Raw genomic sequence first — 141469 nt, 5'->3', positions numbered from 1 at the left:
GGGGTCATCGGCTGGTGGAGCAGCGCGGCAACCACGTCTGACAATGAGGACGGGAAACGGGTATTGCAGAAAGGACGGCCAGGGAGGTGCGGCTGATCAACATTCCACTCTTCCCTTCTCGCTTCAAAAGAACCCTCTACCTGCACCTGCCTCTTGCTGCCCAGTAGTTTTAGGCACTACATGATCCCATCTGCTGGGGCTGGGCTCTTGCCAACACTTACCACACCCCAGAGCAGCCCTTTCAGAGAATCCAGGGCTCCTCTTTGTCACTCTCTGCTTCTCGCGTCTTGGGTTCTGAGTGGGCTCCAACCCCTGTTGAATCTACGTCAACTCCGAGCACCCTCATGGGGCAGAACTGAACCAGTTGGGGGTCTGATGCCCTGGCCTTTCAATTAGCGACGGAGCGCTTAACCACTGCACCACCAGGGCTGCTTGGTCGACTCCAAAACTGAGTTACTTGGGGAAATGACAGACCCTGGTAGCGTAGTAGTTACTTGTTGAGCTGCAACCCGTGTGGTTGGCAATTCAAAACCACCCGCGGCTTCGAGGAAGAAAGACTGGGTGTCCTACTCCCAGCAACAGTGATGGTCTCAGAAACCCCTGGGGGGGGGGCACTATGAGTCCTCATTGACTCGATGGCAGTGAGTTTGGTGTGGGTTTGGTCCCTCTGCTAAAGGGATGAGGAACCAGAGGTGTGACGCTGGATTGTAGCCAGGTGGCCTGACCGTGGGTGATGTGGAGATATGGAACGCAGAGCTGCCCCTCCATCTGTTGGTGGCTAGCAACTGCCCCTCGCCCTGTCCCTCCCCAACTGGCGTTGGCCATCCCATCCTGCCAATCCTTGCCTCCAAGCGGAGAATTGTCAGAGAGGATACCCAGGGTGTGGCAGCAGCAACATGGAAAGGGGAAGGCGCCAGGGACCTACACGACCCCCAGGGAGCTCTTCCTCCCACTCGCCCCCCTCTGTCACTGATGGCATCTACCTGTCCAACCACACCCCCTGCCTGGAGCTCCCGGGGAAGTGGGGGGTCACAAAGGACCTTCATGTGATTTTCTTGAATCAACTCCCCAGCCTGAGTCATCTGTGGACTTGGACCTTACAAATACAAACCCCTCCCGGTGATGGAAATTATAGCACTTAATTCTCTTATAAGTAAGCCGCGCACACACCGAATGCCTGTGTGCAATACGGACTGGAGAGCTGAGGCCAAGGAAACGAGCCCTGAGTCCCTCCCGGGTGAAAATGGAAAACAAGACAGACGATTCCATCCACTACCATGTCTTCTGTGGTGGAACCAAATAGTACAAATACCAGCATCAAGTTACAGGGAATCCTGCCTTCTGACTTTCTTTAGTTCGCCATCATGAAGGAAGGACAGGAACCATGAGCACCTTTTAGAAATTGCAAGTGGCTTTAAGGATTATACCCAAACCCTCGTCAGACCAATGAGGAAAACAGCTAAGTGTCCAAGATGCGAAACAGAGAAGAAAGCTGATGGTGCCCAGCTATCAGAAGATACAGCATCTGGGGTCTTAAAGGCTTGGAGGTAAACAAGCGGCCATCTAGCTCAGAAGCAACAAAGCCCTCATGTAAGAAGCACACCAGCCTGTGCGATCATGAGGTGTCGAAGGGATCAGGTATAAGGCATCATCAGAACAAAAATCATAGTGAATGCGGGGGGAGTGCGGAGTGGAGACCCAAAACCCATTTGTAGGCCACTGGACATCCCCTTACAGAAGGGTCTCAGGGAGGAGGCAAGCCAGTCAGGGTGCGATATAGCAACGATGAAACATACAACTTTCCTCTAGTTCCTAAATGCTTCCTCCTCCCCTACTACCATGATCCCAATTCTACCTTACAAATATGGCTAGACCAGAGGATGTACACTGGTACAAATAGGAACTGAAAACACAGGGAATCCAGGGCGGATGATCCTTTCAGGACCAGTGGTGTGAGTGGCAATACTGGGAGTGGAGGGAGGGTAGGTTGGAAAGGGGGAACCGATGTCAAGGATCTACATATAACCTCTTCCCTGGGGGACGGACAACAGAAAAGTGGGTGAAGGGAGATGTCAGACAGGGCAAAATATGACAAAATAATAACATAAATTATCAAGGGTACATGAGGGAGGGGAAATTGAAGAACTGATGTGGGGGCTTAGGTGGAGAGCAAATGTTTTGAGAATGATGAGGGCAATTAATGTACAAATGTGCTTTACACAATTGATGTATGTATGGATTGTGATAAGAGCTGTATGAGCCCCTAATAAAATGACTTTTTTAAACAATTTATTAGGGGCTCATACAATTCTTATCACAGTTCATACATATACATACATCAATTGTATAAAGCACATCTGTACAGTCTTTGCCCTAATCATTTTTTTCTGCTCTTTTCTTTTTTTTACATTAATAAAATGACTTTTAAAAAAGTTGTGAAACCGCTCACTCCAAGGTTGACTTCCTGAGGTATATTTTCAATTTGCCCCCCATACACGGACTGTAGTGAAACAATACCACCACCTACAGCAGGAAACGAAGAACAAAGAAAGGCGTCCACCTCTTGTGATGAGCATCATCTCTTACACACCAAGGAGTTATGCGCCAGGGAAGACAGAGATGATCAGGATGAGCCTTCTTTTCTCTTTTCAAAGTTATTATTCATATACATATATGATTTATAATAAATAACATTTACAATAGAGTTATTCCCCTCAAGCAGAATTGTACAATCAGTTTCCAAAGGTTGAACATTTCTGAGACAGGGACAGCTTGTGCTCCTAGACTACCCAGAACCAATTCTTACCCCAACACATAACAAGTACTCCACAGTTCCAGTCACTACCTTTCTGCCGCCATCCAAAGACATGCGCATCAGATCCTGTTAAGAGGGCTGTTATGAGAAGCTGTAGATAGCCCTATATTGGGCTAGCCATTGGCCACCAGATACCGGGTCACTGGTGCGGCTTTAAAGTGTTGTCTTGTGGTTAGGTGTCGTCGAGTGGTTTCCAACTCTCCTAGTGGCCCGATGGCCAAACCAGTGCCCGCTGCTGGGCCACCTGCACAAGCGCTACCACGTTTGAGGCCATGGCTGCAGCCACTGGGTCAACCCATCTGTCACTGGGTAAAGAAAATGCAAATACTAGAAATCAAACAAAAAGCTGTTGCTATTTTCATCAAGAAACACAGTTTGGAGCTAGCTTCTCCCTCTCTTGGTTCCCTATGAATTCAGGCAAGTGACCATCAAGCATCTCAGTAAAAAACGACAAACCTGTAGCTCCGTATTCAAACTATTGATCTACACTACGCACCAGAGCTCCAAGTAACTGGGATCTCATAAGAAGACCAGACGAATGCCTTTCCCACTGTGCTTTGCTTCACAGCTCAGATGAATGAACTAAGCTTGATGCTTCTTACGTTTGCATTTTGGGCGTCTGGCTACATTTTGATATCAGTGCACTCCACACCAGAACGTGCAAGATGACATGATCAGAACGCAAAACACATGGACAGTTTGGACTGGAGGGGGCTTTCCAGAAGAGTCCCTCAGACATACCCCCTCTCTTTGTATCTAGAGAAACAGTTGCAATAAAACAGAGACTTGGTTCCTTGTTCAGTGACATCTAGCAACTATGTCTCCAGTCTTATGTGCAGATCTGTCCCCAGTGCAGGCTTTGCAAACCTTTTGGGAGGACTGGCTGATAACTACTCCTTGGAAGCCAGCCCCTCCCATTCCGGAGCTGCCTCTGCTGTTCCAGAGCATGAATTATAGATGCAAGAGATTACTAAAGCCTGCATATGCATGTGACTTCCCTGCTTGCTCTGGTGTTTTTTAGCTAGTTTGGGGGTTGGTTTTCTGATTCTGTAAATCAGGAAGATGAATAGAAATGCTTATAGCTATCAGTTGCTCTCATAGCTGAAATATCAGTGGTTCAAATACACCAAACCAATCTGCAGAGGCACATAAGATAGTCTGGTTTCTCGGAACATCTACAGGCTGAGAAACCCTACAAAGCAATCCCACACCATCCATACAGGGTGTAGATGACATGGAAACGCCTTGACTGTATCGTGTGTTGAGTTTGGTTTACAGTCCTTACTGTTCTGGCTTTCCCCAAATCCATTGTTGTGATGCCTTGTACAACCAAGAAAGAACACTCTGGACTTGACTCGTGAGCAATTCATTCCACTGGCCCATTTCTAAGAATAATATGTGGCTAGTTAGCATGTATAAATTGGGGCAGCCGCGTAGATTTCATATTGTTCAGAGGATTACGTGACAGGAGATACCTAGTTGCATTAAACCCCTGCCTTCTGATCCAGCTGTGCCGACTTTACCTGTGAAGGACCACGGAGACGCAGTCAAGTTCAGGGAAAGAGAACGCAACCTGCCACTGGAAGTATCTGCCACTGGAAGAACCACAGTCTGTCATTCACCAGCAGAGTGTCCTGTCTCTGGGCTGTGCTTTTGGCCTCTGAGCCAAGTTGTTGGATACATTTGGACCTGCTTTATACATGCTGTTTACTGGGCCAGATTATACTGTATGAGGATCACTTACCTCCAGTAATCAGAATACAGCAATAATATGGCAATGCTTAGAAACACTCTAAGCTGACTAGGTATAAGATTCTGCTCTGCCATTTACTAGGGATGTGACATAGCGCAACTTTGTCCATCTTTGTCTTTTGTTTTTAACTTTCATGGACAATCTCGAACAGACTCCGAATAGATGAATTACCTGTACGAATCGCAGGCTGAAAGCGTTTTCCTAATATTGCTTTTTCCGGGTATATTTTAAAGCACAATTGGGCAAGTTTTGCTGTTGTTTAACAATTCTTGCGCTTTTCAGCTTTCTCAGCTAGGAAGTGGAGACGATCGCGTCTAATCCACGGAGTCCGGCGGTAGTGCCTTAAGCACTGGACTGCTAACCAGTAAGTCAGGAGAAAGATGACGCTTTCTACTCCCTTAAGGAATTCTCATTCGCTCCCTGCCGCGAGTCCATGCTGACTGGTGCCGACCCTTCAGGACAGGGTAGAGCTGGCCCTGTGAGTTTCCCAGACCCTTCACGGGAGAACAAAGTCATGTCTTTCTCCCGCGAACCTTTTGGGTAGGAACCCACTGGGGCAGTTCTACCCAATCCTACACGGTCTCTGTGCGTCAGAATGGACTCGCTAGCCGTGAGGGGGGTTTTCAACTCACGTTGTGGAAAGGAGATAAAATGCCATATAGCAGGGTAAATCGAGAGGACGGGGTTGTCCACAAACATTCAACAAATCAACCCATTGCCATCAGGTCGATTCCGACTCACCGCCGATATTATTTATGGTGATGCTGAAGCGCACCACCCCTGCAATCTAGGTGTACTGCCTTTTCCGGGGTGTAAAAGCCACCCTGCAGAGGAGCGCAGCCGGATTACGCGTTCTAGGAAGAAGCGAGCCCTGGGTCGCTAGGGTAGCGGGCGCCCCCTGCAGGCCACCTTCAGAACTACGGGGCCGGGACGAGGATTGTCCCTCGTGGCGTCCCGTCGCCGCGCGCAGGAACGAGGGGGCGGGACCGGAAGGGGAATCCAGCCGACATCCGGGCGCGAGGCGGCAATCCGAGAAGCACCCAGATTCCTAGCGAGGAATCCCTGAAGCCCAGCCACGATGTTTCGGATCGAGGGCCTCGCGCCGAAGCTGGACCCCGAGGAGATGAAACGGAAGATGCGCGAGGACGTGGTCTCCTCCATACGGAACTTTCTTATTTACGTGGCCCTGCTGCGAGTCAGTGAGTGTTCCCCCCACTACTGGACCGTGAGACCTGCAGGGAGCTCGCTGGCAGCGCCCACAGACCCTGGCCCGACAGGGACCTGGGGACCCTTGAACTGATCTGAACCGTCTGGACGACGGAAGAGAGACTGTGCACCTCGGGTGGAGGGGACATGCGACCTCCGAGGGCAGCTGGTCGGAATGCGGGTACCGCTGTGCACGCGGGGCTGGGCCTGCTCTGGGTAAACATCCTGGCTCGAATGAACGTTCGACCTTAGGAGAGCTTTAAAGATTATCCCCCAGAGCAAAAACGTTCTTGCCTTACAAACAGTTCCTCCGTAGAGACTGTCTGGTTCAAGGTCATTCAGCCATTGAGTGAATGATCTTGAACTAGAATTCAGGGTTCTTAAGCTTAAGCCATTCATGCCACATCCCCTCCCATCAGGACTGTCTGCTCCCTTCCTGTTTATTTGCACAGTGAGTGAAGAAATAATGTGCCCCTTTGAGGGAGGCTGGGGCAAATATCCTTACAGCCCTTTGGCAAAGGAGAACTGGCTTCCAGAGAGGACTTAAGCGAGTATCGGGGTTACAGGCACAGTGACGCTTAGAGCTGGAAGCCACTTTGTGGAGCAGTTTTCTCCTGTGACGGAGAAAGTCTCCGAAATCACGTATCCCAAATTTATGCTTTCTCAGCACTTTGGATTCTTCTCATTCCCCTAGTGCTGTACATTGTTGGCAGGTCTAGATGGAGAGCAAAGGATGCCTCAAATGAGCCCATCGCAAAGTGGGGCACATGCTGAGCATAGGGCAGAGCTCCCTTGGGCAAACCAAAATAAAACCCACTGCCCTGGAGGCGATAGCAACCTATAGACCCCATCAGGCAGAATTGTCCCAGAGGGTTTCCAGGCTGGGTGATGCAGTGCACTGGGGCTGTAAGGATTCCTCTCGTCTTAAAATTGCACAAAGTAATTGGAACTAATAGCTGAAAACTAATTTGGGATTTCTTGGCTTTCTTGTAGCTCCATTTATCTTAAAGAAATTGGAGAGTATATGAAGACTTGGCATCGCCTGAGAATATCTGATGTGAAGAACCTGGTTCCAGTCTTCCTAGCTGCAAATGAATAGGCCCTGAAAGATATACCAGACTCTGATTGAATGGACTTAAAAACTCTGCTTGACAAGAACAAGTTTTTTTTTTCTTTTCTGGTGACTGACTGATTATATAAAATTAATTGGGTAATGTGAAAAGATTTCTTGTGGTATCACACCCTTTTGCCTCTGATACTCCGCCTTCCGTGAATATTGATGTTATTATTATTACATCTTGTCAAACTTCATTTTCCAGCAAGTATTCATCACCAGTGTCTGCAGCAGGTCTGTCTTGACCGCCATCTCTGTGGACCTTTTTGTTTTTGTCCAGAATGTAGTTGTGAAGAGTCCATGACAGTTAGTTATATTTTGTGACAGTCAGCACATAACCACAATGACATCTGACCACAGAGCCATTAGTCTGTATTTTTTTTAAATAAATGTATCACTGTGAAAATTTGGCTTGCTATTTTTCTTATCCCACTTTTTGCTGCAAACCTACAATCGCTGGAGAGACAGTTATAATACTTTGTTCGTTACAAATGACATTTTGGTCTGCCTTTATTTGGGACCAAAATAATTGCTAATTCACCTAAAGATATATTATGCGGAATGTTCTGTGAAAGACAATACTGTTACTTGATGTCGAGGATATGTAATAGCATCCCAGGAAAACAGTGTTATATATTTGGTTGGTTATATATTTAAGGGGGGAGCTCCTTAACATCTTCCTCCAAAGCAACCTACTTTCACCCTGTCTTCGAGTCAGAATCAATATCATCTTACAGCGACAGCAATAGCCCAATTAAAAAATGCTGGAGAGGGAATGGAGGGATTGGAACCCTTATACACAAATGATGGGCTTGTAAATATGTGCTTTGGAAGCGATATGGTGCTGCTTAAAACAACTGGCAGTAGAAATACCATCTGGCCCAGCAGTACCTTTGCTGTGCATATACCTCAAAGATATGAGACAGAACACAAACAGATGTATGCTTTCCGATGTTCACTATAGCAAGAAGATAGAAACAGCCCAAATGCCCATCAAAAGAATGGATAAAAAACTGGTCCATAAAACACAAAATGAAACCCTAAAAAACATATGATTCCCTGAAACACCTCATGACATGAAGAGACAAAATCATTTTGCTGAATAAAGTTAGTCAATCACAAAAGGACAAGCATGAGTCTACTGCTAGAAGGACAAACACCAAGGCTTCTGCTGCCCCGTCATGTAATCAAATCCAGCCTCCCAAGTAACAGGAGCCTGCCTCGTGTTCATTAAGCATACAGCATCCCCCCTCTACATGTACATCTTAAAAATCCCTGCCAGAGGAAGCCTCACCTCAGCTGGGGTCATTTTTCCAAGGTGTGGGGAGAGGGAGGCCATTCAATTGCTGCCAAGCAGCGTGCTAAGGGTGCTCCAAACCAACAGACACTCCTGTCAGGGTGACACTAGACTTCCTGAAAATCCGAGTCAAGATGGGGGGAGGGAAACACACATCTTAGAGAAGGCAGTGACATTCTGTTGCCCAGAAAAAGGGAGAAGCAACTTTGCATCTAGGAAAAATGTTTCACAGTACTTCGATGGAACCCTCGGGGGAGACTGACAGGTACTATGTTCCTAATTGGCCACTAACCTGGTTTCTATCGAGGCCTTGGTGACCCAGTCCATGTGTTAGAGACTATTGGGACTGTTCTTTCCAGGTGCACAGCATCCTTCATTGGCCACACCTGAGGGACTCGGTGTAGAAACTCCACTAAGTGAACTGGGCTTTACCTCAAACTCACCCGCTTGGACTGAAGGCCAAAACCTGGTGTGAAAAGCAGATGACTGTCATCCCAAGTATATATCACTAGTGGTTGTTGGATTGGCTCAGATCTCTTGCCTTGAGGGTGCCCAATGAGTGGTGGTCTAGGACTACCATATACTTACTGTTTTATTTTTTTTAATAGTTTTATTAGGGGCTCATACAACTCTTACCACAATCCATACATACATCAATTGTGTAAAGCACATTTGTACAGTCATTGCCCTCATCCTCAAAACATTTGCTCTCCACTTAAGCCCCTGGCATCAGGTCCTCATTTTTCCCCTCCCTCCCCGCTCCCCCCTCCCTCATGAGCCCTTGATAATTTGTGAGTTATTATTTTGTCATATCTTTCCCTGTCCAACGTCTCCCTTCACCCATTTCCCTGTTGTCTGTCCCCCAGGGAGGAGGTCACATATAGATCCTTGTAATTGGTTCCCTCTTTCCAACCCACTCTCCCTTGACCTCCCAGTATCACCACTCACACCACTGGTCCTGAAGGGTTCATCCGCCCTGGATTCCCTGTTCCTATCTGTACCAGTATACATCCTCTGGTCTAGCCAGACTTGCAAAATAGAATTCGGATCATGAGGGGGGGAAGCATTTAGGAACTAGAGGAAAGTTGTATTTCTTATCGTTGCTACATTGCATCTTGACTGGCTCGTCTCCTCTCCAGTGGCTGACAAATGGGCTTTGGGTCTCCACTCCGCACTTCCCCCCTCATTCAATATGGTAAGATGTTTTTGTTCTGCTGATACCTGATCCCTTCGACACCTCGTGATTGCACAGGCTGGTGTGCTTCCATTTGGGCTTTGTTGCTTCTGAGCTAGATGGCCTCTTGTTTACCTTCAAGCCTTTAAGACCCCAGACACTATACCTTTTCATAGCCAGACACCATCAACTTTCTTCACCACATTTGCTTATGCACCCATTTGTCTTCAGCGATCATATCATGGTGTGCACCCAATGATGTGATGTTTTGTCCTTTGATGCCTGATAACTGATGTCTTCGGCACCTCGTGATTGCACAGGCTGATGTGTTCTTCCATGTGGGCTTTGCTGCTTTTGAGCTAGATGGCTGCTTGTTTACCCTCAAGCTTTTAAGACCCCAGACGCTATATCTTTTGATAGCCGGGCACCATCAGCTTTCTTCACCACATTTGTTCATTCACCCGCTTTGTCTTCAGCGGTTGTGTCGGGAAGGTGAACATCATAGAATGCCAATTTAATAGAAGAAAGTATTCTTGCATTGAGGGAGTACTTGAGTGGAGGCCCAAAGTCCTTCTGCTACTTTAGTACTAAACCTATAAATATAGGCACATAGATCTATTTCCCCATTATATAAAAATATATTTGCATAAGTGCATGTCTTTATCTAGACCTCTATAAATGCCCTTTGCCTCCCAGCTCTTTCCTCTATTTTCCTTGACTTTCCTCCTGTCCCATTATCATGCTCAGTCCCCACCTGGGTTTCAGCAATTCCTCTTGGTTACATTACCCTTGATCATGCCCTACCAGAACTCCTACACCCACCTCACCAATTTGGATCACTTGTTCCCTTGTCCCTGGGTTTGTTAACACCACTACCTTTCCCCCCACCTCCCACTATCCCATTCCCCCTGGAATTGTCGGTCCCGTTGTTTTCTCTTCCAGATTGTTCATCCATCCTATCTTATTTAGACAGACCTGCAGAGATAACAACATGCACAAAAACAAGACAGAGCAAAACCAACAATATACAACAAAACAACAACAAACCACTGACAAAGAACAAAACAAAACACAACATGAAAGAAAAGCTTGTAGTTAGTTCAATGGTGGTTTGTTGGCCTTTAGGAGTGTTTTCCAGTCCAGCCTGTTGGGGCACCCACAACACCCTGGCCCCAAAATCCACCTTCAGCATTCCCTGGGAACCTTGCTGCTCCATTCCCTTGCTGTTCCGCTGCACTCCCCCAATGCTTTGCCTCAGCGTGGTGGGATCAGATCAGGCTCAATTCCCACACTGTGTCTCCGGTGCTGTCCCCTGCAGAACCATGGGTCAGTGAGGTGTGTTATGTCTCATAGTAGGGCTGGCCATGTGGTCCTCTTTGTGGACTGGCTGCTCTAATTGGAGTCATCGTTCTCAAGGCCTGGTGGGCCAGGATGTGCTCCACTCTCTCCTCCCCGTTCATCTGCTCCCATGTGCTCCCATCAGATATGTCCCTCCCTCAGAGCGGCAGATTCAATGCTGTCCTTTGAAATAAATTCTTATGCGGGGAGGGGCAGGCATCCACTTAGTGTTTGTGACTGGGACCAGCCCCCCAGACCTCTCCACTGGTGCCCTACTTATACTTACTGTTTTAATACCTTCCTTGCTTTATTAAGACATAGTAATCTGGTAGGCAAAGTCTGCCAGTGTTGATGGATATTATTGAAAATTTTGCCCTATCACCAACCCCTATTGTTTGTGTAAATGGTGTCCAGTCACTTAAAAAGTTTAATCTCTACAAGTCAACAATTAATGTATTTTAGTTCATAGCTGGCCTATACTTGTATAATTTCTTTTTCTATGTTCTAAATTGTATATCATTGGCTAAATTAATGACAGGAGAGGAGAGAGGGAGCTGGCCAGAGGTCAAGAGAGGAGCTGAGAGAGAGCTCTCTATTGCTAACCCAGGCCTGTATATCTTTGGGGGCATGCAAGCCCACTAATTACAGGTAAAGACATTCGTCACAGGAAGGGGTTACACTATAGGTTATACAGCAATGAGAAGGAGACAGTCTAGGCTAGGGACAAACACGCAGTAGGAAGAAGAGGGATTGGGGGCTTACATGTGACAAGAAGGCCAGATCCTAGATATACAGGATGGCAGCCTAACTTAGATGTCACAGAGCCGGTTTGACCCGTTCCCTGGCTCAACTGATAGAGACCATTATCAGTAGCTGTGAACTCCACCTCCAGGAACCAAATCAATGATTGCAGGCCTTTAGCCCATTGTCCTTAACCGCAGGGAGCAGGGCCTATCATAGTCTGGTGACTGACTGCTTCAAGGGAGGATGTCTGTAAGCATCTGACCTCCCCCCATGTCTCTGGGGGAGATAAAGCTGGGGAAATGTCTCTCTTTTGTTCTTTTTTTTGAAAAGTCTCTTTATAATCCCACATGCCACTTAATCCCCAAGACTTTCCATCCATTGGCCTGTGGTTTAACTGCATTTGGCATCATTGCATGTGTTGTGTGAGTCTGAAGAGAATTGTAGAGACTGGTATCGGACATGTGGGGTAATATCGGATTTATGGACTTGATCTGGACAGGGCTGGGATGTTTTCTTAATGTACAATTACTCTTTGATATAAAGTTCTCTCTTACACACATATGAGTCTCCCTGGATTTGTCTCTCTAGTCTACCCTGACTAACACAAGTATAGTGAGTTTTATGAAATGAATAAATAAATATTACAAGCATAGTTCGATATAACGTTTTATACCTATGGACGAAATGAACATTACGACAGGCTCTTAGGATACGTTGTTGCACAGATGAACATTAAAAAGAGTAAGGATTGTGCATTTGTGATTTCCACCTTAGAGAGAGCCCCGACCACAAGTTCCATTTTAAAAGGGATTCTCTGAACTCAATAAAACATTAGGTATCAGTTCTGCTGAACCCGTTTGGACCCGCTGAGTGGCACCACTGGAGGGGGAGTGAAAAAGAGTTAGGCCTGGGCAAGACGGACTGGCATAGTGGTGCCAGGAGACGAGGCACCTGGTACAGCCATTGCTGTAGAGTGGGCTCAAACAGAGGAGCACTTGGGAGGACGGTGCAGCGCAAGCAGTGGTTGGGTCTGCTGCACATCGACAGAGTCACTATGAGTTGGAACCCCTCGACGGCGCCTCACCACAACGACATCCACCGTGTGTGCAGTCAGGATCACTGAGAGCTGTGTGCTGGCATCTGCCCACTTTCCGCACACGTTCCTGAAGCTGTGCAAGTGTAAAGGGCGACTTGTGTCTCTCCTTCATAAATAAAATCCAGTTAGCTTCAGTCCAACAAGCATTTTACCAAGGCTAACAAGCTGCTCTAAGCACGCCTGGTAATTTCCATCTTTGTCTTCATCACATTACAGATATGAGCTGGCAACAGTATTGTCATTTCCCATTTAGGTCTATAAAGAGAAAAATGAAAAAAAAAACCTCATTAAATACACAAAAGCCATACAAAGCTGCTGCTGCGTTTGAAATTGATTGTTGCACCAACAGGTGATCCCACAATCGCTTGTCATCAGCCGATATCCTGAAGCATCAATGTGGGGATGTAGAGCCATCGATATATAATGTGAAAACATGTGGGCTCTTTCAAAGTGGAGAAAATGGGTCTGACAAGAGCACTAGAGTTCAAAGACCCGGTTCCCACTTCAGCTTTGTTATTTATAATGTGACTCTATGAGTCAGATTTCTGGAAAGTTTGAGAAAAAGAATTTATTAAAAGCTACTATGTAGCTTAGCATCACCATGAGGTCTAGAGCAGGGGCCCTCAAACTTTTTTAATGGGGGGGGGGGCAGTTCACTGTCCCTCAGATCCGTTGGAGGGCTGGACTATAGTTAAAAAAAAAAACCTATGTTCCTGAGTAGAGCAGCCAGTCCACAGAGAGAACAACATGGCTGGCCCCACTATGAGACATGATGCCCCTCAGTGACTAAGGGCGATACAGGGGACAGCACCGGAGACACAGTGTGGGAATTGCACCTGACCTGATCCCACCACACCGAGGCAAATCACTGGGGGAGTGCAGCGGAACAGCAAGGGAATGGAGTGGCAAGGTCCCCAGGGAATGCTGAAAGTAGACTTTGGGGCCAGGGCGTGGTGCCCCAACAGACTGGACTGAAAAACGCTCCTAAGGGCCAGCAAATGATCCCTGAACTAACTACAAGCTTTTCTCTTGTGAACTGTTTTGTTCTGTTCTTTGTCAGTGGTTTGTTTTTGTTGTTTTGTTGTCTGGTTGTACACTGTTGCTTTGTTTCCCTCTGTCTAGTTTTCGTGCATGTTAGTGACTCCACAGGTCTGTCTGAATAGGACAGGCTGGATGAACTATCTGGAGGAAAAACAACGGGACCGACAGTTCCGGGGGGACTTGGGGTGGGGGGGTAGGGGGGGGGAAAGGAAGTGGTGTTAACAAACCCAGGGACAAGGGAAAAACATGGGACCCCAAATGGTAGAGAAGGGGGAGTGGCAGGCCTGGTGGGAAATGATCAAGGGTAAGGTTGCTTAGAGAAGAGGTATACTCTAGCCCAGGTGGCGATGAAGCATGGTAGTAGGGCAGGAGGAAAGTCAAGGGAGATGGAGGAAAGAGCTAGGAGTCAAAGGGCACATTCATGGAGGTCTAGACAAAGACATGTACATGCAAATATATATAGGAGGATGGGGAAATAGATCTATGTGTCTATATTAATAGGTCAAGTATTAAGGTGGCAGAAGGACCTTGGGCCTCTACTCAAACACTCCCTCAATGCATGAATACCTTCTTTTATTAAATTGGAACTCTATGATGCTCACTCTCCCGACACAACGGCTGGAGCCAAAGTGTGTGAACAAGTAAATGTGGTGAAGAAAGCTGATGGTGCCCGGCTATCAAAAGAGATAGTGACTGGGGTCTTAAAGGCTTGAAGATAAACAAGCGGCCATCTAGCTCAGAAGCAACAAAGTCCACATGGAAGAACACACCAGCCTGAGTGAGCGAGTGGTCCCAAAGGGATCAGTTACCAGGCATCAAAGAACAAAAAATCATATCATTGACTGCACACCTCCATGATAGGACCGCTGAAGACAAATGGGTGCATAAGCAAATGTGGTGAAGAAAGCTGATGGTGCCCGGCTATCAAAAGAGATAGTGTCTGGGGTCTTAAAGGCTTGAAGGTGAACAAGCGGCCATCTAGCTCAGAAGCAAATAAGCCCACATGGAAGAAGCACACCAGCCAGTGCGATCACGAGGTGCCCAAGGGACCAGGTATAAGGCATCATGCAAAAAAAAAAAGATATAAGTGTGTGTATGTATGTGTATATATGTGTATATGTATATATGTCTGTGTATATATGTATATATATATCATATCAAATGAAGGGGGAAGTGCAGAGTGGAGACCCATGGCCCAAGTGTCGGCCAATGGAGATTCCCTCATAGAGGGGTTTAGGAGAGGAGATGGGTTAATTAGGGTGTGAGGTAGTATCGATGAAGAACACAGCTTTCCCCCAGATCCTGGATGCTTCCTCCCCCCAACTACCATGATCCGAATTCTACCTTGCAGGGCTGGATAGGACAGAGGCTGTACACTGGTACATATGAGGGTTGGAGGTACAGGGAATCCAGGGTGGATGATACCTTCAGGACCAAGGGTGTGAGGGACGATGCTGGGAGAGTGGAGGGTGAGTGGGTTGGAAAGGGGGAACTGATTACAAGGATCCACATGTGACCTCTTCCCTGGGAGAGGGATAGCAGAGAAGGGGGGAAGGGAGACTCCGGATAGGGCAAGATATGACAAAATAACGATGTATAAATTACCAAGGGCATATGAGGGAGGGGGGAATGGGGAGGGAGGGGGGAAAAAAAGAGGACCTGATGCAAGGGGTTTAAGTGGAGAGCAAATGCCTTGAGAATGATTGGGGCAGGGAATGTATGGATGTGCTTTATACAATTGATGTATGTATATGTAAGGATTGTGGTAAGAGTTGTATAAGTCCCTAATAAAATGTAAAAGAAGAAAAGAGAAAAAAAATGATTAGCGCAAAGACTGTACAGATGTGCTTTATACAATTGATGTATGTATATGTATGAACTGTGAAAAGAATTGTATCAGCCCCAATAAATTGTTAAAATAAATAAATAAATAAATAGGGGGAAAAATGCTGAAAAAAAAAAGACTTGTATGAGCCCCCAATAAAATGAAAAAACAAAAACAAAAAAAAACATATGAACAAATTCCTATGCACACTGCACATCTTATTTTGAAGTAAAAAAACAAACGGGGAAAAAACACCCGGCAGACTGGATAAATGTCCTCGGCGGGCCACATGTGGCCCACAGGCCACAGTTTGAGAACGCCTGGTCTAGAGAATCAGGCCAGGAGACTAGGCACCTGGTATCACTCCTTGTCCTGGGTCACTGCACAGAACTGATGCAGTGAGGAGACCATCTCCCTGAGCTTGACCAAAGCCACAGGCACAGGACCTTGGACCCTGCCACGATTGTAACAGCCAATGTTGCTCCAAGAAGTTAATCTTGCTGTACTTGCCGTGGCCACCAAAGAGACATGTTACTTGTTCCCACTCTGGTGCCACTGGTGCCAATTTAAGGTCTGGGGAATATGTAAGTTGCAGAGTGAGAGTTACATGGAGAAGCTGAGAAAATAGCTGGGATTGCAGCATCTACAACAAAAGGCATGCTTTGCTTCCCAGTGAGGTCATGGTGCTGGTATGAGCTGTCCAAGTGGATTTCAACTCAGCGACAGCAGAATAAAACCCTTCCTGGTCCTGCTTCATCCTCACAGTGGTTGTTAGCTGCGAGCCCCTGGTGGCAGTTTGTCAATCCATCTCACTGACAGGCTTCCTGACAGCTTTTTTGCTGCCCAAGATCCGAGGACTTTACTAAACAAGATGTCCTTCTCCAAAGACCCTCTGGATAACAGTCCAAAGTACATGAGACAAAGTCTGACCACACTAGTTGTACTTCTTCCAAGTCAGAGTTGTCTATTCCTCTGACAGTCCATGGTGTGGATACTCGGAGTTCTTGGCCAACACCATCATGCAGATGCATCAGTTCTTTGGTATTCCGAGTCCTTGTTCAGCTACGACACGTGGGAGGCAATTGGAAATGCCGTGGCTTGAGGCAGGTTGATCTTATGCCTCCAGGTGACGGCTCTGCTTTTGAACATTGAAAGAGGGCTTTCCTCCAGATTTCCCCGGTGCACTATGCCATTGAATTCCTGACAGCTACTTCCATGGACATTGGTTGTGAATCTAAATAAAATTAAATCCCTGACAACGTCAATCTCCTCTCCATTTATCATGCTGCCGCCTATTGGTCCAATTGTGAGAATTTCTGTGTCTATAGATTGAGGTGTACTCCATACTGAGGCTGCGGTCTTTGAGCTTCATCAGGAAGTACTCTGCCCTTTCAACGTTCAGCAAGCACAGTTCTATCAGTTGCATAGTGCAGGTTGCTCATGGAATCTTCTTCCGATCCTGATGGTGGCTTTCACAGAGCTCAGCTTCTCCGGTTACGTGCTCAACCTGCAGACTGAGTAGGGTGAAAGGGTGTGGCCCTGACCTTTCCTGGTTTCAAGCCGTGCCATGTTCCCTTCTTCTATTGGTCTCTATGTACAGGCTCCACTGCATGGTCTGGATGTGGAATTCCCATTCTTCCACATGTTTTCCATAACCACATCCCTGGGAGTCTCTCTTCAGCAAGATCCATCTGACCTCAGCAATGGTTGCTCCTCATCCGAATCTGAATCTGGCTTGAATTTCTGGCGGTTCTCTGGAAGGCACTGCTGCGAAAGCTTTTTCATTATCTTCTGCAAACTCTTATTTCTGGGTGAGGCTAATGATACCTTGATCATTCCCGCATTCTGTTGAATCACCTTTCTTTGGAATAAGCACCGATATAAATCTCTTCAAGTTGGTTGGCCAAGCAGCTGTCTCTCAATTTCTTGGCAGCGCTGGATAAGTAGGTCCAGCATTGCATCTGGAATTGAGATGTTTCAACAAACAGATACCCATTCCAAAGAGAGATGATCCAGCAGAAAGCAGGAATTATCAAGCAATCATGAAAATCAATTTGTGGAACCTTCTTTGTTACACCCGCCCCCCTCCAAACGCTTGATCTTGACTTTCTTCAGTTTCAGAGGGTCTTAATCATATACCACCTCCTGCATATCAGCCAACTCTTTTTGACACAGTGACTGTGTTCCTTTCATCTTCTTACGATGTTTCCTGTGCTCGACATTCTGCCTGTAGAATCTTTCAACCTGAGGCTTTATCCCCCTCCGGTTCTCTCAGCTGGAGCAATGCCAAGTATGTTCTGCCCTTTGGTTTTCTAAATCCAGGTCTTTGCTCAGCTCATTAGAATACTTTACAGGGGGAGCAGGGAGGGAGGGGAAAAAAGGAGGACCTGATGCCAAGGGCTAAGTGGCAAGCAAATGCTTTGAAAATGACGAGGACAAAGAAGGTACAGATGTGCTTTACACAATTGATGTGTTTATGGATTGTGATAAGAGTTGTATGAGCCCCTAATAAAATGTTTAAAAAAAAGAATACTTTACACTGTCTTCTCAAGCTGCCCTTTGAAATCTATTCAGTAATTTTATTTCATCATTTCTCCCATTCACATCAGCTTACCTACAGTCAAGAACAAGTTTCACGGTCCCTCCTGACATGATTTCGGTCTTTTCTTTCTTTGTAATGACCTTTTGCTTTCTTCATGCATGATGTCCTTGATGTCATCCCACATTACCTCTGTGGTGTTCAGTGTGTCAAATCTGTCCTTGAGATGCTCTTTAACTTCAGGTGGAATATGCTCCTGCTTTGGCTTTCATAGACTTGCTTTAGTTTTCTTCTGCTTTAACTTGAACTTCCATATGGTCTAGAGCACACACCATGGTCTGTTTGTCAGTCAGCGCCTGGTCTTGTACTGAATGATGATACTGTGTTTCTCCATACATCTTCCCACAGTCAACTTGCTTCCTGGGTATTCCATCCAGTGAGGCCCACTTCTATAGTTAGTTTACATTGTTGGGGAGGTGTGATACGTAGGTTTATTGTGCCAACCTGGCCAATAGGAACATGTGTGATTAATAAGGTCACAGTTTGATTAGAGGGCAAAGAGATAAAATGACTCCTAAGGCCCACCCTTCTCTCTCTTGCTGTCTGATGATTGGACCAGCGTGTGGCTGCTTTAACTAGTTCTCTGCCTCGACTTGTGGGACAGCCAACCTGTGGATCCTGTGGGTAGAGCTCGAGGTTCCTTTCACACCTGCTTTGCCATGCTGCTGGTGTGTACATCGCTTGAGTTTGAGGCTGGCAGATCCTGTCGTCCTGCTTTACTTGAATCTGATATCACATCCGGGCCTGCTTCGCTAAGTTCCTGAGCTGCTGTTGGTGACATGCCCTGCTGTTTGCTGCCTGTGGCCAGACTGCCTGTATTGCCCTAAGTAAGACTCAGCTGTCTGCTTCCTTTATCTTGGAACCAGCAGCCCTCTTGAATTGAAAGACTTCCAGTATATTAACTGTTCCATGGAAGTGAGTTGATCTGAGTCTTCTGTGCTGCTGTGTGGACTAATTAGCTGTTACATTCCTTTGTACTGTATCTCTGTCTCTCTATCTAAATCATAAGGGTCCTGGTTTTGTTTCTCTATAGCAGGAATGTCAAACTAGTGGCCCGTGGGCTGCATGCAGCCCCGAAGGTAATTTTTTTGTGGCCCACGATGCTCTGCAATAAAATGAAAATAGAAAAAAATTCTTATGAAGAAAATAGTGCTTAGGGGAGAGTGAGGCAATACCGTACATACACACAATTCCCTCGTTAACCCTTTAACTACTGAAGACGAGTATACACGTGGCCCACTGCCTTTCCTGGGGACCTGTGGACTTGTGTAAACTCACTGACTCAGTTCCAGTGACGTTTGGAAGCTATATGTCTGCCACTCTCAGTGTCACATAATGTAAACAGATCCCAACAGCGAAAGGGTTAAGAAGAGCACTCTGGGTTATGCTGTTATGAATCATACCTCGCGGCAGCGCTAGTTAACATATTTAGAGGGAAGCCATTGTGTGAGCAACTATTTTCATCCATGAAATTAAATAAAACAGCATATAGATAAAGATTTACTGATAAACATCTATCTTCCTTACTGAAGATTGGCCGTTCTCAGTCTTTGAATCCAGATATTGGAAAAGTAGTAGGAGGAAAGCACTGACAAGTTTCAGGTAAAAAAGAGTAATTTTAGTTTTATAAATACATTAAATAAAATAAATGTTTAAATAAAAGCAATTATATAGTGTATTAATTATCCTATCCATATTCTTGAATCACTTCAAAATATAAATTTAACACAATTTGTAAACGTGATGTGGCCCACATGACTCTTGCCTGTTGCACCCAATGGCCCACGTTTTAATTGAGTTTGACACCCCTGTTCTAGAGAACCCTAATACAGGGGAGGGTCTATGAAGGGATACCCCCCAATGGAAAAAAGCTAGTAGAACTTTCATAGCACACATATTTCCAGCTAGGCAAGCGTCAAGAGACTCCCTCTGAGTTAGTGCACCCAGTGGCATTGCCTGGGAAGGTTCTCTCTAGTCAGAGTGAATATTTTTGTAAAAGCAGTTTCACTTGAACCTTGTTTTTAGTGATGGCTGGTGTAAGAGAACAGTGTGAGACTGTGAAATTTTGTTTCCTGCTTGGGGAAAAATGCCATAGAAACTGTTGTGATGTTGAACACAGCTTACAAGGACAGCGCTATGGGAACAAATCAAGCATCTGAGTGGTTTTCTCCTTTCAAAAAAGGTGAAATGTTGATTGATGACAACCTCATTCTGGACCTCTGTCAATTTCCTGAACTGACGAAAATGTCAACAAAGTTCTTGCACTTGTGCTCAAAGACCAACGACAGACCATTGAAGAGATGGGGAAGTGATCTGCACTATCTCGGAGCTCATTTCAACGAAAGTTAATGGAAGATTTGGGAATGAGAAGGGTCGCTGCGATATTTGTGCCTCTGGGTCTGACTGACCAGCAAAAAGAGCTTCGACTGGAAACGTCATGCTTTGAAAGAACAGCTTTGAAGAGACTTGGCCTTTTTTTTTTCAAGGTCATTACTGGTGAGGAGATGTGATGCTATTCTTACAATCCCCCAAACAAACAATAATCAAGCCAGTGGAGAATGCCATCATCACCTCACCCCAAAGAAAGCTTGTCAAGTGAAATCAAAGACCAAAATGATGCTCATTAATTTTTTTTAATGTGAGGGGGATAGTGCATTTGGATTTCATTCTACTAGGTCAGGCTGTTAATCAAGCTTTCTATTTCAAGGTTCTGAAAATATTAAGTAACAACCCAGAACAAAAAAATGATATAATTGTGAATGAGGGGGAGTTCAGAGTGGAGCTCCATATCCCATGTGTAGACAATTGGACATTCCCTTACAGAAGAGTCACAAGGAAGAGACAAGCCACTCAGGGTGCATGCAGTATAGCACGATTGAAACATACAACTGTCCCCTAGTTTTTTAATGCTTCCTTCCCACCCCACCCCCACCCGATTAACAGGATTGCAATTCTACCTTACAAATCTGGCTAGGCCAGAGCATGTACAAGGGTACAGATAAGATCTGGAAACACAGGGAATCCAGGACAGATAACCCCCTCAGGACCAATAATGAGAGTAGCGATACCAGGAGGGGGAGGGGGAGGTAGGGGGAGAAAGGGGGAACTGATGACAATGATTTGCTTATAAATCCCTCCCTAGGGGATGGACAACAGAAAAGTGGGTGAAGGGAGACAGCGGTCAGTGTAAGACTTGAAAAAGAATAATAATTTATAAATTATCAAGGGTTCATGAGGGAGGGAAGGAAAGGGAGGGTGACAAAATGAGGAGCTGATACCAAGGGCTCAAAGAAAATGTTTTAAAAAATGATGATGGCAACAAATGTACAAATGTGCTTGACACTATGCATGTATGTATGTATTGTGATAAGAGCTCTATGAGCCCCTAATAAAATGATTTTTTAACAGCACAGAAAAATACAGGTATGTAGATTTTTAAAAACAACATATGAAATGCTGAGGATGTTCAATGAAAAAGATAGCACTATTGGTATGAAATAAAGAGAAGAAAGGCTTAAAAAATTGGGATAGAAATGAAACTGGAGACTAGTTTTGTGGCAGACTAGTTTTGTCACTATGACAATACACCTGCTTACACAGCCATCTCAGTGCACAGCCATCTCAGTGCACCATCTCAGTGCACCAGTTACACAGCCACCTCAGTGCACCATCTCAGTGCACCATCTCAGTGCACAGCCATCTCAGTGCACCGTCAGTGCACAATCTCAGTGCACCATTTCAGTGCACCAGTTACACAGCCATCTCAGTGCACAGCCATCTCAGTGCACCATCTCAGTGCACAGCCATCTCAGTGCACCGTCAGTGCACCATCTCAGTGCACCAGTTACACAGCCATCTCAGTGCACCAGTTCTGGGCAAGAAATAGCATGCTTCTCTTGCCCCACACACCTGACTCACCTTACCTCACTCCATGCTACTTCTCCGCCCCCGCCCAAATTAAGAGGGATATGAAAGGACAGTGATTTGATGACATAGAAGAATTGAAGAAAATAATTGAGGGAGGTGCTGTCAGTCATCTAAACATTCTTGAAAAATGTTTCCCAGAATGGAATCACAGATTTGATGAATGTATTAGTGATAATGTTGTTTTGTAAAAAAAATGTAAAATGTTGTACATTTTTATACAGCTTTGATAACTATCCATTTCACTGGGGGGGGGGCATACCCCCTCGTATTTCCAATGTATAAATCTTTGGTCTTGTATAATTCGATGTGATCTCCAGCTTCATTTCTATCCCAAGGCCATATTTCCATATACTTCCAAGTGCTGATCCATCTCCTTTGTTTCCAACTTTTGCATTCTAATCAGTAATTATCAATGCATACTGATTGCATGTTTGAACAATTTCAGACTGTGGGATTTGGTATAAATCTTCAATTTCAACTTTGGCATTAGCTGCTGTTGGGTAAATTTGAATGACAGTAGTTATCAGCTGGTCTTCCTTATAGGCTTATGACTATTATCCTATCACTGACAGAGCCCACTTCAGGAGAGAGCTTGACACGTACGTTCTTTTGATGATGAATGGGACACTTCTTCTTCGCGTTGTAATTTCCAGTGAACTATGTGATTGTGTGAGCCAAAAAGGCCGATAAAACTCATTTCAGCTTGCTAAATGCATTCATGTATGTATCCCGGTATGTTTTTGACAACTTGCAGTTTTCCTCGAGTCACCCTCCTGCTTCACACATTCACATTCTGGTGACTGACAGGTATCTGCAGTAGGTACTTCTCATTTTGAGTCATGCCACAGCAGCAAGACGGTCCTGAAAGCTCTGTTTCATCTGTGTCATCAAGCTCAACTGTAGTCAGAGGACGCAGGTCTTCTTCAGTAATATTTTGAGTGCCTTCATCTTTCAGCACGGCACCAGACAGTGTCCCGCTGCTACGCACAGGTTCTCCTTGGCCAACTCTTTTCGAGTCACACAGCCAGGGTCCTAGTCTGTAAGCTCCGCCCCGCTGATGTTTGAGAGAGTGATGGCGTGCCTTCCAGCATCGCAGCCAGACATAAGCCACCACAGTAGGACACACTGACAGATGAGTGCTGGGTCGATAAGGGGAAAAAAGGGAAGAGAGATCAGGTGTGGGTTATCCAACAAGGATGGCAGAAAACAAATAAGTTAACTTTGGGCAAATTATTTTTATGAGCCTCCCTTTCCTATTCAAGCCAGAAAGCTAAAATTCACACGGCTGAGACTGTGTCTACCCATTTATTCAGCAACAAAGAACAATTATGTTCCAGTGTACAAGGATGGACAAGCTTGCTCTCTAGTTTAATGGGAGAGAAAACGCCACATACAACATGTGATGGGTTAGACTTGATACAGTAGAGCAAGGGGGATAGAGAGAAAGAGCACTGGAGTGCCGTTTCCAATGATAGTCATATATTTAGGTACTTCATCTAAAGTCAACTTCTCCACGTGGTAGGGGATGCTTGCACCACTCATGAGCAGCAGCTCTTGAAGAATGAGCAGTAGACAAGATCTAGCCGGCCTTGGCACTTCTGAAACGTTTGGTTCTTTCATAGAAATGCAAAAACAATGACGTTGGCCTGCACAACTCTAGGGACTCAGGCTTATTTGGTGGCTGTGGATAAACGTGTGTAGAGTGCTAGTTTCATAGAGTGAGGCATTTTCCAAAGGGCGAACAGCTTGGCCAGACATCAATAATGAGATAAAGCAAACCATCAAAGCTCAGTGCAGTGTGAGTGACCACAGCTCTGATCTGAGCAAACTCAAAGTGGGCGCCAGGTGGGTTTTCTGTCCTATCCATCCAGTAACTCTGTGGCTTTGTGTCTTTACTTGAAATCAGTGGTTTGCTTTAGGTTTCACTAGTCCCTCCACCTAACTTATGCCTCACCTGGAATCTTCAATAACACAGCGCACCACATGGTAATAATAGGTGGGATGTGTTTTTTATAGAACATATTTTATAGACTCAGGGACTGACAGAGGCCAATGAGTTCAGTGTCAACTAGTTCAAACCTAATTATGGTGTCATTTTAAAAATAAATCTATATATAGCATTCTCAATAAAGTGGACTTATTTAACTGGTACTATCTTAAAATCCAGAGTTGTATATCCAACCAGCTCTGTGTCCACTCTACTTGGATAATTCACCCCCCCCAAAAAAAAAACAAACAAGCAAACAAAACAACTCACTGCCATGGAGTCGATATTGATTCATAGCAACTCTATAGGGCAGGGTAGAATTGCCCCTTTAAGTATCCAAGACTACCTGTTTATGGCACAGTCTCTCTCAGGAAGAGCGGCTGGTGGTTTTGAGTTGCTGACCTTGTGGATCGCAGCGCCGCCAAGGATAATTCACAGGCACCTCAAATTTATCAAGACCAAAATGGAATTTTTGACCTTGCTTCTCCTCAGCTCCTGCAATAGTTCCCATTCCAAAGCGGATTGCCTCTAAGAGGTCCGTTAGTAGGGTAAGCAGGAAGACTGGGAATCTTGCTAATTTCTCACAGGTCAAGTTCTCACTTTACCTCCAAAATGTATCTCCAATCTATCAGTTTCTCTCCATCTTCATTACCATAACTCTAATCTAAGTCTTTACCTATTTCTACACTTCCACTCTTGCTTATGTCCATCCTGCATCAAGCAGCAGGCAGACTCTTAAAATAATTTCTAGATCTATGTCGATATAGATACCAACGTGTCGGCTAGTTCAAACCTCATTGTAGTGTAATTTTAAAAATCTATACAGCATATCTATATATAGATATGTAGCGTATCGTCACAAGGAAGCTGGAAAATTCCACGGAAAAACAGAAGGGAGTAGACAAGAAGAATTCGGCCGATAAATTGCAGTAAAACTTACGAATTCAAGGACCCTGCGATTAAAGAATGCGCTCCCACATTGAGCATGCGCAGTCGGGAACGACATGACCTAGAGAAACCTCGCAGCTCATTGTAATAAAAAGCAGACTCTAGTCTAGCATTACGGAGATCGCCGCCATGACACTTCCGACCGGACCAAATAAGGGAAGACGTGGGATGGACGCCAAATAGTCCTCCACCGATTTATCGTTTAAATCTCTCTCCTTTGTACCACCCTGGGTCGTCTCCACTCCGCGGGCACTGACCTGTACCCCCTTAAGAACGTATTTTTGCTTTGAAATAAATACTTGGCTGAACGAGACGCCGCGCCTGTGCAGTATTTTCCGACTGCAGTTGGGCTACCGACTTCTTCGGGGCGAAGTGGAACAGGAGGCCAGGAATGCCTGGAGAGGATAACGTCTCCCACATCTACCCTCTTCAAGGGTTTCCTTTCGGATGAAATTAAAAAATCATATCATGACACACAAAGCACCGCATGATGATCCGTCCCCCGCCTCCTCGATAACGTCACTTAAACCTTTCTTCTCTGAACTCTTTCTTTTCCCCAAAGATCAGTCTTCACTCCCTTATCAGCACCCCACTCCACCCATACAGCCTTCACTGGTGGGGTGGTGGTTATGCATGGGTAGCGATCTATGGCGCAGTTCAAAGCCAGCAGCCGCTGGGGGGTGGGGGGAGGGGGAGACAGGGCTATCTACTCCCATAAAGAGTAACAAGCTCGCTCTTTCAAAAAGAGTTAGTCTCAGAAACTCAAGGGGGCAGTTGCAGCCTGTCCTACGGTCACTATGAGTTGACAGATAGTAGTGGGTTTTGTTTTTTTTTGGTAATGGGGGCCTTTCTTTGCTCCCCTTCTACCCAGTCAATCCTCTCAGAGGTTGCCCCAGGCGACCCTCCTTTTCCCCCTAATCCTAAATCATGCCCCCAATCCCTTAGGGCAACCGCTTCTTTCTGTCCATGCACTTCCCATAAATTGAAAGATGCTTATTCCTGTGATCATTTGGCTAATGTCTGTCCTCTTCGTGTCAGCGTTAACGTCGGAGGACAGTTGTCCTATCCACTTTGCTCACTTCTGTATATCCCTAACAGCAGCAGCAGCATTGGAAATACTGAGGAAGAGAGATGCTACGCGCTGTACACGGTGACGCTGAGCCAATCTAACAGATGCCCAGAAGCAGGGCTCACGTTGATGGAGCGAATGAACCCAGCTACGACCCGCACACCTACAAGGAGCACCCCCACCCCACCCCCCGCCTGAAACTGCCCTTCAGCAACTCCGATAGCAGGGACATTTGTCTTTCTGTGGACCACAGAACGCTGGGCTGCAATTCCCTCCCACGGATGCCACTGGTCATCGCGAGGGCACGCTTTGAGGACAGAGCCGCCCCGCGTGCGCCTCGCTCCCTCTGCCCCTGCAAAAGTTACTGGGACCACAGGCGAGCGAGCGACCACCCGCCGCCGGCCCGCCACGGTGCCCCGCCAACATGCCCGCCTGCGTCACGTGACGGCGCGGCCCCCCCGCGCCAGCCCCAGGGGACCGTCCGCCCCCGGGTAGTGGGCGGGGTCCTCGGCGCGGCCCCGCCCGCCCCCCCCCCCCCCCCGCCCGCGCCTGGCCCCGCTCCGCCCCGCCGCGCCGCAGTCCTCCCCCGCTCCGCGGCTGTTCGGGTGACGGTGGCGGCGGCGGCGGCGGCTTCTGGGATCCGCGCTGCCGCGGCCGGAACCCTCCTGTGGGCGAGCGCTCCGGCACTCTCCTGCGAGGTAAGGGGCGGCCGGGCCCGCCGAGGCTGCGGGCGACGTCCCTCCGCCCGCGGCCCCGCGCTGTCCGCGACCCCGGAGCAGCCGGCGGCGGGCTGGGAAGAAGTGCGCGGGGTGTGTGGGGGGGGCTTTGGAGCCGGGGCTCTGGGGGCGGCCACCGCCGTGGGGCCAGCACCGCTCGGCCCTGGCGGGGGCTGAGCTTCTGCTGTGGCTTCTGGAGGGAGTGCGCGGGTCGCCCCGGCGTTCCCGCACGCTGCTTAGCGGGTACTGTTGCGCTGCCACCCGCTCCGACCGGGCCGGGAGAGTAGGTGTGCGCGGTGCTTTCGCCCAGGGGTTTTGCAAGTAAGTCAAGTCCACGAAACAGACGTAGACTCGTGGAACCCCGAGGCGAGGCGAGGGCCAGGCTTCCTTACCTACGGAATCGCTCGGGCATTTTGTACGCATCGCAAGCCTCTTGAAGACTTGGGTTCTCCATCTTTAAAGTGAAGGCGACAACCCCTTCCCGTTCGCTCTCCTGGGAATACAGTGAAGAACCGAGGGAAAAGCCATTTAAGGAGCCAGCACTCTGTCTGGAGTCGGTTAGACCTGGATTCAAGTCCTAGTTTTGTCGTTTACCAGCTCTGCAACCTTGAACCAGATAGTCCTCTCAAGCGGGGCTGGCCATAAAATTACACTTTGCTGGAGCGGTTGCTAAGAGGACTCCATTGAAAGGGCTGAGAGCAGTGGCCAGCACCGACGTGTTGAGTAAAGCGGGCTATTAATGTAAGTATTATTAATAAGCGAGAGAGTGCATCGCACGAGGGGGGTTAGTAGCAATAACCATACTTCAGTTTCTATATCTTTAGTCCTAAAAAAACAAAAACAAAACAAGGCTGGTTTGGTTTTCTAAGGAAACAGGCATGTGAGACCCATCCTTCTTGACTTTTTTCTGGACCCCTGTTACCTTCTCTTTTAAAATTGGCAGGTGAACCTGTTGTTCCTACCAAAGGAGTCAGGCGGGATGGGAACATTAATCTACATGAGCAGATGGGTATCAGATTCCCTCTGAGGGGAAAGAAAAGTGCCAGGCATGTGGTGCCACTAAATAAAGCGCAGCACAGTGATTGACCGGCAGAGCTGGCAGAAGCTGGGCACAGCAGCTTACCCAGTCACCTCCTTTTGCAAATGGGGCCACTGAACTCGTAGCGAGACCCTGAGTGAGACTTCTGTGCAGGACCCAACAGGGGTGTTGGTCCCGGATGTGGGAAGGAACACACAATGGACTGACTGAGCGTGATGCTTCGGCTCCACTCTGATCTTAGTTCGTCATTTATTGAGCCAGTATTTATGGAGCACCTACTGTGTGCTTGTGCAGCCTCCTGGATCCAGCGTTCGAGCTGTGGATAGCACAGAGATGGTCCCTGCCTCCATCGGGCTTTTTTCACAGCGAGCTGTGTTTGAGGTTATATAATAGGTTGGTGGCTGTAGATGTAGTTCCCTTCTGGTCCTCAGTACATTTTATAATAATAAGTTGCAGCTCCCAATGCCTTGAGAATGATTGGGGCAGGGAATGTATGGATGTGCTTTATACAATTGATGTATGTATATGTATGGATGGTGATAAGAGTTGTATGAGTCCCTAATAAAATGTAAAAAAAGAAAAGAGAAAAAAATGATTAGGGCAAAGACTGTACAGATGTGCTTTATACAATTGATGTATGTGTATGTATGAATTGTGATAAGAATTGTATGAGCCCAATAAATTGCTTAAAAAAAAAATAAGTTGCAGCTCCCAGTGAGGTTGCTTCATAGCAGTTGGTCCCAGGGGCCAGAGCACAGTGAGCGGCCTGAATTGTTTCATGGTCCTTCAGCAAGGCTCTGGCCGGGGTGAGGGGGTGGAGCTTTTAGATATTAGAGAAAATGCTTTTTGGTCAGGGCTTTTAGGGAAGGATATCCTTTGGGCCAACAAGACTTGGATTTGGATTTCTTTGACTTTTCAGGTCCAAGTCTCTTATTTTAGAGTTCTGGAAGCAGCCAACCCTCTGTGGTGGCTACATTTTTGTTTCCATGGTTATCAGGGGAATTGTATTTATACGGCACAAGCAGCTGTTAATCCCTGGTCAAGCAGCCACGCTTGGGCTCTGGGTGGCTGCTTCCTGGGGATGGGGTGGCCCTCTGAGTTGGTCTTTGCCTTTCCGTTGCAGTGATCTTCTCTCCCTCCCTCCCTCCTTCCTTCCTCACATGTGCATTGGTAGCTGCTCCAAGAGGCGTGGGAGCAGGTGGAGGCCGAGATGAAAACAAATGGCCGTGGGGACCTTGGAATCTCTAGGGGGATAAAACGGAGGGGACATGCCTACGCTGTCTGGTTTTCCAGGGACCCGTCGTTGGAAGCTCTGGCAGTGAGCCAGCAGAGAGCTCAGAGAGGGCAGGATGGGGTCCTGGGCAACTAAAGAGCTGTGGCGTGCAGAGGTGCTTTTCAGGGAAGCTGTGGATGAACCCAGTTCCTCGTGTCTCAGCCCCACAGTCGTACTAGATGGTACAAGAAGCATTTTGTTATTTCACTTGGCTCTAGTGAAGCAACCTTCTCTTTTGAAGTTACCTGTCGTGGGCCTTGATTTGAACACCTGCTAAATTTTCCCTCTTTCTGCTAGCTTAGTGATTTAGTCATTTCTCCATATATTGACATCTTTGTTATTGTATTCATAAAAGTACATATGCAGGAAGACATTAAGATTTTACCTCTTTCAGTTCAGATGTTTTACCTGTATGTCTTATTTCTCCAGTTGATACAGTATCGTGTTAATTATTTGATTAGCAATAATTATGAATCTTTAATTATTTTTTCACGTAAACACCCAAGCCCCCTGAATGCCCTTATAAGGGAGAAGTCGGGTGTTACCTTCTTCCATCCTGCTGGGCGTGTAGACAGTCCAAAGAGGTTTTACTTCCACTCTCCAGAGAGAGAGCTGCAGGTCCTCGCCACCGCCCCCCCTGTTATTTCTGATACAGCGACAAGGTTTCACTGTTGAAGAGCTGGCCCTCCCGGTCCAAAGATGTGGGGTCACTGCTGCTCAACACCCTTGTTGGACCAGATCCCTGCTAGCATGATGCCATGCTTGGACCCCAAGGTTAGATCTCTGTTAGCTCATGCTCACACGCTTAGCTGTGCCTCCCAGAGAGAGCACTGTGCTCTGGGCCTAGTGTGGAGCTGGCACCGGGCTGGGTTTCCCCAGTCTCCTGGTGAGTCCCCTTCGGGGACATCTGTAGCTCTTTCCTGCTAGCAGCTTTTGTCAGGGTCACCCCAAACCGCCCCAGAGACTTGTTTTTCTCTTTTCAACCCTTGGATAAGGGGTAGGAATCCTTTGTAACTCTAACCCCGGTTCCTTTGATAAATTGGCTCCACTTCCTCCCAGGGTTCACCTGGCAGGGATTCTCAGGAATGGCTACCTTCCATAAGCCGCCAACCCCAGGACTCTGGGTGCCTCATCATCTTACGCTTCCTATAAGTTTATAGAATGAAGATAAGTAGACACCATTTGAAATGTACCCGATACACATTGTAATATGGATTTGGATGGCAGAGTTTTTGTTTAAAGATGAAAAATGTTCAGTTCCTTCCGTTTTTCTAAGAATCAAACAGTAATCTCTGTACATATTTGTTTTGTTTTATACTTATTAACATTATGAAACATAACAAGCCCAAACATATAATTTGATACTGATAAGGGGAATATGTAACTACTACTTAGGTCAAGAAATAAAACATTGCCAATACACAGTACCACCACTTTCCAAATAATGTCCTTTGTGTGCCCGCCCCCCACTTCCCCTAAGAATCCACCATCTTGACTTTGGTGATAATCATTTCTTTATCGTTTTTACCCCCTTTCTTTGCATCCTAACCACGAAAGGGTAATGCTTGTTGCTTTTGAATTTCATGCATATAAAATACTGTGTGTTTGGCGTCTTGCTGCTTTTGCTTAACATTCTCTTTGTGTGGGTGTGAGATTTGTCCGTGAGTTGTCTTCACTTAATTTCATTGCCATACAGTGTTTCATGGTGTGAAGATGTCACAGTGTGCTATTCATCCTATAATTGATGGACATTTGGGTGTTTATAATTTCTGGTTACCGAGAATAAGTGCATCGAAGAACATTCCGACACATTCTCTATGCCATGTACACACAGTTCTTTAGTCATGTGCATTGGAGTGAATACACTTAGCTATAGACCGTTCTCTTAACCAGTTGTCCCAGTTTATTTTCCTTTCAAGAGTATGAGAGTTCAAGTTGCATCACATCCTTGTGAATATTTGGTGTTATGAGTTTAAATGTTTTTTTTTAAAACTATTCTCCTGGGTGTGTAATGATACATCTCTTGTGGTTTCAATTTGCTGTCCTTAGTTACTACTGATGCTGAGCACTGCTTTTTTTGTCAGTTTACCTGACCTCTTTGGTGACTTGTGCAGTCAAGTTTTTTGCCCCCCCCTCCCTTTTCCCCCCAATTTTTATTGATTTTTTTGAGTTCTTTATTTGTTTGGGGTAGTGGTCCTTTGCCAGTTATCTGTGTTACAAGTTTCTTCTTCCACTTTGTAATGCTCTTTTTACCCTCTGAAGTAGTTAAGGTCTTAGGTCCTGCACTCCAGCAGCAGCACTTACATCATGATGATTATTCTTCACGTGACATATTGGAAGAAATTCTATGAAAAAGAAGATTGAGGGAAGCCAAGTAGGGGTAGGATGGGAAGAGATGTACATGAAGGTTAAGGGGCAATTCTCTGAAGGAAGGAAGATATTTTCATCTTTAATCACAATATCACCAAACCAAAAACCAAATTCACTGCCATCAAGTCAATTCTGACTCATAGCAATCAGATAGAACAATGTAGAACTGCCTCTGTGGAGTTTCCAAGACTGGAATTCTTTACAGGAGTAGAAAATCTCGTTTTTCTCCTTTAGAGCAGCTGGTCAGTTTCAAACAACTGACCTTGTAGTTTACAGCACAACCTGTAGCAATTATTCCTTTCCAGAATATGACACATTTTATACCTATCAGTTAAGAGTTGGGCATGAGTGTGCTAGCCAATAAAGAGAAGGAGTTGGGTTGGCTACAGTAGCATTCTTTACAGTCCACCCCTTGCACCAGTCCAGTCAAACATTCTTCCTGTGGCAAGTTCACTCCATCAGTTACATCTTCTCTAGTATTCTGGTTGGTAACAGTTGCTGAGAAAACTTACAATTAAAGGCTAGTGGGGCTGCTACAACCCTTGCTGTAGCAGGCCGCCCAGCGAATTCACCAAACCCACCATTTTCCCCTCCTCTATCACCCGTTTCATTTCCTCAACTCTGTGCCTTGAATATTTGATAGAACTCAAAGATGAAGCCACGTGGCGCTAGAGAGTTTGTTTTAATTTCATGTCTTAAGTCGAGGGTTTTGCCCCTTTTAAAGGTTTTAATTTCTTTATATAGAGTTGTTTATCATATTTTCCTGGTTTAATGTCAGCACCAACCACAGCAACAACCCCCTTTTAGCTCTGCGTGTGTCTTTGTGCCTTCCCCGTTTTTTCTTCACCACTCTCAGGAGACCAATGTTTGTTTTCAGTGATACTTTTCTGATAGGCTCGTTTCCTGTTTAATTAATTTATTCACCTCTGCTCTTTTATTTTTTTCCTCCCTTCTATTTCAATTAATTTCGTTATTTTCTTAGATCCTATGCTGAGTACTTGGTTCATTTATTTTAATTCCATTCTCCATTATCATTTCATTGTCTCCCAAACACTTTCAGCTGGTGCTCACAAGGTTTGTTTTTCTTGTAATGAGTCTGGTCAAACCAGCTCCTCCTGCCACATGGAAGGTGTCAGCTGAGGACTTCTTGGCTGCCTGTAACTGCAGAGGTGAAGGAGAACATAGATTGAGTCCGTGGGGGGATGTGGACATGGAATCACCTTGTTAGCCCTCACGCTTCTATGTCCATAGCCCTTCCTCAGGGAAATGCCGTAGCCCTTAACACCTGTTCATGGAGGAGTAGCCCTAGCCTCGCCAGCTTTGCACCCTAAAATCACGTTCCACCACCCACCCACAAGTCAAAACATACTGAAGCAAAGATGCGCACCAGGCCCTAGAGCGGCCAGTTCTGGGGCTCACCAGGGGCCATGTGAAGTGACCCAGTAGAAAAAGGATTCATGATCTAGCACAGAAATTTCAGCTGGGGGTCTCAGGACACTTAGCAACCAAAGTTGAAGCTGAAATGATGTAGAGCTAGACGCTATGAAGGTTGAGTCAGGAGTGAGGAGTGCTGGCCAGCTGGTCTTCGGGGAAGCAGTAGCGTTGAGGTAGACAGTTTGAGTAGACTTGAGGGAAGAGGAGAATGGAGGGATCCATGGAGCACGGCTAAGCCTCGTAATGAGTAAAAGCCCATGAACTCCAGCAGTCAGGGTTATGGGCTGCCAGACTTAAACTCTAGACTGTAGGAGATCCAGTTTTACTGTGGTCCTAGTAGCTGTGGATTTCCATAAGATCCTATCGTTCTTCTTAATAAGCCATTGTACACCTTTTACGATATCCAACGGAAAGCAACAGAAAGCCAAATTCTCTGCCGTCAAGTCAACTCTGACTCATAGCAACCCTGTAGGACAGTGTAGAATTGCCTCTTTTGGATTTGCAAGCCTGCAAATCTTTATGGGAGCAGGTAGCCTCATGTTTCTCCTACAGGCTGACTGGTAGTTTCAAACTGTTGACCTTGCTGTTAGCAGCCGCTCCTTAACCTTATGATAAACATGTGCTCCCTTAATCGTATATGCAAAACACTTTCTAGAACAGATGTTCAGAACTGGGATCAGCACCTACATGGGTCAGTTTCGCCTAATAATACTGTTCTGTGTAGCAAAACTTACCTTCTGCCATTGGTAGTAGCTTCAGACCCCGTTGGCTCAGTGAGAATAAAGAGCCCTTTACAACCAACCGCTCCTTGGCCTGGTGGTGAGTGTTAGCTGTCAGTAGTCTCCCGGCAAAAGCACGGAACTTATTGAGGGTAATTCACTTCATCTGTTCCCTACGAGGTGGAAGGGGCGGGCTCAAATATAGAAAAGGAGAAAGGAACTTGGGGAAAGGAAAGCGAATTACAGAGAGGGAACTCATGATCATTCATGGTGCTTTCCGTGCCTCAGACACGGTGTTAAATGCCTGCCATCCATTCGGCTTTCATCTCTACGGCAACTCCCTAAGGTAGCATTCGCCCCACTTTTATAGAGAGGAAGTCCAGACAGGATGGTGTGACTCCATTGAGTGTGTAATTTCGAGTGTGAAGTAACAATCACTTGGTGTTGCCTCAAGCTGAGAGTGATTAAAGAGAAAAGGATTGTGCAGCCATGTGCTACGGGGGAGTGGGAGACTTTCCCAAGATCAAACTGCCTGGGAGAAGGCGGAGGAAGCCGGGTGTGACAACCAGATTGGTTGGGGTCCACTGGAGCACTGCTTCCTGTTGGCCCAGAGGTCTGCCCTGGTATTTTTATCCTTGGTTTTCACTGATTTTGGCTTCCAGTTCTCAGTCTCGGGGCCAGGCTTCCTACAAGCGCAGCGCCGCCGGTGTGTGATGCTCTGTTGTGTAATCGTCGCAGGGTTAAAGCCATTCCTTTCTCAGGGTCTGTGTGATGATGAGCTTAGATAGTCATTGCACAAGCAAGGAACTGAAAACTCAGCAGAAGGAATTGTAGCGGAAAGAGCCAGGGGGCTTTGGACCCGGGCTGCTTACTAAGCCAAACCTTGTGCTACTGAGGACATTCCTGTTCCACGTGGCACAGGGTAGCACTGAGCTCCCGGAGGGGGTTGTCGGTAATCCTCCCGGAAGCAGACCACTAGCCCTTCCTTCTGCAGAGTGTGGGTTCTCCCAGCCAGCCTTTTGGTCAGAAGTCAAGTGCAAACCTTGACCTATGCCGCTTATAACACTGTTTACTCCTGGGAAATGGGGTAAGAATACTACTGCCTCTTGGCTCGTTTTAAGTGCTCACTGAAACAAAAGCAACCCAAACTCACTGCCATCAAGTGGGTGCCAATTAGTAGCAATCCTGTAGGACAGGAGAGAACTGCCCCTGTGGGTTTCCAAGACTGCGACTCTACAGGAGCAGACAGCCCCGTCTTTCTCCCTGAGAGCCCCCGGTGGCTTCAAACTGCAGAGCTTGCGGATCACAGCCCAACCACAGCCACTGCGCCACCAGGGCTCATTTGTGTTTGCTGGGCTGGCCTTTAAAAAGCACCTCGTGTCCTGATCAAACGAGGGGAAAATGGAGAACAGAATTTCAGTTTCTTGTAGATTCCAGCCTTTCTGTCATCATGGGTTTTAGAGGCTTTGTACATCTCCATGGGACCAGCCAGCCTCCTCTTTCTCCCAAGAAGTAGCTGGTAGGTTTGAACCGCCAATCAGACCTCACTAGACATAAGATTTTGTTGTTGAAAATACAGCAAGACATACACCAATTTAGTAGTTTCTATGTTCATAATTCAGTGACACTGACGACAGTGACTCAGTCCCTGAAATAGTCTTTAAATTTTAAACCACAAACATTTCCTGAAGTCTTCAAACCAAACAGTATTTTAATTTAACAGTAGTTTAAATTAACAGTAGTTAATTTAACAGTAGTTTAATTTAAACTAGTACAAAATGTCTACTTTGAGCATTGTCCACCGTGAAGATTTACCTATAAGGGATCAAATTGATGGCAGCAAACATTAGGGACAGTTGGGGACAGTAAGTTTGAGGATGGTGACAGTGACGAACATCATCAGCGCCAATGAATTACACATAGAAACTACAGAGTCTTGTCAGGTCTGGCTTGAGGTTCAAACCCACCAGCTGAAAGATGAGACTGGCCAGTCCCGTGCGGATATACAAAGCCTCTAAAACCCTGGATAGGGGCTGGGGTGGCTTTGAGTTGGAATCCAGTCAGTGGGTTGGGAGGAAGGTCTAAACACACCATTCCCTGCCCTCCTGGAGCTCATTGAATTAGGGTTAGAAGCAGTAGGACCCAGGTTTGGGGAATCAACCAGTGCTCTCTCCTGGGTGACTCGGAGCACGGGCAGTGGATTGAGAGTCGGGGCGCACGCTCCTGAAACACCAGCCTGGCATCAGAACATGGGGCTCTGGTGTGTGTCATCGGATTACCGAGCTGAAAATGAGAAACAGCTGGTTATTTCTCAGGCTGAAGGAGCTAAGATGTAAAGAAATGGCGAAAAGCTGAACTCGATTTTTGCTCTCTTCAATCAGTATCACCCTCCAAAGTTTTAAGTCTTGTCTCACTTCAAGCAGTGTGTGTCTGTGGGTAGGTGTGTGTGCCTGTCTCTTTCCCAGCTCAGTTTTTCACTCTGTCCCTTAGTGCAGTGTCAAAGGAAAGCCCACCAAGACTCAAGGGACATTTAATTTGATTTGAGGAGAGATTTTAAGGCGTTAACCAATTACAGTTGCTTAGTTTACTTGGGTGCTACTTGTGTGTGTGTGTCTTTGTTCTTTTTGTCAGTTCAGAGCTCTGAGATACCCTAGATCTTTTTCTGTGAACCTTTTGTAAATACACATGAGGGGACGCCCACCACAGGACTGGATACCCTATGGGGAACTTCTGCCCTGTCCTGCAGTGTGGCTATCCTTTGGAATTGACTTGATGGCACTGGACCACCAGCCTTGGAGATGACCCAGTGAGAGAGGTGGAGGCCAAAATGAAAAGCAGCACCCTTATGCCAGCCATGGGTGGTAGGGCCATTTCTGCTAAACTCAGAGCACCACTCCAGTGCTCCCCAAGTGGACGAGAAACCACCTGTGGCTCAGAGTGTCCCATGTAAACTGGCCCCGCTGGCCATTCTCGCTGACCTCTTCAGACCGACAGCTAGGTGACTTGTTGCTGTGCCCTGTGCTGACTAGAGGGTTCTCACCTCTGGCCATTTGTGGACCCCGTTTTATCTCCCCTCCTCTTTCCAGTTGCTCCCATCCTACCCGTATATTAGAGTCCAGCTCAGATGCTGCCTCTTCCAGGAAGCATGGCTGACTGGGTAAAACCAACCTTTGGGCCAAGTCTGGCACCAGATGGTGGCTCTGGACTCGCTAGCAGAGTGATTTGGGCTAAGTGATTTGTCACATAAGTTCTCTCAGGCATAGTTTCCTTGGCTGTAACTAGCGGTTGAATTGATTGCGCCGTGCTGAGGGACCAGAGAGTGCTGGTGGCCATTCAAACTGCAGATGTCTACTGTGTGCTGGGCATGATAGAAAACCGTAATGCAAGGTTTCCGCCCCTAAGGAGCTTATCTTTTATTCTGAGGGGCAGACAATAAAGTAACCAAAACATGTTGTACATAAAGTCATGACTTCTTGAGGGCGGACAGTGTGCTGTCTCAATTCTGCATGATGGATTTGCTCTGAGTAGCTGTCATCCGAAGACCCCCCTCTGGGTCTGCACATGCTGACCTCGCATTGCATGGGGCTGGCCTCTGGGGAGGAACCCCTAGTGGTGCAGAGAGTTGAGTGCTAGGGACCTTACCAAAAGGGTGGTGTGTCAAACCCGTTCGTGATGGTTGGGCCTGGCGATCTGCTTCCGAAATGTCACCCCTGAAACCCCGGGAGCAGCTCGACTCTGTACATGTGGGCTGCTGCAAGCCCGCTGGACTCCACAGCCACTGACCGTCTGATGATGACGCCGTGCTTCTTCTCGACCTTTCACCCATCCCGCCTGCGCCCACTCACAGCACAGCCTTTGCTGTGAGGGGCCCTCAAGTGGGTACCAACGCCCAGCAGCTCTGTACAGCAGAACGAGATGCTCCTCAACCCTGCGCCCCAGCTCTCACTGTTGTTCCTGCATTTGAACCCATTGTTCAGCCTTTTCCTGAGGCCGATCCCTCCTGATAACGTGTCCGAAGGATGTGAGTGAGACACAGTGTTGCCACCCTCAATTCTAAGGAGCATTCTGGTTGTACTTTTTCAAGACAGATGTGTTTGTTCTTCCTGCAGTGCAGGGCACTTTCCATATTTTTCGCTGGCACCTCAATTCAAATGCACCGGCTCTCCTTGGGCCTTTACTTACTCAGTACTACACTTTCACAGGCTTCTGGTGATTGAAAATACCTAAGGGGCTCGAGCCAGGCGCACTTTGGTCCTCAAAGCGGCATCCTCACTGCTGAGTACTTTAAAGAGGTCTTGTGCAGCAGATTTACCCAGTGCAGTGACTGGGTCGTTTGATCTCTTGACTGAGCACTGATGTGGAGCCAAGCAAGGTGATGTCCTCGACAAAGCAGTCGTGAGCCACAACACAGCTTAACGCAGCGGTTCTCAACCTTCCTCATGCCGTGACCCTTCCATACAGTTCCTCAGGTTGTGGTGACCCCCAACCATAAAATTATTTTTGTTGCTACTTCATCACTGTTATTTTGCTACTGTTATGAATCGGGCAACCCCTGTGAAAGGGTCATGACCCAGAGGTTGAGAACCGGTCTTAATAGGTCTTTCATGGAGGTGGTAAAGAAAGGCTTTGTTTGACACCCACAGCTAACAACTTAAAAGTGTATATCAGACATTTCTAAGTCCCTTCCTGACCCCTCTACTGCACAGCCCCCACATGTTTGGGTCCCCCTCTACCACACAGCCCCCACATGTTTGGGTCCCCCTCTACCTCACAGCCCCCACATGTTTGGGTCCCCCTCTACTGCACAGCCCCTGCATGTTTGGGTCCCCCTCTACCTCACAGCCCCCACATGTTTGGGTCCCCCTCTACCGCACAGCCCCCACATGTTTGGGTCCCCCTCTACCGCACAGCCCCCACATGTTTGGGTCCCCAGCTCCCAACTTTAGATTCTTTCCAATTCCTTCTTTGAATTTGACTTTTTAAAAATTTGACTATCTTCATGCCTATCTGGCCCTTCCCAGCCCATCAAACTAAATAGCCCCTAGCAGTCCGGCTTCACAGCAGCAACAGGAAGCAAAGCTAAAGCTCTCGCAGTTCCGTCCAGTCCTCTGGGTGTTCTCGCCCATGGTCTTGAACTGAACCTTCTGCACGTCCTCTCAGTGTCACAGTGCCCTAGGCACTCAGTCGGCAGCGCTCTCCACCCTCACTAGGTGACTTCACCCCCTGGCTTTAAATGTCATTCAGATCTCTGTTCAAATGCCGCTTCCTCGGAGACCTTCCTTGACAACCATAGCTGAAATAGCACACACGCCTACATGCGCGCGCGCACACACACACAAACACACACACAGCCCTCAGCCTGCTGGCTTTGCTTCATAGCTTTTGCGTTGTTATTTATTGTCTGTCTCTAAAGTAAGGGTCTTGGCCCTGTTCATGCCTTCTCAGTACTTAGAACACTGCCTGGTACAAAGAAGCTAATCAGTCAGTATTTGTTGAATAAATTAATTTTCTCTGCAGAAATTCTGTGTCCGAGCTAGAAAGACAGTCAGCATTAGTCTCAGTTTACAGATGAGGAAATTGGCCTCGCTTGAAGTCACCGGGCAAGGAAGGTAGAGTGAGCCTGTTGAGAGCCAGGCCTGGTGGGACTTGCCTCTAGAGAGTGGCCTCTGCCTTGCTCACTGAGGCGGGGGGCACCGGGGGGCCTGAAGGCATGCCGCATGCCGCACGGAATCCTGAGTTCTGACCCAGAAGAAACGGAGGGTGGGGGCCATCTCAGCACCTGCTCTTCCCAAACCACACTGTTGTTCCCTTTTCCACAGGCGCCTCACTCCAGGTGTGGGGGCCCCGGGGACATTCCTGTCCTTTCAGCTTAATTCCAAAGCGCACAGGCCCCAGTGGCAAAAGGAAGGACCAAATGTGAATGCATTTTTAAAATAAACAAACCAAAAGGAAAAAAAACAAAACCCAAAGCGGCTCCAGTGTTACCTGGTTATAGAAATCCCTGTGGCTGCCCGCATCCCCCTGGGTCATTATTGACGATGTAGTAGACAGAAGCCCCGTAGGATGGGGAAATCTGGCATCTGAGTAGAAGGCAGCTCTGCTCGATGGAGCTGGGGGGCAGGGGCGTTCTTAGGGGAGAGTGACTGGCCTCCCTCGAGAGTCCGACACCTATGGTGCTACCTTGGCTGGGGGCACAAGCATGTGTAGAGGATGGCAGAGGCTGACGGATGCCAAGTGCCCTGTGGGGACCTTCAGGATGAAAACATCTTCCCCTGAGAGCCCAGCTGCTTCCCACTCCAGTGCAGGTGTCTCAGAGCCTCCAGAAAAGTGACTCCCAGGGGTTTCCAAGTCCGCTGCCAGCACAGACGCTGTGCCCCGCACTCCGCAGGGTCCCCACATCATCATGAGGGAGACAAGCAGCCCTTTAACATTTGCAGATGTCTGCCTTTCTGCCTTCGCTTCCCCCACTGACAGTTCTCTCTCTGGGTGGAACTCCTCAATGAAGTACAGCTCTCGCCAGACCTCCTCCCTTCTCAGAAACCTTCAGAGGGAACCAGAATATATGCTTCTGAGTCCGGCATTCAAGGTCATTACCCACATGCTTATAGACGGGACCACTGTGTACAGGGCTCCAGGGTTCCAAACTCTGAGAGCAGCTCGGAAGGGAGCTAAGAGGTGACCTCAGCTCCGGAGGAAGCTGAGGAAAGCCGCTGCAGACCAGCCCTGGCTTGACAATCGCGGGGCGCCCAGGGGCTTGATGACGGCTCTTTTGAGTTTCACATGGTCTCTCAGGATTGGTTAGGATATTAACATTGTGCCCAAATCCTTAGTGCCTAAACCCAAACAAAGGTGTATCTTTTTCACCGACGGTGAAATTGGGGTTGGCCAGGGTACTCTGGGTATCCTAACATATCACTCAAGAACCCAGGCTAACAGCAGTTGCCCTCCTCACTGTTGCCAGGCGCTAGGCCAGGTGGAAAGATCGCTCAGGGCTGGTCACATGCTCCACAGATCACATGCTCCAGTCGAGAAGGAACACATACATCTCTTCTCAACACCCGTTGGCTAGTACGTGTCATGTGATCCTACCCAAGTACAGAAGGAATCAGGAAGTGCAATCCTGCCACGTGCCCAGAGGAGGGGAAACTGGACATAGTTGGGGAGGACACACTGTTTGCTGACAGGGTCGATCCTGGCATGGTAGAGCCTCTATCTGCACAAAAGCCACTGGTGCTTGCCAAATGTGACAGCAGAAACCAGAGTTCTCTTTCAGTGAGAGACAGAAACATTTCAAACTTCATACAAAATATGAAGGGAAAAAAGGTACTAAGGGGCAAAGTAGCATCCCCACAGTAAGTGGAGATGTTGTGATACGCTGTAGAAAACCAACCAGAGGGAGGGGAACGCATCCTGGCCCACCAAGCCCCGAAAACGATATTCCTGCTCAGAGCAGACAATGCACAGAAAGGACCGTAGGCCCGGCCCCGCTATGAGACACGATGCCCCTCACTGAACCACAGCACTACAGGGGACAACACTGCAGACACAGTGTGGGAATTGTGCCCACTCTGACCCTATGGCACTGGGGCGAAACACTAAAGGTGTGCAACAGAGCAGCAAGGGGAATAAAGCAACGAAGTCCCCGGGGAATGCTAAAAATAGACTTTGGGGACAGAGTGTGGCACCCCATCAGACTCGACTGGAAAATACTCGTAAAGGTCAAAAGCAGACCTGGAACTATTTTTTTTTTTAAGAAGGAAAGAAAACCAACGATAACCATACCTCATAATTCCCAAATGAGCTGAAAGGCATTGATAGAATAATGTAAGAAATGATAGGACATAAATTAGAATCAGAAAATCTCAGAAATAAAGTGGCAGAATGAGAGACGGAAGTAAAGTCATTTTAGAAACAGATACTAAAGTAGAAGGAACACTGCACTGTTAACTGCAAAGGTTTGGAAACAAAAGCCGGTCCTGTAGCAACCAGCATCTCTTAACCCAGATTCTGATCCTGAAATACAATTTCTATCCAAAGAAATCAGAATAAAAAGATAATCTGTTGGAGGGGGCAGGGGGTGGGGAGCGGAGCTGATACCAAGGGCTCAATAGAAAGTAAATGTCTAGCAAAGAATGATGGCAACATATGCACAAATATGCCTGCTACAATTGTTGTATGGATTGTTACGAGTAACATGTACAAATATGCCTGCTACAAATTGATGTATGGATTGTAAGAGCTCCCAATAAAATGATCCTTTAATTTAAAAAAGAGAAGACAAATAGACATAGTCTTATTAATTTTTGATAAGAGTCCAAAGCTCTCTGGAGAAGTGGAGAAAGGCAAACTCTTTGAATGAGTGGTATTGGGATGATTGGGCGCCCAAAGCCCAAAACCCCAACCCTGCAACCAAACCTGCGCCTTAATAAAAAATGAACTTATGGCGAATCAGACTTAGGTGTAAGCCTAAATTGAAAAAATATATATTTTCAGAATCTAGAGTTAGACACCGTTCTCATATTTGACATCAAGCATAATTCTTAAAACATTGGTCAATTTAATGTCATCACAATTAAAAGCTGCAGATGTCCTTAGGCCTGTGTGAAAAGATTTGGTGTGGTGACAAAAGGGCCACCCTTAGGCGTGGTGTTATCTTCTGACTGTGGTCGTGGAGACACAGATCCCCACTGGGGCACAATCCTAAAGAACTCAATACACACACGCACGAGTGAATAGAGGGAAATCTGAGAAATTGGCAGATTTTATCAAGGTCAGTATAGTTGTGATCTTACAGTTTTGCAAAATGTTTCCTTTGAGGGAGACCGGGCAGAGTGCACCAGGGTTCTCTGTTATTTCTTATAATTGCACGTGAATCTGCAATCTTCTTGATCAAAGTTTCCATTGAAATTGGTGGAACTTGTTAGCAAAATGTCCGATAATCTTGTCAATAACCTGTCGAACCAGGAGCATCTTGACTTTCCAGTTAGCAGGGAAGCTATGAGCGAGAGCAGGGATCATATCTAAAGGACTGAAGGACCAACCTGAGGCCAAAGAGTGTCCAATTGGAGCTTCAATAAGAATGTCAAAGCATGAAAGCTCCCCAGATATGTTTAGATGCATGAGTTCATGGTAATAAGTAAAACACAGAGGCAGCATTCGTTAGTCACCTTCAGAGAATACTAGGGAGAAAAAAAAAGACTCCAGCAGGCCTCTCTCTGTGCACTGTGCCACCAGGTAACCAAATGGTAGACAAAGGGAAGCAGCAATCTACAGTTACCATTTCAGCTACTGCATCCAAACCAAATGGTAGTTAGAGATCGCCATCTTGATGAATAAACAGATCTAAGAGGAGAAAAAAAAAGAAAATGATTAGGGCAAAGAATGTACAGGTGTGCTTTATACAATTGATGTATGTATATGTATGGACTGTGATAGGAGTTGTATGAGCCCCTAATAAAATGATAAATAAATAAATAACTTTTCATAGTCTTTTTTTTTTTAATAAATAAATAAACAGATCTAAGCAGGGAGCATCGGTGGCCCCTAACATCCGAAAAGGAACAACCAGGCATGCACGTACTTCCTGATGAGAAAGAAACACAGTACCACCGCAGCCTGCTGAAAGACCCGGACCTGGGTCTAGCCCGGTGACCAATTCCTAGGCAGTAACATGACCTAGGAACGGGCTGGGCTCGCCCGGGAACGTGTGTGTCATCAGCAGAAGTCAGACTGAGAGAGTCTGGTCAAGTAGTTGAGGTTCGTCAACAGCTATCAGTGTGAAAAGGAGAAAACGGATGGCGGACGCACATCTCAATCTAAACGGAAAGAGCATAAAATGACACACCATGCTCACTCCCAAGGACAAGCCTAAAGGGACATGTGTCTACAAGTGTGTAATAAAACCATACAGAAGTGCAAGGAAGTGGAAACTTCAGAAATCATAATTCTGCCTGTCTTTAAGGGAGGATGGCAGTGGGCACGTCTCCAAGTGCCTCGGGCTGGCTGGCAGAATTCTGTCTCTAGGTGAGGGGTGATAAGGTTGCTTGCCTGACAGTATTTCTCTGAACTATACATTTGTTTTGTCTCCTTTGTTTACTATTTTTAAATCCTCGGATAGAGCTGTTGTCAGAGGAGGGACTTCCAAGGAGGAAAAAACAGGAAAAGACCCCTGGAAGCAGCCTCATGGGGAGTGTGGTTGAAGTGGGGCAAGTGTCAGAGATGAAGTTAGACCGATGGGCATGCTGTATCCTCACCACACTATCCTGGGAGCCATGGGGAGCCACAGAGGCAAATGACATGGTCAGGTTTATGTTTTAGATCCCCATGGCAGCTGTTGGTCAGCTGGGAGCGGAACTGGCTCCAGGGAGATGATAGTCATCCCAACTAAAGATGGTGAGCCCAGAACTCGTGCCGTGCTCGAAGGGGTCCTGAGAAAGAGTGCTCCAGGAGGCAGCCACCGGGACTTTCCAGACTCCGCATGTAGAGGGAGGAAAAAACATCTTGGGGCCCTCCCTAGTTATTGAGTGGGCCGGTTAAGTAAAAGAGACAGTACTATTTTTCAGGGCATGGGACACTGGTGGCAGAGCGGAGATGGAGGGAGAAGTTAATTTTTCAATTGAGGTAAAGTTAACATATTAGCTGAAACTGACATTCCAGTGGTTTTTGACAGGTGTGTGTGTTCACCCATTTAAAATAGCAATCAAAAGATTTTTTTTCCCAAAAAGGTTTCCTTGTGACTCATGAAAGTCAGTCTCACCCACATTAGAAAACATGGTTCTGGGTTTTGTCACCAGACACTAATTATTGTCTGTTTTTAAACGTCACCCTTCTAGAACCACACAGTATGCCAGCTCCTGTGTCTGGCTTCCTCCATCAGTGTATTTATTTTTCAAGTTTAGTGGCAGTACTAACCGCCTCTTAACGTCACAAGGGAAACCGAAAATCACCATCCTCGTGAGCCCAAATCCGATTACTGTAAAGTGAAAGTCAGACAGACCTTTCGCCAATTCTGACACCACTTGTCCATCTCTGGCACTCAGCACTTCTCTGCTGAGTTTAATAATTCATTGCAGTGGCCCCACAAAGCACATAGACAATACTAATGAATGTGAGATTGATTAGGGGAGTAACAGGTTACAATTCAGGATTGGGAATAGCTCAGGATACAGTTCTTGGGTCAGGACAGCTTCTGGGCCATGCCCGTAGGCAAACCTGTCTCTAGGCTCCTTGGGCCTCTTGGACCAGGCCAACTTCAGCCCTACTAGGGCAGATGTTACAAAGCTCTTTAATTCTGTTTATAAATGCCCAGAGGCACCCACTTTGCCAGTAAACCTCTTCTTGGGGTTAGGGCTCGGCTTTCTCACTCTGGCCCAGGAAGCCCACCATGCAGCCCGAGTCAGTCTCCTGGTGCTGCTCTGTGCCTCCGCCACTGCTCCTTACTCTTTCTCACTCCCTCTGGGGTCACAGTTCTCTCTCCGTCTCAGGAGGTTTTCAGCACAGGGACCCTGGGGCCAAAGGAAGGGGTGCCCCACTTCCTGCTCGCCTTTCTTGGTGCAAGCGTGGGTCCCCCTTTCTGGCTCTGGATGGTGCATTTTCAGCCTAGAGGGAGGCAGAACTGATAGTCCCTTCTTGTTAGGTGCCGTCGAGTGGGTACTGTTCACGGTTTTCATTTTTGTGGGTCTAGAGTCACATCTCATTATGGTTTTATTACAAATTGAATGATACTGAACACTAATGATAATAAGCCACTTGGTTTTCTTTTTTGGTGAAGTTTCTGTTTAAATATTTGTCCATTTTTATTATTGATTTGTAGCATTTCTTAGTATACTGTGACTATAAGCCATTTGTTCAGTGCATATATTGCAAATATTTTGTCCCATCCTATCACTCCTTTCTTTCTTTTATTATAAAATCATTTTATTGGAGGCTCCTACAGCTTTTATAACAAAACAATCCATACTTCAATTGTGTACATATGCCGCCATCATCATTTTCAAAATATTTTCTTCTTGAGACCTGGGTATCAGCCCCTCTTTTTTCCCTCCTTCCCCCCTCTCCCACCCTCATGGACCCCTGATAAATTATAAATTATTATTTTCATATCTTACACCTCCCACTGTCTCCCCTCACCCATGTTTCTGTTGTTTATCCCCTGGGGGGAGGTGTGTTATGCATTGATCCTGCGATCAGTTCCCCTTTCTCTTCCCTTTCCCTCCACTTTCCCCTCCCCTCATGGTCTCACTACTTCCATTGCTGTTCTTGGGTCATTTCTCTTCCCAGATTCCGTGTGTCCCGAGCTCTTTTCTGTACCAGTGCACATGCTTTGGACTAGTAGCTTGAAACCCCAGCTAGCTGCTCCTTGGGTCTTCTGTTTCTGAAAAGAGCTGCAGTCTCAGCACCCACGGGAGCAGTTCTGTCCTGTCTTGGAAGGTTTCTGTGAGTCAGCCTGGACTCAATGGTGGTGAGTCTGGGTATTTTTATGTTCTTGTTAAAAGACAGAATTTGCCATCCTAATGCTTCCTGGAATGTGCATTCAGGGACATTGATTGTACTCACCGTGTTTTGCATCCATCACCACGGTCTAGTTCCAGAGTGTTTCAGCATTTCCCCAAACAGAAACAGCGCTAGCCTCCGCATAGGTATTTAGCTGATGTTCTGCTTCTTCATATGCCTAACTGCTTGATCCAGTGCTGAACACTGTTGAGGGTTCTAGATGAAGGGTGGGTGTGTGTGTGTGTCACGGCTGAGTTTTAGTCTGGCAGGTCGATGTATTGCCGCAAAACCTTTTGATCCTGTCAGGCTTAAACTTGTGCTCTTTGAATGTGAACTCCTTCTTATGGCATAGCCTTGCTGAGTGTTAGCGGGAGCACTTCATATTTACTGTCTGGGCTGGAACGCCAGGGGTGCCCAGCTCTCTGTGCTCGGTCTGATGAATTCTGGACTTGTGCATACAGAGATCTCAGCCAGAAAACTGCCCCCGCCCGCCCCCCTGTGTGTGTCTCCCTCTATTCTGCTGTCCCGCCCGAGACTAGCCGCCTCAGCAGCACTGAGCTGGGTCTGCCTGCACGGAGACTCCTGCTCTGCCTGGTTCCGCCTCCCTGCACCCGGCATGAAAGCTGGGCACAGTGGGCCTTCCGCCTCACATCTTTCCCACACAGCCCTGCACACGGCGCCTGAGAGCGGCTGCCTCAGAGACAAGGGGGTGTCCAAAAGTGTGTGGACAAATGGAATTCAAAGATGATGGAATTTCCTCAAGCCCCCTCCCATTCCTATTTAGTCCAGTTCGGGGGGGTGGTGGGGACATAATCCAGTCCCAGTTACTCTGCCTTAGCCTGAAGTGGAAGCCGTGTTCAGTTTGGGGTGTGACATTGAGGTCTTGAGCTGTCTGTGGAAGATCCAGGTGGAAATTCCCGTCAGGCAGCTGGCTGCTCCTGTGTGGAACTCGATATAGCAGGGGCTGGAGATCCCGATCGGGTCCCTTGTGGTAGGGCCAGAGGAGTGGACACGCTCACTCAGCTACAGAACGGGAGGGGGACAAATAGAACATTCTCTTTCCTCTTGAAAAGCTTGACCAGTGTAACGAAAGAAGCAGGCAGGGAGTGGGGACACCAGTGTCACTGAAACCCGGGAGTGGTGCAGATGTCAGGAGCCCCACCTTCTCTCTACAATGCAGTCCAGAGCGGAGCCTAAGTTACCAAGCCCAACAGCCAGCGAGAGCCGACAGGGACTTGGTGGGCAAGGGAGAGCTGCAGCTCCCCGGGACCCATCGGGTCAGGGATAAAGACCCCCCCAGGACACACGCACATGTGCTGATTGTCCTTCTCTTTGTCACCATCTCTGCTCATTCCTGCTTCATTCCGATAGCGCGAGGACTTCTGTACCAGGTGCTTTATTCCGATAGCGCGAGGACTTCTGTACCTGGCTCCCACCAGCCCCGAGTAACAGACCAAAGAGAAAAGGGAGCCTTCCCTGCCAATCCCGGGTGGAAAAATCCCAGAGAGGGGTTCTGATTGACTGAGCCTTGGTCACTTGCTCATCCCGGAGCTCAGGAGTCGGTGGCTCTGGGTGTTTCTGGAAGGCAGAAGTCCGGTGAGCAGGATAAACAAAACCCTCCTGTCTGTGTCTGTCTCCCAGGTGGCCATGGAGGCCGGCGGGCTCCCCCTGGAGCTGTGGCGCATGATCCTAGCCTACCTGCACCTGCCTGACCTGGGCCGCTGCAGCCTGGTGTGCAGGGCCTGGTACGAGCTGATCCTCAGCCTGGACAGCACGCGCTGGCGCCAGCTGTGCCTGGGCTGCACCGAGTGCCGCCACCCCAACTGGCCCAACCAGCCGGACGTGGAGCCGGAGTCATGGCGGGAAGCCTTCAAGCAGCACTACCTGGCCTCCAAGACCTGGACCAAGAACGCCCTGGACGCCGAGTCCTCGGCGTGCTTTTCTCTGTTTTGCCGGAGGAGGGAGCGGCGGACCCTGAGGGTCGGGCCCGGCCGTGAGCTGGACAGCCTGGGCAGTGCTCTGGCCATGGCCAATCTGTATGACCGGATTGTGCTGTTCCCAGGTGTGTACGAGGAGCAAGGGGAGATCATCCTGAAGGTGCCCGTGGAGATTGTGGGCCACGGGAAGCTGGGCGAGGTGGCCCTGCTGGCCAGCATCGACCAGCACTGCTCCACCACGCGCCTGTGCAACCTGGTCTTCATGCCGGCCTGGTTCTCCCCCATCATGTATAAGGTGGGTGTCTGCGTCTCCCAGGTGATCTCTTCAGGCCGGGGTCTCCTCGCAGAGGGTTGGCAGCCCCTTGGTTGTTTGAACAGAAGGTTGGGCAATTAATTATGTATTACCTTGGGCATACCGCTCTGAGTTGGGAATTGACTGGGAAACAGAAACCGACATCCATAGACATCAGCATTTCTTCCTTGTTCCTGGCAGAGCGGGTTAAAAAGTGAGGGTCTGACTCCACGCCAGACTGGGTTGGCACGTCTCTTCTACTCTGGGCCACCGGCAGGAGGGGCTGCTAGGTGGGAAAGGTGTGTTTCGAGGTAGCAGCGAGCATGTGAGCTGTTCCCGACAGCTGCTGTGTCCAGAGCGCCTACAAGAGGAGAGTGTGAGCTTCTGCATATGACACCACCCTGTGCAGGGTGAGACTTCCACCAGGGAAGCTGAGATAGGATCGAGAAAGTTTAGCTCAACACCCCACCCTCCTGGGAAACAGAGCTGAATTCCTGATAGGACAGTCTGCGGCTGAATGCACCTGGCCCAGACATTGACTCGAAAGCCAGGTTATGTGCCTCCAGAAACCAGGCTCCCTGCTGTCGAGTCAGCTCTGACTCATAGCGACCCCATAGGACAGGGTCGAACTGGCCCTGCGGGTTTCCGAGACCGCAACTGTTTACGGGAGTGGAGAGCCTCCTCTTTCTCCCGATTATGAGCCTAGTTGATAAAAACTATATTGCCACTTAGGACTACAAGTCACATCGCACTGGTCTCGTGTCAGTAATAGCCATTGTCCTCCCCGTCATTATGATGGACTCTGCTGGGCACAGCCCTCACCTCATTGATTCCTCCCCACAGTTCTAGGACCTGCTCTGAGTTTATCAATGAGGGAAGTGAGGCTCAATAAGATTTAAGTGGTGACCCCATGTCTCGGAGTGGGTAAGGGAAAGAGCTAGGACCTGGGACACTCCATCTGTGGCCTCCCGGACCAGCGCACAGCCAACTTCTCCGGTAGACAGGGTCAGTGTTCCTTCCTTGTTATGCAGACGGGAGCTCTGAAGCTTAGAGATGCTAAACAGCTCCCTCAAGTGGGTAATTAGTGATGTTAGAACTGAAATCACTTAAGCATTTTTCAAATGCATCCTGCTGGCTTTCCTAGAAACCCAGGAGCTTGCTTATTTAGCACTAGGGTGTCTTGGGGGACCGGGAGCTTTTCTTGGGCTAGACTGCAGATTCAGAAAGAGATTTGGGTTCTAGAAAGAGCAAGGGCCAGACTGCCTATCTTGCACGCTACACGTATCGTTAGAGTAATGTGTTCATGTCAGTCCCTACCAGGCGTGTGGCTGTAGGTCCTCAAGGGATGGAGCCTGGCCTTACCCTTCTTTGTAGCGCATCTGGCCTGATCTATATTAGGGCTCGGCCTGAGACTGTCTTCTAAGCAAACACGGAAGAGGTGTTTTTACAGTGGTTTCCAGTGATTGCGGAGAGTGTTGGAAATGACTTTTCTTCAGCGAGCTGACAAAGATAGCAGCTCCAAATGGTTTTCCCTCTCTGGTGCAGAGCAGGTCCCCAGCTGACAGACATGCTCTCCTGGGGGAGGGGCCCTCTGTTCCACCCCATGTCTGTGCTTGCTTCAGATTCACCAGAATGACCATCAAACCAAATGACCTTTCCATGGTCCACCCTCCTTAAGAGCTCCCTGGTGTGCTGGCCAGCAGAGCAAAGCCCCTCCCTGCTGTTCCATTCACGTTCTTTTCTCACTCCCCAGACAACGTCCGGTCATGTCCAGTTTGACAACTGCAACTTTGAGAATGGGCACATCCAGGTCCACGGGCCAGGCACATGCCAAGTGAAGTTCTGTGTCTTCAAGAACACCCACATCTTCCTGCACAACGTGCCCCTGTGTATCCTGGAAAACTGTGAATTTGTGGGCAGCGAAAACAATTCCGTGACTGTGGAGGGCCACCCGTCTGCAGATAAGAACTGGGCCTACAAGTATCTGTTGGGCCTGATCAAGTCTTCTCCCAGCTTCCTCCCTACAGAGGACTCCGACTCCTTACTGCCCTTGGACCTAGAGAGCAGGGACCAGGCCTGGAGCCCAAGAACCTGTGACATTGTCATTGAGGGCAGCCAGAGCCCCACCAGCCCAGCCTCTAGCTCCCCGAAGCCGGACTCCAAGCCTGGCTCCCAGGAGGCAGAGGTGGGCAGTGATGGGGAAGGAGTGGCCCAGACCCCTGACAGCAGCGACGGGGCTCTGAGTCCCAGCGGTGAGGACGAGGATGAGGACCAGCTCACATACCGACTGTCCTACCAAGTGCAGGGCCCACGCCCCGTACTGGGGGGCTCTTTTCTGAGTCCGCCCCTGCCGGGAGCCTCCATCCAGCTGCCCAGCTGCTTAGTGCTGAACTCCCTGCAGCAAGAGCTGCAGAAGGACAAGGAGGCCATGGCCCTAGCCAGCTCCGTGCAGGGCTGCCTCATCCGCAAGTGCCTCTTCCGGGACGGGAAGGGAGGTGTCTTCGTCTGCTCCTATGGTCGAGCCAAGATGGAAGGAAACATCTTCCGGAACCTGACGTATGCAGTGCGGTGTATACACAATAGCAAGGTGATGTCATAGGGCCATGCGACCTCACGGGGTCACACGGCAGCGTCCGCAGGCCAGACCTGAGCCCAGGTCTCCTAACTCCTCACTGTTCTTTCCTTGCGCCACAGCTGGACTGAACAGATGAGAAGAATGGAGAAAGTCCTAATACACCCTCACCATCTATAGTGTCCACATTGTAGCAAGTCCTCTGATGGCCCTGGCCTCGGGGATCCCCTCACATTCTGCTCTTCTTCCCCACGCAGCCCCATCGCCCTCTCCGTCGCTGGTTCCCCCGACCGCTTCTCTGAGCCAGTGGCTCTCCAGCCTGCCAGCCCGCCTGGCCCCAGACAGACCTTCTCAGACTACATGCTCATTCCTCAGCATACAATACGAACGTGCCCAAGGAAATCATCTTAATCATGATGTCAGAATCTCCATATGAGAGAACCCATAAAATAGTTTACTTAACAGGTTATGGGGTTCTGAAACATTTGTATTATTATTTTTTAAAGCAGACAACTAAATTTGCAGTATAATCATAAGATGCTTATGTGGTTAGTTAATCAGAAGCTATGAACTGGAGCTTATTATATACTTATTTGACAATCTGTAGATTCTTGTTTCACCCATTGGTTACAGCAATGTGAATGAAGAATTTACCATGTACTAGAATACTGCTAGGGACCAGGGACACTAGTGAAAACGTGTGGTGTCCGGAGCGGCGCCCGGGGTCTCTTCGTGATAGCTGCACGACCTTGAACAAGTCCCTCCCCCTCTCTGGTCCCCAGCATCCTTGGATCTTCAAGTCATTGTGTTTGCATATTATACACGCCCTCGGTGGTACAGTTGTTAAGCACTCAGCTGCTATCACGAGGCCAGCTATCCAAACCCACCAGCCCCTCTGTGGGAGGACGATGTGGTAGCCTGCCTCCATAAAGAAGGTGGTCGTTGGGTGCTCCAGCTAGTAACCGGGCCCCCTCAGAGTCGTTCCCATGGCTGAGCCTGTGCTTGCTCCACTGTGTCAGTCCATCTCTCAGAGGAGCTTCCTGTGTGTCGGAGGCTGGCACCTTGGGACCCCCGGGCAGGTCTTCTCTGTCCTGTCTGCTGCCCAGCACCAGGCGTTTCCTCCTCCAACATTTAAAACGGCGCTCCCGGCACTCGTTTTTCTTTGTATTTATTTATTTAAACCATTTTAATGGGGGCTCGTACAACTCATCACAATCCACCCATCGTGGCAAGCTCATTTGTACAGACGTTGCCATCATTGTTTTTACAATATCTTCTTTCTACTTGAGCCCTTGGGTATCAGTCATTTTTCTAAAAACAGTGTTACTGACGTGTAATTTATCTGCCGTGCGGTCAGTGGTTTAAACTGTACTAGAAGGAGTTGTGCACTCTGCACTCTGCCACTCATTTTTAAGTTGATATTCAAGCTTTTATTTAATCTTAAGTTTAAATAGTCGCGGACGATAGAATGTCTGGTATATTTTCAGGAAGTCGCACCTGAAGTAAAACTGCTGTGGACATACTTGTAAAGTCATCCCTTGGAGCTGGAACCCACTGCCATCGAGTCAGTTCTGATGCAGAGTGACCCAACCGGACAGGGTAGAACTGCCCCTGTGGGTTTCTGGGATCTTAGAATTGTATGGGAGTAAACAGCCTCTTCTTTCCTCCTGCAGAGCATCTGGTGGGTTTGAATCACTAACCTTGCAGTTAGCAGGGCTCAACGTGTAGCCCACTATACCTGCCATCAAGGCTCCTTGCTGAGATACCAAAGCAATTTATAAATCATCAACAGTCACCTTTGCACAGGGTATAATTTAGCGGCTCTTGCTATATTCACTGTCACGCAATCATCTCCACTCTCCAATTCCAGAATATTCTCATTACTCCAAAAGAAGCCTTATATACCCCTATGGATGTTAGCAGTCACTACCCATTCCCCAGCCCCAGCCCCTGGGCCACGAGTTTACTTTCTGTCTGGATTTGCCTATTTTGGACATTGTATGTGGTCTTTAGTATCTGACTTCTTAGCATAGTGTTTCCTAGGCCATCCCTGCTGTATTCCATTCCGTTCCTTGTTTGGCTGAATAGTATTCCAGGGTATGAGTAGACCCCATTCTAGTCAGGCATTCATCCACTCTATAATGTTCCACTTTTCGTCCTTTTGAATCGTGCTGCCGGGACCGTCTGTGTCTCGGTTCTGGTGTGAACAGAAGTGTGTTTTCATCCTCTGGGTATGTCCCTAGGCGTGAAAGTGCCGTAACGTGGCAACTCTATTTTTGGCTTTTTGAAGACTTGCCAAAATGTTTTCCAGAGTGGATGCTCTATTTTGCATTCCCACCAGCAATCTGTGAAGGTTCAGATTTCTTCACCAACACTTAGGATTGTCTGTCTCTGTTACTATATTCATCCTGCCAAGTATGCTGTGGCCATACCCGGTTGAAAAGAAAATTTCTTCTCAATGGACTTAACTTTTTTTAGAGCCAGAAAATTTGGGCAGCAACTTAAGAGAATTCCTAGATGGATTGCATTTTTTAACTTGCTATTTGCAATAGCTTCAGAGCTACAGAAACTGATCAGATTACAATGAAGAATTCCCAAGTCTCTTCCACGCAGATTCCTCAATGGATCAACATTTGCTGTACTCTACTGATACATTTTTCTGAAGTATTTGATAGAGACATTCTACTTTTAATACTTAAAGATATTCTCTCTGAAACACAAAGGGCACCATTTAAAAAACCACAAGAACCAGACCTCCCACCACCATTGAGTCACGACTCACTTTGTCCTGGAGTGACCCCATAGGGCCCAGAGCCGGTCTCGCTGGTCTCCAAGGCTGTCAATTGGTTGGAAGCAGGCTGCCGTCTCTTTCTCCCTTGAGCCGCTACTGGGTTCCAGCTGCCGGCCTTCTGGTGAGCTGCCTGTGCTTTTAACCCCTCCTCCACCAGGGTTCCTCAATGGCCACCATTGAAACCACAAAATCAAGACATCAACCTGATGGAACACACTCTAGCCCACAAGCCCCAGACACAGTGGCCAGTTACCCTCATGGTGCCCTCCCTACATCCCAGTCTCTGTAGCATCTTTCACTCTGCTTCAATTCCAGTCTTGCCAAGTCACTCACGGTGTACAGGCCAATTGTGTAACGTCTTCCGGTTTCACCAAGGAGCCCTTGTAATGCAGTGGCTGAAGCCCTGGGGCTGCTGAAGTCGCTGGTTTGAAACCATCCGCTCCGACTCCCTTGTAGAAAGAGGAGGCATTCTGCTTTGGTAAAGATTTAGAAGCTCAGGAACCTCTAGCAGGGAAGGAGCAGGTCTACCCCGCCCTACAGGGTCGCTCTGAGTCAGAATCGACTTGAAGGCAAGTGGTAGGTGTCCTTGGTGGTTTCTGTGGTGGTTTCATTGCCGCCTCCGACCCCTGTCTTCGCGCAGATCGTCATGCTGAGGAATGACATTTACCGCTGCAGAGCGTCCGGCATCTTTCTGCGCTTGGAGGGTGGAGGCTTGATCGCCGGCAACAACATTTACCACAACGCGGAGGCCGGCGTGGACATTCGGAAAAAATCCAACCCGCTCATCCTGGTACTTCCCTCTGCCTTCGCGCCATCCCCTTCTCAGGAGGGCCCTGGGTTTTGGGCGCTGTTGAAGCAAATGCTGCCATCCTGAATTTACCTTGCTTCTCGTTGGCACGTGACTCCTGCTGTGTTCTCGGTGTGCCTTTGTTTCTGGAATAGAGGTGACTAACTTCCTTTATATAAGCAGGGGGTTGGATTTAGGCTATACATTAACAGCGGGAAAATGATCGCTTCTTGTGATCAGAAAAATGTAAGTCACTGGGCAAAAGCCAGCGGACTGGCAGGCTGGCAGACAACCTTGGCTTCCAGTCCCCAGACTCCTGTGTGACGCCGGCCCCGGCTCCCTGTTTGTACAGAGGTGTTAGACACATGGACTCTAATGACCCTTCTGCAACTGTGCGCCCTTGGGAAAGCGAGCTCCCAGGGGCAGCTCCCTCGAAGGAGAAGGAAAGGCAAGACACCAAATGGCCTTCACCTTTCTCTGAGCGTGATGTCCTGGGGGATACCTGGTGAACGCTCCTTCGTATCAGGCTGCTCCCCACCTGGGAAGGAACTCGGGGGTGCTCGACCGCCGAGTAAACAGTTGGCAGTGTGAGTCCCCCAGCTGCTTCATGGGAGAGAGATGGGGCGGTCTGCCGCCCTGACGCTCACAGCCTTGCAACCCCAGGGCCAGCTCTGCGAGCCCTGTGGCGTAACTGTGAGTTGGACAGGCAGCAGTGGGTGTGGTTGGATTTGGAGCCCCGCAGTGGGTGCTAGCCTAACTGCCGCCATGGCACCTGTGAGGACTCTGGTATTCCCAGTCTCCTTGGGTTTCGGTGTGCGCCCCTGTGCAGGAGGGATGGGGCAGCAGCCTGCTTGGGCACGCGTTGAGGGTCCTCAGTGGGGCTGGTTTTCTGCGTGCTTTCATCCTGGCCTGGCTGTGCGGCCAGCGAGCGGCTGGGCGTGCCGCTTCCCGCTGGCTTGCTGGCCCTTCCTCACCCTGTCCCATCTTCCCATGCAGTGTAACCAGATCCACCATGGCCTGCGCTCTGGCATTGTCGTCCTTGGCAATGGAAAAGGCATCATCCGGAACAATCAGATCTTCTCTAACAAGGAGGCTGGCATCTATATCCTATACCATGGGAACCCGGTCGTGAGGTATGCCCCTTGGGACCCGCCCATCACACCTGCCACACCCCTCCTTTACTCTCCTGCCCCTGTCCCCCTCCTTCCTGTCTGGTTTGCATTTCAAGCCATGCTCCAGACACAAGCAGAGAGGAGAGCTCCCCAGCAAACCCCACAGTAACCCAGCGGCTGCCTTCTCTCTGACTGACCGACTGCAGGCGTCCTGAGCAGTAGATGCTGCAAGCACTCACAGCGAAGGACAACAGCGGTCCGTATGGGCAGGCCCCGCCCCCCAGGGCTTGCTCTCATCCAGCAGAAATGGAAACAAGTCCATCACTCAAGGACAAAAAGTGTAGGCCTTTACTTGCCTAAAAAGACAAGGGAAGGCAACTACGCTGTACCAAAGCTTTACTTGTTTCCAGGGAAGGTCAGGGAGGCCGGGGCAGAGGCGGGCTTGCACCAGGTGGATAGCCACAGGTCTGCGTGCGCACCTACCAGCGGCCCAAGAGCAAGAGGAGGCTTTCTGCTCCTGCTACAATGGACAGCCTCTACGGGGCGTATGAGTCAGGATCTACGCCGTGCAGTTGAGGGAGGCAGGGAGGAAAGGGGTCCTGCTTACAGATCATTGGTCAAGAGTAGAGGTTGAGTTCCTGCCGCAGGTGGTGGCCCCGTTAGAGGCAGTGTCTCCTTCAGCATGGTGGACACAGATCACTCCTCAGCGAACCCAGCACAGCCTCCTGGGAATTGTGTCCCCCACCAAGGCCCTCCTGTGTCCCTCCTGTGGCTTCTGTGGCGCCATCACGCCTGCTTTAGGTGGTGGCTGGCAGTCAGGCCGCAGAGCCGGGTGGCACTGTGCTGACACGGCATGGCTGTGGGGCTAACTTGTCTCCACGCTAAGTAGAGCTTTCTAAATGCCTGCCTCGGAGGACTTCCGGGAAGAGCCTGTGCCATCTCAGGAAGTCCACAGAAGGAGGGCGTTGCCTTGGTGGGGCACTGTCCGCAAAGCATGGTGTTGGGGTCCTGGCATCACCTCTTTGCCTTGCTCTCTTTCCGTTGTAGTGGGAACCACATTTTCAAGGGCCGGGCTGCCGGCATAGCGGTGAACGAGAATGGCAAAGGCCTCATCACAGGTATGCGGTGAGACGGCCGTGGAGCGGCCCCTGCCTTCTCCTCCCGGCTGTGGGGTCTTCCACCACTGCTCGACCTTGCTAGACTTGGGTCACTACCGAGGGAGGGAGGGAGAGGGAGGGTGGGCGGCTCTGCTCTCTGCCAGGCCCAGTGCGCACAGGGCCTTACTCGGTGACTCCTGGAATCCTTTCAGAAACACTGATGCTCAGTAGATTGTCTGAGCCCATCTCCTGGACTATGTGTGCCCTTTTGCCTGACCTGGAAATCTACCCCACATGCCCCTCCTGACTGGCCCAGTCCTGCCTAGCTTTAAGTCTCAGCTGAAGTGGCACTGCCTCAGGGAAGCCTCCCCTGGCCTCCCTTACACAGGGACTCGTAGCACAAGTGAGCCGCTCACTCAGGGTCAGGCTCGGCTGCTACGCAGTGGCAGACTGGTTAAGGCAAGATCCTGTGGGCCTGGTCCAGGACCGGAGCCGCAGCCCAGAGCACAACCAGACCTGGCCCCTAGAACGATCTGCTCCTCAGACTCGTGTGCAGGCCCTGTGCCAGGAGGTGAGGCTACAACAGTCAGCTCACAGACACCCTCTCTGCTCTCGGGAGCTGATGCAAGAGGGAATGCAAATGCCTAAATGTGTGAGGGAGAGCACTCTGCCAACGATGGGAACAAGCTGATAGCAGGACGGCGTGCTAGTTCAGACTGTGTGCTCAGGGCAGGCCTTTCTGAGAACGTGCCATTGAAGCCGGAAGTGACGGGAGGAAACGGGAACAAAGATCTTCCGTGCAGAGCCACCTGTGGGGCATGCTTGGTGTGCTGTGAGTGCGAGAGTGGGGGCTGTGAGCGAGGGCCGAGTGGGGTGAGGTGGCGGCCCCAAGGCCGGGAGGCCAGTCACATGGGCTCTGAGCCATTGCGCCTCTGCTGTACTGCCTCTTCTGACCTGTGATGTCAGTGCACACCCTGAAAGGTGCTGGCCCCCGGGAGCAGGGAATGGAAGGTACGGTCAGAATTCAGGGCCCAGGTCAAGGCCAGGAGCGAGCACGTCCCAGGCTTGGAGGAGATGGCTGGACTCCCCTTAGATTACTCCCGTGGGCCACCAAAGCTGCCTGAGCCATAATCACCGGTTTCCAAGGCTATTGGGTAGAGGCAGCAGGCGAGTCCCCAAGACACCAAACCAGGCACGATTCCCACCTGCTGGCAGCTCCCGTCGGACCTGTCCTCTGCTCTGCTGCCCTCATCCCCACTGCCCGCACTGGAAGTGGCCCTCTTTCCTGCCTCTCTCCACAGAAAACGTCATCCGGGAGAATCAGTGGGGAGGCGTGGACATCCGCCGAGGGGGGGTCCCTGTCCTCAGGAGCAACCTCATCTGCTTTGGCTATTCGGATGGCGTGGTTGTGGGCGACGAGGGCAAAGGGCTGATAGAAGGAAACACCATCTATGGTGAGCTAGTCCCCGGGGCAGGGCCAGGGCACCGGGAAGCCCAGCTTGGGGCCTGAGCATTAGCACCATCTGGGGTCTCAAAGAATGGGATTGTATTTAGCCCCCACCCCAACAAGAGCCGCTCATCAATCCCGAGGGTCAGCTGGGTGGACCATGTGTGAATGCCATTTGTGACAGCCAAGGCAAGGCAGGAGTTGGTCCCGTCTAACAACCGGGCAGTCCAGCTCCTGGTGCTGTAGCCTCTCTCTGAAGCCAGAGAACAGACTGTCATAATGGCAACAGGTGCCCGTTGTCACTCACTGTGACCCATGGGGCAAGCATCCCTGAGGACAAGGGCAGGAGTTCACACTTGTGGAGACCCAACTCTGACCAGCCCTGCACACACGTGCTGCCCCCATCTCATCCTTGTGACCGGCCTCCGAGGTGGGCTCAGTCACTGACCCACTGTGAAGGCGAGGAGACAGGCTTGGAGGCCCCACAGCAAGGAAGCGGTTGGTCTGGGGGCTTGCCTCGCTCTGTGGCTATGGAGAGTTGGGCTGGCTGAGCGCTGAAGGCCCACTGACCCGGGCACAAGGGGTGGAGGGCAGCTGCTGTGAAGAGTTACAATCTTCAGAGCCCCGGGTCCCTGGGAGCCGAGCCAGCCAGGCGGCTGTTTGCCTGGGAGCTTACAGCCAGGGTCGTGCAGGGACGTGGCCTAGGCCGCTTAGCAAGTGAGGGACTTCCAATGCTTTCTGCTGCCCCTCTGGGGGGGGGGGGGACACTGGAGGCTGCCTTCCCCGGAGCCGGGTGGCTGTGACCAGCCTATCTCACCGTCCCAGCCAACAAGGGCTGTGGTGTGTGGATGATGGCGTCCAGCCTGCCCCACGTCACCAGCAACCACGTCAGCTACAATGGCCTCTACGGCGTGGCTGTGTTCAGCCAGAAGGATGGCTCCAGCGAGCTCCCTGGAGGCCACGGCGCCCAGGAGAACTTCAGCGAGGACGGGGACGCCATCCTCTGGGAGACGGAGCTGGAGAAGGAGGACGAGCCCTTGCGCCGGCCCCTTGCCTTCGCGCTGGTGGAGTCGAACAGCATTAACCACAGCGGAGGTGAGCCCCTGCCTCAGCGCATCCGACCCCTTCCTGCAGCCACACCCCGGGCTTGCGCAGGTCTTCTCCTGCCCGAGATGCCCTCCTCCCATCCGCGTGTCCTCCCCGCCTCGAACGTCAGAGCCCGCCTGAATGCAGCCTCCCACCCGCCCGGCTGGGATTAGTTCCCAGGGGCCCCTGGGCTGTTTCGTCAGCTCTTTATGGCGTGGATGTGGGCAGAGAATCCAGTCTCGCTCAGCTCAGTGCACCCGAGCTCACGTTTCAGTCACCAGCGCGTGTGCACGTTCGCATGCGCCCACACGTTCCCGTTGTCCCCAGACAGCGTGCACACAGTGGGCCTCTCTGACGACGTGCTCCCAGCTGATCAGGTGCCATGGCCCTATGGCCAGGAGTTAACTTAGAGGCACCCAAAAGTGTGTGTTTTAAAGCCATGTTACCTTAGACTGGATTTTAAAATTTATAGGGTTCCCCGGTTTCGCCATGGTTACAGCTGCTGCCCCTCCCCAGGCCTGGCTGTGCTTTCTCTAGGACCCAGTGTCTCCACGCATGCCCAGCCCTCAACGGCCGTTTGCCATCCAGCCTGGAAGGTTCTGCTGCGTGGCTGCTGCTGCTTCCCTGCCTCTCCTGCATGCCCGCTCCAGGGAAGGTCCTGTAGGGGGTGTTCTGGGCCTGACCCTGGGAGCACCCTGTCCTTTCCCTCCATAGCCTCGGGACTCTACGTGCAGAGCAGCGAGGCCCTTCACATCGTCACCAATGTGATCCACGCGAACGGGGACCGAGGCATCACCGTGGCCCAGAGCAGCCAGCTCACCCATGTGACCAACAACAGCATCTCCTGCAACCGGCAGAGTGGGGTCAAGGTCGAGGCCCAGTGCAAGGTGGAGCTCCGGGGCAACGGCATCTACGACAACAGGGGCCATGGCATCATCACCAAGGGCGACAGCACTGTGGTCATCGAAAACGACATCATTGGCAACCGGGGCAGTGGGCTGCAACTGCTGCCCAGGTCTGACACAAAGGTGTGTGTGTGTGTGTGTGTGTGTGTGTGTACACGCGTGCACATGAGTGCAAGGTGTGTGGTGCCCACTCAGGGCCTGGCCCCGGGAGACTCTCCCTGCTGAGCAATGGAACCATAAGCCTCAGGCTGCATGGGACAGTGCTGTCCTGTCAGGGCCCAGCGTGGAGGACGTGGGTGGGCTTTACAGGGGGCAGGAGCCACATGCATCGGACCCTGAAGGCTGAGCCTCAGGAAGCCAGGAGTGGTCTCTTTCTAGATTCCGGGTGCTGGAGCAGTCTGAGGTGCTTTGTGGCCTCCTGGTCCAGGTCAGGGCTGTTTCAATGCCTCCCTCCCAGAGGACTCACAGGACATGTGTGCAGTCATGTGCTTAAAGGAGACCTGGCCACAGGACCTTTGCACACCTGGTCTCTATATACCAGGAATACCCACTTCCCCACCCCCTCAGTCCTACAGCTTAGCTGTCACCTTTTTCCTGGATGCCCCGATTTCCTCAGCTGTCTGGGGTGCTTCTTCCTTGGCTTCTGTCTCAGAGCAGTCCCCACGGGGCTTTGGGTCTGTGCCGTGTCTGCCTCCCCCACAGGACTGGGAGCTGGGGGCACTCAATCTGCAAACCACAGTGCTAGTGTTAGGGTAACAGTGTCAGGCCAGACAGATTCATCTAGTCCTCGTGGCATTCAGTCCTACGGGTGCTCCAGCTTCCTGTTAGCCTGAGAGGAAAGTGTGCTGCCGGCCCACATGCATGGTTCCCCAGCGCCAGGAGCCTCTGAGTGTGACTTGCCCTGCTGCCTCCCCCAGGTAATCAAGAACAGGATCCATTCCTTCCGGGCCTACGGCATTGCGGTGCGCGGCCGAGCCAAGGCCCTTGTGCAGGAGAACATCATCTTCCAGGGCAAGACCAATAAGACCATCTTTCAGCAGATCTCAAACAACAGAGAATGCGTCATGCAGAACAACAAGTTCCTGGTCTTCAAGAAAAAGTAAGTGCCTGGAGCCGCCTGAATCAGCCTGCTAGGACCCTGGCCGGTGTGGTCCCTGCAGGAGCCAGGCCAGGCCTACGACGGTGCTGCTAGGTCTGGTCAGATCATGGCCTATACTTGGGCTTGGGATCAGGTCTGGCTGACCAGTACCTTAGCCCCTGGGAGAAAACTCGTTTTAAGAGTTGGGGACTATATGGTTTCGTGTCTCAGATCTGATTGTGTGATCTTAGGAAAGTTTATTGACATCTCTGAATCTTAGTGAAATCCAAGCCATACCACCTGGTGTGCAGCATCAGAGAGGTAAGACCACAGGACCTAGTCATGCTGCACCCGCGAAGACAAATGCCCACTGCACGTCTGCCTTGGTGCACCACACCTGCCTCACTCCCCCCCAAACCTCACACACCTGCCTCACTCTTCCCCCCCTTCCCCCAACCCCAGTCCTCCTGTGGTCCGTTTCCATGGCTTCACTGGCCACCAAGCCTTCGCCACCGCCTCCTCCCTCTCCTCGGTCACCAGCTCCTCTCGATTCTGCTTCTAGAACATTCTTGCACTTGGTCCCTCCCCTCCTCCCCCTGATGCTACCCCACTTAAGATCCTGGCACCTCACCCACTCACATAGGTCTGTGTGACCAGTGAGTGGTGTTCAGTAAGACTGTTGTAGTTGTTTGTAGAGTGAGTATGGGTCATCACCAGTTATACTATTGGTTGTGATGTTGCCCCCCCCCCCGCCCCTGTACTAACCTCCCCAAAGGGCTGCGGCTGCCCTGTGCATGCTGCCACGTTCACCACTATGAATCCCCATGGCCACAGCGCCGGGTGGGTCCTCATATCGGATTACACAGACGTGCTAGGTTAGCGTGCTCCCTGAAGAAACCCCCCTCATACTTGGGTGAGGGGGCTTCAAAAATTTGTGGAAAAATTCATTCAAGAGAGAATGGAATTGTCCCACAAATCTTTTTGAAGCCTCTCATAAATGTTTGTAAAGGCTGTGTATAATTCTCAGTATTGTTTTATATTATAAACCATGTCATAAATAGAAACCTTTAAAGTGTGAAAATTACCGATTTCCCCCCACCCCACACTCTCCCTCTTTGGAAACCCCCCCACGCAAGCTCACCAGCCCAGCACTGTGCCCACGGCTACTGTCAGTCCTAACTTAGAGCAAAACTCACCCTTTTGAGTCGGCAGCCCTGTTTTGACAAACATGGTTTGTGGCATTGCCGCTGAGAATGGACAAGGTACGGCAGAGCTCCATCAGCTCTCCGCCCCACCCCACCCTCCGAGGTGTTTGTTCAAGAACTTCACCGACAAGGAAACAGGCTGTAGGCAGTCTGGTATGCCCGACTGCTTTCCCCACCTGGTGCCTTTGTGATGCCATGGGTTACGGTTGGGCGGCTCACCACAAGGTCAGTGTCTGAAACCACCAGCCGCCTCGTGGGAAAATGAGGTTGGCCATCTCAGAAACCTAGAGGCGCAGTTCTGCCCTGCCCTACAGGGTCCCTGCGACTCAGAGTTCACTTGATGGCAGTGAGTTTTTGGTTCCGTTACATCTGAGATTCATCTGCGGTGTTACAGGTAAATAGTTCATTCGTGTTTATGAATGAGTTTTCCATTGTATAGATGGACCGCAGAGTTCACTTAAGTTGCTTTTAATGTTTGGCGGTTATGATTACAGCTGGGGGGCGGGATGAACATGTATTTAACGACAGGAAAAGGGAGGCCCTTCGAGGGAATTTGCCCCAGGCTGCTGCAGGGCTGGAAGGAGAGCTCGGGGAATTTTCTCCTGAGACTCACACATGCTCACCCCCACCCCCACCCCACCCTCGGGCTCTTGTGAACCTGAGAGAGAGAACTTAGACCCAGCTTTACTTACACACGGGTCTGATGAGCTGAGTCCGAGGGACTGCTGTGGGGGCCTTCAGCAAGCGTGCTACACCTGTCCCAGCTCACTGACCCCCTTGTCACACCTCTAGGTCAGACACATGGCGTCTAGTGAACCCACCAGCGCGGCCTCACCTGGAACACTCTCTGAGAGGCCCGTCCGTGGCACACAGCGGGCAGAAGGTGGCCACCATGGCGACCCGGCTCACGGCCCGCGTGGAGGGTGGCTACCACAGGAACCGCAGCATCTTCTGCACCATTCTCTGAGGATGGAGACTGCCTCCGCTCAGGCCCGGGCCCGGGCCGCACGAGTGACTCTGGGACAGCAGCCACATTCCTGCGCTCAGGGCCAGGCCGACAGGTGCTCAGAGAGCTCTCCGGCCAAGTCCTTCGAACGGTAGTAGCAGTCCCCGAGAAGACTCCAGGGCCGCCTCGCCCTCCCGCCACCATGTGAAGCACCAGGCTCCCGGGTCTCCGGAGACGGAGAATAAGGCACCTCAAAGACGCTTCTGCTCCACAGCCTGCAATGGGAAAGAGCTTGGAAATGAGTTTGAGCAAGGAAAAGACGGGGGAAGCCAGTGGGTTTCCAGTCACTCAAGCTCTGGCTGATGATGAAGGCTCAGGAGGTGGACTCTGACGCTCTATGAGGCTTTGGTCAAGGTGTTCTGTTGAGGCACAGGGAACCATCTCTCACACCAAATACAAGCTCTTCTCAGGGAAGAGACCACTGTCCTACAATCCTTCCCCTCTCCCAGACCACTCTCTGCATCCAGCAGGGTGACTACCACACCCTCCCAGCTGACTGGGGAGCCAGGAGGCGTTGGCTGTGGCTGACCCAGACTCAGGCATGGACCAGGGAGTCCCTCTTGGATGACCCCAGTGATGGCAAGAGGCCACATGGATAGTAGGGGTGCATGGCGGTCACTGTCCTTCAAGTGGCCCAGGAGGACAGATGGGTGCGAGGCTGGACAGGTGCAGGGCTGTCTCAAGGTGCCCCCAGATCCAGGCGGCCAAACCTTGGTGCCAGTTCTGAAGGATTCAGGCTTTACAGACAGATGGACATGCCCTGTGTCTGTGTGCCAGCCTTTCCCGTCTTCACATGTCCTCACTCTGTGCCTGGCCTTGGGTCATCTTCCTCTGGCATGCCCTTCTCTGCCACGTCAACAGGGCCAGGTTTAGCTGACTCACTGCCATCTCCACACGGCACTCCCACGCTTTCCCTTCGCTCTCGGGGTCCCCAGTGCTCCCGGCTTGTTGGCTTGCTTGAGGAGCTGTCCCACCCACTTGCCTGAGGTCTCCCATCTGTGTCCCCAGGCCATGGCAGGGTTAATGGTATGGACGAGGAGGAAGGCTGGCTCCCAAAGGGTCTTCCCAAACCGTAATATGTGTTAAGGTCCCAGAGCCAGGTGGGCTCAGACCCCAATTGCTTGCAGCGAGCCGGGCCCAACATGGACTTGGGCTGCCCGCTCCCTGCTGCCACTTGACTTTCCCTGTGGGGACTTCACCAGCCTGCCAGGGTCACTGTCACCCACTTGGATGACAGCTCCCTAGGGGAGGCTGGGGCTGTGGGGCCCTCCTCGGTGCTGCTCTGCTGAGTGGGGCCGGAGGGGGGTGGAGGGAGCCAGCACTGACTTCTCCCAGAAGGCCTTGGGCGCAGCTCTGCCCTGCACTTCCCTCTGGCCCCCGTGAGCTGCTGTACTAAATGCTGCCTTCATTTTCTAAGAACTTTTCTGTGAATCAAGTGCTTAAAAAACCCTCAGTAACCCAGTAAAGTACTCTATTTTAAAGGTGTCTGTGGAGTTTCCTTGGTCGGGTGGGCAAGCCTTCCCAGGGGAGGATGCCGGCCCTGCGGGGCTCTGCCTGGCCTCAGAGACCCCACTGCCTCCTGGAAGGGGATGGCGGATCCCAGGTCCTGCCTGCTCCCAGGGTGACTGCGGATCCCAGGGCCTGCTGAGGGGTTTCAGAGTTGGGCTGACTCCAGCAGTGCCGCCCCCTGGGGGGCTTGTGAAGATCAACAGTAAGGGTCCCTCTTCAGAGGTCTGCACGTTCTCCCATGCACCGTCCCACGTCGCAGGTTCCAGCTGTGGGCACAGCCAGTTCCGCATGAGGCAGTCCTTACTAGTACCTGCTGAAGCACTGGAGGATGAAAGGGCTCAAGGTTTGCAAATCACCCTAGGAATCTGAGACACAAGGGGGCTTCCAAAAGTTCACAGTAAAATGGAATTTTCTTCACTAAAAGAACTTTTTGAGGCCCCCTTGTGTATGGTAAACCAAACAATAGACCAAGTACTAATAGGGAATCTGGGTAGAGTCCTTTGTATTGTCTTTGAACTTCGAAGTGTGAAATGAAATCCAAGTATACTCAAATCTACGGACACCCGATCCAGCCCTGGGCCTGCCCTCTCCTTAGCAAGGGCACTGGGAGGCATTCTGGCAAATGGCGTGGCGAGATCAAGGTAGCTTCTGTGAAGGTGCTGGTGAATGTGGGTTTTGAGCCAGAAAACACCTTGTCTGATTCTCCTCCTGCAGATGTTTACTGCCGGTCACTGGCCAAAGAGCGGGGTGCAGTGGGTTTGTGGCCCTCTGAGAACTTGGGCCACAGCCACGTCAACCACCATGCTGGTGGATGCTCTTGGGGACACGTAGAGCTCCTGGCACAGTTGCCTTTCCGTCAGTGCCACCCCTCGCGCTGTGACTGTCTGAAGGTGGGCTGTTCCCAACCAGGACCAGGGTTGTCCAGAGGGGCCGGTTACATGACACAGCCCAGCCATTCCTAGAAGTCTCAATGCCAAACTCGCTGGAGAAGATTTTTATGGAAACAGTCTCCCTTGCGAGCTCACCACGTGGCCTTTTCCCAAAGGCAGTCCGGTGTGGTGGGTGCTGTGCTCCCTGACTCCGCAGCAGCCTGGGGAAGGAAACTGCAGGGACTATGTGCCAGAGAGGCAAGACACTGCCCACTGGGAGCAGACACACGAGATGGAGAGCATGGGAGATGGGCACTTCGCATGTGTTGTTGCCTTGGACACTGGGAACAACATCCCAGAACTAGAACACGTCCCTGCTCTTCCACTGTGACCCTAACGGTGGCCCAGCAGCCAACTGTAGAACCGCTTCCTTTCCCATTTGTGCCAAGAGCTGAACTGGGCGGGAAGGACCTCCCTTTCACCTTTGGCCCTGGCACTCACCTAAGCACTACAGGCCTCCCTGTTCCCACCTACAAAATTTTGGAGGTCCGGGGCCAAGCACAGGCCATGATCCTGTCTGTCCCCATCATATTCCTGGTCCACAGTCAACCCCTCTGCACACTAATTTCCCCACACACCCCCAGGGGCAATCGCACCCACTCCCACTGCCTTCTAGGTTGCCTTCCCAGAGTCTGGAGGCTGGAGAGATGAAACCCAAGGCTCCCTTGCTGCTCAGGTTGTCAGTGGAAAGGGGGATTCCTACACTTTGTGCACAGGAAGGAAGCATGTATGAGGCCAGGTTCCTGGAGGAACTCAGGCCTCCAACCATTTTACAGCACTTTGTGTGTTCTAAAGATATTTAGAAGTTTGCTTTCTGTACCGAACACTGATTCATTCCCCTCAAAATCATGGCTTCCCAACTGGGGTCTTAAAGTCAGAAAAACAGCCATAGAAGATGCACCTATTGGTCTATGTCCCTTAAGAAGAGTGAAAACTGGAAGACACACGAAAATAACTAGTCCAGCGGACTACTGGACCGCTCTAACATCAGGCTCCACAGCACTGGATGGGGCCTGCGCTAGCAGGGCCACCTGACCTGGAAGGCCCTGGATGGAATGGGAGAAAAATGAACAAGTGCAGGCACACTGAGCAGACAGATGGGGGGAGCCCAAGACACCGCCCTTGGCCACCCTGTGGCTCACTTTCCCCCAGGTCGACGACAGTCCTATCAGGGACCAGTAATCAGGGAGCTACGTGCATCTCAGAATAACCAATCATTTGACAACTACTGAGCAGTAGTTAATCCACAAGTGCAGTTCTCAAGGATTAGGGCAAGAGCTAAGAACACAGAAAGTGTGCAACGTGTTACACTGTGGGGATGGTCACCAGGACCGTGAAACAATGTGTAGGAATTGCTGATGGTCACCAGGACCGTGAAACAATGTGTAGGAATTGCCGAATGGAAAACTAACCTGCTCTGTAAACCTCCATCCAATCCAGTTTTTAAAACAGTGCGGCTTTCGGGGCTGACCTCGGCCAGCTATCTGGTCTGAACCCTGTGGAGCAACTGGGGTATCATTTTTTTCGATTCGGTCCTACCAGGTTAAGGTAGCCTCATACTGAATTAGCCCGTTTGCGTGACCCACACACAGTGAGCCCGACGCAGCTACATCCTCCTCACCTGTACCCCCAGGCCTTCCAAACAAAGCACAGCTGCTCATATTTCTTTTTTATTTTATTTATTTATTTATAACAATTTATTGGGGCTCATACAATTCTTATCACAGTTCACACATATACATACATCAATTGTATAAAGCACATCCATACATTCCCTGCCCCAATCATTCTCAAGGCATTTGCTCTCCACTTAAGCCCCTTGCATCAGGTCCTCTTTTTTTTTTCCCCCTCCCTCCCCTTTCCCCCCTCCCTCATGTGCCCTTGGTAATTTATACATCATTATTTTGTCATGTCTTGCCCTATCCGGAGTCCATATTTCTTTTTATAAACCCTCAACCCTTTGATTTGGCCCAGGGTTCGGACTGGAGAGATCTTTCCAACTTCCGCAGGCCCCACTTTCCCACCTCCCAACCCCATGGAACCAAACACGATCAACTGAGGACCACGAGCAATGCTGAAGGAGGGTGAAGAGGCCCGGTGTGGCTGCCGCTCTGTATTTCTGCTGAAGGGGGCTAACACGCCCCTGACGCTGGTTTCTGGCCTCACACCCGCGTCAGCGCACGCTTCTTTCTTCCTCTCCAGAAATCCAAGTAGAAGCCGTGGCTGGGCTGTGGCCAAATGCTCCATGTGGGAAGCAGACAGCTAGGTGATTCTCCTCCGCTTGGCATGGTCCGCGGTCTGGGCTGGCGGCAGGGGGATGGACAGCGTGCCCACTCTGTGGTCCTCGTCCCTGTCGGCCGCCACAGACACCCTCCTTTTCGAGATCTTCAGCCGCATGGCTTTCGCGATCTCGATAATCCTAAGGAAGGCAGGCAGGGACAGAGCATGGGGCAAGAGGGAGTGGGACAGTCTTTCCAGAATCCCCACCAGTGGCCACCTGGAGCCAAGTCCTCGGGCCCCTCAGTTTCGTTTTCATGTGCTGTCATGAGAAGACAAATGGTCTCTGAAGTTCCCCACATGAAGAGAAGGCCAGGTCACCTTGGTCCTACTACCTCTCTCTGCTCCGGCAATCACACTATAGAGCCACGAGGGCGGAGCACCTGCGAGACGCGTACACTCGCAGTACCTGTTCTCGTCTTTCAACCTCACAGCTGTGGGACTGCCGTGGCGGACAACTCTTGGCAGACAATCCCAGGGTCGTGCTGCAGTGGACAAGGTGGTTTTCCCAGGCTCTCCTGGGCACATCGTCGAGGTCCCTGGACATCAGAGTCCCTAACTCTCCAACAAAGACCAACAGATGCCGGAGTTCGGGGCCCTGGGGAGCCTGAGCCCTCGCTAACAGAGCTAGAGGGGGTCAGATGCTCATCTGTGTCCACTCTCTCAGCCAGCAGGGAAGTGGAAATGCGGCTTCCTGCCAAATGACAGCTCTGCCTTGCCTTGACTCACCCTCTGGCAGCCCCTTCCACCTGACAAAACGTGCCTCTTGCTTTTCTGAGGTCTACTCCGAGGTCCACTGCTCTGGGCCGCACAGAACAACCCTCCCCAGTGAAGAGCATCCGGCAAGTGGGGGCGGCTTGATCATAAAGAACAGAAAGCGGTGGGGAGACTCGGACTTGAAGTCCATCTATTCCTCTTGGTTGCGTGACTATGAGGAAGTCATCTACTTCTCTGAAGCCCCGACTCGTGAGTGATTTTCAGGGAAATGGGTGAAAGGGGATGTCTGTATTTCATGTGGTGCCTGATACAGAGAAGGGACTTTGTAATGTCTGGTTGCCAACTCTCACTGCAAACGGAGAGATCTTCTGATGACAACTAGAAGCCATCCTTCCCGGTCCCAAGTCTTTCCCACAGGAAACGGGCCCCGTGCCCGCGATGGTGCCTCACGCTCTCCGGTGGAACTAGAACTACATCCACATCAAGCAGTCACACTGCGAAGCGTGAACAGACACTTTCTGTCCACTCCCCGGGCACACTCCTGAGGAGGAGCACTGTCGGGGAGCTCCGGGGAGCCCCAGGTAGGCCCGGGGGGTGGGGGTGGGCACAGGGGCTGCTCACGCACTGGCTCACCTTTTCTCGCTGAGCTTCAGGTCCCTCTGCAGCATCGTCAGGTCAATCTGGAAGTTGCTGATGTGCAAGGCGAGTATGATCACATAGGCGGTGATCTTTGCCTTCATTGAATCCGAAATTAAGTTCCGTAGACTGTGGAATCCGTGACGTTAAAAGCGACACAAAATTAAACACCAAGTCAATTTCTCCAAAAGCAGAAATACACAGTCCTGTTTTCAAGCAATCGTGTGTGCGTGCGCGCACGCCCTTGGTCCCTTTAAAGGTGCCCGAGCCTTCACACAGGCGCCTTGGCAGCTCAGTAGGTTGGGGGCACTGTACTAACTGGAAGGTCAGCGGTGCAAACCCACCAGCCGCTCCACAGAAGATCTGCTTCTGGAGGTTCACGGCCTCAGGCTCCCTGTGGGGCAGTTCTACTCAGTAGGTCTGGCGCTGGTTCCTGGCCTTCCCATACAGCGCCTCATAGCCCTGCTGCTTCCTTCCTTCCTTCCTTCCAAGTGGGACAAGGAAAAGCACGCTTTGCTTTCCCCAGGCAGCTAGCGCTGCCAACGGTGAGGCCGACTGCAGGAAAGCAGCCCCAAAGCAGGTGCTGCCCACGCTCCAGGCGCAGGCAGCCGGCAGGAGGGTGGTGCACCCCTTGGGGTTCCTTCCTCCAGGTCAGCACATGAGCCTGCCTTTCTACAAAGGGGCCCTGCTGGCACTGTGGGATAGGCTGTGGGCTGCTAACTTCAAGGCTGGCAGGTTTCGAAGCCACTAGCGGCTCACAGATGACACTTTCTACTCCCGCAAAGAGTTTCGGCCCCAGAAACCCACAGGGGCAGCTCTAATCTGTCCTGGAGGGTCGCTGTGAGCCGGCACTGACTGGATGGCGGCGCACCGGGTTTGGGGTCTGCCTGGCCACAGAACACGCGTGTGCGGGACTCTAGTGAGGGTCTCTGAAAGGGCGCACGTGAGATGAACGCAGTCTCTCCTGGAGGGCTCCCCAGAGCCTCCAGTGTTCCAAAAGTGGACCGCGAACTTCACCAAGGGGGGGCAAAGTATCAAGCAGTCTTTATGCTGTTCCAGCTGCCAGTGCTCTTTCGACACCATCCCTGGGTGCGCTTGGAACCGAAACCAAGCCCTCGCCCCAATCCCACCCTTTGCTCTCAACCCACTTTCTCCTGCACAGACAGAGACGCAGAAATCACTTCCCCTGACCTGCCATTGTTGTAAGTCAAGCAGGTAAATTGCTTCAGGAGCTTGGTGTTGATGATGTGTGGAACTCCAGGTCCCAGGGCGCCTGCAACACAGAGCTGAGCCTAAGCGTTCGCTTTCAATGGCCCTAGGCCAACAGCTGGGCCACTGACCCAACCGTGTACTGGGGCGAGAGATGCACAGCCACTTCCAAAGGAACACACACACACACACACACACACACACACACACACCACATCACACCACACCCACCACCACCACACACACACACCACCACCACACACCCACCACCACCACACACACCCACCACCACCACCACCACCCCCCACCCCTACCCCAACCCCCCGGGACGGGAGTGCAGTTCACCAGGTATGGGGCAAAGGGGGAAAGACTCACATGAGACCAAGCACCCGGAATAAATAAATATGTCAGAAAGCGCATACCAGAAACCATGACTCCCAGTCCCAGTCCTAGTGACCCAGCGCCGGCTCCTGCGGGTCTCCAGTGCTGGCTGAGGGCAAGCACGTTTGGTCTGAGCTAAAGGCAGCACTGTTTTCACTGGAGATGGACTCTGCTCTCCAGACCATAGTTTGGAGGCACAACCCAAACCTACTTCACAAGGAGGGCCACCTGTTTCTCTACACTGCACGGTACAGAGAGCACGACCGGCCCGGGTCCTCTGCGCACTGCAGGCAGAGCGTTATTAGTGAATGTTGGCTCGGGCAGGCCCTCCGGCAATCAGGTCACCCACCTGTCCCCATTTTCCACTGAGACACAGGCGACCCAGTTCGGAGAATGGGCCTGGCCTATCCTCCTAGCAATGTCGGCCCTCCTACTTTGCCGTTAAACATAAAGACTTGGACAGACAAGTCTGTTTTCTTCTCTCCTTACAGCCGATTGAAGGCTTACAAGCAAACAATGCCTTAAAACAAAGCGTCCATCCGGGGCTTACTTTTCCGCTTAATCACTTTCTGAGATCGAAATCTGATCAGCGTGTCCAGGAACCAGATGCAGCGGGCCTGGCGGTCTCGGCCTTCCTCGTCTGCCGGCAAGGACTTCAGCGCTTCAATAACAAAGGAGCCGTGACTAGAACGGGGAGAGGGAGGGCAGGACGCGTGTGTCAGGGAAGGACGGATGAGCTCAAACACCGGATGAGCTCAAACACCGTGCACTCTCTCCATCGGAGCAGAAAGCGCTCCTCACCACTGTGCTGGCAGCGCACTCCCTGCGTGGTCTGCTGGGGGCGTGGGCCACAAGAGCTGGAGAGCAGACGCTTCAGGCTTTGTGGGCCACAGACTCAGTCTCAGGTGGGCAGTGACTCAGACCACCACGGTTCCTGCACCAACTTGCCACCCTCCCGCCCAGCCCCAGGATCCATCCGCCAGCGCCCGGTGCTCTACCCTCAATGCCAACAGCCTTGGAATCTCGTGCCAGGAGGCGAGGCCTTCAAGGACCTGCTGGTTCACTCATGTTCATGGGCTGACGGGGCAGGCCCCACCGCTGATACCCAAGCTCCGCTTCCTGGCAGACGGCCCCACCTCCCTCCTCAGGCCCTCCACCCGCCCTCAGGGCCTACCTGTTCTCTTCAATCATCTTCAGAATTTCTTCCGACGTGGTGGTCCTGAAAGCTTCCGACGGGCTCTTCAGGGCGTCATACTCCACCTGGGACAGAACTAGCCGCACGTCAAGGACCGGACCGGACCCGATCCAACCGAATGGGAATGTCCTGCTAGCTCGTGCTCCCCTCCCCCGCAGCAGCAGCCTCCGCTACTGTGGTTTTAATAAACAATCAACACTGGCTGCTGAGGATGCCCTGTGTCTGAGCCGGGAAACTCTCCTCCCTTACATCCACAGGTCAGAGCGCTTTCCCCTTCGATCCCTCAGCTGAGCTTCACAGACCCACTAAGGAGGTAAGACGGGGACGGGTAGTCTCATCTTGTCAGCTGAGAAAAGGCAGCAGTTAAGATACTTGTCCAAGGGCACGGCCGGGAAGTGGCAGAGCTTCAAGCCACGGCATCTGAAGCCACAGTCCAGCCCCAGCACCACGTGGGCCTCGGCAGCCCCGAGGTCACCTCTCGCGGTCATCAAGTGAAGTTCTTCCTTAGTCTGCCCACCCACTCTTCCTTTTCATTAGGAGGAGAGAGCAGCATTTTACATGGAAGGACACGAAGGCAAAGGACAAAGGGCACAGTCATAGCTGGGGTAGACAGTTCTGACCAAGGAATCAGCAATCCTGGCTCTAGTCCGTGGTCTGGAACTAAGCGTACGCCCAGGGCAAGGCAGCTCTGTTCATGGAAGGGAATGCAGTCACTCTCCAAAGCTCTACCAATGGTCACTCAGCATACAGGAGATGCTCAAAAGCACTCGTCCTCAGCGAAATGCAAAGTAAACCTGTAAGAAGGTACCACTGGACCCTCCTACAATGCCTGTCAGGAAACACACACATGGAGTGTTGGTGAAAGTGTGGACCTGGAACCCACCTGGGCGGTTGGGTGAAAATGTAAAGTAACAGCTGCTTTGGTAAACGGTCTGGCAGGTCCTCAAAGGCTAGACAGTTACCATATGATGTCGTTCCATACCCAAAAGATGAAGAAATTACGTGTAACGACCTTACCAAACGAACATGGGAATGTTCACGGCAGCATTCCGAATAACAACCAGAAGGCGGGAGCCCCAGCTGCAGTATGGACACAGCATTGGCTTCCGAAGGGCTGGGAGTGGCCGGAGGGAAGGAGTGACCGCTGCTGGGCACGGGACTCTTCTGGGGGAAGAAAAAGACTCCCAAACTAGATTCCATGGACAGTTGGGCAACTGGTGGATATATAAAAATACTGAATGGTTTGTACACACTCGATGAGTGACTTGTACCATACTCGACTATTGTCTCAATAAGCTGCTTCCAAAAACTGCGCCGAAGGAAAAAAGAGGGAGGGAAAGCGAGCAGGTGGCTGTCCTGCTGCTGCCTGGAATGGCCTGGGGCCTGGACACCGTGCCTGGGAAACTTGTCCTGGGTAAGGGCAGGGACTCCGAGGTAATCAAGTTCAAAACTGTCCGGAGATGACAGCTGTCATGACATAAGGACACGGTAGTCTTGTGTAACTGTCCCAGAGGCTCAGGCAAGTTACTGTAAAGGAGGACGCGAGAAAGGACTGCATTGTCCTAAGAACAGCAAGGGAATGACAAAGGAAGGCAAACAAACACTGCTTCTAGGCTTCCAGGAAACTCTGCTTTGAGGGCAGAGGCCAAGGGCCATGTGTGGCCTGTGCGTCTCCCAGCAGGGCGACAAGGTAGCTGCCGTGAAGGCGCGAACCACAGAGTAGCTACAGGGGTGCCTGGACTTCTCTGCCTTCTCTTCCTGATCACGAAGCTAACGCCTGCATCTTCCATCTGACTAGGCCGAGAAGGGACCTTCTCATCTCCATAGCTTCCATTTATAAAAGCTCTAGACTTTGGACAGCCGCGGACTCAAGTCCCATTTTGGATACTCTGGGTGAAGTCCCTCCCCTCTGCAGATCTGAGCAGGGGGCATGTGGCATCTTGTGGAGGAATGGGCATGGGCTGGAGCAGACTTAGTTGGAGAAAGCCTCACTCACCTCCCAGCAACAACCCCGGGGCAACTGCAGAGGTCTGCACGTAGCCTTCCTGGGACCCCCCTCCCCCCGCCCCTCCGGGCCTGGCTGGGCCATTCACATACGCACATCCCAAGTTGGGACTCGAAGCAGCTGCAAAAAGGATACTGTCTTCAAATTTGTAGACGTCTTCAGGCGCGGCTGCCTCAGCGTAACAGGGAGGAAGGTAGACGGAGTCATCTTGCAAGTCATCCTGGGCAGCATCACTGACGAGAGCTTTTGAACAAGAAGAACTGGTGTCAGGACCAGCTGTGGCTTCAGGCTCCCGACACCCTTTGCAAGTTGTGTACTCACATACAACTGGCTCAGAAACACTGTCTGCACATCTCTCCCAACCTGACTCAACCTCCCCATCAGGCCCCCCACTCAGAAACAACCAGCAGCCAGGCGCGGGCGGGGGTAGCGTGGCGCCCCCCTCAAGAAACCTGCAGTCAGTCGGGAGAGACCGACATACTAACAAATATCTGCAGGAATGTGCTCTGCTTCCTACATACGAGGAGGCAAGAACTGAGAGAGACTCAACAGAGCCTTTAGTAGTTTGGCTTTCGGAACACACACGAGGCGGCTTCAGAGAGTTCACTATCTTCTCATTCCACCTTGTCATGAACTTTTGAAGGACCCCCCCTATTATAGGTGGGGGAACACAAGTCAGAATAGGAACCTGTGTGTGGAGCCGCCATCCTATCCACACATGCAAGAGTGAGGCATGCCTACAGGGAAGGGGGCAACAGAAAACCAAAACCTCAAATCGTGCTGACAGAAACAAACGATGGGAATCTAAGTAAGTTGTTTTTCTCTTTTAATGTCCTTTAACATACGAGAGTAAACAAATTGAAGTTTCTATTTAGATCTTAAAGCGTCTTTGAATAATAAATGCAAAGACCTACTTCTCTGTTCCTGCTGAGGAAAGAGAATGTGACTCCATATCAACCCCAACTGGATTCTGAAGGAAACTGACAAACGAATTCTTGCCACCATGTGAGATAGCATGCTGCAATACACCACACACACACACAGACACCTACACACCCTACTGATGCGAAGTGACCCTCTAGGATGGATTCGTCACAGCAAAGACCTGGAGTGGACTCGATGGCAGTGGGGGTGGACTTTCATACATGTGACTTTTAAATTTTTATATTTGCACTTTCTTTTGTATGTATAGTGCTTTTATAATGCTTCTCATAATCGAAACAAATCAAACTCACTGCCATCAAGTTGACGCTGACTCACAGCGACCATCTCTAGGGCATGGGGCTGCTCCGAGGAGTTTCCAGTACTCTTAACTCTTCACGGCACTGGAAAGCCCCATCTCTCTCCTGAGGAGTGGCTGATGGTTTTGAATTTCGGCCCAACATGGACCCACTATGCACCATTCACTCCAACTGTTGGGAATTTTGTCCTCAAAGTGAAGCGGTCTCCAGTGGCCCCAACCAAGCATCACCCCATCAGACCTCTCCGACCACAGCCTCCTCGTGACTCAGCAGAGAACGGCGGCCTCAGCCCTCCTCTGTGCCCACACAGAGCCCTGCAGCTGTAACCCTGGCACCAGGAACACAACGGTGCCATATCCATTCACCTGCCTGCCTCTGCACTTGTCTGAGAGCCCTGTGGGCAGGGCACCTCAGTGGTTTCTCATTACTTCCAGAGTCTGCCCAGAGGAGGCCCCCTCAGACAGGCAGGCAGGAAGCCAGCCTCTACTGCCCATATCATTTCTCTCCGAGGAGCAAGCAAAAGAGCTCCTTCCCCAGAAAGCTGTCTTTGCAGGCAGACTCTTAACAAGTCCCGGCAGCTTACCAGTCACCCCCTTCGTATCAATGATGTCCTCGGCGGCCTTAGCCACCGCCAGTGTCAAAGACTCATTGCCAACTCTGTTCATTCTCCGGGAGTTCAGCGCTCGCTTCTGTTTGGTGGTTCCAAAGGCTTCAATGCAAGAATCCATCTGCCGAGAGACACACTGCATTACCAGCAGGCCTAGCCCTGCTCCCCGCAGCTATGACACGGGGAGACAGTGACCAATGTGAAGTCAAGGGCTATTTACAAATCATCAACAATGCCTGCAAAATGAAGAGATCTGCCGAGAGCTGAGCTGGTACATCTGTGGCACAGCTGAGCAGTCTCCACCACTCCCCGAGTCGGAGGGAGCCTCTCAGCCCTTCCCCACACTGTGCTGCAGGCAGCACTGCGTTCCACTGCACAACCTGAGGCCGTGACCCCTGCCCCGAGAACCCTAGTTTACTGCGTTTTCCTGGGAATGTTTCCTGGCCAAAATCAGTATGTTCTGAGATTTGGGATAAATCCTAAAACCGGAAAGTGTGATGCCACCCCGGTATCAGCCTGAGAGCTGAGTGCCCCTCACTCGCTCCACGATTCAGAAACCCACGGCCTATAAGGACCTTGTCTGAGGCCACCAGCTTAGAGCGTGACACTTACCTTTTCTCTGTACGTCTTGGCCTGACTCTGTGATGCTAGCTCCCTCTCAACAGACTCATCTACCAAAACACAACACAAGTAACAGGTAAGGTAAAGAAAGCAAACCCCAGACGTGCAAACAGTGCTGGTGTTCATTTCTAGCTGTTAGCAGTCAATCTAAGAAAAATGGACTTCTTTCCTGCAGGGCTTCCCAGGGCCTGCGATGGCCCTGCACTGTGACTCCCTGGGAGGGAGAATTTGGAAAGCAGATTAAGGAGCCACATGAAGGGATCATCTGGCCTGCCATCGTCATTTCATAAATACAGACGAGGCTTCCGATGACATGACTTGCCCCGGGTCAGTCCACATAGTGACAGAGGTGTGATGAGAATCGGAATGCTCAGCTCTCTCCTGTGGGCAGTTGTGCCCACCTTGTAAACACCTAAGTCAAGCATAAGCGTGCCCACTGGTCCCTGCTCTGGCCTTGGGGATTCAAGATGCCCATAGGGAGAGGTAGTGCAACTTCTCCCGACAGATGGGAGGCAGAAAGTGGAGAGACTTCTCATCAACAATTAAGTTACTGTGTAGTCTGATAAGCAACTTCCATCATCTGCTAGAGATTCCAAAACCATCCACTCCCCCTGGAACACCAGAGCACAAAGTGCTTACTGAAAGCCAGCTTGGAATCAGACATTGTCTCACCCCCTGCTCTCGAGGCTCCACTTGAACCCAGGTGACTTTCTGATCTCAAGCCCGCAGACCAGGTAGAGACAGGATTCGTGGCTGTCCTGCTGAGAGCACCCCCAAAGCCGCTCATTTGGTGCCGCCCCTACAGGTCCTCCTCAACGAGGAGTTGCTGACCACCAACAACCCGTGAAACTTCTTCAGAAGTTTTTTAAAAACTTGCAGAAAGGCTTCCTTTTAAAAAGTAAGTAAGTACCGAATGTGCTTTTGGAAGATCCTATAGAGGATTGACATGGAAGAGCTGAAACAACATTTGTAGAAATGGTTGAATGTTAAACTGCTCTGGCCTGTAAAGTTGCTCCTACTTCACAAAAGGTTTTTAAAAAGAAAAAAAAAAAAAAACCCAAGGCAACGTGCCCAGCACACCCAGGACACTGCGAAGGATCTTTGCGGAGGATTCGGGGCGGCACCCACCTGACAACACGGGCTGCATGTTGAACAGCTCGGCATCGTAGACCTCCATTTGCCCGGAGGTCTTGTTCAAAATCCCCACAAAGTGCCTAAGAAAAGAGGAAGAATACCAGCAAGAGTGGCTTAGTCCCAAATAGTAATTTCAAAAACAAAGATGCTTACTACACACTCCCCTTTTTCCTATTCTTGTTCTTCTGGTGCTGCCAGTGAAGTGATGGGCTGCTAGCCAAAAGGGCAGGCGGTTCAAATCCACCAGCTGCTCCTCAGCAAAATGATGAGGCCATCTGCTCTGGCAAAGGTCTATGGCCTCGCAAACCTAGCCACGCTGGGGGTGGGGGTGGGGGGTTGCTATGAGTCGGAATTGACTTGGTGGCCATGGGTTTGGTTTTTGGCAACCTCTACATGAGCCCTGATGGTTCCTAAAAGTTGTGAAGCGCTCAGCTGCCAACCAAAAGGGTGGCAGGTTGAACCTACTAGTTGCTCCTTGAAAGATAGGGTGTCTGCTTCAGGAGATGGACAGCCTTGGGACCCCGATAGGGTCACTCTACACTATCACTAGGGATGACCGGGAGGGGGAATCACTCACAACAGTGGGCTGGGTTTCTGGACCTGCCTTTCTGCCTCGCACACCTCCACCTGCACCTCCACCCCGTCCTTGATGGTCTCTGGCAGCAGCAAGGTCCGGTGTGGGGTAGGGAAGGGGAGAGGATATGCTATGGCTTTGGGGCTCAAACAGCAGAAAAAAGCCACCACGTGATTCTTGGAGTCCACGCCTTGCGGATCCACTGTTGAGTCAGAGACTCTGGTTAGGTTTAAGAATCTAAAATTTTACACATATAAACTTTGAGGGTAAGCTGGAGTTCAGGAAGAAGACCAGCCTGAGTCAGACAAGCTCTGTGAGGGGCTGCAGGGTCACTACTCTGAAGCAGATGTATATGAGGTAAGTTGCCTTCATTAGGTAGTTGGGGGGCCTGGTTTGTGAGTACCAGCAATAGGAACTCCCTCTATATCCTACCAGCTCCTGAGGATTACACGGTTTATTTAGGCTGGAACCTCTTCACTGTACAGAGACTGAGAACGGGGTGCCAGGGGCCGCTGGAAAATCCAGCTTTTCTTGGCCAGCCCAAAGCCGGCGGCACCCACAGATCCTTTTCCAATGGGGAGTTCCAGACATGACATCCTTCGGGCAAGCTCCGATCTCTTAACCACACATTCCTAAAGCACAGACAGCTAGCTGCCTCTTGGATCAAGGTCGAACGATATATAGAATACGACAGATTAACAGGAGGTTTAAGGTTGTCAACAAATACAAGTTATCCTTCCTTTTCAGGAAGATCTACAGGCTGGCAGGCGCACCCCTATGCCTGGCAACACAGAGATTTGGCAAACTTTCTAAGATCCCTCTCACGGTCCCTATGATAAAGACCGAGGCCTATGGATAGTGCCAGCGGTGCCTGTTTCTGCCCACCCTATCACTCTGCAAGGTGCCCCACCCCCAACGGTACCTGCACAAGGTGTTGCACTTCAGGGCTCCGGTGCCAAAATTGTTGCCCACGTAGGAAAGCCTGTCTGTGTCAGCTGCCTACACAGTAGAAGGGAGAAAGCTCTGTTCACAACCCAGGTTCAAGGTACTAGGCGTCTCCTTTTCTGGCATGTGAAAAGCATTAGACTACAGAACCGCCGTGGAAGTGAACCAAGCACCATTGCACTTGACCCAGTCCACTCTCTCTAAGTGTATCTGGGGTTCCCCTGGCGGGAAAGCAACAGAATGTTTGCAAAGGAATTCCCAGAAAATGGCTGGACTTTAACTAGTATTGAAGATGAATGGAGAAGCTGCACCACAGACCCTGGAGTTAAGACCCTAGGCTCCTAACACATGTCTGAAGGGGCTTGGAAAAGTACGTAGAAAATGCAATTAAATGTTAATATTTTTTTGTTGTTTTCACAAACGTTCTGGAGGAAAGTCTGTGGAAAATGCAACTGAGCGATAATGGGGCTCGTCCACAAGTGTTCTGAAGCCCTCTCCATGCGGAGGCACACAACGACAGGCAACCTTCTTGGCCAAACTCTCCTCTCAGGTCCAGGGGAATGATGAATTCACTCGCCAATCAGCAAGCATTTGTCCTTGCTAGCCTCTTCACCCGGAACACCAAATCTCACCTGCAAGCCTCCCCTCTCCCCTGTCCTTCGGGGCCCAGCTCCAATGGGCACCCCTCCTCCAAGAAGGCATTCTGGCTGGTAGAATGCTCTCCCCTATCTGAGCTCACTCTGCCCTGAGCCTTGTCCGTCTGTAAAAGGGTCTCTCACCTGCCCCTGAGAGCAGCGGCAGCCCCAAGGATAATTTTGTCCACACCCACCCCCGGGCATGTGGCAATGTGTGAGGTTTTGGGTGGTCACAACTGGGGTTGGGAGGGCAGATGCTACCAGCCTCAAGTGGGTAGAGACCAGGGATGCTGCCAAGCCCGCCATGCCCACATCAAAGGACTCTCTATCAGGCCCCACATGTCAACGGCGCTGCCACAAGGAGTGCTGCGTCTGAGCCCCTCAGAGTGCGTCAGTCCGACTGGCGGTGTCCCCAGGGCCACAGTGGGTGCTCAATTAAATGCTTGTGGATTGAACCAACGAATGAATAAACAGTCATCACTCCTGCCGAAGTATTAACCACTCATGGCTGAACCTGGCCCCACACCAGCTGGAAGGTGATGTTGGAGGAGTTCTTCAAGGACCCATTTGCTTCCGCTTCCACCCACTTTCCTCTCTCACTTCCTCCACAGCCACCCACACCCGAGGGGGCTCCGGAGGTCTGCCGAGTGGAGATAACTGGCAAGGGCAGACTCACCACGATCCGATGACTGCGCTTCCTGGGGTTGGTGGATTCGGTGCTCTTGTACAAGGTAAAGCGCATGTTGCCTGGATTCTGCAGCTTCCCGTTGGAGAACTGGACTGTGGGGTTGTAGGGGAACAGAAGAGGCCACGTATGTGTGGAGAAGAAATGCGGTGCTGTTGGGAGGGACCGATGCAAGAAAGGGGAGAACAAGGGAGCCCAAGTCCTGCTCTAAGGGACCAAAGAAGGTCCTACCCTGGGGAGAAGGGATGGGGAGGTTAAGGGGAGCCCAGGGGAGGCGCTGAGACCAGAGGAATGACTGGGGGGAGGAGGCCAGGACGCGATCTAGAACGACAAAGGGGTCCACTACCCAGGGGAGAAAGAAGGAGGCGGAGGGGAGGCGTGGTGGACCAGGGGGCAGTCCTTGGCAGGGAGTGCCTGAGATGCACTCCATCAGCTGGGAGACAGTGAGAATGGTGTAGGATGGCAGCGATGCTCAAGTAGTACAGAGTACGGGATTCTGGCCGGGGAGCGGGAGACGGGGGAGACGGAGGGGTTAGGGAACTCCATTCCAGCACTTTCTAAGGGCTCCCATTCCCGTGCGTGAACACCCAGCCCCGAGGTCCAAGCTCCAGTCTTTACCCAGTACAGCTCTCTGGCTCTCCTCGAGCTCCCCACAGTACAGCCACCTCGCACTGGGCAACACCTCCGCCGCCATCTCGGCCCTCGCTAGCCACCAAAACCGGCAGCTGAGACAGCCTTGACCACCAGGTGCGAGCACTGCCACGCGGGAGAGGAAAACAGAGCAGCGCACCGGAAGAGGAGGGGCTCCACGAGGCCCCGCCCTGCGCGCGCGGAGCCGCGCTTCCTCCGCATCCAGACGCTCCCGCTGAGCGCGGAGGCGCGCCGCCACGCCCACCCCGCGCACAGCCACGCCCACCCGCGAGCGAGGCGTGGTCTTCCTCCTAAACAATGTTGCTAACCTCCTGCTTTGTGGGAACCAAGGCTCGGGCCCCTGGAAGTTCTGCAGCTGCTTCGTGTTGGATCATCAATTACTCAGCACCGTCTGGCTAGAATATATAAACTCTCTCTCCTACCGTTGACAAATATATCGTCCTAAAAGCTAAAAGGCCAAGTTCTAATTTAGAATTCTACCGGAGTTCCGACGAAATGTGACGGCTGGTGGAAACTGCGCACTTTCTAAGGGCGCCCATCCACATACATAGACACCCAGCCCGAAGTCCAGGCTCTGTCCACAGCTCTGCAAGCAGCGCCCCAGGATCTGGGAGAGCATGCCCACACCTGTGATCTACCCTGGGAGGCCGCATCGGGCGCACAGGTGAGCATACTCGGAACATTTGGGCAGGGAATTGTGAGCTCACAAAAACATTGAAAGTAAGCATAAGTAACTTTTTGGAATTTGAAGTAAGTTGCCAACCCATCACCTCTGTATAGCGCTTCCTATAGACAAGCACATTCTTTAAATACAAGGCAGTCGACAAAATCAGACAATTCACATAGATACATTCTAAACGCTCATTCGCTGTCAGCGAGTGGATGTCCACTCGTAGAGAGGACCGAGTACAACTGCCTGGGTTTCCAAGCTGTAACTCGTTCTCTGGGGGCCACACTGATGTGACTGCGGTTAGCTGCCTAACTATGGTAACCTACTGGGCCACCAGACAAACCTCACACCCCATTTAAATGCACCGTTCAGCCCAATAGTTGTTTACAGCAAAAGGATCCTGTGCAGAATCACGTGTTGTATTTAATTGCTGTAGTTCTTCAGTTTCTTATGATCTGAAACAGCCCTTTAGTCTTTCTTTGACTATTATACTGATTACAGGCAAATTATTTGTAAAAGGTCATTCCATGTGGGTTTGTCTGATGTTTCCAAATGGTTAGTTTCAGATTATGTATTTTTTTGGCCAAATTGTTACAGGTTGGATAAGGTGTTCTTCTTGTGTCCTATCAGGTGACATATAATTTCAATTTGCTCCACTGTTTGTAATATTAAGCCTCTAAAAGTAGTGTCAACTAGTCTTCCCCACTGTGAAGTTAATCTTTTTCCCTTTGTAAGTAATAAATATTTTGAAGGAGGCACTTAGAGACTAAGTAAGAAACCCATTCATCACCTTTTCAGTGATATCAGAATGGACTTGTTGGTTCCTATTTTATTAAGTAGATTAGAATTTATTTGCCGCTTTGGTTACTTATTTGTGTTGAAACTGTCCCAGATTGGGCCGTGGGGAATCCCTTCCAGATGGCTCTGTGTCCTTTTGCCATGTCCCCATCAAAGAGCTGTGTGCTAAATGTGCCCTGTATTTTGGGTGTCACAGCTCCTGAGCTCTCTTGGTTGACCAAATTAGTAAATATATGTATGCGTGCATGCTTACAAGTATATTTATTTCTAGCTCTATCTATATGCTGCAAATATAGATTCAGCCATTTTGCCCTGGCCTCTGATTCCTATCCAACACCATACAGGTTCATTCCAATTCCCTTTGCCCGCATACTTGTGCCACCCTTCTCTGAGGGTGAGAAACCTGGTTCTAGATGCACATATTTGATCGACTTCCTGTAGGTAATCATCTCCTGTCGGCACCAACTCCACTAGCTGACATCTGTGCCCAACTTAGTCCGTTCAGGTTCCCACACCCTGAATGTTGAGGCATTACGATCATATTATCCTGATCTGGCCAGTAGCCACAGAATTCTCTCTATGCTGCTCAGACTCTGATAACCCCGCCCAGGTTGCTCCTCTGGCCCAGTGCTCTTCTCTCTTAGCTGGGGCTCAGACACCCTTTATCCAGCCATCCTCCCACAGGGCTGCCCTGTCCTACTCCGCAGGCTCCTCCACCCCGGCTTTTCTTGACCAATGCAGGCTCCTCCTACCCCCTCCCCACCCCAACAAGTGGAAGCCTATCTTTGCTTGACCCCACTTAGTGGCTTTTATATTGATTTATTCAGGAAGGGGAAAGCAAGATGATGAAGGTGAGCTTAATGATCTATTTGTCTTCCCCACTGACCTTTCCCTCCCTAAATTTACTTGGGGCTACAACAAAGACTAAAACCAGAATAATAAAGTTGGGGTTAAACTATAAAAAGATTTATGCCTGTCTTGTGCATGGCTGCCTCTCCAACTCCTGGCATGGTGCCTGGAACATGGTAGAACCTTGGTAAAGATCACATGAATGAATGACCAGGTAAGGAATGGGTCTGAGTCAGTACTAATCCCAGGACCTAGCAGAGGGACTGAAACTCACAGATAGTTGATATGAAGCAGCAAAGGATTTGCACATAGGAGAGTCTGGAAACGTCGTGCGGTGGAACGACAGCACGAGCAGCTAAACCACAGGGAATGAGTGACTGTGGCAGCAGGGGCTACCAAAAGTCATTGTCATGCTTGAGAGAAGTGCCCTGGCCCCTCCGTATGGAAGGATGCATGCTGTGTCTTTGGGACGCAAGGTGTGGTCCCTGTGCTGACATCACCCAAAGCGGGTCAGAAATGTCAAATCAGTCTGCCTGGTTTGGGGAGCAGTGTTAGATAATTGTATGGCTCTGGTTGTGGTGGTTGTTAGGCTCATGGCGGCCCCATACCTGCTGTGCAAGTCTGGGTGCTTTAGAGAAAGAAATCCACAGAAACTCATGCATAAGAGAGTTTTATATAAAGATTAAGTGCACATCAAGAAAACATCCCAACCCAGTGTTGCCCAAGCCCTAAGTCCAACATTAATCCATATGTCCAACACCAATTCACAGCGTCCTCCTCCATCCACAAAACACACACAATGATGCAGACTGCAGGAGGAAAGCAGAATCAGCATGTAAGCATCTCAGCGCTGGCAGGGTCTCCACACGGCTGCTCCAGCACCCAGGGCTGCATCAGGGTAGGTCCATGTGGCTTCTCCTCAAGGATGTCTTACAGGAAGTGAGCCTTGCCAGCTGGAGCAGGGAACTGGCTAAGGCAGCTGCACCCAGGTCCGACCATCAGAGAGCAAGAGACCCGAGAACTAGAAAGTCGAGGCTCACTGAGCCATTTATCTCTCTGCCCTTCAATTAACCCCACATGTGTTTATCAGCCAGGTTGGCAAAATAAACTCTCGTCCCCGTTGGCACATCTTGGTGGTTCAAGTCTGAGACGGGATGTAGACGGAAGAGTGAAGAGTACCACCCCCTCAGGGAATCTCTCAGGGAAAGGAAAGTGATCCTGGTGAGGGGCTGGTAAGGGCATTAGAACAGACCCTGTGCTGTTTAGTTGTCTGGCCATCTTTGAAACGCCCATTCCATATCTGTACACCTGCATTTGCACATAAGGGGGTCCATGCAGCCAGTGGCCACAATGCAAAAAGCGATAGTACCTTCCTCCCGATTGGTAACGCAGCCAAACCTTTCTGTCAAGTAAATTCTGACTCATGGCATAGTATCATGGATAATAGTAGACCCATGGGAAATGGGCAGGATTTGCTGTAAAATGTTTGTCTGCAAATCTGACAATGCAACTTAAGAGACCTCTGGAGTTCGTCCTTACTCCAAGGAAAAGTTGAGTTTTGTGGAGGGGGATGTGGGGAGCGCCCCCACCCCAAGCCACAGTCTTTTCCTGTGGTACCACCGCCATCTGCTGGTAATTTAGGATATTGCTGATGAAGACTTGGAAAGATCAGATTCCAGTGTTTGGACGCATGGACTCACCTGCGGTCTCAAAACTGCTGTTTTCTGCCTTTTCTTTCTTTGTCCTTCTTTCTTCCTCTGCCTCCGTTTTTCTGTGTTTGTGTTACTCTCCTATTTCCCCTTTTGTCTGTCCCTCTTTCTTCACATCCCAGAGGCTGATCTTGCATGCACACCATGTACCTGGGTGACTCCTCTGCCCCCCACCAAAAACAAACAAACATTGCCATCGAATCAATTCTAACTCCTAGCGACCCTACAGGACAGGGTCAAACTGCCCGGTGGGAGTCTGAGCCTGTAACTCTTAACCAGAGTCGACAGCCGCCTCTTTCTCTCTAGAACGGGCTGGTGGTTTCCAACAGCTGACTGCAGTGAGGGCGGCCCACTGCAAAACCACTGTGCCTGATAAGTCACTTTGCATCTTGGGTGGGTTCTTTACGTTACACGGAGCAGAAATTATTCTGTCCTTCCTCCTGTAGTCCTAGTTCTCTCTCGGGCCATGCGAAACCGCTGGAAACCAGCCCTTCAAAAGCCTGATTACTTACCACTTGGTCTGCTATTCACTCTCTCGCCTCAACAACTGCCTCCAGCACCTCCACACACAGAAGTTTCTAGGGACACACGAGCATTCCTGATCCTGCTCACGCCAGGCACCCACACTGAGGCACGCTCCAGCCCGGGGGGGTGCTGCAGGGAACGGAGGGGCTGTGCGCCTGTCCCCTTCCCCATCTCCGTCCCCGGCCTCTCCCAGTGAAACCCACGTGGGCACTGACCCCGGCATCCACACTGCCCACGCAGTTGATGTGGGGCTCACAGGCAAGAACAATGCCTGGCTTTGCTTCTACTCGGCTGCACCCACACTAGTTTTGTGGAAACCTCTTGCATTGAATCTTGTGAGACTCATCTTGTTCATTTAGCCTCCTTTCCCCCTAACGTTTCTATATTAAAAAATGATTGAGCTAATGCATATCCAATGTCAAATACTAGGAGCATACAGAAATGTAAAAAGAATACTGCTAGAGTAGCCCAGGATCTCCGCTGCCTAAAGACAAGCTCGCCCGCTAGTCTTTCTCTGTAATTTGGCTTGGTTACCTAGGCTACAATAACTGAGGTACCACGTGTGGCTGTCTTTAACAAACAGAAATTTATTCTCCCACCGTTTGGAGCGCGAGAAGTCTAAATTTAGGGTGTTTCTGTTGGTTCTGTGACCTGAGTAAGGATAATGTTTCCCACTCTAATCCTTTTAGGGATCCGTCCTGGTGCTGTAATGGTTGTGCATAAGGTTGCTAACTGCAAAGTTGGTAGTTTGAAACCACCAGCTGCTCCTTGGGAGAAATATAGGACTAATTGCTCCTATAAAAAGTGACTGTCCCCTATACCAGCTATGTGGACCACTGCCCCTTCCCCCAAGAATTTACTTTAGAGGACAGTACTGAAGCCGCAACTAGGGGAGAAGGACATGCCTGGTCAGAGCACACTGGCGCAAATGAATGGTGAGGAAAGAGAGTGGCGCACATCCTGGCCCACAGGCTTGGAGGACAATATCCCTGCTCCAAATAGCCAATACACAGAGTGGACCATATGGCTGATCCCACTATGAGACACAACATCCCTTGCTGACTCATGGCCCTACGGGAGATAACACTGGAGACTCAGTGTTGGGATTGACCCAGTCTGACCCCAAGACACCGCAGCAGCAAAACACTAACAGCATGCGCCAGAGCAAATGGCGGGGGAGGGTGGTGGTGGCGGGTGGAGCAACCTTAAAATGGGTCAAAAGGGAGATCAAATGCTAAGGGATTACACTTGTTGATTTGTTCTGTCTTGTTTTTTACACATATTATTATCTCTGCAGGTCTATCTAGATAAGATAGGTGGGATAAAAAATCTCTAGGAGAAAATAACAGAGCTGATGGTTCTGGGGGGACATGGGAGAGGGGAAGGTGGGGCAAAAGGAAGTGGTGTTAACAAACCCAGGGACAAGGGAGCAACAAGTGATCCTAAAAGCGACAAGGAGGGTGTGAGAGGCCTGGTAGGGATTCGGCAAGTGCAATGTAACCGAAAGAAATTGCTGAAATCCAAATGAAGGCTGAGCATGATAGTGGGACAAGAGGAAAGTAAAAGGAAATAGAGGAAAGAACTAGGAGACAAAGGGTACATATAGAGGTCTAAATACAGGCATGTACATATATAGGATGGTGGAGAAATAGACCTTTGTGCATATATTTATAGGTTTAGTATTAAGGCAGCAGATAGACATTGGACCTCCACTCAAGTACTTACTCAATGCAAGAACACTTTGCTCTATCCAATTGGGATTCCATGATGCATACCTTCCTCACATGATCTCTGAAGACAAGTGTGTACATAAGCAAATGTGGTGAAGAAAGTTGATGGAGCCTGGCTATCAAAAGATATAGCATCTGGGGTCTTAAAGGCTTGCACGTATACAAGCAGCCATCCAGCTCAGAAGCATCAAAGCCCACATGGAAGAAGTACACCATCCTGTGTGATCATGAAGTGTAGAAGGGACCAGCTATCAGATATCAAAGAACAAAAAATATCAGTGGGTGCCCACCTTCCTGATATTATCACTGAAGATAAATGGGTGCATAAGCAAATGTGGAAAAAAGGTGATGGTGCCCAGCTATCAAAAGATATAGTGTCTTGGGTCTTAAAGGCTTTTAGACAAACAAGCGGCCATCTAGCTTAGAAGCAACAAAGCCCACATGAAAGAAGCACACTGGCCTGTGTGACCAAGAGATGTTGAGGGGATCAGGGATCTGGCACCAAAGAACAAAAAATTATATCATTGTGAATGAGGGGGAGTGCAGAGTGGAGACTCAAAGCCCATCTGTAGGTAACTGGATACCCCCTTACTGAAGGGTCATGGGGAGGAGACAAGCCAGTCAGGGTGCAGGATAGCAATGATGAAACATACAACTTTCCTCTAGTTCTTAAATGTATCCTCCCTCCACTATCATGATCCCAATTCTACCTTACAAACCTGGCTAGACCAGAGAATGTACATTGGTACACGTAGGAACTGGAAACACAGGGAATCCAGGACAGATGACCCCTTCAGAACCAGTGGTGAGAGTGATGAAGCCGGGAGGGTGGAGGGAAGGTGGGGTAGAAAGGGGGAACTGATTACAAGGATCTACATATAACCTCCCTGGAGGATGGACAACAGAAGAGTGAAGGGAGATGTCAGACTGTGTAAGATGACAAAATAATAATTTATAAATTATCAAGAGTTCATGAGGGAGGAGGGCGTGGGGAGGGAGGGGGAAAATGAGCTGATACCAAGGGCTCAAGTAGAAAGGAAATGTTTTGAGAATGATGATGGCAACAAATGTGCAAATGTGCTTGACACAATGGATGTATGTATGAATTGTGATAAGTATTGTACGAGCTCCCAATAAAATGATTTTTTTAAAGTGACCGTCTTGGAAACTCACAGGGGTAGTTCTATCCTGCTCTACTGGGTTGCTATGAGTTGCCATGAACTTGATGGCAGTGGGACATTTTAAGGTTCTAATCCCTTTACGACTGATTGATGAATCACAGCAGTTCATATTATAAAATAACTGCTATTATATAGCTGCCACATTTCATTGCTACATAACTGCCGAATGAATGAGAATCATAGCCCAGCAAAGTGGACACATTTTGGGGGGGCAGGGACACAATTCAATCGATAAACATATGTATATGGTGTTATATTCTACTTTGTATCCATTTTGGCCACAGAGTTTACACAGTCAGCCCTCTAATGGACCAGTGAGGCCTTTCCCAAATCTTCACTGCAACACATCACATTTTAGTGAACTTTGTATGCCGCAAATATTTACTCTCTGGCTCTTTACAAAAAATATTTGACTTGTAGGGTTTACACAGGTATCTTTAAAATTTCAGTATATCCCAGAAACAACAAAGCCCACATGGACCCAGCACACCAACATGTGTAATCATGAAGGACCGAGGGGACCAGGTTTCAAACAACAAAGGCGGGGAGGGGGATCACATCACTGTGAATGAGGGGAGTGCGTGATGGGGACCCAATGCCCATCTGTAGACAGCTGTACATCCCTTGCAGAGGGGTAGTGGGGAGGAGATGAGTCACTCAGGGTTCAGTGTAGCAACAATGAAACTCAAAACCTTCCTCTAGTTCTTGAACGCTTCCCCCCCCCCCCAATTATCATGATCCCAATTCTGCCTTGTGGACTGGGTTAGACCAGAGGATGCACAGCGGTGCAGTAGGGATCTGGAAACACAGGGAATCTAGGACGGATGAACCCCTCAGGACCAGCGGTGAGAGTGGCGACACCGGGAGGGAAGGGGGTGTAGAAAGGGAGAACCGATCTCGGGTATCTACATGTATCCTCCTCTCTGGGGAATGGGCAACAAGAAGGTGGGTGAGGGGAGACGCTGGTGAGTGTAAGATAAGATAAAATAATAATTTATAAATTATTAAGGATTCATGAGGGACGGGAGAGCGGGGAGGGAGGGGGAAGGGGAAAAAAGGAAAATGAGCTGATTCCAGGAACCCGAGTGGAAGGTGAATTTTGAGAATGATGAGGGCAATGAATGTATAAGGGTGCTTTACTCAACTGATGTATGCATGTATGTATTGTGATGAGTTGTATGAACCCCAATAAAATGATTTATTAAAAAATTTCAGTGTATCTTCAGATGATAAACTACTATTTCGCATACAATGTAAGAACCTTCCAACAGCGTGCTTCCATGTATTTTGGTGCTACACAGCCAAATTTCTTTTAAAAGAATTGAAAAGGAAGAAAAAAGTTCTTAAAAAAATTAATCATGCTTCATTGGTCTGAACTTGAATGTATCTTTCTTCCGGCTGGGTTCACAGGAGAAGAAACAGCTGTTACTTATGTTTCTATAGGTTGTTGTTTAGTTGCCATCAAGTCAGTTCCACCCCAAAGCGACCCTCTGCACAACAGAATGAAACACTGTGCGGTCCTAGGCCAGCCTCACCATTGTCCCTATGCCTGAGCCCGTGGTTGCAGCCACTATGTCAGTCCATCTTGTCTAGAGCCTTCCTCTTTTCTCCACTCCTCCACTTACAAACATGAGGTCCTTCTCCAGGGACCGGTCTCTCCTGACAATATGTCCAAAGTATGTGAGATACAGTGTCGCCATCCTTGGCACTAAGGAGCACTCTGGCCTTACTGATGTCTTCCAATACAGATCGGTTTGTCCTTTTAGCAGTCCATGGTACTTCCACTATTCTTCTCCAGCAATTCAAACTCATCTATTCTTTTACTGCCTTCCTAATGCAGTGTCTTACTTTCACATGTGCACGATGCAGTGGGGAATACTATGGCCTGGGCCAGGCGCACCTTCGTCCCCATAATAACACCTTTGCTCATCAGTACTCGAAAGAAGTCTGTGCAGCAGATGTATTGTAATATGTTTCTATATGTCGCTGTACAGAAACTTATATTAAGAAAATGGCTCACACAGTGGTGGAATCCAGCAAGTCCCAGTCTAGGAAGGTTCCAAGACCATGGGCCAGATGTTATGTGGAAACTTCTGGCTTAGGGAGCTGCAGCAGCTGACGAACCCAAGATCTGTAGAAAATATCAAAGGCTGGAGACTGCAGAAGGGCATAAATCCAAGATCAGGAGGTAAAATGGCCCATCACTGATGACTCCTAATATTGGCAGGCAATATGGCAGAGCCCTAGTGGAGTAGTGGTTAGGTGCTGGGCTGCTAACTGTAAGGTCAGTAGTTCGAAGCCACCTTGTTCGCTACAAGGAAACTTTCTATTCCTGTAGAGAGTAGAATGTCCTGATGGCAATTTTGAGTATGTCAGGCTGTGGGGCTAGCCAAGAGGGTCCTATGGAATGACCCACTGAAGGGAAAGAATGAAAAGACACAAAAGTTTAGGGTGCTCACTTCTTCCATGAAAAAGAGAGAGGGGGCGTGAATATCTTCTCTAAAAGGCTTATATAGTCTTGGGAAGTGCAAGTCCCTTCAATCACAGCAAGTCACATATGTAGCCAGGTGGTCAGTGTCTTCACTCTCGAGGTCCCTGAGCTCATTGGGGGAGAAACCTAATACTAGTACTGGGGCCCCGCAGAAGGGAGTTGACCACCTCTGAAGCAGGGAGAACAAGAGAAGCATGTCTGCTCCTATAGAAAAGGGCTGCCGGCCGCATAATGATCAGCCATGTGTTTGTAAGAGGTTTCATTAAGGTAGCACCATTATGGGAGGATATAGTGGGGATGATTTTTAGTCCAGAGAATGTGACTGGGATTCTTCTCCAAGTCACAGATGCAAAGGCCTCCCTCCACCAGAATCCTGGCCTCCCAGGCTTCTTAATTTTGTCTGCATATACTCTCTTTCTGGTCCTCAGTGTCCCACAGCAGGCCATTGGCTCTTGTCCAAAGAACTGGCGGTCTATGAGCCAAGATGCAGGACCCAAACCCAACAACAAGCAGGCTTTTCCAAAGGGATCACTTACGTTGAAAGCAGCAGCTTCCCCAAGGAAATTTCCTTTCATTTGATTTTGCCAGAGCTGTGACCTGAGTAAGGGTATTGAATTCAACCCTAATCTTTTTACAACAGATTGGCTATAAATATTCTGTTAGATCAGGTCCTGGGGGGTTACTAGGTTTTAACTATTAAACCACCAAGAATCTTGGCCCAGCCATATGGTGGACACAAAAGCTAACTATCACAGTCTACCAGCTTTGTGAGTTCTGAAACGTACTGTCTGACTTTGTAAAGTTTCACTCTCTGTTACCCCAAATATCAGATTCATACCTTGTAGAAAGCAAACCTAATGAATAACGACTCCATGTGGAACAGAGAAGGAGTAAGCCACTCATTAGGAAACTAGCTAACAGAGCATCTACAGCAGTGGTTCTCAACCTTCCTAATGCCGCGACCCTTTCATACAGTTCCTCATGTGGTGGTGACCCCCAACCATAACATTATTTTCAATGCTACTTCATCGCTGTCATTTTGCTACTGTTATGAAGCTGGCGGCCACTGTGAAAGGGTTGTTCCACCCTCAAAGGGGTCGTGACCCGCAGGTGCAGAACCACGGATCTACACAATCTAGTTTCCAAGTAGCATTTAGACTATTTATCCAAGAATATTAACCATGAAGATTGCCACATGCCCCCCCCCCCCACTGACCTTTTGGTTAGCCCAGTGCTCAAACCTAGGATGTGGTGGGAGATGGGCAATCTGCTTCTATAGATTCCAGCTTTGGAAACCCACAGGGCAGTTTCACTCTGTCCTATTGGGTTGCTGAGTCAGCATAGACTCAATGGCAGTGAATATAGAGTTGTGATTTGGAATCGACTCCAAGGGTTTGGTATTTTAGAAGAAAATATTACTGGGTGGGTAGGAGGGCGCATGTGGGAAGGTCAACTAGAAGGAAACTACTAGTGCATTTAAAATTTGATACTGTCCAATAGTTCCCAACTGAGCCTCAGTGATCCTCTTGCCAATAACATAAGAAGGTGCCCATTTTTTCAGTTTCCTCAGTAATGAGTATATCGTTTGCCAACTAAACTTGAGAGCACTATCTAGCTCACAGCATCACAGTAAGGGCCACGTGTGAAGGGCCTCTCATTGTCAGCAGTCCGCATTTTCATTGTTTTACTGTCTAAATAATAAAATGTGTAACCTGTGTCAACTCTGCCATCGAGCCGATTCCGACTCCTCAGCTGCCAGAGAGGAAGACAGGGTCGAAGTGCGCCTGTGGTTTCCGAGACTGTAACTCTTTGTGGGAGAACACCTCGTCTTTGTCCCGGGAGCTGCAGGTGTCTTCGAACTGCTCACAGTCCAACAAGGGATAAGTACTCCGCCGACGACAACGAACAGAACTTAGTGCGAAGCTTAAAGCAAAAACAACATCCCAAAGGGCAGCATTTCGAACGCGTCACTTCTGAAGGGGTATCAGCTGTGATCATTGGATAACTTAAGGCAAGCGTTTCGTTTCCTTTTTAATAAAATCCAGTCACCTTCTCCAGCCTGCCTTTGTCTCCCGAGCAACGCAGAGCTCCCAGGGAGCTCCTACCAGAGAGGGGTGCCCTCGGGTATTCTTTCTCGGCAGGAAGCAGAAGCTGCCTTCTGCAGCTCGGGGCACGGGGCCTGAGCGGGCGGCCGTTCTTCCGCAGGGCCCGGGAGCCGCCCAGCTGCCCACGACCCTCCCTTGCCCTAAACCGCGGCGTTGGGATGTCTCAACTTCTGCAGGGCTTTTTGTTTGTATTTTAAATGATTATAAATCTGGTGCTGATGTGCCCTACGGATGTAAAGTGAAGTGCCAGACTCGCCTGGAGCTAGTGTTTCGTGCCACCTTGCCGGGGTTGGCCCTGACTCGCCACCAGACGGACAGCTTTTTTAGCTTGGCAAGTTTAGTCTGCATTTCGGCCTAACTAAACTTAGACAGCTTCTTGCCACTTTATTTTTCACAGATGCTAAGAAGTGGAAACTCTTGTCTCCACCCAGGAGCGTCTGACTTCCACGAAAGAACTCACTTCAGACGTGAAGTGCAGGGTCAATGGAGGGTCGGGGGGCGGGGGCAGGGCGGGGAGAATTCCTCAAGACCAGCCAATGGCAAGGCACGCTACGCAAAGGCCCGCCTCGTGGACTCAAAAAAAAAAAAAAAGGCAGTCGTGATTGCGATTGGCCAAAGTGGGCGGAAAACCCCAGCCCTCGACTACAACGGGTTTTGATTGGCTGAGGTACAAGTCGATTTTCCATAATCCAACCCTCAAGCCTCTGAGTGATAAGTCCCGCCTTAAAAGGCGTTTGATAACAGTGGTACGTATTGTAAGGAGAACGGTGATTGGCCAAGGCGCTTACAGGTTCGGTCGGTAGTAAACACAGCGAGACTCCTGGGACCAGGGATTGGTCAGTTTATCGGCTGGCCGAGTAAATGCCTCCGGCTTCCGCGCGCGGGCAGGCTGCACTCCTCCCTGGCCCCGCCCTCTCCCGTGCTGACTGGTTCAGGCTTGGCTGAAGGAGTGGAGGAATGGCGCGGAGTAGGCGAGCTCGCATTGCGTCACTTCCGTTTACTGTTGGCCCCGCCGCGGAGTTCTCAGAGTGCGGCGGCGAACCGGCTGAAGCAGCTGGTGGTCCGGGGGCGGGGTGGGCGGGGTGGTGGTGGGAGGAACCGGGAGGAAATCCCACCACGGAGACGCCAGTCTGGACGGTCTCCGCTTTTCCCAGCCTGTCGGGTCCGGTCGGCGAGGGGTGGCCGCTTCCTCCAGCGGTGGAGAAGGGGGGCGGAGCCCGGGGCTCAGGTGAGGCGAGTCTGTCAGCGCGGGCGGCGGCGGCGCGCGGGCGGGCGCGCTCGCCTCGCCGGGACTGTGGAGCAGGATCGCGCCGAGGCGTGGAGGAGCGCGCAGACGCTTAGGGGTGCCCCGAGCCCACCCTGCGAGTCTTTCCGAGGCGGTATTGTTACCCTTCGGAGCGGAGGGGCCCGGCGGGTGAGAGGCTGGTGTTTCTGCGCAGGCGTCCCCCGTGTCCCGACGCCGAGCTGTCTGTCTGCGCGGTGGGGCGGGGGCCCGCGCCCCCGCCGATCTCCCGGTTGGCGGCCGACGACCCCGGGGTGCAGTGGGAAGGGCCCCCCGGCGGGGCGAGTAGCAGGTCTGCGGCGGTGTGGGATGGGTCGGTGTCTCCCTGGGCCCCATCCTGGGTCTCGTTGTCTTGAGCGACGAGGTTTCCTTTCGGCAGAGCGAGGCCCCAAGCCGCCCCGGGAGCGGGGAGCGGTGGCCGACCCTGGAAGGTATTTCGGACCGCCTCAACTTGTCAGAGGGCTCAAGTGCGTCGGGTCATGGATGCCCACCGATTCTGGACCCGTGCTGCAAGCTGTAGGCCATGGATGGGACCTACAGCCGCCCCACCCCTACCCCTTGCGTGGAGGACAGACGGGCATGTATGGGAATCCGAAAATAAAGACGTGGTGAATGAGGGAGGTCGAAGGGCTTTTTCCTCTCAAAAAGCCTATTTATTATTAAGCCAGCTTGCCTCCCAGCGCCCTGGAGGGGACTGTAAAAGTTAACTTCTGAGTAGAAGACAAATTCTAAAGGTACTTAATTTGGAGGAGCCTTTGTAGGGAAAGCCTTTAAGTCAGCGCTGGTGAATTTTCAGTTCTGGTTGAGGTGAATGCAGAGATGGGAAACCCCTCCACCTTCGAGACAAATGTTAGTATCCTTTTCAATTGTTTTTGTGTGTGGGGGGGTGGTGGTGGTGGTTTTTTTAAAGAGATTGAAGAGACTGCTGTGCCTTCCTCATCCCTGATTTGTTACCCTTGTAAGGCCTATTGTGTCTTAGATGAGAAAACAAGTGGGCTGAGTGCCTCTCCCTTGTTCCCAAGAACTTGCTCTTGCTGCTCGGAATCCTTAACAACTCGATGGCAGTGGGCTTGGTTTTTTATTTGCTTATAGTCTTGTGATTTGCGTGGCAAGCGAGAGTGGTTGGCAGTCAGCTAAAAGAGTGGGAAGGGAAGAGACCAGATGGGGAAAGAAGGCTGAAAAGAATTTTAGGCATAAGCCCGGGAGAAGAGCTCCCACTCAGGCTTCCCCCGGGTTCATTCTAGTTCAGCTTCCTGGGGAGAAGTCGCATTTCCACTCCAAGTGACCTCGTTAAAAAGTAGTTCTGATTCTCTCTACCTGCAGTGGAAAGGCAAATTCTTAGCAGGGGGTGGAACCGGAATGAACTAGTCCAAAGTTCTGTTCCCACCGTTGCTATAACGTCCTGTGGGAATCTAACAAACTTGAGTGGACTGCCCTGGCCTCCACAGCCAGCTGGTGACCTTCCAGTTAAGACTAGCGAGACAGATGAGTCTTCCACTACTGAAAAGAGTGACAGTCTCTGAAACTCAGAGGGGGCAGTTGTACCCTGTCCAACTGGGTAGAACTGGCTTCAACCCATGGCAGTGAGTTTGGCTTTGGAGATAGAGATTAACTGCCTGGAGGCCTGTCTAGGCCCAAGGGTTTGGTTCAACCAATGGAGAGAAACTTTTGAAGAGAACAGAGGTCAAGATAAGCCTTCTTTCTTCCTAAAAGTTGTTTCAAACAACACATGAAGAGAACAACTAGCTGGGGATGCTGGCAAACTAGATTCTGGTTAATTGAGGTGTCTATCTTAGCAAAATTCTAAAAAGTAATCAGATTTGGAGAAAAACAATGGGATTTTTTTTTCTCTTTAATGGGGCATCTGTGTGTTAGCAAAATTCCAAAAGTAATAAGATTTTCAGAAAAAGCCCATAGTGAAGAATTTCCCCCCACTAAATTTGGAAAGTTAGTGCTTTCAAAAGAGACTGTGACAAGACTGTCAGTTTTTTAAAAGTTACATGGCTAACCACTCTGATCTTAGGTAGGGTTTCTGAGACTAAATCTGTGGGAGTAGAGAGCCTCAGCTTTCTTCCTTGGAGCTGCTGGGGGTTTTGAACCACTCACCTTGAAGTTAACATCCCCATTGCTCACGGTGAGAGGAAAGATTACTGCCTAGGAAACCTTGGAGGTAGTTCTGTTCTATAGGGTTCCTGTGAGTTGGAAACCACTCAAAGGCACATAAAAACAACAGCCTGGATTTTACAGACTCTTTCATAAATTATAGAGAGCTCTTCAATGTGGATGACTTAAAAATACTTTTGTGTTCAGTATGATGTGACAAAGTTTGCTGCAGTGTTGACACCGGATTTTGGATCTGCAGCAGATTCTCTGGAAAGGAGAAAAAAAACAATAGCCCAGTAATAAGTCTATGTTAGCGTTCAACATTTTTTTCTTAAATGTATATAAACTCAAAACACAAACTTATTACCACAGAATAGATTCTGACTCATAATTTGTAATCAAATACATTTCCCCTCAGTTTTGAGGGTATGATTTTACTTTTATTGTACTTAGTAGTATTTTGCAAATATGTGCTCTTGCAGAGCCAGTTTTGTTTGCAGCAGGTGGGATGGAATGTAACATAATACGGCTTGTTTTGTCTAAGCATGAAATGAGCTCATGCGAACAGACCAGCTGTTTCTGGATGAACTATTGATCTTTACAGTTTTCATCTCTGAATAGTGGCTTTTAATCTCAACTTATAATTTTTGGCATGCCTTTAATTTTGTTAACACCTTTGGTGGCATGAGCTAGTTAAGTACAGGGCTGTTAACTTCAAGGTTGGTAGTTTGAACCCACCAGTCACTACAGTAAAAAGACAGGGCTGTCTGCTCCAGTTAGGATTTATAGTCTCAGAAATCCTGTGGAGCAGTCCCACTCTGTCCTTGAGGGCTGCTGTGAGTCAGAATCTACTCAATGGGCAGGAGTGGGGTTTGTGTTTGGATTTCATTTGATTACTTACATGTTTGCTAAAAGCTTTGAATTGTTATTTTGACAGCTCAGTCAGATTAGGAATTTACAGAAAACAGGCTTCGTTGTGATATGAGGATCGATTCTTTTTGCCCCAGATTGTTTTATCCACAGATACTTGCTTTCCAGTCTTCCAGCAGAGTCAAATGATGTATGTAAACTTTCAGAATTTCGTTAATTCCAAAGCACATTTTATTCCCTTTGAAGACTGGATGTGTTAAATTAGATTAGTTGGCAACTTGTTTCTTTCCTAGTGTTGCATGAGATAACACGTTTTATAACCACTGGCATCTTAGAGTTAATGAAATTTGGTGCAAGTAAACACTTCGCAAACAACAACTAAACCCCAGAATCACTGTCATAGTACTATATTAATTCAGACTTTACTGATTTTTCCAAAATTGCCTTTGTATTTTGAAGGCTCTTTGCTATTGAAAGGAAGCCTGTTGCAAGGGATGTTTTCCTTAAATAATGGAAAACATGAAGGTTTTTTTGTGTTTTTAACTTAAAATAGCTAAGTGTTAGACTTGCTTTTTGGATGTGAATTCTTAGGAGACTGCTGTTTTGTGTACTTGATGATACAGGTTTGCAAATGCTTTATTTCAACTTGTGTTGAAAATGACTAGAATGAATTGCTTCCCTTGTTTTTTCATGTTGATGAATACCACATGGTGGGATTGATTTTTCTGGGACATCTTACTTAGTGGATGATGATGATCTAAATCCAAACTGCTATGAATCACCTAACAACAAATCCAAACGAAGACCCAGCTCTGCTGCTCTGTCACCATAAAGCTGGGGAGAACCTTTGTTTCCTCTGAGCCCCTGACTGCACTTTGCCTCCTGTGGTACTTACTGCTTTCCACTTGGTACTGTGCTTATTTGTTCTAGGTCTTCTCTCCAGCAAGCATCTGTGGTAGTTAGGACTGTGTCATAGATTTGTATGTAGCACTTAACCTGAATGCAGAAAGCACTGAACGTGTTTATGTGAGGGGCTTCAAAAAGTTCATGGGAAAATAGAGTTAAAGTATAATAGATCTGTTCCATGAATTTTTTGAAGCCACTGTGTATACCAAGTACATAAGCACTCACATGGGATGTTGCGATGTTGCCCTGGATTATTGAAGTGTGTGTGTGTGTGTGTGTGTGTGTGTGTGTGTGTGTGTGACTTCATCCATGTCCGTTCCAGTATGTGTCTGCTTGGCTGGACCCTGATTCTCAGTGGTTTGGCAACTATGTAATGATGTAATGTGGTGGCTATGTGTTGATGTAATTATCCCTCCTGGTGTGATCAGCCCTGATGATGTAAGGGATTTACAGGAGGATGCAGGGCCCTTTACTCAGGTCACAGCCCTGATCTCATACAAGGGAGTTTCCCTGTGCTGTGGCCTGCATCACCTTTTATTAGAGGGAAAAGGAGAAGCAAGCAGAGAGAAGGAACATCAGAACTGCCAAGAGCAGACAGCACATTATTTGAACCCAGTGTCCCGGTACTGGATTATTGTTAGGCACCACCAATATGTTCTCCCTCACAATGCACTCATGTACAACATAAAGAAACCTGCCTGGTCCTTTGTTTGTCCTGTGCTGGACACCTTTGTTTGAGCCCCCAGTTGCAGCCACTTTGTCGATTTATCTTGCTGAGGGTCTTACTCTTTTTTAGTGGTCTTCTGTTTTATCAAACACACTGTCCTGTAGGGGCTGGTCCCTCCTGATAACTTGTCCAAAGTACATTACACAGTCTTCCCATCCTCACTCCTGAGAACACTCCAGCTGTACTCCTTCCAAAGTAGAAGACAGAGAGAAAGCCATCCCCTAGAATTTGGCGCTCTGAATTTGAACTTCAGGCCTCCTCCCTGAAAGAATACATTTCTGTTGGTTAAAGCCCATTCACGTGTGGCATATCTGCTATAATAGCACTGGGTAGTTAAGACAGATGTCCTTGGCTATGTGTGCAACGTCCTCTTAAAAGGCTACAAGCTGCTGAGTCTCTGATCCTTGTATTTGCTTGGTCCCTAAGTGGGTCATCTGTCTCTTTTTGCAGCTGTTGGTGTGCCTCAGTTAAACAGCAGCCCTTGCCCTCGTTCTACATTTGTTCTTGTTCATTTTTAGTCAGTTAGGAAACTAGAAAAATGTACTCAAATTTTGTTGGTGTAAAACAAGGTTGTGTGTGAGAAATTGGGGGACTTTCCTTTAAGCAAATCTTTTATATATAGGCTTTTGATCCTTATTTTGTATATTCCAAGTTTTTTTCCTCCTTTTTGGCTTATTTTAGAGATAGTTAAGGTCCTTAAAAATTTAACTGTTGGTTAATGTAGTACTATCATATTTCATCAGTATCTGGCCCAAGTTAATTCAATAAAAATAATTATTGAGCTGAGTATCAGGCATTGTGGGTAGTGCTTAAAAGCGAAGCAGAAAATAGAGAACTGGCTTCAGTAAACTTAATGTAAAAATCACTTTGAATTTGCACTAGGATTTTCACTGAATTATAAAGTCCTTAATCAGTTACTAGCCAGAAATTTTGAACTAGAAAATTGGGGTGGCGGGTGGAACGAGGTGGTGAGGGCGCTTTCATTAGCCCTCGCATCCCTAGTCATGCTCTCCAATCTTTGGAGAGATCCCCTTCCTGTAGACCTGTCTGTCCAGTTTCTGAGCCAACCCTTGCCAGCAGAACCAGAGAGGATGAGACCAGTCATGCTGACAGGTGGTGTCTGGATTTTCCCTCGGTTCCCAGGTGCCCATCTAGACCAGCCTTCCCCCCCCCACCTGCCCACTCCTACCTGTTGGTCTACACCAGGCCTGAGCTGATGACCTGTCAGAAATCCAAGCCTGTTTGAGATCTTTCTGAATTTTGTTCTTTTACATTTATTTTCTATCATCTCTATAAGGGAAGATTGTGTTTCAATATTGGCTTTCTGATAAGATAATGAATATGAATAATTTCTTAGAATGGAATATATTTCCTCTGAGTAGGGTAACTTTGCAGGTACTTCCTGGCAGGCAGGCTGGCATCAAAATTACTTGTTACAATGGTAGATGATGGTTGAATATGGAATACTCTTCCTTATGAACTAGATGCATTATTAAAACACATAGATATGCTTGTTAGGTTAAATAAAGCATTAAGAAAGCAAATCTATTGAGAAAACACTTCAGTATAGATGTTAGTGCATTGAACACTGGTATGATGAAAACTCAAAAAGAAAAGAAAAAATTAGTTACGTGACTATTAACTTAATGACCAGATTGAATTCTATTTTAATGACAAGTTTACACATGTCAATAAAAATAAAATTAAATATAAAAACTACACCTCCACAACCCTTATGAATGTGTTTGAACTAGTGAAATGTATATGTGAATTGTATGTGGGTGAAACTCAAAATAACTAAATGAATTAATTTTTAAATGACATATTTGCTTTTAATAAAGACGTCTTAAAGAAAAAGGGAAGAAAAGAACTAGGTGTTAGATCTTAAGGAAACATTCCTGCCACAGATGCAGTCCAGACTAATTTTGGTTGGTGGTTTTTCTTCAGTGCTTATCTGAGCTGACTGAAAAGCCCACTAGCCAGGGGACCTCAGGAAGTCTTCCTCTCTGCCCTTCTGGCTCCTCCTGGGGAGACACTGACTCGGGCGGCCTGTGGAATAAGCTGCTAAAAGACACAAATACTGTCTTAGGGTTCGTGCTGTTGTCTTAAATCTGTTAAACCACTTTTTTTTTTTTTAGATCATTTTACTGGAGGCTCTTAAACAACTCTTGTTACAATTCATACTTCAATTGTATCTGACATATTAGTACATATATTCCATTGTTATTTTCTAGACATTTACTTTCCATTGAGCCCTTGGGATCTCCCCCCCCCCCCCCACCTCCCTAAACCATGGTTTTATAAATGTCAACCAATTAGAATTTTCTTGTAAGGTCTTGGAGTCTCTAGTTAGGCTCTGTGAAACTTTCCTTTGTAACACTCTGGTGAATCCTTACTAGGGTAGGACCTGATCTTGGATTATTTGGTTCTTTCAATAAAATCTTTAATTTTAGCAGATGCTGCATTTTGTTCTGACAGTGTTTTATGTGGAAATGACTAGAAATGTTTGGTTTACTTGCTTTGGGTCAGACATAGTTGTAAATTGATTGCTTACCTAATCACATCTAGTTTTGTCAGCCCGCATGGTCACATTTTGAAGTCTTCACCTGAAGCTTATTTCCTCGTGAAGGCCTCAGAGAGGCTCTAGCTCACACAGCTTTCTTTTTTACTGCACAAGTGATAGGAGAATCCAGTAGTCTTCTATTAAGGTACATATTTAAAGGATTTGCCAAAATGTGAAACAGGCCAACTCTTGGAAGTGACACGATGACTGTTAGTGGTTTGGGTTTGGGCTTTAGACCCTTTTAATGCAATAGCTAGCTGAGCAGTCGGTAGCAGTAGTGGTAGCTAGGTACCATCTTCTCAGGAGTGTGGAAACTCGTGTTCACTTGGTTTAGTAGTCCATTGTATTAATAATTGCTTTTATGTGTCTTTGACTTTTATCCCTCTTTTTTGTTTCTGCTCAAGCCCAAGAGAGGGAAAGACTCTGTATGTAGAAACAGACCTGGAGCCAATTTGAGAGGCATTCGTTTATTTGCATTCAGTGGTGACCAACATAGGATCCACAAAGGAAGTCATTGTGGGGGCTTTAAAAATATATATTAATTGGGAGGTAATTATATCATTCCATAGTTCATTCACATCAAGCAGAATTGTACAAATACTACCACAATCAGTTTCTAAGCATTCTTCTTCGATTCCCCTTTTACATACCCCTCTGCTGTCCCTATAGGTTCATCAGTCTTGGGTTTCATATACCAAAACACAGAAATTGTATCATACAACTTCAAGAGGGTGACCTCCAATGGCATGACACTTCTGAGATACACCCTAATATGAACAAATGAAACAAAACAATACAGAAAATGTTGAGAACCACATCGGGTCCAGCATGCATCAGAGAGGGGCATCAACTGACAAAAGTTTTAACTGTTCAAGTCAGATTTATGGCGGGAGGCTTTTTTGAGGTGGGTTTTTAAACTATTTGCTCTTAACGATGTTTGGGTAGCTGAAATTCATTGTGTACTGCTTTTGTGTGTCGGTTGTGGTCTGGCCTAGCTTCGGGCAGGATGGAGAGAAAAGAGATGTCCTGTTTGGGGGCGCACTGGGAATGCTGGCTTAGCTGAAGTATAGCCATTTTGGAGCGTTAGTCAATACCTCGTCATCCTTTCTCCAGTCAGGGAGACTCCAGTAACTGCACAGGAGATGGCTGCTCATAAGCTTTCAAGGATCCATTTGCTGCTTACTAAAGGAGGAAGGGTGAGCAGTGCCTTTGTGGCCAGTGATACACCTGTTGGTCTTGGTGTCCCCTGAGACTATGGTCCTGAGCCCCTAGGTCAGCGGTTTTCAACCTGTGGATTGTGACCCTTTCACAGGGGTCGCCTGATTCATCACAGTAGCAAAATGACAGTGATGAAGTAGCAACGAAAATAATTTTATGCTTGGGGGGGTCCCCACCATATGAGGAACTGTATGAAAGGGTCGCGGGCATGAGGAAGGCTGAGAACCACTGCTCTAGGGAATCTACCAGGTAGAGGGATTGCTGGATCTTAACAGTCTCACCAGCAGTGTATGAGGTTTCCATTCTCTCCACACCTTACCAGCACTTGTTTATTATTATTATTATTATTATTATTATTATTATTATTATTATTATCATGTTATTCATACTGAGGTGAGATATCTCATTTTTATTTGCATCTCTAATGATTGTGAGCATTTCCTTATATTTGTTGCCTGCTTGAATATCTTAGACAATGTCTCTTTATGTCCTCTGCCCATTTTTAAATTGGTTTATTTGTCTTTCATCCTTTTTGAGGTGCATGATTTTGAGCTTGTTCCACATTTGTTTCCATTCTCCCCGGAACTTCGAATTGTGATACCTTTCAGAGTGGTCAACAGTGATAACCCGGTGCCATCTAATTCTAATGGTCTCAGGATCATGGAGGCTGGGTTTCTCTGGACTTCCTTACCTCATTGATTTTCTTCACCCTTCTTTGCCCCAATGGAGATAGACTGATAGTTGTACTTCAGATGTCCCCTTGGAAGCTCGTAAGACTTCTGTTTGCTACACACCAAAGTAAGGTATAGAACAGGGGGGTCAAACTCAAAATGTGGGCCATATGGTGCAACAGGAAAGATTCATGTGGGCCACATCACATTTACAAATTTTGTTAAATTTGTATTTTAAAGTGAGGATTCAGGAATATGGATAGGATAATTAAAACACTATATATATAATTGTTTTTATTTAAACATTTATTTAATGTATTTATAAAATTAAAATTATTCTTTTTTACCCGAAACCTGCCACCACTTTCCTCCTACTGGTTTTCATTTACCTCTTATGTTGTGACCGGAAAATATAACACAGTAACTAATAAAAAACACAAAATGTTGGACAGCTGACAAGCGTGATGCACAATTGTAATGGCTAGGTATGATTCATCGCAGCACAACCCAGAGTGCTCTTTTTAACCTTTATGCTGTTGGGATCTGTTTACTGGACATGACACTGAGAGTGGCAGGCATATCGCTTCCAAACGTCGCTGGAACTGAGCGCGTTTATACACATCCACAGGCCCCAGGAAAAGCACTGGGCCAAATGTATACTCATTATCAGTAGTTAAAGGGTTAACGAGGGAATTGTGTGTACGGTATTGCCTCAATCTCCCCTAAGTGCTATTTTCTTCATATAATTTTTCTATTTTTATTTTATTTCATAGTATCACAAGCCACAAAAAATTACCTCGGGGGTCACATGCCCCCATTCTCTATAGCATTTAGATCAAGTCTTCAAATTTGGTGGTATTGATTAGTTGATTGGATCACCATGATTTTGTGTGTGTGTGTGTGTGTGTGAATAAACTTATTGGAATGCAGCTCTGCCCACTTGTTTCTTTTACGCTACAAGGAGAGTGTTGCATAATTGCCAGGTACCATGTGGCCCACCAAGCAGGTTTCCCACCCGGCTCTGATAGAAAATGCGTGCCCCATCTTGCGTTATATAAACTCGAGACTTCCAAAAGTTCATGGAAAAAGAGCACTAAAAAATCATGGGAAAAGTACTGAGAACTTCTTTTTTTTAAATCATTTTATTAGGGGTTCATACAACTCTTATATCACAATCCATATATAAAGCACATTTGTACATTCATTGCCCTCATCATTCTCAAAACATTTGCTCTCCACTTTAGCCCCTGGCATCAGGTTCTCATTTTTTCCCTTCCCTCCCCGCTACCCCCTCCTGCATGAACCCTTGATAATTTATAAATTATTATTTTGTCATATCATGCACTGTCCGACATCTCCCTTCACCCACTTTTCTGCTGTCTTTCCCCCAAGGAGGTCACATGCAGATCCTTGTAATTGGTTCTCTCTTTCCAACCCACCCTCCTTCTACGCTCCCAGTATCGCCACTCCCACACCACTGGTCCTGAAGGTATCATCCACCCTGGATTCCCTCTGTTTCCAGTTCCTATCTGTACCAGTGTACATCCTCTGGTCTAACCAGACTTGCAAGGTAGAATTCGGATCATGATAGTGGGCAGTGGGTGGGGAGGAAGCATTTGGGAACTAGAGGAAAGTTGTATTTTTTCATCATTGCTACATTGCACCCTGACTGGCTTGTCTCCTCTGCAAGGGGATCTCCAGTGGCCTTCAAATGGGTTTTGGGTCTCCACTCCACACTCCCACCCCCCTCATTCACTATAGTAATATTTTTTGTTCTGATGATGCCTTATATACCTGATCCCTTCAACACCTTGTGATTGCTTCGGCTAGTATGCTTCTTCCATGTAGGCTTTGTTGCTTCTAAGATAGATGGCCGCTTGTTTACCTTCAAGCCTTTAAGACCCCAGATGGTATGTCTTTTGATAGCCGGGCACCATCAGCTTTCTTCGCCACATTTGCTTATGCACCCATTTGTCTTCAGCAATTGTATCATGGAGGTGAGCACATATGATATGATTTTTTGTTCTTTGATGCCTGATAACTGATCCCTTCGGCACCTCATGAACACACAGGCTGGTGTGCTTCTTCCATGTGGGCTTTGTTGCTTCTGAGCTAGATAGCTGCTTGTTTACCTTCAAGCTTTTAAGGCCCCAGACGCTGTATCTTTTGATAGATGGGCACCATCAGCTTTACTGAGAACTTCTTGAAGCACCCCTCATGCACAAACACAGATAAGGCCTCTAGAAAGATTTATAGGTACAGATTGGCATCCTGGGGAATCCTATGAGGCAGGTCTAATCTCCCACAGGGCAGCTAGGAGTCAGAATGGACTAGCAGCAGTGGGGTGTGGTTTGACGCAGGGACAGGCAGATTTATAAGGGTGAGGCAAAATGAACAAAGCCACAAATCAGTTCACTAACAAGCCATTTTTAACTCTAAAGTATTTCTCTTCAGGTTACGGGACAGTGCAATCAGAAACACAGCCTGCCCCTGGGCCATTCGTAATGGTCCTTCCTGTCCAGGGCACATCTGCCCACCTCAGCAACAGAGGCCATGGGTTGTCCCATTCACCCCAACAACTCCAGGAGCAGCGTTTTTGTGACAAACATTTTCAGGACACTGTTTCTCCCCTAAAGAAATTTAGTCACCAAAGAAAAACTTTAAACCATAGGTGCTATAAAAGTCGTCTTGGATTCCTAGAGGTCAGAAAAGCTGGAGAATTTGAGTGAAAAGCAGACCTAGGGTGGGGTGTGGGGGGTGGCGTTTCCTCCCAAGCTAACCCAGTTCAAAGAAGAGAAAGCTGATCCATCCATCCTAGGAAATGTTTCTAAAACTCAGCAGCTGCTTCTCAGGAGAAAAGGATGCCATCTGCTCCATAAAGACCGACCGCTGGAAACACTATGAGATAGTTTTCTCTGCCCTCTAGGGTCCTTAGGAGCCTTGGTGACATAGTGATGATGTGTTGGACCATTAACTGCAAGTAGGCAGATCGAAACCAGCCTCTGAATAACCATGATCTTCATGGTTCTGATTCCTTTCCATCAGAATAGAAAAATATATATATATCAAACTAACTGAATTTTTAAAATACCCTCTCCTTCCCAAAAGGTTTTGAGAGAACTTACTTAAACTTCTCTGAGACTATTTGTTTTAACTTTGTGTTTGTGTAGCAGGGATCCAGCACAAACCAAGTTAGGATAAAAGAATTTATGGGCTGATGAAACTAGATGATCGTAGGGTGATGCCAACTTGAGCTCTGCCTGGATCCCCAAGGTCTGTTGGTGTCATCAGGACCCTATCTTTTGGTGCTGATTTCTTCTGTGTTGGTTTCTCAAACAGACAAAAATGGCCACCACAGTGCTAGACTTACAGACATCTCTCTCATAGCTTTCTACCTCCGGATTAACAAGCTGTGACTGTTGTTGGGTGCTCTTGTCAGTTCCAGCTCACAGCAGCTCTGTGTACAACGCAAGGAGACATTGCCTGGTCCTGTGCCAGCCGCATAATGGTTGCTATGTTTTTGAGCCCATAGTTGTAGCCACGTTGCAACGGTCTTCCTTGCTTTCATTGAGCTTCTACTTAGCCGAGCATGATCCCCTTCTCCTGGGACATCTTTCTTTAGATACTCACTGCCATGGAGTCTGTTCCAACTCTTAGTGACTGTTGGACAGGGTAGAACTGCCCTTGTGGGCTTCTGAGCCTGAAATTCTTTACGGAGGTAGAAAGCCTCATTGTCGCCCGTGGAGCAGCTGGTAGTTTTGAATTGGTGCCTTGTGGTTAGCAGCCCACTGCGTTACCACAAATTCCCCAGGCTCTACTCATAACTGGCATGGGTTGAGTCACGTATCATCCTGTACAGTAATCACCATGGTCATGAGGAGTGGGAACCATGTGTCTGGGCCCACTGGGGATGCAGAGCTTTGAAGATAATCTGATCTGAGATAGTTTGCCCAAAAAACATGGTAGCATAAGAATAATAGGTCCCTTAGAGTATTTGAATGTTGATTTGTGAGGAAATGCTAACAAGCTTAACTTTGCTTCAATTACTTATTCATTTTTACTCTATTTTCAGTTACTTTCATTATATAAAAGCAAAAAAAAATTGACCAAAGTGTTTAAAGTCTTCCCTTGTGATAAATTGGGGAAAAGTTTGTTTTGACATAGGTTTCTGGATGCGAGACTGTAATAAGCGGTCTAACGATGGTGTAGTGGTGGAGTCTGAATATACATAACTCGGGAAGGGGAGACAGTGAAGATCATCAGCTGCCACAGGCTGTTTTAGTCCTGAGAGGGAGAGGTTGTATACCAATCCTGACATCTCTCCCACAGTACTCTACTTCTATGTTGGTTCAGTAGTGCATTGCAATTGCCCCACCCAACTCACAGACCATACTCATAAGATTTATTAGAGAATACGTTACAATTCAGGTTTAAGAATGACTCAGGATACAGTTCTTTGACCAGCACAACCTCCTCTTGGCGTGGACCCTCACCTGCTCAGGCAAACCTCATTTAACTGCTAATTAAGTACCCAGGGCTACCCTATTCCACCAGTAAGCCTTGGCTCAAAGGGCTTGGCTCTTACTCTCGGGATTGGCAAACCTAACTCGCCAAGTACCCCAAGGCAGCCCACTCTGCCATCAGACCACCTGCCCTCAAACACAGCTTTCTCACTGCTTGGATCAGCTTCCGTGCTGTTTGGTGTCGGTCTCTTGGTTCTGCTCTGCCGTCTCTGGTATTGCAGTTCCCCTCACTTCCTTGAGTCCTCAGCAGAATTGTTTTGTTGTCCAGAATTCCATTAGCAGTGTCTTTACGGCAGTCCATGCTTTTTTATCATTAGGCACCTCATTACTCTTCTAGCCTCTCATAATCCGATACTAAACTGCCTCTACCTTCTAGGTATCTTGTAGAGCAGTGGTTCTCAACCTTCCTTATGTCAGACCTTTTTAATAGAGTTCCTCATGTTGTGGTGACCCCCCCAACCATAAAATTATTTTCATTGCTACTTCATCACTGTTATTTTGCTACTGTTATGAACCGGGTGACCCCTGTGAAAGGGTTGTTTGACCCGCAAAGGGGTTGTGACCGCTGTTTTAGAGCAACACCCCTTTTGGTACCAGATTCTGTCCGCTGTGACAAATGTAAGTGGATGGCTCTCACGAGCACATTTATTCTCTCATGATTTCGGAGGCCAAAAGTCCGAATTTAGAGGGCCCGCTTCAGGAGAAGGCCTTGTCGACTGTTGACTCTGGGGAAAGGTCCTTGCCTCCTTTGAGCATCTGTAGGCCTGGCTTTCCTGAGAGAGCTCCATCGATCTTGGTATCTGTCTTCCCCTGGGCCTAGGAGCTTCACAGTGTACGTAGGGGGCCCAGGTCAAATGGACGCACTCCACTCCCAGCTCTCTTGATGGTACTAGATCCTCTCCCTCAGTTATTTTTTGGTGTATAACAAGTCACCTCAATACGTATTGACTTCCTTGGTTTTATTATATAGAAAACAAAATTCATGAAGTCAATAAATAAAATATAATATTTGAAAATAGTATGCTGGTAAATGTTCTAATACCAGCTTTCTGGAAAGAAAAATGTGTATGCATTGTTCATTTTACTGAAAGGATGAGTAACTTTGTAGATAATAAAATATATTTTATAAATTATAGCCAATTTTCATAATCAGTTACAATTTTGACAATATTTTAATTTATATTAGTAAATAAAGGTTGAAAAAGGAACTTTAATGGTTTAAAATAACAATCTTCTCTTTTCTCTTTAATTGCTTTACACATTTCTGGGCCTTGGCTGGACTCAGCTAGATAATTCCTTCCTGGGGTCTGTCATGTGGTTACAGTCAGATGATGGCTGGGGCTGGAGTCATCTTGAAGGAGACTCCTTCCTACATCTGGAGGCTGATGCTGTCAACAAGATTTCGCTTGGGCTTCTTCACAGCATGGTGACCGGATTCCAAGCCTAAAAGATCAGGCAAAAGCTGGGGAGGGTCCCCTTCCAGGACCCGGCCCGAAGTCATATATTGTAACTTCTGTAAATCATATCCTGAGTAGCACCAAAGAAGCGAACATCGACACTAACTCTTGGTGAAAGGCATGTCTATGTCACATTGTGTGATATGCATGGGAGATCTTGAAATGATAGCCATCTTGGAAAATACAACCTCCGCAAATTTCTTCATTTCGAGTGACTGCTTTTTAGTAGTTAAGAACAACAACAACAACTAATCCAAAAAATAAATACAAAATAGGCTGTGCTAGTCCTTGGGTTTCTTTATGTTGACCAAATCCCCTTCATGCTTAATGCTACCTTTCAGCACTCCAGTATTACTTTTCCTAGACACATTCTGGTTTCCTGTTGGGGGAATTTTCTTGGCTTCCTTTATGAAACTCCCTTTTTGCTTTCTTAGCACAATTGGATAGACCCTACGCTCAGCTTGTGGGGCTCCAACTGAGCCTGTGCATCGAGCATGGGGTGTCAATACCGAAGGAGTGGTTGGAGCAGTGCCACTGAGACTCTGGGTCTTGCTTCCTAGCCGCTCCATCCACCTTTTGTTGCTGTTTATTTACAAGCCTAATGTTTCACCATCAAGTGTTGAGCTCAGATACCCTTTTAAATTACTTAAGTAAACCAGAGCTGGGTTCTCTAAATTAGACTTCGAGTATGCCAGAAAGCTCAATTGAGGAAGTCTGCCATGGTAAGTTATTAATGATTTGTTAAAAGAGAGTTGACCAACTTTTATTATAACAGGGCTTCTCAATGCTTAATGGCATTTTAGAGTCAAAGAAAGGATTGAGATTTCCAATTGCCTTAGTATCTTAGGACATTGGTGGTGAATTGTGTAAATATATGCAAAGAATAAAAAAATACCCTTTACTAAAAATACCCATTATAAATAGTAACATCTGTTTATCTGTATAGTTATCCTGAAACCAAACCCATTGCCAGTGAGTCAAATCAACCATACAGCTAACAGGCCACTATTCTGTAGTATCACCAAATGCATATATAGTAGAGAAGGTCAGGTCAGGTGTCTGACTAGATTCCCTTGATCCCTTTTCCCAGTGCCGTGCACCTGTTCTGCAACATCTGTGTGTGTGTTTCCTTCTAAATCTAATGGCATGCATCGGTGCAGTGTGATAGGTCACTTTTATGTGGACTTTTTAGCCATGGTCTTGTAATGTCCACAAAATGATTGGATGGAACCATGAAAATATCCTTGGGGCTTATGAAAGGGATTTGAGTTTGCTATTAACACTGATAAGGTGCACAGAACTGTGCGTGTGTGTATGTGTCCATGTCCATCCATCCACAGAAATGAGTGTGGAACCTTCCTGAGGGTATTGGTCAGTTTTTGCCCTCCTGCTGGACTTACAATGAGCCATCATAGTAATGGAAGCAGTGGCTACTACCAAGCAGTGGGAATGGACCCAGGGCCTCTGCACTGGGAACTTGCTAGACCCAAGAGATGGCTGAAACACTGGAGATGAGGAGAGATGATGGGAGACAGAACCAGGAGCCTGGCAGGGCGCCCTGACCCACAGAGCAAACGAGATGAGAACATCTTAGGCTCAGATTTACTGGCTGAATAGAATTTCTCCAGGCACTTGATGGAGCTGAAGAGAGCTTTGTACAACTTTCTGGAGCAGAGGAGAGGCCAGGCCAAAAGTCTTGAGGACCACAGAGGCCTACTTATTGGCACAGTTGAAATGAAGCTGTCCTGGTCAAAGAGTTGTAGTCTGTTAATTCTGATCCTGAATTGTAACCTATTATTTCTGTAATAAACTCTATCATTATGAATCCTGTCTGAGTTTGTGACATTGTTAATTACTAAACCCAGCAGAGAAGTAAAGAGCACCCTGGGAAGATGACTGGTGTCAAAATGGTGAAAAGGTTGGGAAGAGTTGTGTCTGACTTCGGCTTCATAGAAGCCAGCTTTGGGCTGATAGCCGATGGTGACTCCTTCCCTGGTGAAGTTAGTGGAGGTCAGATGCTGCAGCCATGCTCCTATGTTCACTGTGACCTGTTTGGAGGACTGCCTTTTGGTGACTGGTATCACTTTGTAAGTGGGCCCTGAAAGCAGGAAATTCCTGGTATTTACAGCCTTTTCTGGTGTCTCTTGATGTGGCCTGACTAATGTACATCTGTGGAAGACCAGTTCCCTTGGCTCGAATCAGATCAAACTTGGCATGATTTCTGGTCCAGGACTTCCTGCTAGATCAGTAGAGCCTGGGGCTTGGCCCCAAATCATATCCTTGTTTGACTCCTTTGTTCTTTTCTTCCCAGTTTTACCTAGTAGAACATGATAGAGCATGTTGTACTTGCTCAGTCTGTGTTTAGGAAGCCTTAAAATAGTAAGAAACTAAAAGTCTTTTACATTGTCATAGCCTCTGGAGTCACTTGTGGACATCATGTAGCAGGCATATTGACTTGAGGCAATTTGTGGTGGCTAAAACATAGAAAGATATTAGATGATTCCCTTCATTTCTTATTCTCTTTAATTCAGGACTCCATTGTTAACTTTAATTGAATTTCACATGTGTTAAATTACTTTATTTATTAAAGAGCTTCTCTTAAAAGTCTTATCAGTGTGCTCACAATGCTTGACTGTCCTTCATTACACATGAACCATTATACAGATCCATTTAGAAAGATTGAGCCGTATTTACTGTGTTTAGTTACATTACTTGACATATGGTATGACTATTCATTCAATGTTGTATCACGTAACTTGCTGCCCAAGAAAGGTTTGAATAATGTAGGAATTTTTCATAACATTGGATATATCATTTACAACTATGCTCCTTAAGCTTTTTGGAGAAAAAAAATCTTAGACATTTTTTCCTAATTGTGTACAGTTATGTTCAGATTCTCTTTAAATTAAATTCTTTTGCTCAGTGTATGTGTTTAGAGGACTGAATACTGCCACAAGATTTGTTCACAAAAGCACCTGACGGTAGCCTTCCCATCTTCTCTTTTCCCAAGACTGCCGCTTTCAACTCAGTTAAGTAAGTACGTACAGCATTTTGATCATTGCAGAAAGCGCTGTTAACCAGTGTTACTAGTGTAGAAGGTACAGCCGCAGAGATGTGTGACTTTAACTGGTGTAGAGCTAGATCCATGTAAAGCAGGGGTTGGTAAAGGTGGCACTGATTTCTCTAGAATAGTCCCACTGTGTGGTTGGGCATTATTTCTGGCTCTGGGCTATCCAAGACTACTTTCCACCATCCTGGAGAGTCTGTGAACTTGCTCGTGTCCTTTAACTACAAATACCTTCCTAGCTCAGCTTGAGTAGTTCGTTCTCTTGCATTGTATGAGCTGTTTTACTGACACTCTTTTTTTAAAAAATGACACTCTGGATATTGGGAAGAGGGCCAATTGAATATTCGAATTGGCCAGGTTTCCTAGCCATTGCCAATCCAAATGATTATAAATTGAATGATTAAATGATATTGAGATGAAAGAAAATTTCCATTAAGGAGAAATTACTTTGGAAAATCTCCAAATAGATAATTGCATATATAATTATTAACTGAGAGGACAGGTGTTTTTCCAGATTTTTGTGGCATAGTTTGGGCTATATTTGGGCACAAGGTCAGCAGTTCAAAGCCACCAGTTGCTCTGTGTGAGAGAAAGATGAGATTGGCTGCTCCAGTAAACTTAACCTCAAATCTTAGGGAGCAGTTCTCTGCCCCATATAGGGACATAAAGAGTCCGAATCTACTCACTGGTAGTGGGTTTAGAATGTTACCTTGTTGGCATTTATAGAGGTCTAGATACAGACATGTACATAATGCAAATATATTTATATATGATGGGGAAATAGATCTACGTGCCTATATTTATAGGTTTAGTATTAAAGTAGCAGAAGGACATTAGTCCTCCACTCAAGTACTCCCTCGATGCAAGAATACTTTCTTCTATTAAATTGTCATTCTATGATGCTCACCTTCCCGACACAACTGCTGAAGACAAAGCGGGTGAATAAGCAAATGTGGTGAAGAAAGCTGATGGTGCCCGGCTATCAAAAGATATAGCATCTGGGGTCTTAAAAGCTTGAGGGTAAACAAGCGGACATCTAGCTCAAAGGAACAAAGCCCACATGGAAGAAGCACACCGGCCTTGCCATCACTAGGTGTCGAAGGGATCAGGGTATAAGGCATCAGAACAACAAAAAAAAATCTTACCATAGTGAATGTGGGATGGGGGGAGTGCAGAGTGGAGACCCAAAGCCCATTTGTCGGCCACTGGAGATCCCCTTGTAGAGGGGTCTAGGGGAGGAGACGAGCCAGTCGAGGTGCAATGTAGCAACGATGAAAAATACAACTTTCCTCTAGTTCCTAAATACTGCTTCCCCCCCACCCCCCACTATCATAGTCCGAAATCTACTTGCAAGTCTGGCTAGACCAGAGGATGTACACTGGTACAGATAGGAACTGGAAACAGGGAATCCAGGGTGGATGATCCCTTCAGGACCAGTGGTGTGAATGGCGATACTGGGTGGGTAGCGGGAAAGTGGGTTGGAAGGAGAGAACCGATTACAAGGATCTACATGTGACCTCCTCCCTGGGGGACAGACAACAGAAAAGTGGGTGAAGGGAGACGTCAGACAGGGCAAGATATGACAAAATAATTTATAAATTATCAAGGACTCATGAGGGAGGAGAAAAAATGAGGACCTGATGCCAGGGGCTTAAGTGGAGAACAAATGTTTTGAGAATGATGAGGGCAATGAATGTACACATGTGCTTTACACAATTGATGTATGTATGGGTTGTGATAAGAGTTGTATGAGCCCCTAATAAAACTATTAAATAATATTAAAAATAATGGTACCTTGTTAATTTCAGGGCTGACAGTGCCCCTTCAGAGAGGAGTAATCCTTAGCCTCTGCCCAGAAGGTGGCCTACCTACAAAGCGGCCCAGGAGGTTACAGGCATGCCTGAAAGGCTTTGAGAAGAGTCTGGAGGTTGTGGGCTGTTCTCAAGGACTATGATAGAGGTAATAGTGTAGGACTGAAGATGCCTGTGTCAGTATTAGTTAAGTCTCTGTCGTTGTGGAAATCCTGTTTAGCACATTCAGTGGCAGCCCCTTCTCAAAATCTCACTGCCATCGAGTCAATTCTGACCCACGGTGACCCTACAGGACAGGGTTGAACTGCCCCACCACGTCACCAGGGCTCCCAGAAAGGTCTCTAGGCACCTCAAAATGATGCTCCTGTGATGGCAGTTTTTTTGTCATTTTTTTCCCAAAACCATTTTATTGGGAGTTAATGCAGGTAACATATCATTCCATACATAGTTCAAACAAATGAAGCCGTATTATACAATTGCTACCAAAATCGGTGGGGTTTTTATTTTTTTTTTGGCTTTTCTATAGAATATGGGAATTAGACATTAAGAGTTTGACATTTTGGTGAGAAAGAATTGTGGTTTCTTGTTAAAGATAACTGGCCAAAACAAAACAAAAAAAAAGTAAATAAGTGCAAATTAAACTGAAGCGCTGGTAGTTTTTATTTGCTTGCTTGGCAAAGATTTTAAAATTTGAAAATAGGTAGAACTACCAAGGGAGTGTAAACTAGTGAAATTAAAAGTAAAATCTACCAAATATAAATCCTGCATTTGCTGAGACAGAATTAAATTTCTGTGTATGTATACAATTCATGTATTCCAATACTTTGCCAGAAATATATGTATACTTACTGAAGTATTTGTTCAACCAAGCAAACCATTAAATACAACCTAAATGGCTAAAATAAACTTGGTAAATAAATTATAGTAAAAAAAAAAAGATAACTGGCATTACATTTTAAAACAAGTAATGTTTCCCCTGTAATTACGCTTCCAGAGGTTCCTTCCCTCCGTTGGCTTCTCACACTCCCCTGTCCCCACCCTTGTCAGAGAGGTGCCCTGCTTTTCTCCTATAGTACCTTGCACTTCCCCTGGTATAGCACTTTGTTCATTGTTTTAGCCTATTTATTAGCCCAAATTCTTCTGAGAAAGAGAATTGGGTCTGTCTTGATTGTGCCAGGTTGATCATGATCCGTCTTGTGCCTAACACCTTTGACCTACATACAGGATGCCCATTTGTTTGGGAATTGGATTCAGCCTAGTGCCCACCCTGAAAGGCCAAGAGGTTCATTCTCTGGAAATGGGGAACTTTCCTGGAAGAGAAGAATAAGCAAGCTCATACCCCCAATGAATTCAGGAGGTGAAAATGTATAGATGCTTACTGATTCCAAACTCAGCATTGGAAAGGAATCCATCCACTTTAGGCCATTGTGCCGCCCGCCCCCCCTAACTCCACCCTTTCCTTTAAAATTTTCAACTTTCAATGAAAAAAAATTTGAAAGTACAAAATAACTGTAAATCTTTGAAGCAGATCCAGGTGCCATGTAGTTTGAACTGTTGAGTATTTCAGTGTTAGCTCACCAAAACATACTTTAAAAAAGCAGTAATTCCTTCATATCATCCAAGATGTGATATGCTAAGCATTCTATTTACTTGGTTATGGAGACGTCTTGCAGCTCAAAACGGATCCCGGAAAAATGGTTCTGAAGTTCTTTTAGCTCTTATTTTCTTGCTCCATCATTATTATTTTACTGAGGTATAATACGTTTGCCATCAGATTGCTTGTTGTAAGTATAGTTCATAGGCTTTCAGTAAAGTTGCACAACCATTGTCACAATCCAATTTTAGAATATTTGTCACCCCCAAAGAACCTTTGTCCCTTTGCCCCATTCCTACCCTATCCCTGATCACCACTTAGTTACCTAGTGCTCTCTAACAGAACTATCCCAGTGAATGCTATACCAAGCCAGTGTATTCGCTCATCATTTTAGGGGCTGCTGACCAAATACAGGGCACTGGCTCCAGGGGAAAGCTCTTCGTTCCATCAGGATTTCCATGTGCCTTTGCATCACTCTTGTCTTGGGTCTAAGCTGTTCTTTACATAGGCACCATTGGTCCAAAGGATTCCCTCCACTCTTGGGTCTTCTTGGTAGTAGTAAGCTCTTTCTCTTCTCAGCCCCCTTCTCCGTATAGCTGTTTTTTGTGAGATTCAAAGTGTGTCTCTAAGAGCATGGCTCGAATATGGGGTAGTGACAATAGGAAGGCTGAGACTCTTGTAGACGATGAATCAAGATAGCACCCCACACTAATCTTCATGTCATTATCACAGGATTTACACACATCACAAAATGGAGAATAATTGCATCAGATCACAAACCAGAGGACAACAACATGATACTGGAAATCATGGCCTAGCTGAGTGCACACATCTTTTGGGAGACCTGGTTCAGTCGAAGACTTTGTGTTGCTGTCGATTTACTTTTGTAAACAGACCGTACACCGACAGCAGCGCCGGCAGCAAGGCACGTGGTTGCTGGCGGTTGTGTGGTTCTTCCGTATTGAAACCTTAGTATGATGGTCCTTTCATTTCCAAGCAGGCGTCCATTGTTTGCACACTGACCTCGTTTAACGAGGAACCCTTGGAGTGCTGTCACGGCTTGGTTAATACATCCCCCCAGGGCTTCAGAATCAGCTAGACTTGTTTCAAAAATTAGAATTTTGACCAAGACAAATAAAAAACCTAAGGTTTTACTAATCATTGAGGTGCTTCAACAAAACAACCTAGCCAGATCGTTACATAATGACAGACTGCAGCCGGTGCACGCGCATCTGCTAGGTTTTCATTTACTTCTCCTCTTACTGCAAGCCGACTGCTGAGCAGACTTAACACTAGTTCCTATGTCACGGCCTTACCTTTGCCCTGTTTTCACTGGCATGTTCCACACTGGTTCCTGAGCTTTCTGGCTTGTGCAGGCTTACAGAGAAAGCGGGTTGTTTTATTCATGAATTTGGCTTCTTTGGTATGCTAAGTCAGTTATCACCCACTCAGCTGCTCACCAGCTTCCAAAATGTTAATTGATGTCTCCTTTCCCTCTCTTTTCTTTTGTTGGTTTATAGTTAAGAGAACAGCAACTGCAGAGAACTCTCTATTTCATGGTAAGATGAAATGCTTGTGTGCTATCATTTCCAGAACTGGAACTCTTCCCCCATTAAAATTCGTAAACTATTTATTGTGAATTGGTAGAGGTCTACCGAGCAGATCATTAGCTTTGCATTCAACAACTCAGACACGTTTCAGCTCATCCATTGCAGTATACTATCCCCTCCTCTGACTTCTCTATTTCCTGTTGTCCCTTCCTCCTCTTCCTCCTCCACTAGTGATCTGGACTTTGTCCCCACACCTCTGATCGCCAGTAGTTGATCTTTATCACAGGGTGAGTTCAGTTCCTGGCCCTGAAGTGTGATTGAGGGTCAAAGTCTCGGGGGTCCTACTTGTCTCTCCAACCCCCTATTAAATATTAGCTGCTGTTTCCATTGATTTAAGATCCTGAAATATTTTATTTTGATTATCTTGGCATTTTTTTCCTTGACCTTAGGGAACATCAAGCCCCTGATAGGCAGTCACCCACACATTGGTCCAAATGTAAGAGGGAGCATGTGATGAGGCTGTAGCCACCCCCACACGGGGGCATGTGTCTGCCCCTGGGTTGGTAGTAGAATTGTCATGTGCTCCTTATGTGGGGGCCCCTTGGTCTGTGTGCCCACCATCCACTAGCAGGAGCTCTGGAAGGTCAACCCTTGGTCTTCCGTGACCCTTCTTCATGACGCCCTTTGTGCTCTTAACACTTCTTTTCATTTCCTCCCCTTAGGATCATGGATTTTCCAGGACACTTTGAACAGATCTTCCAGCAACTGAACTACCAGAGACTTCACGGCCAGCTCTGTGACTGCGTCATTGTGGTAGGGAACAGGCATTTTAAAGCTCACCGCTCCGTGCTGGCAGCATGCAGCACGCATTTCCGTGCCCTGTTCTCGGTGGCCGAGGGCGATCAGACCATGAACATGATCCAGCTGGATAGTGAGGTCGTCACGGCAGAGGCCTTTGCCGCACTGATTGACATGATGTATACCTCCACCCTCATGCTGGGGGAGAGCAACGTCATGGATGTCTTATTGGCAGCCTCTCACCTGCATCTGAACTCTGTCGTTAAGGCCTGTAAACATTACCTGACGACAAGGACGCTGCCCATGTCTCCCCCCAGCGAGCGTGTTCAAGAGCAGAGTGCCCGCATGCAGCGTTCTTTTATGCTGCAGCAGCTGGGACTGAGCATCGTGAGCTCGGCTCTCAGCTCCAACCAGGGTGGCGAGGAGCAGCCGGCACCCATGAGCTCATCTCTGCGCAGTAACCTGGACCAGCGACCCTTCCCCATGCGACGCCTTCACAAGCGCAAGCAGTCTGCAGAGGAGCGAGCCAGACAGCGCCTGCGACCCGCCATGGACGAGTCGGCCATTTCAGATGTTGCCCCGGAGAACGGACCTCCAGGGGTTCATTCTCGGGAGGAGTTCTTTTCACCCGATTCCCTGAAAATGGTAGATAACCCAAAGGCTGATGGCCTGACAGACAGCCAGGAAGACAACACCATCATGTTTGACCAGTCTTTCGGTGCTCAGGAAGATGCCCAGGTGCCCAGCCAGTCCGACAATAGTACTGGCAACATGGCCCAGCTGTCCATGGCCTCACGTGCCACCCAGGTGGAGACGACTTTTGAGCAGGAAGCCACAACCGAGAAGAATGGGTTCCAGTGTGAAAATTCCGAGGTTGGCCTTGGTGAGGAGCACATGAGGGTGGTGGTGAAATCGGAGCCCCTGAGCTCTCCCGAGCCTCAGGACGAAGTGAGCGATGTGACCTCCCAGGCTGAAGGCAGCGAGTCCGTGGAAGTGGAAGGAGTGGTGGTCAGTGCTGAGAAGATAGACCTCAGCCCGGAAAGCAGCGACCGGAGTTTCTCAGATCCCCAGTCTAGCACTGACAGGGTAGGAGACATTCACATACTGGAAGTCACAAATAACCTAGAGCATAAGTCTGCTTTCAGCATTTCAAATTTTCTGAACAAGACCAGAGGGGGGAACTTCAGCACAAGCCAGAACAGTGAGGACAACATCCCCAACACCACCAGTGACTGCAGGCTGGAGGGTGAGGCCTCTTACCTGTTGAGTCCTGAGGCCGGGCCGGCAGGTGGGCCTTCCTCGGCACCTGGTTCTCATGTGGAGAACCCATTTAGTGAGCCCACAGACTCCCATTTTGTTAGGCCTGTGCCAGAAGTAATGGGCCTGCCCTGTGTGCAGACTTCAGGCTACCAAGGAGGAGAACAATTTGGGATGGATTTTTCCAGATCCGGCTTGGGCCTCCACTCTTCCTTCTCCAGGGTAATGATGGGATCCCCAAGAGGAGGAGCCAGTAACTTCCCATATTACCGCCGCATTGCCCCCAAAATGCCTGTTGTAACCTCCGTCCGGAGCTCACAGATCCCTGAAAACCCCGCCAGCTCCCAGCTAATGATGAATGGGGCCTCATCCTCATTTGAAAATGGTCATCCTCCCCAGCCTGGTCCTCCGCAGTTGACCAGGGCCTCTGCTGATGTCCTGTCCAAGTGCAAGAAGGCCTTATCGGAGCACAATGTTTTGGTTGTAGAGGGCGCACGCAAGTATGCCTGCAAAATCTGCTGCAAGACTTTCCTGACCTTGACAGATTGTAAGAAGCACATTCGTGTTCACACAGGTGAAAAACCCTATGCCTGCTTAAAGTGTGGCAAGAGGTTTAGCCAGTCGAGCCACCTGTATAAGCATTCGAAGACAACCTGCCTGCGCTGGCAGAGCAGCAATCTGCCCAGCACTTTGCTCTAACCCTGCCCCGGAGGTGGTGCTGAGGTGAATGGCAGGATGGAACAGTACGGCTCTGTTGGTCGGTGGGTAAGGCCATGGGGTTTGAGCTTCAGGCTGCAGCAGCTCTTGGACATTTGGACGGTAGAGACTAATCGATGCAGTACTTGTGCTGCTACATTTCTGCATCGCCGAAGTTCACGACTTGGTACAAGGATGTCATCCCTGAAGCCAAGTGGAGTAAAATAATTTGTAATTGATGTTCTTCAAGGTGGCAGATGGAAAAATTGAAGTGCAAAAAAATTTTTTTTAGCAATTTTTATAGAACTCTGTGAAGCATTTAATTAAATTTCCTATACCCTCTGACATGGGCAAAAGATGTGGCATTGTGCTTCCATAAAGATTATAGCTTTGGAAACCCTCTGAAGCAGTTCTGTCTGTAGGGTGGGACTGGACTAGAAAGCAATGACAGTGACACAAAACACATTGTTATGTAGCCAGTGGCACCTGCGCTCTGGTCTAAAAGGAAAGCCTTTGAGGAGACGCCTGCCTGCTACACTGCTTTACAGTGTATCCTGTGCTAGTGTAGGCCCCAGAAAGTACTGTATTTTTTATTTTTGTCCGATTTGCAGTCAAACACTGCACTTCCATGGTGCTGACACTGTGTCCAGGGTGAGCATTCTCTTGGACTAAAAGGTGTATATACTTTTGAGTACATTATTGTTAAATAGTTGTTTTAACAAGTTCTCTGGATTTAAAAAGGCAATTGGAAACACATTGTGAACTTGTAGGAGTAAGAAGATACTGTTTCTGTGGGTGCCGTTGTAGCAGTATTTAACCAACATGTATTACAGATGTTGAGTCAAAAAAAAACACACAAAAAGCTAGTGTTTGTCTTTGTTCTGATGCCCCGAGTCACGTTTTGCGGGACCTTTCATGGCACATTTGCCAGATGCCAGGGCAGACCTGTCCTGTCTGCCACATGTCAGCTAAGGGCCAGCCTATTCGCTGCTGCTGCTGCTCTGCACACACTCCCAGGCCCCAAGTGGCGTCTTCACAGCCAAGCTTGCTTTAATTATATACTAACCCAAACATAATGTCAGCTTCCCTTGCCCTGGGCTTTATTACTAACATAACTGATTTTAAAGTTCAATGTAGGTCCTATGCATTCGTACTTGTTGCTTTCCTCATCCACTTCTGAATGGCTGAATGGTCTGAAATCTAAAGGTTGCAGTGTTCACAAACACACATTCCCAGCCTCGCGGCCTAGAAGGCTCACACTAGCATGAGACTGTCAAAGGCAGCACTGGGTCACTGCCCAGGTCCTTGGGGTGCCCTGTGGCGGCCTTTCCCCAACCACATCTTGTCCCCTGGTAACAGCCATCAGGGCTGTTGGAGGCTTGTTTGGGCCTGAACCTGGCTTATGCACTAACAGAGGAACAGCATAGGTTCTAATGCATAGCAGTAGAACTCATGAAGTCATAGTTTGACTCATGTAAGTACGTGTTCATTTTAAAATATATATAGCCTTTTTAGAGATACCAAACCATTGTGCATAATTCAAAGAAGCCCTTCAAGTCTTACGTTTAGAAAGCTAAGCGTAGAGATACCAAACCATTGTGCATAATTCAGAGAAGCCCTTCAAGTCTTACGTTTAGAAAGCTAAGCGTGTATGTTAACCTGAGACACAATGGGTCTGTGCTTTCTCCTTGTACTCATTTCCACGTGTCTAGATAAACCGGGAATGCTTATAGTGGGGCTTAGTTTCCCCTAAGAACTGGCTCCCAGGGAGGCAAGCCTCTGTGGTCCCTCTCCTTGGAAGCACACATGGGCGAGACCTTTGGAAGATATGGGGTTGCCAGCAATGCTCAGTTCTGAGTCAATGTGAGGGGACTACATCTAAAATGGGGGGACCAGTGTTTTTTGAGGTACTTAACTTTGGCGGGGGGGTCAGCATGAAGAGCAAGAGAGGGCATCTGGAAGAGCTGTTCTTCCCTTCCATTGGCAGGAGGACCCAGAGCCGGTCTCTCACCTCAGCTAGCGACTTGTGGACTTTGTTTGGGGTCCCTCAGAGCTACCGGAGCCCTGCCTCTCTCTCTACTGCTGGATGGAACCTGGAGTCTCATCTACCTCTTAACCTTTTGTTTCTACGTGTGAGAAGCAAGCGTACAGTCCTGTGTCCTACTACGTGCTGCAGCACGTAAAACATCGTTCAAAGGTTTCACTGGACAGCCAGTCCCAGGGCGCCTCTGACCCCTGCTTTCTACCTGAATTTTGATTGGTTAGCCTTAATCAAAGCCTGACATAATCCTGTAGAAGCCTTTCTGGTGATCAAGTCCTATCAGGGCATCCTGCCAGTGGTGCTAATAAGTTGCTCCAAGTTTGAGATTTTGAAATAAAAAATTTGTCACAATCATGCTTCTTACTACTAAATATGTGTCTTGTGTGTGTGTGTGTGTGTGTGTGTGTGTACTTAGGCTATTGAGATTAAAACCTAAAAGGGAAATAAACATTTCCAACTCTGCTAGCCGTGCTTTTTGACCAGTGATACTTTTTTTTTTAAACAAAGCTACTAGGATCTACTCTGAGTCTGTGAATTGGTAACAATGATTAGTCATTCTTCTCAGGTTTTTCCCCTGCTCTCTCTTCTCTTGGCCTGTGCACACACAGTGATTTTGTTCCCAGTGCACCCAATTTCCTTCTGAGTGGGCCTCTCGGTTTGTCTCTCCGTTTGCGGTGTGGTAGGTGTCGGGGAGGGCTGGGACCAAGAGCCTTGGGCGTGGAGCATGGCTTTGGCAGTGTGGGCATGTAAGCTGGCCTGGAGGGAGGGTGGTGGTGGTGGTGATTAGCCAGAGACTATCCCTCCAGCGAGTGAGGGAGGAGGAGGAGCTAGTAAGTATGCGGAAACAAACTTTACAATAAAAACCAAGAAACCTGCTAAAAACTAAGGGTCCGATGATTTTTAACAAAGACGACAGTATTGTGACCTTAACTCTCCTCTGCTCTGTGGCTGCTGGTTTTGTCTGCTGGTCTAGTGATGCAAGTGTCGGGGCCCATTGTCAGGAGATGAAGGGATTTGAGCCGAGAGGAACAGGGATAAATGGGTTTGGCTAGGTTCTAACAGTTAACCTGCTAGGGGACAAGGCAGTTGCTTGATGCCCTGGAAGAAAAAAAGTGAGCGGATAACATTCTTCATTAGTGTCTCAGTTCCAGAATTATTTAATGAGTTGACACCTTTTGCCGCTGTTTTCCAAGCATGAAAGTGGCCTGTGTGACCATTAGCACCGTCTTCCCACGACAGGATCCGGACAGAGCAGATGGCCCCGTCCTGTGGTCCAGATTGAGCCTGGGACATCTGACAGGATACCGTGCACCGCAGTCTTCCGAGATTCCTGGCTGGCTGGTTAGAGCTTGAGCTCGCTGGGCATCGGCTCCCCTCTCAGGCCAGCCAGCAAGTTGTTAGCTGCCAACAAGGACATAGTGTTGCGGGTTCTGTGGGTGGCACTGCCAATGTGGGGCAGGATCACTGGAAAGAAGAAAAGGGGTAAGATGAGGTGCAGTAGCCTTCAGCTTTCTCACGGCCTGGCTTCGCCTGGGAGAAGAACAAAACCTACTTCACATGTCGGGATTTGCCACCTGGCCCCGCTGTCACTGGGGCTGAGGGTTAGAGCGACCAAGTTGAGGGACTCCAGGCTGCTGAAACCAGACACAAGTGTGATGAGAAAGATGTATCATAAGTACAAGAGTGTCATGGCCAGATGGGGTCTTGGAGCCTAACTCCTCGCAGGCCCTTCAGTTAGTAGACGGTGGAACTGGGTAGCGATGGAGCTGGGTTTATCACATTCTCCACACACTCAGCCTGAAAGCGAGGCTGCACAGGGCCAGGGTGTCCCTGATGTGCAGGAGCAAGCCCGAGCTGACATGCTGGGGAGCACAGAACAGTGAGGCCACTGGTTTCTGAAAGGAGAGGAGGCACTGAGCTGATCTCTAAGGAGGGAGGGAAAACAGCGCTCAGCTGTGGGCAGCAGCCCTGACACCACAGCCAATGTTCTTGCAAGCTGTGGGGTTTTCAAGGCCCACAGTGCAGGCATTCATGGGGGAGGTCCGAGCAGGGCCTTCTGTGAGCATCTAGTTCAGAATATAAACAGGCAGTCAGCCTGGTGTCCTTATTAGTGCCCTTACGGCTGACTTAGTCTGGAGAGAGAGAGGAAGAAGAGTCGTGGGCTGGGTACAAAGCTATTAGCTAGGTCACTGAAGAGGTTACAAATACAAAGGCAGTGGCCCTGAAAAAGCAGCAGCATCCAAGAACAGGCTAGAAACGAACAGTCTCCGGCCCCTTCTAAGACCTATTGAGGCTGAAACTTGGACTGGGTCCCAGCCTCCAGGGGCCTGGCACGCGCAGACGTTTGGGACCCACTGTGCTAGCCAAAGTAGCACTTGCAGGAAGGGGAGCAGGTGCGTGAGGTGTTCTGGACAATTCTCGCAGTTACAGTGCTGGGAATGGGCTGAGTGAGCGGTCCACAGGAGTCAGAGTTGACTTGGCAGTGAGCTGGGCTTTTTGGTTTGAGACAAGTGAAGGAAGCGGCCCTTGGAAGCTGACACTGAGACCCCCGTGGTGAGTGCACCGACCATTGCTTGCACCTGCCAGGGGCCCCTGCAAACTGGATTTACCAGGCACTACAGGCAGGAATTACTACCGCGAGGTTCCATTATCAAGACACCTGGCAGGAAGGAGCAAGTCTGGTGGGCCTCCGGTGCCCCTCACAGCAGGGCCGGTGGCCCAGCCCCAGCACCACACAGCCTGATACCAGAGGTTGAGTTTGGAGACAAGAAAGGGCTTCATAACACCCAAGTTATCAGTTTTGGTTTCACAATTCCACTTGGGATTTCTCACAGTTAAAACTTGTTAGTAGTAATTCACAGTAACTGATTTTACCCACAACTAGCTGGCAGATAGACAATCAACCGCTTTTTAAAAAAGAAATGAATTCACTCACCCCCACATACAACTTTCTTTAGGGGGAGGCCTATCTCCTATGTCACTCGCCAGCATCCCAAGGACACCAAGCGTGTCTGGTTCTGGGTGCGGCCCTCCATACTCTACAGCTTTCACCGTCAGCAGCTTGAAATGCTGTGGTCCTAGAGTGGGAATGAGGACTTTCCTTCTAAAAGGCCAGTTCTTACCACAGTTCTTCAGGGTCAGGAGAGGGTGGTTTGTAGGCAGTGGTTCTGGGGTGGTTACATCAAGGCCAGCAGCTGCAATCTGACCACTGGCCAAGGCCTGGTACAGGTCATCCTGGTTGACCACATCGCCCCTGGGGATGACAGTGGTGGTGTGAGTGCCCTCAGCGACCTTCCCCCAGGCTGCTGAGGGCAGAATATCCGTGTAATGCACACACTTCCCCATGTCCAGTGCTCACCCATTTCTCTAGGATGCATTTGTATGTGTGTGTGTGCTTCACCTCAGATTCAGCCTTTGCAACAACGAAAAACTCACAAAGAAACAAAAGATAGCCCATTCAAAAGAATAGCCTCCACGGAGGTCCAGATAATAGACTTAAGAGACAAAGTCTTTAAAGCAACAATAGTAAGTCTTGAAGATCTACCTGAAAAGATGGAAAATAAGCGAAAGACAAGGACAAAAGAATACAGAAGACATTTAAAAGGAAACCTAACATGCTAAAACTGACAAGTACGGAACTGAAATGGAAAACTCACTGGAGGGGCTTGACGGCAGATTAGAGCTGAGATGAAAGAATCAACAATTGAAATGATGGAATCTGAGGAACAACATTAAAAATAAATGGAGAAATGTGAACTGAGTCATAGGGGACTTGTGGGACATTTGTACTGTGGGAATCTCAGAGGAGGAGAGAGAGTGGCCAAAACTCCCTACATTTTATGAGCGTCCAAGACGCTCAACAGAATCTAAGCAAGATATGAATGGAGGAACCTGATGCAAAGGGCTTAAGTGGAGAGCAAATGCTTTGAAAATGATGAGGGCAAAGAAGGTACAGATGTGCTTTACACAATTGATGTATGTATGGATTGTGGTAAGAGTTGTATGAGTCCCTAATAAAATGTTTTTTTTTTTTAAAAGATGTGAAGGGAGACACCAGACAGTGTAAGATGTAACAAAATAATTTATAAATTATCAAGGGCTCATGAGAGAGGGTGGACCGGGAAGGGAGGGGGAAAAATGAGCTGATGCCAGGGACTTACGTGGAAAACAAATATTTTGAGAATGATGAGGGTAACGAATGTACAAATGTGCTTTACACAATTGATGTATGTATGGATTGTGATAAGAGTTGTATGAGCCCCCAATAAAATGATTTTTAAAAAAAGAGTCTAAGCAAGATAACCCAAAGAGTGACACCAAGACACATGACACTCTTCACTCTGTAAACCTGTATCAAAAGCATCTTGAAAGCAACAAGAGAGAAGCAAATCGTACCACAATTTCCACAGGCACCACGGAGGCCAGCACACAGTGGGAGTGTGACATATTTAAAGTGCTGAAAGGGAACCACTGCCAACCGAGAACTCTCTCTGGCAGAACTGCCCTTAAGAAATGAGGGTGGCCCACCCGGCCGCACTGGTGGCTCATCAAAGCGTGGTGGCCATCGACTACCCTCTCACGACCCCCTGGGTCCCTGCAATGCGAGGCCCGAGGACCTGATGAACACGCTGCACATGCCTCCCGGAGAACTACCAGGTGAAGTGCTGCTTCCACCGCCGCCTCTCCAGCCCCAGCTCTCTGACAAGATGGGGGACGAGAACGGGGAGATTGTTGGCCACGTGCTGGCCAGAATGGAGGGGGACCCAAAGGACGTGCCCCATGGACACATGATGTCGCTGGCTGCGAAGCCGCTCACCTTGGCCTGGCGCAGAAGCTGATGGACCAGGCCTCCCAAGCTAGGATTGAGAACATCCACGCTAAATGGCTCTGCACGACAGGAAGTGTAACCGAGCCGCCCTGCACCTCAACTTCCAGATCAGGGAAGTGGAGCCCGGGTCCAACACAGATGGGGAAGATGTGTGTGCCAGGAAGTGGGACCTCACCCTGATGGCGGGAGGAACTGAGGCGGCAGCTGGAGCAGAAGAAGAGCAGGCCCGTGGAGCTGGGGCCCGTTGACAAGAGCAACTCAATGCCGAGTGCATGCGAGGCCTCCCGGGAGCAAGGATCTCGGTGAGCTCAGCATGACCAGAGAGCATGGATGTGAAGATCAGCTCAGAGGTCTCCGCCTCCACCTCCTAAGCCTGACCAAACCCCACCTCACCCTACCTACTAGATCACCCAATACAGTTCACCCCTGCCCTAGGAGGAACAAAAATGAGAGTGAAGCGAAGACATGGCTAGGCAAAAAAGTGGAGTTCATGACCATGAGATCAGGTTGAAAAGAAAGTGCACTAGCTAGTAATGCGGCACTGCATGAAGAGCAGGTCTCCCGGGGGATGTGGGGCAGCCTCGGGTACCTGCTGATGTTGACAAACACTGCCGTTTTCTTCATCTTCTGGAAGAAGTCTTTGTTGCAAAGCTCCTTGGTTGCAGGTGTTAGGGAGCAGGCGACCACGATGAAATCAGACGTGGCGGCCAGCTCGGGGACAGACACTGGGGGAGGGCAGGGTTCCATCAGACACTGATGCCCAGATCAGGGGCAGTGAGGTGGGGGGAGACCAGGCCCTCTCCTCCCCCCTGCATCATGGAAACTGCTGGGATGGTTCCTACAGGTCTCTGGGCAACTCTGATAACTACAGCCATTCATGGAGCCTGCTGTACCAGCTCAGTCCACCAGTCCCTTGGCCTAACTAATGGGGAAACTGAGGCCAGAGAGGGGCAGGAACTTATTCCCTGCCTGTAGGGCCAGGTGTGCCAAGGGGGTGAGAAGAAGCTAAAGCTCACTGAGCTGTCTTCTGCTGGGAGACTGTATCCGCCTGGACAGAAGGGCTTTTTCTCATTCACACAAAGCTTGGGATACTTCCACTTTATTTGAAAACTGAGTTCAAGTCCCTGGTTCTGCCTTATACCCCATCACCATCGCTCCTGCACAGAGAAAATTCCCCATGTGACCACGTTTTCCATCCCTGCCCTCCCTGAGGGGGCCTGTGTGTCCAGCAGGGAGATTAGTTAGTATCACGGGGGGCCCTGGACACAGCCTGCAAGTGGTGCTGTTAAAGAGGATGGGAAAACCCCGAGACAGGGCCCAGCGGGGTTTCCTGTGGGCATCAAGGTTTTACCTACCAAACTCAGCTTGGAATTCCTCTGCTTCCCGAGGCCGGGGCTGCCGTCCAGTGTATAGAAATCTCTGGACACCGAATGGTTTCAGACGGCGAGCAATCGCCTGACCTGCACACAAGGAGTGAGTGAGTTCACAGCTTGGTCCCCACCCACCCACAGAGAGCAGGGGCAGCTCCAGAGGCAGGATGCCCCTTGGGGTCAGATCAGTACAGTCCTGACATCAGCTGCTCCTGTTTCCTATGGACGGAGTTGGGGGCTGCCCTCAGGGCCCCGTAGCACCCTTCAGAGACCTGGAGGCAGGGTCATAGCTCCTCTGTGGCTGTGACTGGCTTGTGCTGTCCCCACGTGGTCCTGCCACCTTGAGGGCCATTTATTACCCTCCTCTCAGAACTGGACCTGGCATTCCAGAAGAGTTAGCAAAGCAGTTCTCTCCTCGTCTGTACTCTGCTTCTGGTACAGCAGGTACACATCACGTTTGACTTCGAGGCACTGCCTCATGGCCAGCTTGCCCCCAAATTTAAGATTTAAGTTGTCTTTTCAGCTTTAGAACTTCCCCCAAAGCTGCTGGTGCAAGCAACTCTCTGCAAAGGGCAGGGCTGCTGGTCAGACAGGCTGCCCTCCACCCCACACTCCCACCGTGCATCCAGGCAGGGGGCCAGAGAGCTGAGGGAGCAAGCCCTTCACTGAGACTGCCCTAGACGGGCCACTCCACACTGTCCACAGAACCATAGCAAACTGCCCGCTAGGCCCATGGGTCAAGGACTTGGGGCTCCGTGGACCCAGGCCCGTGGGAATGTGGACTGTCCTCAGCAAGCACTCCGACAGGTGCCCAACACTTGCTTTCCTTTGTTCTTGTGGCTGTGACCGTCCTGCATCCTGGCTCATCATCACCCACTTAGTTTCTTCAGGCAATGCTGTTTGTTTGTTTGGGGGCAGGGGGGTGCAGTGTTTAATGAGAATCTTCTCATCAGAGATTTTCCAACTACATGCATCACCAAGGAGGGAGGAGTTTTAGCATCTAAACACGTGGTGCCAGGGATGTGAATCAGACCATGAGAACTCACCTATGCGGCCCAGCCCGATGACACCCACAGTGCTCTGGGTGAGGCCATGGCCACACAGCCACAGGGGCTTCCAGGAGGTCCAGCCGCCGCTGTGGAGAGTGAGGTGGTAAGTGAGTGGCCCCGGCCTCTGGCCAGTACAAAAGCCAACTGCAGACTCGGGTCCAGCAGTGCAGGGCGAGGTACTGCAGAACCAGTGGACTAAGGCAGGTTGTAGATCCCCAAGGTCTATCTGCTGGGGTGACGGAAGCGTCTCTTGAGCCACCCCTGGCCTGCCCCATGTTGTTACTGCACCGCCCCACCCTGAAGCCCACCACCCTATCTGATGATGCCCAGCCTTCACCCCAGCTGCTTGCTGCCCAGGAGGGACTTCCCCAACTCTTACTAGACAGGCCTGAACCCTATTATCTGAACCCCAAGGGCCAGATCTCAGACTTCTTCAGCCTTTGGAAAGGCCGTGCGGTACACACGCTGTCTTCTACTTCACACCATTGGAGCGTCTGGGGCCTTCTTCACATCAGAACTTCTGCAGCTACGCTTTCGGCCATCCCCACGGAATGACGACCGGAGACAGCCTCATGGGGTTCCAGACAGGGTTGGCTCCCAAAAGAGTGATGCGATGGGGATTTTGGCATCAGGGGTGAGGGGTGGCAGGTTGGTACCTCTCAGCACTCAACGGGATTGCCGCCTGCTGCTGCTTCCGGGAAGCCTGCCTGGTCCACACCTCCCAATAGCACTGACTTTATCCCCCTGCTCTGCTCCTCTCCTCTCATGATCCCTTTCAGCTCTGCCAGTGCCTAGTCTTCTGCCTGAGTCTGTTCTCCGGCACCCCGGGACTCAGTTGTACAAGAACCAGCCAGGAGCTGAGCCCACTCTCCCATCAGGCGTTCACTCACTTCTTCACTTCTTCGATGGCTTCTGGCAATCTGCGGCAGGCGGAGAGCAGCAGGGAGACGGCGAGCTCGGCGGTGGCATCCGTCAGGACATCGGGGGTGTAGCCCACTCGGATCCCACTACGAGGCAAACATGTAGTAACATCTGCCACAAGCGTCCTCACCAATTCCTACTGCTGGGGCCTCTCCACCTGACACTTGGTTCCCTTTTTGCTAAGCCTGCCAGAAAGCTCAGCGCTAGAAATGAGCACTCATGGATGTTCACCCTTGTTCCGATGGCAATTATCTCCCCCACTGGGGAAGATACACAGATCAGGGTTCAAGGGCAAGTAACTACTTAACCTTGAATACCTTCATCTAGGGAAACAGATGAAGTTGACAACCAACAGGTCAGCGGTTCTGTGGGCGAGCCGTGGCACTCTGTCCCCATAAAGATGACAGCCTCGGGAAGCCCATTGCACAGTTCTAGTCTGGCCTGTTGGCAGCTGTGAGTTGGGATCAACTCCATGAGCTCACAGGGAAACACGAAGACTTGCCTTTTGCACTGAGGGGCTGCAGAAAGATACTGGCCTGGGCAGGGTAACACACGGGGCAGGGGTTATGCGCTCATTCTGACCTCTGGACTTCCTGCTGAGCTGTGTCCTCGTGGGCGCATTTTATCACCGGCCACCTGACAGGCGCGCCGAATGGCAGAGCGGTACAGTGTGGAAACAGCGCCAGCCTCAGCTCCTCTCGCACCTCTCCGGCCGCGCCCTCCCCTGCCCGCTGGCCCCACCCCCAAAAAAAATCCCAGGCCGCATTTACCGCTTCTTGAGTTCATCGAGAGCCAAATGGTCCACGCCCACGGACAGCGTGCTGACGACTTTGAGATCGGCTCCTGGGGTGCACACAAAGCAGCCTTTGGGTCCTTCTGAGTGGATCACAGGCCTGCCCCAACCGCAGGGGCACCTGGCTGCTTATCATTTTCTTAGACTCAGGGTCAAGGCTGGTGTCCCTGTTCATTTAAGATTTGGCAACAGCAATCAATGGGTTCACGAGGGAATGAAAGGTTCCAAAGTTGTTGGTGGCGATGCATGCACACCTTTCTTAATATGACTGAACTCTAGTGAGTTGTGTGATTGTTAATGACATCACAATAGAACTATGTAAAAAAAAATCAGAGCAACCCATTCACCAGGTTCCGACACGGACTCAGCGGCATTAAGGATGCCATGTGGCCCCTGAGACTGACACCAGGCCCCTGTTCTTCCTCACTAGACCAGTGGTTCCCAAAGAGGGCAGTGCCACCCCTAGGAGCACTGCAGCGAACCAGGGAGCTGCAAACGCAGGCACCTACAGGTTACCCTGGATCATGGGGTAGGGTACAAAAGTTTAAAATGCCAGGGGAGCGCTAATTTTTTTTCCCGAAAAAGGAGCAATAGGCCAACTAAGTTTGGGAGCCAAATGGACTCGACTGTGCGCCCTGTGAGGATCCCCCCCAGGCACCTGAGAGAGCACCATGAAAGTGGGCAGCAGCACCCTCTTCACCAGGCAGGCAGGCAGCTCCCAGGCCAAGGCTGGGGTGCGGGAGCCAGTCCTAACTCAAGGACTGCGGGCCTTGGGTGCTCTCTCCCTCACCAGCTGCCTCCCTCCAGGAAGCCCCCTGGGCAGCGCAGAGGGGCACAGTGTGTGCCAGGTGGGGCGGCAAACACTGCTCCCTAGGTCCCTGTTGGCCTGCTCCTGGAGCCTACAGGACAAGATGCCTGCCTGGTGCACACACCTGCCAAGTCCAGGAGCTTCTTGTCCACGCGATCGGAGAGAAGGCACAGCAGGCCGTGGGCACCAGCCACACCTCGCTCGAGCTCCTTGCGGGGGATGGGCTCGTCCGAGTCCCACTGCTCCACTTCACAGCTTAAGGTACAGGAAAGGTCACTCAGTCCCCACCTCCTCCCCCTCACCCAGAAACCCCACAGTCACCCCTGCCTCCCTCTCAGGTGGTCAGTTGTTGGGGAGACCACGGAGGGAAGAGAGGAGTCTGGATGATGTAACGAATGGACTGACTGTGTCCCCCTAAAAGTCAGCTTAACAAAAGGTGTAAGCCAAATCACACTGTGATCTACTGGCAGACCAAGGCTCTTCTTGATTCCCTGGAGAGAGCACGGCCTTGTCTAAAGCCCAAACTTAAGATCTGTGAGAAAGTATGTTTCTATTCTTATGAGCCATGCCGATGGGGGAACTTTGTAGGGCAATGCCCCTGACCGCTGCATCTCCTCCTGTCCCGCTCGGAAACTCTCACACTTGGACAAGCTGACCACGACAAGTCAACATGGAGGTTCAGGGCCGCATCCCTGGCAGCACCACCAGAGAATTCACCTACTCATATACCGCACACACACCCCGCGCACCCATAGAACGCAATGCAAATTGTGTGCACACATGTATGGTGGAAAGAAGAAGCCGACCATGCTCGAGTTATGCATCTTATGCAAATTACAGAGCACGTGGGCTAAAGCACAGTACATTTCCAGGGCCTCTCAGGCCTTGCCATTGAATTCCGTCCGACACCAATGGCAGCCACTGGGAGCATCCTGCTTGTCACTGTGAGCTCTGGTTGGGTGGCTATGCACGTCGGCGGTTCAAACCAACCCGCTGCTCGGTGGGGGAAAGGAGAGGCCTTTTGCTCCCATCACGATGAAAAGCCTCAAAACAAAAAACCATTGCAAGGCTCTGTCGCATGCGTCCACCATGAGTCGGGGTGGACTGGGCAGCAGGGAGTTTGGGTTGGTTTCGACAGAGCCTGGCGCAGAGTGGGGGCTACTGCCGCCGTGGTTGTCGCTGCTTTCCTTCTCCCCGCCTCCTTAGTAATTAATGGACTGAAATGAAAAACAAATCACCCCCTGCCCCGAAAGTTGTTTCCGAGGCTGGCTCCCACCTCGCTTTCCCTGCCAGACTCAGCAGCGTCTCGATCTGGCAGAGTGAAGCCGACCGACTGCAGTCAGAGCAGATGGAGCGCAAACCCGAGCGAGGCTGTGTGACTATGCGCACTTTCCCGGCCTCTGTTTTCTCTTTTGGGGATCGGGAATCTTAAGACCGAATTCACAGGATCGCAAGGGTCATGTTAGTTTGTTAGATGAAGCGCCCGGCGAGGCTGGCACACAGACAAGTTCAGTTTCCAACGATCATCCCAGGGTCCTGCCAACTGCCCAAAGAGGACACTCAGTGGCTGCCACAACCTCTGACCGCACCTGCCTGTCGTCAGGAGGGTGACCTCGGTGAGTGACTGAGTCAAAGCCTGTCCCATGCGTCCTGGCGCTCTTCCCTGTCCCCGTGACAGTGACCAAGGAGGAGTCCAGTGCCCGCTCCCAGCGCCCCTGCACCGGGCCTGGAGAGAGCTGGGGCCCGTCGCACAAAAAATTATCTCCCAAGAGCTCCAGTCAGGCTTGGCTCTGGCCCTGGGGCAGGCCCGCCTCCCCTCCGCAGAATGCCTGGGGCCTCGGAAGGTCGCCCCCAGCTCCTCCCAGCGCAGCTCCACGCGCCCCCGGAGGCGCGCCTGGGAGTCACGGAGGCACCCCGAGTGACTGGGGCCTGGGGGGCTGAATGCGCCGGGGTGGCCCGCGGCAGGTGCGCTGGGGGCTCCCCGCCTCTTCTTGCGTCCCGCCCAAGCCCGTGCGCCCCGCGAGGAGCGGCCGGCCCTTCTTACTCTGCCGCCTCGGAGAGCGCGGCCCAGCCCTCCGGGGGAATCCTGCGGGTGACGAACACCTTCATGAGTCTCGCAGGCCTCATGCAACCTGCAGCCCCTGGACACCGAGCAGGCCCGGCCGGATCAAGCGGCCCGGGAAGTGGAGTCGGGCCTGGGCGGAGCCTCCTGGGAGGCGTGGCCTCGGTGTGCGGGGGCGGGGCTGGCGCGTGCGCCCGGCACAGATGTCCGGGTGAGCAGGCTGGTAGGTGTTGGTGGCTGCGCAGTCAGTGCTGGGGGCCTGGGGGCTGTCGGCATCTCGGAAGGGCCTCTGTCGTACTTTGTGCGATTCCTCACAGGACGCCCATGCTTGTCACGGACCCGGCGTTGCTGGAAAGCGCAGGCTGCCTGGGAGGAAGGTGGAGTTAGCACCAAGGCCAAGCACAGGGTCCGAAGCCCGGCCCTGCCGCCTGCGGGCTGCCTCACTTGCTTCTCCAGCCTCAGCGGGAGGGAGGTCGTTGTTGGCAACACAGAGGGGCCTTGAAGAAGGGGTCAGGTGTTCTGGCTCGGGACCAGGCAGCTCGACCTTCAATCCCAGCCATTAACGAGGGATTAACGTTAATAAACGAGGAATTCAGCTTCATTCTGCCTCAGTTTCCTGCCATTAACGAGGAATTCAACTTCAATCTGCCTCAGTTTCCTTATCTGTAAAATGGGGACAATAATAGTTCCTGTCTCATGCTTACACCACCTGGGCACTTGACAAATGTCAACACGCCCAAGTGTCCTAAGTCCAAAAGTTGGTTACACAAAGGGGCAGAAGTTAAAGCCAGACTCAAGCAGCGGAGGGAGGAGACCGTAGGTTGTGGGATGCAAAAAGGTTTTTCCCCAGGTTGTCTGCTCCAAATATATGCCAAACCTAGGATGCCGCTTGCACTGCATGGTAAGTGACTACACTTGGACGTCAACGCAAGCTGCTTAATCTCCCTGAGAGTTATCAGCCATCTAGCAATCAGACTCTAGTCTGTACCCCCTTAAGTAGGGCCCACTCCTTTCTGATAAGGATAGTGGACTGTTGCAGAAAGCAAATGTTTTGAGAACTATGATGGTGTTAGATCTCTCTGGAGATAGAGTTGTACCTTGGTCCGAAGCCTGGTTCGTGACCCAAGTGAGTTTTACGAGAGTTAGAAGTTTCAGGTTTACACCCATAGGACTCCTCCGAACCATGCAGCCTGGCGGAGGCTGCTCAGCATCACGCAGACAAAGTTCTCCCTCCCCTAACTCTAGGCTCCTGCCTTTTCAAGGATTCCACAGGGAGACGTGGTGGACAACCCCTGATTGACCCCATTGGCTGAATTGAATTCACCTGGCCCAGGTGGGCCAATCCAGGTTTAGCGCCCACCCATGCCTACTAGCGGGAAACCTGAGCTTCTGAGCATGTGCAGTGCGCCACTCCTTGTTCCTGCGCTTGGCTCTCTGGGCATGTGTTAATGGACATTCCCCATCCCTACGCTTGAGCTACCTAACATTGGCAACAAATGTACAAATGTGCTTGACACAATAGATGGATATATAGATTGTGATGAGTTGTCCAAGCCCCCAATAAAATGATTTTTTTTAAAAAAGGAAGGTCCAGAGACAAGGTCAAGCCCACTCAAGGGTGATCAAGGTTAGGCTGCCATCTTGAATCTAGGGTCATTCCATCTTGTCACATGTGTACCCCTAATCCCTCCCCTTCCTATTATATGTACACCCCTATATTGCCCCCCCCATTGCTTATATTGCCTATGGTACAACCCCTTCTTGTTACGTATGTGGTTACCTGTAATCGGGGGGCTTGCACACCCTCCAGAAATATATAAGCCTTGGTTAGAAATATATGTCTCTCCTCCTCCTCACGTCTCCCACCTCCATATGGACCACCAAGAAAGGCTGAGGTGAGCATGTTTGATTCCTTTATTTTACTCTGCCTCCTATTTTTCCTGTTCTCTAGGTCGACTTTATGATAATCTTTATATATTATCGCTGTATACTTGTGCCCGCGGACCCCGATACTGTTAGAGGCTGGCTACTCTGACAGTAGGTCAGCCTGCTGCTTCATGTGTGCCTAGGGCCTTTCAGTTCTGCCGACTGTAGCAGAGTCCAATTCGGTCTTTAGCTGAATCTGCCTCCTGGGGTCCAGATAAGGAAGCTGGAATCTGCACAGAGAGGTGATACCATCAGCTTCATGTTGCATGACAAGTCTCTGGAGAGGCCCGAGCTGGCCCCGGTGCTGCCTGGGTCCTGGGCCACCTGCTACAGCCTGACTTGAGTGACACTACGCAATGTGTGACCCATAGCTGCTCTCTGCACTCCTGGGCCACCTCACACATTTCTGAAGTCCATCAAACACTGGCAAATGAAGTGTTTTTCTGTCCCCAGGCCAGTCGACTGGGGTCAGTCACTTCACCTTCTGTTAATGAGTTATGACACTGGAAGCCAGTTCCTCCCAGGCAGGACCGTCAAGGACACTGGGCAAGTTTGTCCATCAGGGTCAGGAGGGTCATGGCACCTTAGCAGGGCTCCTCCCCCAAGACCTAGCACACCATGTGTGATCAGTAAGTGCTTTGGGGTGGTGGACCTGGGGCTGGCACACGAATCCAGTCAGGGGACCCTGGCTTTGGAGGGCAAGGAGGCTGCTCTGGGGGTTGCTTGGTTAAAATAATCATAATGACGAGGTGGTATCTAAGGAGCTCTTGGAAAGTTCCACTTGCCCAACTAGCTTGTTTGGACACTGTACCAGGAGAGCCCAAGGGCAACATCGTGTTTGATAAAGTGCAGCCAGCAGGGATCTGTGAAATGGATTGGCCCAATAGCCGCTCAATGAACTTGAACGTGGGGGTGAGGATGGCACAGACTTCAGCAACTCTCCGTCCGGTTGTGCGTCAATTCAATTCCAACTAACAAGTAAAATCAAGACACTGCACATGGTAACTCACTAGTGTAAACTTCTCAGCACCCAAAAAAGGTGCATGCTGTTACCGCCCCAGCTTATAGAGGAGGAAGTTGACACCACCAACAGGGGAGGCCCTCACTCCAGCGAGGTCACACACCCAGAAAGAAGGGGAGCTTGGACTCAAGTTCTGGCCCTCTGGTTTCAAACCGCTGCTCTTGACCGCCTTGTATGCTTGTGGGGATGGGGAGGGCGAAGAAGGCGATAAGGGGCAACTTAGAGGTATGTGGCTTAGGGGACTCCTGAAGGTGGTCATCAGGGGACTGGCATCTCGGGAGGAAGGGTGCCAGTGTTAGGTATAGGGAGGGGAAATGCTGGCAGACTGGCAGGTGCTACATTTGAGATGCCTGGGGGATTCTCCTGAGGACAGATTCAGGAAGCCCGGCTAGTGAGTAGCTTAAGCTTTAGGGTCGCCGTGAGTTGGCATGGCGAGACTTCGGTTCACATACTTTGGACGTGTTGTCAGGAGAGACCGGTCTCTGGAGAAGGACATCATGCTTGGTACAGTGGAGGGGCAGCACGAGAGAGGAAGGCCCTCGGCGAGATGGACTGGCACCAGGCTCAAACCTAAGACGACTGTGAGGATGGGGCAGGTCGAGGCGCTGTGTGAACCGGCTCGGTGGCACCCAACAACAATGGACTTGACAGGACTGAGTCAAGCTGAGCCGGTCCTCCAGCTCGAGGTGATGCTTTGATGACGGTGTTCGCTTTTCACTGAAGGGATGCTCTTCCAGCGCAATGGGGGTGCGCTGGGCGGGGTCAGGCGCTTTCTGCGCAGCCTTCCCCTCTGACATGTATTTCTTGCTTTATTTTGGCTTTGGTGCCTCTGCCACCTTCCCTTTGCAGAACACAAGCTCCTGGAGAGCGGGGCTCTGCTGCCTGGTTCATGCAGCACCCCAACAGTCTTTCACGTGGCGAGTGCTCGGTAGCTATTTGTTGAATAAGTGAATGAATGATACAAGGACGCTTGCTTGGCTTGCCTTCTGACTCCTCCCCGCTGGGACTTTGTTGTTCTATCACCACCCAGTGGTTATGTTTGTGTACTGCGGGGTGGGGGAGAAAATGGCTCGGCCGGTTCAGTGTCTGATGGAGGCCAGAGGTGGAGGACTGGCCCAGAGCTTCCTGGAGACCTTTCCTGAAGGAGGCAGCAAGGAAAGGGGTTTAGGAATGGTAAGCATAGCAGAGGGAGAAAAGACATTCTCGGCAGAGGGAACAGCCGGAGGGGGACCTGAAGGTGGGAAACAGAGGCGTGGTCTAAGTCCAAGGTGAGGAGAAGGGGCAATGAGGGGGTAGGGGAGAACAGGGGAGGAGACCCCAAGGAATGGGAACTCCCACTTGTGACATGGGGCAGGCGGGCTGGCTTTCCAAGCGCATCAGCCCACTGAGCCCAGACAAGTGCCAGGGCGGGAAGTTGGTTGCTTTGTTGTGATGAATCAATTCTGACTCATGGCACCCCTGCAGGACAAACTACAAATGCCCCTTTGGGTTTCTGCATTAATGGTTACACATTGGGCTGTGATCCGAAAGATCAGCAGTTCAAACCCACCAGCCGCTCCTTGGGAGAAGGCCTGGCTTTCTACTTCTATAAAGGGGCTCATTCTCGGAACCCCACGGAGGGCCCTGCTCTATCTGGTTGCCGTGCGCCAGCACCTCCCAGAGGGCCGTGAGTTTGGTTTGTTTGGTGGGTGGTAGTAGAGGACCTGAGGCGGTAACTCTTTATTTATTTATTTATGTACCCCTCCTGGCTTATCTCTTCCTTGTGACCCTACTGTAAGGGGAAGAGGCTGTGACTCAGGTCTCCCCCACAGAGGGACTGGGGGGTGAGCGGGGTTTGAACCACCAGCCTCTTGGTGAGCAGGGTTAGCAGCAGGGCTCCTTCAGAGAGGATTTAGGACCTCCATTTCACCACTGAGGAAAGGAGCCACAGAGAGGGTGTGAAGTGACTAGCCCAAGGTCACATGGCAGGATCTGAATCTGACATTTGATCACCTCCCTGGCTCCTTCCTAAGGAGGAAAGAGCTGATGTTTCACTGGGTCCCAAGGCCAGCCTGTGACTGGGGCTTTCTTCCATTCACCTGCTGGGCCAAGAGCCTGGCCTGGGTGGCTGGAGACCCTGTTCCAGCTTTGCCTCTCCAGGTTGCCGGGTCCAATGGAGGCAGTGACCTCTACATCATAGAACCCCTATGCTGAAAGGGAGCTCACATGCCTCTGACTTGACCATGGTGCAGAGGTGGGGAAGGATGCTCAGAGCGGGGAAAAGACTTCTCTGAAGGTGCACCGCAGGTGAGGCCTGGCATGGGGCAGCCACGGCCGCTGCCCTGTCTGATGGTTGGTAGCTGATGTCCCCCATACAAAGCCTGAGACCAGCTGCAGACAGTACCAGAGGGCCTGGCCTGGCTTTCATGGGCCACGTAGGACCCTGGGTACTGCTTGAGTGTCAGTTATTGGTGGTTTGTCCCTGGGTGCTGGGAGAGTGTGTGGGAATATCTGGGGTGGGTATAAATCCCTGAAGCAGGAAAGGAGGACATGCCTCGTGGATTTCCTGGAAGCTGGGATTCACCGAGGTGGGTGAGAGAGGGGGTCATCCATCCAGGCTTCTCAACTCAGGGGAAAACTCTGGAGCACCCCCAGACTTGTACCCCTGATGCAGCTCTGATTCTGGGACAGGAATCCTTTCTTGGTCATGGAGGAGTAGAGGGTTCACCAGGGTGACTCAGATGGAGCCCCACTCTGGACCAGATTAAGACTGATTTTTCACCCAGCAAACCCCCTGTAAGCTGTTAGGGTCCTGACTGTGAGAGTTGAGAAAACTGAGGTTCAGAGAGATAGAGGATGTGCCCATGGTGACAGAGCTGAGCCTCAAAAGCAAGCCAAGGTAACTCCAAACCATTGGACCCCAACACTGCTGCTTACCCCTGCCTCAGGGTGAGACCCAGAGCACCCGGTCTGGCCCAGGTCTCATGGGAGTCTGCAGCTCCTACCTGCACCGCTCCTCAACCTGTCCATCTTCCCACCAGAACACCCGCAGGACACTTGCCAAGCCTTTTTCTGAGGCCCCATCCCCCAGCCAGAGAGCTCAGGGGAAGGAGTGTTTGGCACCCCTTGACGCTCCAAGGGAGCAGGATGTGGCCTTGGCAGTGCTCTGGAGGCAGCTGTTCTCGGCCGGAACCTAGTCGATGGTAAATGAGTGAGGTTCTGCAGCGAGGGGCGCTTCGGCCTGATGCCTGTGGATTCCACGGTGGAAGCTGTGCCCTAGGCATGCCGGTGCCCCATCACTGGGCCAGGTCCAGGGAGGCCCAGGCCAGTAGAGCTAGCTGCCTGGAGGAGGTGGCAGTGGATGGACCCCGTCAGGTAACACAAGGGCAAGGGCACGGGCTCTCCCTGGGGGATCGGCACGCTGTCAGAAAGTCTCTGGCAACACTTCCACCTAGATGAGGGCCAAAGCCCCAGTCCACACTGCTGCACAGACCAAGGAGGGACATGCAGCCCCAGGAGTGGGCGGGTCCCCCTCCCTCCCCCCCCCGCCCCACCCCAGCTCTTTACACCGTGAAGACCCCTACAAGTGCCCTTTCTCATCTGCTGCTCATCCCTTGAGCTGATGAGGTGGGTTGAAGGTAGAATTTCATATCCCCTAAGTTCACTCAGCAGTGACTCACTGGGCTATCGTGGGTCCCCAGAGGCTGCCCGAACAGCAGCTCTGGCCCTGCGGGAGGAGCACAGCAGGCCTGGGCCCCAAGAGCAGAGCCCTGTGGGTGGCAGCCCAGGCAGGCAGATCTGCAGGGTGGCAGTCTCCACCCCTTCAGTGGTCCCACATTCCATCCCTCCTCCCCTCCCTCAGGCCTCACCTGGGCCTTTGGGGCTCCAACCTTACTCTTTCCAGCCCTTCCACGTGGAGGTGCCAGAGGGTACCCACTAAAAACAAATCTGGTCCTGTTCCTCCCTCTGCCTGCCACCTTCTGTGGCTCCCCATTGCCCTCAGAAAAAAGACCAGAAACCTCTGTGTAACTGTCAAAGCTTCTGATGGTGAAGGAGAAGCCAGAAAGACCCAAAACAAAATGTCCCCACTGCCATTAGATCCATCCCAACCCATAGGGACCCTGTAGAATAAGGAGGAACCGCCCCTGTGAGTTTCCGAGACTGGGTCGCTTTACGGGAGTAGAAAAACCCATCTTTCTCCTGTGGAGCAGCTGGTGGTTTTGAACTTTGGACCTTGCTTTTAGCAGCCCAACGATCCTTCTGGATTGACTGGGAGCA

The 141469-nt window shown here is 49.4% G+C and overlaps 5 protein-coding genes and 1 pseudogene across 12 annotated transcripts; 4 read left to right on the top strand and 2 right to left on the bottom strand.

Annotated features, from left to right (window-relative positions):
• The first annotated feature begins 5557 nt into the window (after positions 1–5557).
• Positions 5558–7288, top strand: TOMM5 (translocase of outer mitochondrial membrane 5). Its single transcript, XM_075558982.1, has 2 exons — positions 5558–5767; positions 6768–7288. Exons 1-2 carry the CDS (start codon positions 5647–5649, stop codon positions 6800–6802), a joined length of 156 nt encoding a protein of 51 aa, XP_075415097.1. The 5' UTR covers positions 5558–5646; the 3' UTR covers positions 6803–7288.
• Positions 7289–26501: 19213 nt separating this feature from the next.
• FBXO10 (F-box protein 10) lies at positions 26502–64772 on the top strand. 2 transcript variants are annotated; one of them, XM_075560176.1, is made up of 12 exons: positions 26502–26631; positions 47618–48208; positions 49959–50792; positions 54209–54358; positions 55352–55488; positions 56515–56585; positions 57866–58018; positions 58837–59106; positions 59812–60125; positions 60920–61101; positions 61361–61401; positions 63078–63241. In XM_075560176.1, the coding sequence occupies exons 2-12, from the start codon at positions 47624–47626 to the stop codon at positions 63095–63097; spliced, it is 2757 nt and encodes a 918-aa protein (XP_075416291.1). In that variant the 5' UTR covers positions 26502–26631; positions 47618–47623; the 3' UTR covers positions 63098–63241. The 2 variants fall into 2 exon arrangements, with proteins under 2 accessions (XP_075416291.1, XP_075416290.1); XM_075560175.1 differs by lacking the exon at positions 61361–61401 and having other exon boundaries at positions 63078–64772.
• Positions 64773–67597: 2825 nt separating this feature from the next.
• Positions 67598–81390, bottom strand: POLR1E (RNA polymerase I subunit E). The gene is made up of 12 exons (XM_075560174.1): positions 81210–81390; positions 80583–80686; positions 79249–79325; positions 77747–77832; positions 76610–76668; positions 75974–76118; positions 74285–74392; positions 72124–72220; positions 71500–71633; positions 70551–70632; positions 69357–69488; positions 67598–68148 (listed from the first exon to the last, which is right to left on the bottom strand). The coding sequence occupies exons 1-12, from the start codon at positions 81283–81285 to the stop codon at positions 67992–67994; spliced, it is 1257 nt and encodes a 418-aa protein (XP_075416289.1). The 5' UTR covers positions 81286–81390; the 3' UTR covers positions 67598–67991.
• A 12982-nt stretch (positions 81391–94372) lies between these two features.
• On the top strand, positions 94373–126464 carry ZBTB5 (zinc finger and BTB domain containing 5). 7 transcript variants are annotated; one of them, XM_075560171.1, is made up of 2 exons: positions 94373–94528; positions 118365–126464. In XM_075560171.1, the coding sequence occupies exon 2, from the start codon at positions 118369–118371 to the stop codon at positions 120394–120396; it is 2028 nt and encodes a 675-aa protein (XP_075416286.1). In that variant the 5' UTR covers positions 94373–94528; positions 118365–118368; the 3' UTR covers positions 120397–126464. The 7 variants fall into 7 exon arrangements, with proteins under 7 accessions (XP_075416286.1, XP_075416283.1, XP_075416282.1 ...); XM_075560168.1 differs by lacking the exon at positions 94373–94528 and adding an exon at positions 94559–94714; XM_075560167.1 differs by lacking the exon at positions 94373–94528 and adding an exon at positions 94731–94874.
• On the bottom strand, positions 123561–134406 carry GRHPR (glyoxylate and hydroxypyruvate reductase). Its single transcript, XM_075560173.1, has 9 exons — positions 134248–134406; positions 132328–132458; positions 131373–131445; positions 130572–130688; positions 129679–129767; positions 128618–128722; positions 127852–127987; positions 125557–125687; positions 123561–123898 (listed from the first exon to the last, which is right to left on the bottom strand). Exons 1-9 carry the CDS (start codon positions 134328–134330, stop codon positions 123777–123779), a joined length of 987 nt encoding a protein of 328 aa, XP_075416288.1. The 5' UTR covers positions 134331–134406; the 3' UTR covers positions 123561–123776.
• LOC142460177 (N-alpha-acetyltransferase 10 pseudogene) lies at positions 126049–127568 on the top strand (annotated as a pseudogene).
• Positions 134407–141469: the final 7063 nt, after the last annotated feature.

This window comes from Tenrec ecaudatus, chromosome 10, assembly GCF_050624435.1.
Source record: "Tenrec ecaudatus isolate mTenEca1 chromosome 10, mTenEca1.hap1, whole genome shotgun sequence".
Lineage (NCBI taxonomy): Eukaryota > Metazoa > Chordata > Mammalia > Afrosoricida > Tenrecidae > Tenrec > Tenrec ecaudatus.
The sequence above is the reverse complement of the archived record's forward strand: the minus strand, read 5'-3'. Positions and strand labels throughout refer to the sequence as shown.

Excerpts from the sequence above, each read along its gene's own strand:
- TOMM5 (XM_075558982.1), top strand. The coding sequence starts at position 5,647 with ATGTTTCGGATCGAGGGCCTCGCGCCGAAGCTGGACCCCGAGGAGATG. Across the intron at positions 5,768-6,767 it reads CGTGGCCCTGCTGCGAGTCA|CTCCATTTATCTTAAAGAAA; the intron begins GTGAGTGTTCCC and ends GCTTTCTTGTAG.
- FBXO10 (XM_075560175.1), top strand. The coding sequence starts at position 47,624 with ATGGAGGCCGGCGGGCTCCCCCTGGAGCTGTGGCGCATGATCCTAGCC. Across the intron at positions 54,359-55,351 it reads AATCCAACCCGCTCATCCTG|TGTAACCAGATCCACCATGG; the intron begins GTACTTCCCTCT and ends CTTCCCATGCAG. Across the intron at positions 55,489-56,514 it reads CATGGGAACCCGGTCGTGAG|TGGGAACCACATTTTCAAGG; the intron begins GTATGCCCCTTG and ends TTTCCGTTGTAG.
- POLR1E (XM_075560174.1), bottom strand. The coding sequence starts at position 81,285 with ATGGCGGCGGAGGTGTTGCCCAGTGCGAGGTGGCTGTACTGTGGGGAG. Across the intron at positions 80,687-81,209 it reads GAGCCAGAGAGCTGTACTGG|TCCAGTTCTCCAACGGGAAG; the intron begins GTAAAGACTGGA and ends ACAACCCCACAG. Across the intron at positions 77,833-79,248 it reads AAGTGCAACACCTTGTGCAG|GCACTTTGTGGGGATTTTGA; the intron begins GTACCGTTGGGG and ends CTCTTTTCTTAG.
- ZBTB5 (XM_075560165.1), top strand. The coding sequence starts at position 94,892 with ATGGGTCGGTGTCTCCCTGGGCCCCATCCTGGGTCTCGTTGTCTTGAG. Across the intron at positions 95,014-118,364 it reads GCGGTGGCCGACCCTGGAAG|GATCATGGATTTTCCAGGAC; the intron begins GTATTTCGGACC and ends TCCTCCCCTTAG.
- GRHPR (XM_075560173.1), bottom strand. The coding sequence starts at position 134,330 with ATGAGGCCTGCGAGACTCATGAAGGTGTTCGTCACCCGCAGGATTCCC. Across the intron at positions 128,723-129,678 it reads CATCGGGCTGGGCCGCATAG|GTCAGGCGATTGCTCGCCGT; the intron begins GTGAGTTCTCAT and ends CCTTGTGTGCAG. Across the intron at positions 123,899-125,556 it reads CCTGACCCTGAAGAACTGTG|TGATCCTGCCCCACATTGGC; the intron begins GTAAGAACTGGC and ends TCTTCTTTCCAG.